The 123,174-nt window shown below is 57.3% G+C and overlaps 1 protein-coding gene across 2 annotated transcripts; it reads left to right on the forward strand.

Moving 5' to 3' along the window:
- Positions 1-20,223: 20,223 nt before the first annotated feature.
- CLMN (calmin) lies at positions 20,224-111,039 on the forward strand. 2 transcript variants are annotated; one of them, XM_059685876.1, is made up of 13 exons: positions 20,224-20,420; positions 76,690-76,751; positions 82,228-82,323; positions 84,527-84,610; positions 86,971-87,063; positions 88,989-89,179; positions 91,226-91,419; positions 92,269-92,351; positions 96,251-97,822; positions 100,742-100,938; positions 104,702-104,762; positions 105,345-105,415; positions 105,793-106,889. In XM_059685876.1, the coding sequence occupies exons 1-13, from the start codon at positions 20,339-20,341 to the stop codon at positions 105,911-105,913; spliced, it is 2,907 nt and encodes a 968-aa protein (XP_059541859.1). In that variant the 5' UTR covers positions 20,224-20,338; the 3' UTR covers positions 105,914-106,889. The 2 variants fall into 2 exon arrangements, with proteins under 2 accessions (XP_059541859.1, XP_059541858.1); XM_059685875.1 differs by lacking the exon at positions 105,793-106,889 and adding an exon at positions 107,454-111,039 and having other exon boundaries at positions 20,225-20,420.
- Positions 111,040-123,174: the final 12,135 nt, after the last annotated feature.

Below are 123,174 nucleotides of genomic sequence, written 5' to 3' on the forward strand. Positions count from 1 at the left end.
AGGTTGTGGGCTTGACCCCCAGTAGGGGACGTGCAGGAGGCAACCGATTAATGATTCTCTCTCATCATTGATGTTTCTCTCCCTCTCCCTTCCTCTCTGAAATCAATAAAAATACATATTAAAAACAAACAAACAAAAAAACTATTATTGGCAGGATTATTATTTTAGCCCCAACCTGGAAACTACCCAACGTCTCTCAACCCTAACATGGGTGAATAAATCCAGTATAGTCACATAATCGCTACTGGAAGGGAAAGAACTGAAGCCAAGAATCTGCACAATCCGGTCACTCCGGCCCTTAGGAGCAGTGTCCCGTCTTGATGGTGATTGGGTGTGAGTCAGTGTGTGCCCACAAAAGCAAATTTTCCTGCTCCTTCCCTCCCGGGCCTTCCGGGCTCACAGCAGAGAACATGCCCCAGGCAGCCACCCATCCGAGCTGGCTGGGGACCTGCCAAGCACCACCCACATGCCGGAACTTTCCAGAAGCTCACCACGGTCCCCTGTGGGCTTTCTGACACCAGCCCGCCCAGACCTTGCCAGGCAGACATCATCCTCATCATCACTATTTACTGAGGAGACTGTAGGCAGGTGGTTAAAGAGCCTGGAAACGTGCCAAGGCCAAGGGCAGAGCGGGATCTGCCCTCGTCAGTCCTGCTGATGCACAAGCCTGTTACACCAGCAAGTCCCTCCGCCCAGCGCATGGGCGAGCCGGTGAGCCCCGCCTGCTCGGAGCCCCGCGCCTCAGGGCCCGCACTTGGGGTCTCAGGATCGGCTCCAGGGCCGGAACTTGTGGGGGGAAGCGTCGCATTGAAGCGGACCTGCTCACTGGTCTTGGTGGAGAAACAGACAATTCTCACCTGCCGCTCGGACCCCAGCCTCCTCTTGACATGCTTAAACAGAGGCAGGGAGTGGCGCCCCGCATACAACTATAAACATAGGTGCAGACAGGCTGTAAAGATAGGGAGCTGTAGAAAGGGAAGGAGGAAGTGGCCAAGGAGCTATTTAGAGGGAATTGACCCAGGGCGAGAGACAATAAAAGTCACCTTGGCGTCCAGCACCGCATCTGCGGAGGGAGGTGTACAGATGCAGACGTTTAATTAAGTGACTCCCGACAGCGCAAAGGTCTCAGGGTGTGTGCCCAGCGCTCCTCAGCCCCGGGGGAGCACAGTGGATTGGGGGGTGGGGGGAGGGGGCAGGGCACACTCTGGGAACAGGCAACTCGAGTCAGAGCTCCTAGCCTGGAAGGTGGCAGGCGGTGGGTCCTGGATCAGCCCTGGGATTGAACACCCACGCGGGATCCCTGTGGCTCTGCAGGCTCCTAGGCTGGCAGCCCAGGGTAGAGGGAAGAGCAGGCACTAGGGAGACAGGCCTCCTGGCCCTGCGCACGCCCCCCCCCCCCGCACCCCAACACACACACACAAGGGCCGAGGCCTGAGCATGGCTCTGCGTCCCTGGACCTTCTCTTTGGAGTCATTAACTGTCTGTCTGCCCGGCTGGAGTGTGAGGTCAGAAGGCTGGTGCGGGAGGGTGCTGAGTCCTGGGCTCTATCCCGAGTCTGCTCGGAGCCGGCTCACGGGAGGAGCGCAGCAAAGGTTTGGTGGCGGTAACGTGCGCGCCCGGCAGCCGGTCAGCGGGGGCTCAGCCCTCTGTGGACACACTTGCCAGCTTGCAGGCCTGCGGTGCTGCCTTTTGCACGTCTCCAGCCCCTCACAGCACAGACAGATTCAGGGCTCACAGCTTAGCACCAATGACACCTCCTCCTGGAGGCCTCCCCCTACTCCGCCCCCCCGGCCCGTGCTTTCATGGCCCATGATGTGGCCTCTACCATCCCCCGATTGTGGCAGGGCGAGCTCAAGGCCCCCCATGGACCTCCCTGGGGAGTGAGGAGCCACAGGACGGCAGCAGCGGAAAAGCAATGCCGTCTGAGCTAAGCATCTCCAGGACCCACCCGCTTGCTGGGCTGAGCCTAGACGGCAGCGGGGACCGAGGACAGAGGCAAGGAGACGAGTGAGGAAGCAACTGCAATAACGTCGGCCGGAGAGGATGGTGGGCCCGCCGGCGTGGCCCAGTGGTTGAGCGTCAACCTCCGAACCAGGAGGCCACGGTTCAGTTTCTGGTCAGGGCACATGTCTGGGTTGTGGGGAGCGTGCAGGAGGCAGCCGATCAATGATTCTCTCTCACGTTGATGTTGCTATCTCTTTCTCCCTCTCCCTTCCTCTCTGAAATCAGTAAATGTATATTTTTTAATAAGAGAGGATGGTGGCAGTGAAGGTGGGAAGAATGGTTGGTTACGGCTTCTTCTTCTTCTTCTTCTTCTTCTTTTTTTTTTTAGGTAAAATGGACAGGATGTCCTAGGCAAAGGCAGGGTCCCCAAATACTAAGATCTGGAAGATGGGGAGCGGGTGGGGGAGTGAGTGAGATGGGGGGAGGAAGACCAAGGAGCTGGTCCCGGCTTGAGGACACGGGCTGAGCGCTTGCACCGCGCCCAGCTCTGGACCAGGAGCTGTGGGAGGGCACGGGTTTGGGTGAGACCCAGTTTGGACCTCACGCAGCTCAGAGCCCTGCAGGGAAGCTGGAGGTCCATCTCGCACAGAGCCTAGGACCTGGGCACGTGGAAGGACCCTGGCCTGGAGCCGGGCAAACCTGGCTGCACCCTCCCCCACCACGGGCCCTCCCACTGCCACCGCCACCACGCCTTTCCCTGCTGTAGGACTATCTGTGGGCCTCAGTTGCCTCCTCTGTGAACAGGGGACAGTTATGCACCCTGGCAGAGAAGAGGCTGAGGGCTTCAGAGAAAAGGTGTGCCCGGCACACCGGGGTGCTCAGCAGCCTGTACTTGTTTGCTGTCACGTGCCCCAGCCGTAGCCCCGGAGCCTGATTTCCCTGCACAGCATCAGTTAGGTTTCCAGGAAGGGCCCTTGCCCGCGGCCCGGCCTTCCACCATGACTGATGCTGCCTCGGGTGGGCTGGGGACGTCTGGTGGCAGGGTCAAGGCCACGCGCCCTCTGAAGTAATTGAAGATGACAAGGGTATTTTGTGTCTCAGGGAGACTGTTGGAGATCAAAGGCAGCACCAAGGAGCTGCTGCGACAGGCAGGAATTCCCTGGCAAATGCCACCAATTACCGAAAATTGGCTGCAGTTACGGCCATTACCATGAAGGGCGGCCTGGCTTCTTCCAAACGCTGCAGAGGGGCTGCTGACAGCGGTCCCCGCAGGACGCGGCGCGGAGCTCTGAGGGTCCCCCTGCCACAGTGTTTGGAATTTTAATCAGCGACCACAGAGCAGGAAATCCCAAGCATGGGACCCTTCAGAGCCACTGCAGTGGCAACCCGTCCGTGAAGCACCCCCCGCCCCGCCTCTCTCCCCACAGGCGGGTAGAAAGGAGGCTTCACCCACAGCCTCTCGCCCTTTTTCAGGGAAATAAATGTTTCCCTGAAGCTCTCACGAGCCAATGAGATGGAAGCAACATGTTCACTATCATCTCATTGGTCGAATGGGGTCATGTGGCTACTGATAGCTACAAAGGAGTCTGGGAACATGCGTACCTAGAATTTTGAGCTTCTGTCGGAAGAGGTGGGCGAAGAAGAAAGAAGCTGGCAATAGCTACCGTGAAGACCAGCGATTCACAACCGTTGTCTTCGCAGGGCACACATAAGCTACTTACTAAAATCCCGCAGCACACCAGACAATATTTTTTCAGCAGATGTGACTTATAAAAGGTATATTTTTGATTCATTCACACCAGACGGCTGTTGTCGTATTGGCTGTTGTCATTTTTTTATTTGACAATCTAAGGGAGAAGAGCTCAGTGCCCTGGCTCAGTAGTCAGGTGCTGCGTGTTTTAAAAAGTCTTGCGGCCCAGCGGTTGAGAATCGCCGGTGGAGACAATCACCAGTGGCTGCAGAGTAGGATGGGACCTGTTCCTCAAAGCCGGCTCCTGCGGCCCGGATCCCTGAGGCCGAGGAGTCAGCAGCAGCAAGGAGTTCAGATCCACTGGCCTGCAAAGGGAGGGCCAGCAAACACTAGGCGTCAGGTTCCTGGACACAATGCATTTCATTCTCGCCCCCATCTGCGGATGGGCGGCGTTCACCCACTCTTCAGATTAGGAAGCTGAGCCTCCCCGTTTTAGGCGATTGTCCTGAGCCACACAGGGAGTGGATTAATGAAGATGAACTGTCGAACTTGGAGACCATGGCCACAGCCCTCATCCAGTCCGGTGCACGCTGAGGACGAGACAGTTTACGTCACTTGGCTTTAGGGCAGTGGTTCTCAACCTGTGGGTCGCGACCCCTTTGGGGGTCGAATGACCCTTTCACAGGGGTCGCCTAAGACCATCGGAAAACACATATATAATTACATATTGTTTTTGTGATGAATCACTATGCTTTAATTATGTTCAATTTGTAACAATGAAAATACATCATGCATATCAGGTATTCACATGACGATTCATAACAGTAGCAAAATTACAGTTATGAAGTAGCAATGAAAATAGTTTTATGGTTGGGGGTCACCACAACATGAGGAACTGCATTAAAGGGTCATGGCATTAGGAAGGTTGAGAACCACTGCTTTAGGGGTCCTGGGGGGCAGGGGCAGGACTCCCAGCCGGGCTGGCATCCTTTTCACTCCATGTTGCTTCAGTTCTTTGCAGGAAGGGTCCGTATTGCACCATTAATAAGTAAAATGTGGAAACCTGTTTCAGGAAGGTCTCCACTTTGGCTTTTCGAAATATGTGATGAACTGAGGACTTGAATAGCACAACAGTTTGCTGCCAGGATCAACAAAAAGATATCCCTTAAATACAACAAAAGAGGGCCTGGCTGGTGTGGCTCAGTGGTTGAGCATCGACCTATGAACCAGGAGGTCACGGTTCGATCAGCACATGCCCGAGTTGCGGGCTTGATCTCCAGTAGGGTGAGTGCAGGAGGCAGCCGGTCAATGATTCTCTCAACATTAATGTTTCTATCTCTCTCTTCCTCTCCCTTCCTCTCTGAAATCAATAAATGTATGTAATTAAAAAAGTAAAACAAAAGAGGGTGTGTGGCCCCACTATGTGCGTGGCTAGGGAGGCTTTCAGGCTTCCACAGTCAGCCTCTATCAGATGCCTCCTCTACCGCACGTCTCCTCTGCCGCATGTCCTCAGAGCTCTGCATACAGGCAGCTCGGTGACAACGAGGCCACATGAGTTGCTCTCACCAGCCTTTGCTGATGCTGCTCTCCACCACCCAACTGCGAAGGCCCTCCAGGTGGCAGGACCACCCCAAGGACAGCCTGTGGCGAGGGGGGAGGAGCACTGGCCAGGCAGCCTGGTGATGTGGGTCCTCATCTCGACTCTGCCACTCATAATTGGGGTGACCTTGAGGAGTCACTTCCTGTGTCAGAGTTCGGGGTTGCAAGCCACAGACAGAACCCAATCTCATGTATGCAGGAAAGGGCAGGCCCAGCGGGTCTCAGAACTAGAAGAAAAGTGAAGGACCAGACAGATGGGATAGGGCTGCTGGGGGTGTGATGGGGCTGGGGTGGTCCACTCACAGGGAACCAACAAAAGGGTCGGTCTCCTTAGCACGTCACTCCTGCCCCTCCCACTTCCCTGCGGCCAGTCAGCTTGGGTCATTTTTATTGCTGCTGACCCTTTGCTTAAGGTAGAACCTCTGAGGGGCTGAGCTGGGTCCCAGACCCACTCCTCGGCCAGAGGATGTGGGCACCTTGATGGACAGCCCCACCAGCCACCCCAGCATGGGAAGAAGGCAGTTCCCCAGGGAAGCCAGGGCAGCACTACCAGGAGGAGTAGAGTCGATGTTGGGCAGGAAGCATGCGCAATGTCTACTGCCCCTCCCCCTCCGGAGGCTCAGTTTCCTCTTCTGTGGAATGCGGACAATGATGTCCACCCCGGCAGGTGGTGCAGTCGGTGCTCCTGGGCGGGCCCGGCACAGGGCACTGCGGCTGCGTGTCCTGCCCACGGGGTGGCACAAGATACGGGGACCACCCCTCCGTCGATGACAGGGTTGGAGCTCAGAAGGTGCTTCCTCCCGGGACAGCGGTTCCCAACCTGGGCTGCACGTTAGAATCCCCTGGGAATCTTTCTAAAACCCTGATTTCTGGGCCTCCTCCTCCGGAAATTCTGTTTCTGTGTGATGGGGTGGGGCCACAACATGAGCAACAAAAAACAGAATTTCTGGAAGACGAGGCCCAGAAATCAGGATTTCTAAAAGGTTCCCAGGGGATTCTAACGTGCAGCCCAGGTTGCGAACCGCTGTCCCGCTGTCCCGGGAGGAAGGGGCGGGTCCTGCCGGCGATCGTTCCCATGAGCGCTCACAGCGGCCGCTTCCCAGGTGGGAGCCGGGCCTCAGAGAAGCTAAACTGCTCTGTCGTCGTGGGCGTCGCTGGACCCAGCGCAGGTCTATGCGGCGCCCGGTCACCGTGGCCAGCACAGCGCGGGCCGTGCTGCGCGGCCAAGGGGAGCACCCTCCCTCCTGGGCACCCGCACCCGGGAGGGCCGGCGTGGAATTCCTCGGTGGGTCTCCGTGCCCGGGCCCACAGATGGTTCTCCTTTTCCTCCCAAAGCGCGTTGCTTGGATTCACGTGGAGTCATTTGGGGGGTGAACGAGTTACCAGATGCCGGGACGCGGCCTCCCCTCCTCTTCCTGAAAGGTAAGAGGCTTTAATTTGTGCTTCTCTTGCCTAATAATGGTTCTGGGGGCGGGAGGACACGTGAAATCAAAGGGAAATTGTAGGCAGCGTGCAGACAACACCCGGTTTCCAGATGCTCGGCGGGCGGCCCCGAGGGGCCTCCTCACAGTAGGGGCTGCGCAGCCTCCGGCAGGAGAATTAGCGGGAGCCAGGCCGCTCACCAGGACCGGCCCGTCACTGCTGGTTAAAAGGAACATCAATTTTAAAGGGAAGGTGTCACCGAAGTTGGGCCACACGGCCCGCTGGCAAAGGTCACCCTTTCTCGGCGTGTCTGCCTCCCTTCCTTCCCGACTTGGGCCCAGTGCCTGGGAGGGAGGCGCTTCCCTGGAGAGTGGCCGCCTCGGTCCCCTCCCGGGACGAGTGTCCTGCTGGCAAAGACGTCCAGGCTGTGGGCTGGGAGGGGTTACGGACGCGTCTGTTCCGAGGCCTCACCTGGGCACGCCGGGAAATGGGGTAACCCCTCCCCCAACCACACCTCCCCCTCTTGGAGGTTCCTTCCCGGGCTACTTGGTGACTGTGCATCTTCCACAGCCACACAAACCGGGGTGCATGCAAACGGCACCCTGCAAAGGCAAAGAGAAGCCGAGCCTTTGAGCTGGCCCCGGCCCCTTTACCAAGGACTCCCCGAGGCTGGAGAAGACGTGGAAGGCTTTCTACAGCGAGGGAGGGAGGGAGCCACTGGCCACAGCGCCAGTCAGTCCTGTCCAAGTCGCCAGGACGCTCGGAGCAGGTCCATCCAGGCTCGGGTTGTATTGTTGTGTTTTGTAAGCGCAGAGACCAAGCACTGACGAGGGGATTCATCTGGAGTCCGAGCTGAACACCGGCGCCGGTCACGGTGCTGAGAGCCGGGGGCGGGCCAGATTGGGAAATGAGGGGAATGCAGGAGCAAGGGATCGTTAGTTCAGTCATTCATTAGCCATTCATTCATTTCCCAAAGCAACTTTAATTGAGGGCCTACTAAGTGCCGGCCTGCACTGTAAGCACTGGCATCCAGCCATGAGCCAGACAGACACGATCCCTGACCCCAAGGAGCTGTACCTTAGGGGGCGCAGCACCAGGGGCAGGGAGGACGGAGGAAACGCAGAGAAGCAAATCAACAATGCCGTAAAGATGCACAGACTGAAGAAGCAAAAAATAAAAATAATATAATAATAATGCCCGCTTGTGAGAAGAAAGACCAAGGGTAGTGAGGCAGTAATGGGTTTCCTATTGCAGGTTAATGCACATGGATGGTCCATGTGCAGAGCTGCATGTGTGTGGAGTCCAGTTCCACTGGGCAGCTGAGCAAGGGCAGGACCCTGAGGAGGGCCGGGGTCGGGAGGCAGCGGGTGACAGGGGTCCAGGTGGAGCTGTGACCTGAATGAGCCTCTGAAGGCGTGAGCCCTGGGGTCACAGGATCCTTGAACTTGGGCCACGCAGACAGGAAGGACCTGCAAGGTCTCCGTGGCTGGACATGTTTCTTGCACAGACAGTGTCTGCAACTTCTGCTCTGCTCGCCACCCAGCCCTCTGCGGCCGCTTCAGCACGCCAGTGCGCTCGCCCCCCCATCCACCTCCAGCGGGCTCCCCTGCAGCGCAGTTCGCAGGCAGACGTGGGGCAGGTTCTTAAGGGGTGGATCTCATGCTGTGTCCCCTCCCTCCTGGGCTCGGGAACCCGCCCACCGTCTCAATAACTGGTCTGTCCCCTAAGCCTGTCAGGAGCCCAGGAAGCTGGGTGTGGAGGTGGGAAGGAAGGGCTGGGAGGAGGCAGGAAGGACAGGGTGTGACACAAAGGTCACTGCCTTCCCCTCGTGAGAATCAGGCTCATCTGTGCTCTGAGCAAGCGGGAGCCCAGCTGCTTTTCATTCCGTGGGAGACGCGGCCCCTCACTGCCCACTGGAGCGTCACCCAGGCCGCTGCAGGTCTGCCCCGGGCCAGTCCCTCCAGGGCAGCCCCTGGCTCCAGGGCAGGCAGGCTCCTCAGTCCCATCCGCTGGGGTGGGACGGACCCCAGGCCCCCAGCTTCAGGGCCTCTTCCGCTCCCCTCCCTACAGAGCAGCCAGGTCCACTGGACAGAGGAGGGAGCCCTCCCTTCCGGGGCGCATGGTTTTGCTGTGGCATCATAGTTTGGGGACTCTGAGCCGGCCTGACCCCGGCGCCACATCTGGCTGGTGGGTGATCTTGCTGGTGGGTGAGCATAGACACAAAGCTTCCCTCAGCCCCGCGCTCTCATCCATCCCATAGAAATATGGATACTTCTAACCCAAATCTCTCACGGGGCTGCTGGGGTGTTCGAGATTGGGAGGGGGCGTGTTCATGCGTAAAAAACCATTGAAACCTGTAAAGAATATTTGTGAGTTTATTTGAGCCAAACTGTCGACACATGCCGGGAAGCAGAACCTCAACGAATTGAGCTAATGCTCTGGGTGACATCTATATTTATACACTGCAATCAAAGGAAAGGGATGTAGGTGGGTTACATGAAATCCATTGGTGATAGGCTAGAGAGGCGGGAGAAAGCAAAGTGTGTGTGGGGGGGAAACCCCTGGGATTGGATAAAAGGTAAAGTGATAGACACATACTTAGGTGGGTGCAGGAGCAATTAACATAACAATGAAGGAATTTGTGGCATCTGTCCTGGCGCCCAGGCACAGTTGGTTGTGCCCCAAGGGGTTGGGGAAAAAGGGAAGTTACAAGTTACCCAGACATTTCAAGGGTGTGTTATCATAGATGCAAAAAAGACAGGTAGGCTCAGTGAAGGTAAAGGTTTGACCTTGTCAGGGAAGATACCGGCCTAGGACGTGACTACCCACCATCACTGCTTTTAAAGTTTAATTTCAGACCATACTTGTGGTGACTTTAGGTCTCTGAGTTTGCAAGTCTGCCATGCAGGCCTCCCCTGAGCTTGTCAGGTTAGCCTGTGGCCCCTTCTGTCCGCAGGCGGGCAGTGATGCCGGGACCCACATGGATATCAGGAGGAAGGGATGGAGGCAAAGGCCAAATGGGAACCTTGAGCCGCCACCCCCTGAAGGCACCCAAGAGCTGAGCAGGCAGAGGAGAGCGGGTGGGAGGGCAGCCAGGCGGGAGGAACAGGTGAGCCAAGCCTCGGAGGCCACAGTGAGAACAGCGAGTGTGGGGGAAGGAGGGCACCGCCTCCCAGAGATGGCCCCGTCTGCCCTCTGCCAACGAAATGCCTCCTTCTCCCCATTTTCTCCCTTCCCTCCCTTTCTTTTTTTCTTTCTCTTCTACTTCCTTCTCCAGATCCGTATTAGTAATACTACTCCCAGCCCGTGCTGGCCACGGTGTGTCCACACCAGCCGCGGCCGGTGCGGCGTTACAGGGAAGTGGGAGGGGGAGAGGAGAGACAGCTCACTGTACAAACAGCCCGTTGCTGCGGGGCGAGTGCCAGGAGGGAAGGTTCAGGGGTGGGAGCCAGTGTAACAGGGAAGCTCTTCTCTGGGGGGTGGGGCAGGGCAGGGAGGTAGATTGTTCAGAAGGCGCGGCCATAAGGATTCCTCCCACCCAGAGGCAGCCTTCATGTCTCACCGCTGGAATCTGACCTTGGCCGTGTGACTCGCTTTGGCCAATGGACTTGAGCAAAGGGGACCCCAGCAGGGGCTTAAGGAGCACATGAGCATTAAGGCTGCCCTCTGTGTGGCCCCTGGAATCCTGAGACCATGACGTGATGAGCTCACGTTAGTCTCCTGCAGGGGTCACATGGAATAGGACCCAGGTGTCCCACCAACAGTGCGCCCAGTGGCACTCACCAGAGGCCCTCCTCAAGTCTCCCGCCAGCCACGGTGCCAGCTAACTGCAGATACATGACTGTGCCCAGGCAAGACCAGCCCAAGACCCACCCAGATCAGCAGCCATAGAGTCACGGCTAACGGGCGGCTGGTGCTCTAAGTCACCACATTGGGCGGTTTGTTACACAGCCAAGACTGACTGATACAACAAAGGGTTCTCTACGGAAGGAAGTCTGCGCTAGATCCGAACAGCTGGCAGGAAGTAAGCAGGGAAGGACTGAGAAGCATGGAGAGTTTCAGGTGGCGCCAAGGATGTGAGCGAAAGCCGTGTGACAGGAGGCAGAGTGGTGCTTTTCCGTTTGGAACACTTTATTTGAGGCTCAACTTGGTGAAGGATAACGTCGCGAATCAACACTTGTGTAACCAGACCCACAGAAGAAAGAGATCACGACCAGCACCAGGGAGGGCCCCTCAGGTCTCTCACACCCGCCCCTCCCTCCAGGCTGACCACGGCCCTGAACCCCTCCCCACAGAGAAGTGCCTTTGACCTTCTTAGTCTGGGACTCCGTGCATTTCAGCTTTTGACCAGCAGAATCCTGTGGCTGGCTCTCTCCTGGGTCTGGTTTCTTTTCTCCACATTGTGGCTGTGAGATGCATCTGTGTTGCTCTTTCATTCTCGTTGATAAATCCCATCGTTTACCGGCTCTTCACCTGATGGATGTGGGTTGTTTTGGCCATTAAGGATAATACTGCTGCCCAGCCGGCATGGCTCCATGGTTGAGCGTCGACTTACAAACAGAAGGTCTTGGTTCAATTCCTGGTCAGGGCACAGGCCCGGGTTGCGCCCTTGATCCCCAGTGTGGGGCGTGCAGGAGGGAGCCGATCAATGATTCTCTCTCATCATTGATGTTTCTAGCTCTCTCTTCCTCTCCCTTCCTCTCTGAAATCAATAAAAAAAAAAAATTTTTTTAAAAAGAATAACGCTACTATGAATACTCGAACACATTACTTGAGGAATTATACAGGGTGTCCCCCCCCAAATTGTATACACATTTTAATAGCTGATAGCTCAATTTTGAAAATGAAATATATTCTAAGAAACTGCCTTTATGATTATTCAAAGTGGGTGTGTACATTTTTGGGGGGACATCCTAAAAATGTCACAGAGTAGCAGTGAAATGGCTGGGCTGTGGGGTTTGCATCTGAAGAACTGAAGGGCACAGGGTCTTGAATGGGGGCGAGTGATGAGGGGAAGTGAGCTCTGTAGGGGCGTGGCGAGGAGGCTGGCCCTTGGAGAGGGCTGTGGGAAGCCAGGGAGTGGCGGGCTCCCTCCCCCTGTGGGCTGCAGGGGGCACAGGCTGGACTGGGAGGCTGGGCACTGTCAGGGGCAGCCAGGAGGCGGGCGGGTGGAGCTGGCGGTGGCCTGGACCCCAGGCCAGCGGAGAGGGAGACAGGGATGTCCTCTGGTCATCCTGCACTGCAAACACAACTTTGTGCCTTCAAACAGCAGCGCATTTTCTGCCATGGTTTTGGGATGGATTGGGCTCTGCCAGGCGGTTCTCACTTGGGGTCTCCTACAGCTACAGTCAGAGGGTCGCTGGGGCCAGAGTCATTCAAGTTCAACTGGATGGAAGATGAGCTCTTGTTCAAGGCGGCTTGCCTGGTGCCTGGGCTGGGCTGGCTGGAGAGGCTGGGCTCTCTCTCTCTCTCTCTCTCTCTCTCTCTCTCTCCCTCCCCCTCTCTTTCTCTCTCTCTCTCTCTCTCTCTCTCTCTCTCTCTCCCCTCTTCCACCTCCCCCCCTGACCAGTTTGGGTTCCTTCACAGCCTGGCCGCTCAGATGACGCAGCCCCTGGCTCTCCCCAGAGCAGGCATTGGAAGAGGCAGCAAGACTTCTCGTGACCCAACCTCAGAGCTCTCAGAACATTGCTTCCACCCCATTCTCTGGGTCAAGCAAGTCATGCAGTCCCGCCTCGGGTCATGGGAAGGGGGTTAGACGCGACTCTTCACGTGAGGAGCAGCGCCCACGCACGGGAGGGAGGGTTGGTGATGGCCATCGCTGGGCACTGGCTCCCCAGGATGGATTTGGAGCCCAGATAAAAGCGACAGGACCTGCTGCTGGCCTGGAACCTACGTGTTTAGAATCCATTTGAACAGCACAAACATACATACATGCACACACATATGCACACGCACATATGCACACGCACACATACATACACACATACATGCCTACACACAAATATACATACACACATACATACATACACACATACATGCCTACATACAAACATACATACATGCACACATACCTACATACGTTTCCAGCAGAGCCACGCCCAGGGTTCTTCACGAAGACCTGTGATCCATCTGAGATAGTCAGGGTCAGAAGTGGAAACCCGCCCAGCGCTGCACACAGACCTCAGAACCGCCCACGGAGGGAAAGGAGAGAGGCTTTCATTCCGGACCCAGAGGGAACCCGGGCCCCTGGTGGTCAACTGGCTGCACTTACTCCCCAGCGAGTCTCCAGCGTGACCTGCTCCACTCAGCAACCTGGGCCCGGGCCAAAAGGCCGAAGGCTGACATGCAGGAAAGCCCAGCCTTGGCTTCTGCACCGTGTCTGGGGTCAGTCCCTCCTCTGCTCACCTGTGACCCCGTGGCCTTAGGGCTGTTACTGAACTCTTTGTCCTTAGTTTCCTCCTGAGATCGGGATGATAACAGCACCGCCTTCAAAGGGCTGTTGATGAGATTAAATGAGATAATGCTCAGCACTTAGTGAGCTCTCAGGGAATGTGGCCTGCACGGCAGACCTGCATCCACCATAAATCTGCTGAACTTGACTTGCCTGTGCAGGGAATGTCAGCCCAGGGGGCTGGCCACGGGGTTTTATTTGATCTTTTTTTTTTGCACCAAGCTGTGGCTTTCAAAGGACCCTTCCTGGAGTTATTTGCAGCAAAGCCTACTTTTGATTCCAAAATGTTTTAAAAAATTAGCCTAATAAAGAGGGAATATGCTAATTGACCATCACACCCTCACAAGATGATGGTGCCCACAGCCAATAGAGGGAATATGCTAATTGACTGTCATGCCCTCATAAGATGGTGGCACCCAGTCCCCTCAGCCCTACCTCAACCAGCCAGAGTCCCCCAGTCCCCTCAGCCCTGCAGGGGAAGGCAGTTGGGAGCGATCATGCCGACAGGAGAGCAGTTAGGTGTCAATCAGGCCAGCAGGGGAGTGGTCAGGGGGTGATCAGGCTGGCAGGCAGAGTGGTTAGGGGCAATCAGGCAAGCAGGCAGGCAAGTGGTTAGGAGCCAGCAGTCCCAGATTGTGAGAGGGCTGTCCGACTGCCGGCTTAGGTCAGGCCTGAACCGGCAGTCAGACAACCCCTGAGGGGTCCCAGATTAGAGAGAGTGCAGGCTGGGCTGAGGGACACCCCCCCTCCCGTGCACGAATTTCGTGCACTGGGCCTCTAGTATATATATATTTTCACAGTGTTGTTGCAAACACATCAGGCCGGTGTTTCCTCTCCCTCGGCTGCACCCGGTCTCCCCCCACATCCTCACGTGGCCAGTCCCTCTCACTTTGTGGGGAAAAAAATCTCTTACCACTTGTTTTACTGCAAAGTGTACCCTTCTTAACTAGTGTTCTGATACCAACAGAAAAATAAGCAAATTAGCAGGGCTGTCTCCAGGGGAGCTGCCTTTGGCTAGCAGAACCTGGAAGGAACGAAGGGCTTTATTTATGGAAATGGGGACACCGGAGCGGTCTACTTCAGAGAGCAGGAGCTTTTAAAACCACCCACCGACACCTCCAACACCAGAAAAGCACTGAAACCCCAGAGGACACGTTAATATGTTACGTGACAGGTCATCTCCCCAATTCAGGGCGTAGTTTTCCTTCTGTGTGGGGGTCATTTATGCCATCGCAATGACCCGCATCTTCCTGGAGAACCTTCCGGAAGTGTTTCTTCTCTACATGCATCTCCCTGATCTCACAGCAACCCTGACAGGCAGGGATTCTGGGCCTCGTTGTACAGATGACGGCGCAGAGGGGTTAAGAACTTGCGTAAGGCCACACAGCTCTGACCCACACTGTCCAGCACTGTCCAGCACACCACGTGTCCTCCACCCTTTCGCTTGAGCCTGGACTCCTTCCACTTTAGCCTCTCCCTCTGACACCAGCCTTTGCGTCATGCCCTGCAGTATTCCTGGAGACAGGTAGCAATCAAAGAGGGGAATATACCAGGAAAAAACCATCAGCGGATGGGCAGAACCTGGCCTTCCTAAGGCACGGGAGCGACCCAGGCTGTCTAGAGGAGCCTGGGGGCTCAGAGAGTTTCTAGAATCACTGCGTGTGACGCATATGTACAATTTATTCATACATGTCACTGACATGTACTGAGCACTTACTATGTGTCCAGCATGGCACTGGGCTCTGGGGATACGAAGCTGACTTAGGTAGCCCTGCTTGCAAGGCCTTCTGGAGGCATTTGTGGTGAAGCGGCTGTAGAGACGTGCGCAAAACTGGAAGCAGAAGCAGAGGGACCAGGGCTGACCACGCCGCGGCCGGCCACCAGTGCTGTCAGTTCCACGGTCTGCACGACCGGAGAACTGTGCCCATGACTACAGCTCTGAGGTAGGCCACCACCAGCTCTCACCTGTGTCCTGAGCCCAGCAAGGCCTCCCGAGCTCTGCCTACACTGCTGACCCCTCTCTGCGCTACAACCAAATGGACGATCGGACCCAGTCCATCTTCCCAGGCTCCTCTCTGTCCTTACAACGAAGTCCAAACGCCTGAACCGAGTCCCCTCCTCACAGGCCAAGTCAGGGTCTTGGCCATCGTTGGGTCCTCACAAGGGCCAGGCCATGGGCGGCCATTCAACCAATGTTTGTTAAGTGACTATGCGAGGCCAGGGTGGGTGTGGGTCTCTACCCTACAGTGGGGCCTTGTGACATCATAATACAGACCCCGCCCAGGAGAGGATATTGGTCTATTACAGGATAACTTGGTAACTGGGTTTAATTGGAAATTCCTATCAGTGTTTCGATGCAGATGAGAGCTATGATTTTAATGGAGCTGAGACTTTGAAAAAATGCTATAGAGACATGACCATAGGCAGAAATGGCTGGTACCAAGTTGGTGCGCTAGTCTAGTCTATAGCATAAGTCCAGCCATATTGGGGATTGCAATGGGAGGACCACAGTAAGGGGCCACAGCCCCGAGTCTGGTTGGGCCTACTCTGTGATCTTAGGCGTTTACTCAGCAGCTTTAAGCTCCATCTAAAAATGACCCCTCCTGCCTGGCCGGCGTGGCTCAGGGGTTGAGCATCGACCTATGAACCAGGAGGTCACAGTTTGATTCTGGGTCAGGGCACATGCCTGGGTTGCGGGCTTGATCCCCAGGGTGGGGCATGCAGGAGGCAGCCGATCAATGATTCTCTCTCATTGATGTTTCTATCTCTCTGTCCCTCTCCCTTCCTCTCTGAAATCAGTAATATATTTTAAAAAACAAACTTAAAAATGATCCCTGCCCAGTGGGCCTAACGCGGCTGCTGTGAAGCCCAGCGGAGCCCTGGCTGAGAAAGGGCTGTCCAAACGCGAAAGGGCTGGGCACACAGAAGGCCACGGCGGAGTCCAGCGGGCAGCTCCCTCTGTGGGAAGCCCGGTACACCCCTCTCCTGGCAGTGGCCGGAGTGTGCACTGGGGTTGTCTTTGTTGCTCTGATTCTGGCCTGGGATGTGAGAGGCAGACCTTCCGTCGGGCGTCTGGGCCTCAGCCCCCCGTCCCCACGGACAGAGGCAGGAAGGACACTGACCGGCCGCTCAGGAACCCCTTCCATGAGGAGGGCAGTTGGGTTCGATGACCCTGAGGTTCAGACCCAGAATTCTCTGGGAGCCTCTTCCTCTCCCTTGGCAGGACTCCGTTTTAAACAAAGACAAGGATTCTAGCAGAATTGGGCAACTTCAAGAAACCCGCTTCTGGAAACTCCCGGAAGCCAAGCCTCAGACAGAGAACATTTTCTTCCCCAAAATAAAAGTGCAAAGAAAACGAGTACTGCCCGTTCATGCAAGAGGGCGAATACCTACCCTGGGAAGCCACACGCCCCTGCCCCCGCTGGATCGCAGACCCAGGAGGCTGCACCCGCCCCGGGCAGAGGCACACAGCCTGGCCCCTGCCTGGCGCCCAGCAGCAGCATGTGCTGTGCCCGGTGCCAGTATGTGAGCGTGTTTTTGATCGCCTCCCCAGAAGTTCACTCGGGCCCAGGACATGGGGCCACCTGCTTGTGGTTTGGTCCCTGCTTTCTGAGTTCAGGCCTGTCATGAGGCACCACCCATCCATTCCCTCAACAGGAGAACCCATGAGCCCCACTGGCACCCATGTGCCGAGTGTGCGGATAGAGAAGTGAACTTGTTCTCAGTCTATGGGGGACCATCAAGTAAGCATGAGTCCCACGCAACCCAGACACAGGAGGTGGGTTCATGGCTGTTATGAGGTTGTACTCAATACTATGGGTTGGAGAAGGTTCTCGAGGTGGACTCGATGGAGCAGGAGGCCCTGTTCCCATTGACCCCTGACCCCGGCTGTCTCAGTGGCCAGCCCCAAGGCCAGGCCTCGGAGACCTCTTCCTGCCCCCTCCCCATCCCAGTGACGAACCCCCAGTTGGTTTTCTCCTTTCTGGAACTATTTGCCACTGTGATGATCTTGCGTCCTTGTTTACTGGCTGACCATCTCCCCGCCCCCGCCCCCCCCAAGGTGAAGAGCGGGGTGTAGGGGAGGGAAGGGCATTTAAAGGGAACAGAATGAGCAGAGGCCTGGAAGTGCTGGGCGTGGCCAGGACTTACAGCATTTCATCATCCCTGGATCCAAAAGTGTAAGCCAGGATTGGTGGGCAAGGAGGTGGCTCGGAGACCAGTGAGGGAGGCCCGAGCTTAGAGCCACTGAAGGGAAGAGGGGTGATGTGGACACGTTAGAGCAATGAACATGCCAGTGCCTTTCGGGGCCAGCCTATGTTCAGTGCTGGCGCAGGCTCCTATTCCACTTTAAACACCACCTAAAGCCCTGACCGGTGTGGCTCAGTGGATAGAGCGTCGGCCTCGGACTGAAGGGTCCCAGGTTCGATTCTGGTCAAGGGCGTGTACCTTGGTTGCAGGCACATCCCCAGTAAAGGGTGTGCAGGAGGCAGCTGATTGATGTTTCTCTCTCATCAATGTTTCTAACTCTCTATCCCTCTCCCTTCCTCTCTGTAAAAAATCAATAAAATATAAAAAAAAAAACACCTAAAATTCTCTCTGGAGTTTTTTTTTTTTTTTTTTTTTTGCTAGGTTCATGCTGCTGATCTAACGTCTGGTACACAGTTGGTGCTCAGTCTATGATGGTCAGGCTCCTCCTTGCCAGGAAGTTGTTACCACCTAAGCCAGTGGCTCTCAACCTTCTGGCCCTTTAAATACAGTTCCTCACGTTGTGACCCAACCATAAAATTATTTTCGTTGCTACTTCATAACTGTCATGTTGCTACTGTTATGAATCATCATGCAAATATCTGATATGCAGGATGGTCTTAGGCGACCCCTGTGAAAGGGTCATTCGACTGCCAAAGGGGTCGCGACCCACAGGTTGAGAACCCCTGGCCTAAGCCATGTTCCCCAGAGATGCAGCGGTGAATCCGTTCATAGGAACATCCTTGTGTGGTGAACAATGGCCCGGCCCTGCGGCTACCGCCCACACCGCACCCGTTGTTCAAAGCCTTCTGTCCCGAGACCGGCCTCTGGGTGGAAGGGAAGGCTGATGCTCTTAAGCTCTTTGCTTTGGAAGGAAACTTATTTTCAGCCCGACTTTACCCCATGGCAATTACAGAAAACAAAGTGTAAAAAACAAGACATGACTAGCAGATGGGGCAAAATCAGGTGCCACCAGATACATGCGCCCTGCCCTGCAGGACCGACCAGCAGATCCTGGAGTGTGAAGTGACCGTGTGCTTTCCAACCAAGTGGGGGAGAAGGCAGCTCCTGCCTCAAGCCGGGAGCATGTGCCTGGGCACCCATGAGCCCCATTGGCACCCATGAGCCCAGACACCCATGAGTCTCCCTGGCACCCATGAGCCCCACTGGCACCGTGGGGCCTCCATCGGGCCTCCAGACCTGCACATGAAGATCGCGGGGCGGGCTGGTGACTCCTGGAAAGGCCTCGAGAGGTTAAAAAAGAACGTATTGGTTTTCTGTCTGATTGTAAAGATTGTGCTCACGGTGGGCCATGTGGGCCATGGAGAGCAAAGGGAGAGAAAAAGCCACCCAAGTTCTGCCTCGCTTCTACGCCTCCATCCTGTGAACGGACTCCCCACCAGTGTCAGCTGGCCCAGTGCTGGCCGGTCCCGGCTGTGCCCCTGGTACCCAGACAAGCCAAACGCACAGGGAGCCAAGGCCCTGTTTCCACTGACCCTGACCCCGGCTGCCTCAGTGGTCAGCCCCAAGGCTGGTCCTCAGAGGCCTCTCCTGCCCCCTGCCCCCATCCCAGTGACCACCCCCAGTTGATTTCCTCCTTCCTGGAATACTTGCCAGTGTAACGGCCTTGTGTCCTTGTTTGCTGGCTGTCCATCCCCTGGCTCCCCAGCACTCTCCCTGCGGGTAGACTCCCTCGCCTTAAGAGCCGGGCCTCAAGGGCCCAGGTGGGCTCACCAGTGCAGCGCCCTGTGGCTGTTAGGGAGGGAGGAGGCCATCCGCCCCATGGCCAGTATTTCAGTAGAATCAACAGCGATGATGAACACGGCCCAGGTTTAGATGCTCAGTGAGGCCTGGCCATCCTCCCCGCCCCGCTGGAGCGGCCCATATAGAAGCCACTGTGTGCGCGCGCCGGCGCATGCGCAGGCTGGGGACGGGGTCACAGCCCTCCTGCCCCCAACTCGTTCCGGCCCGGGGCGCATTCCAGGGCTCCAGACAGTCGCTGTCCCGCCTGTGCAACCACCGAAGAGCTCGCCGGAGTCTGTGTGAGCCCCAAACAAGATAAGATCCGGGGGCTCCCAAGCGTGAAAAGAAACACAGCACAGTAGGGAAGGCCCAGCACTCATCCCCATAAAGCCCCAGAGAGGGTCACGTGGCGGGTGGGGGTGGGCAGCGGCCCAGGACGGCACGGGGCACCCCCGCAGCCCAGAGTCCACTGCTTCTCCCTCCTCCCCAGACCCGAGGCCGGGCCTGGACTGGGTGCCCCAAGAACGGTTCCCCAAATCCAAGCCCAGGAAAGAGGTCCTTTTTGCCATGCTCCCCCCACCGCCCCGAATTGGAGATAGAGGAGAGCCTCCCCCAACTCCATTTCCACCCTTCACCCCTCCCCAGCCCTGGCCCCTCCCCGGTGCCCTCAGCCCCCCACCTCCCCGCAGGAGGCTGCCCCTCCGAACTGCCCGGGGCAGGACCTGCCTGGAGGGTGTGCAGGAGGGGTCAGCCGCGGGACAGGGCGCCAGGGATGGCGCCGGGGTAGCACTAGGCCCTGGGACCGCGGGCTCCGGGCGCACCTCGCGGTGGCGTCACGCGGCCCACCGCCCCCTGAGATCACAATCTAGGGGCCGGGACCCCGCGCCTCATCACCGCCGTCTGCGCACAAACAATCCCCCCAACAAACACCGGGGCGAGGACACCGGCCCGCGCCCGGCCGCCACCTCCGCTCCTCCCAGCGCCCCCGGGGCCCCCGCCCCCACATGGGGGAGTGAGTGCGAGCCAGGGCGCCCGCACCGCCGCCCCGCGCCCGCCAGCTGCCCGCCCGCGGCGGGGGCGGCCCGAACGCGCCCGCCCCGCCCGCGCCCCGCCCGCGCCCGCCGCTCCTCGGCTCCTCGGCTCCGCGGCGCCCTCGCCGGGTGCGTGCCGCTCGCGCGCCCGCCGCCAGGCTCCCCGCGCCCGCCGCCCGCGCCCGCCGGCGCCCGGCCCGCCGCCCGCGCTCCATGGCGGCTCCGGAGTGGGACTGGTTCCAGCGCGAGGAGCTCATCGGGCAGATCAGCGACATCCGCGTCCAGAACCTGCAGGGTAAGCGCCGCCCCCGCCGAGGGGCGCCGGGCGGGGGTCGCTGGAGCCGCTCCCGCCCCGCCGCCAAGCCCCGCCGCCCCGGCGGGTCCTGACCCCGCATCCGTCACCGGCTGGGAGGAGGGGGTGAAGCGCCCGCCCCCAAGCCCCCGCCGCGCCGGCTCCGGGGGTGGGGCGGCACACGTGCGTGGTTTGGGGGGTCCCCCTTTTTCTGCGGGGCGTCGCGAGTCCCCTCCGGCCCCCGCGGCGAGTTTGGAGAAGTTTGTCCTGGGCGCTGGGGGCGGCGGCCCAGGTCCGGGAGGGGAGGAGAAGGCGCGGCTCCGTGCGCCCCGGGTGAGTGCCCTCCCTCCTCCGTACCCCTGGGGCCGGGGTGACCGGGACGGCGCCCCCGCCGGCGGGCTGGGAGCAGGGGGCCGGGCTGATCTGGGGGTTCAGGAGGGCACCGCCCCCGCCGGTCAGGTCGTGCTCCGCCGGGAGCTGCCCCTCCCCTGGCCCGCGCTCCCCTGGGGGGGGGGGGGCGAGAGGCCCCGCCCACTGGGCCGGATGGAGTCCACCCCGAAAGGAGGCGAAGGAGAAGCCCAGGTGCCCGCCTCTGCCCAGGGCTGGGTGGCTCCGCCGGGGACGAGGCTCATCTGTCTTGCAAAGGAGTTTGTTCACGCTGGAAACTGAGCACAAAAAATATTTCAAGGGGAGAGTCACCCACATTCACCTCCTAACCCACCCGCTCAAACAAAGCTGCTCTGCCTGGAGGTGTATTTCCAATCTCTCTCTCTCTCTCTCTCTCTCTCTCTCTCTCTCTCTCTCTCTCTCTCTCTCTCTCTCTCTCTCTCGTACATGAACTTCGCAGAACTGGACAGAGTTCCACTTCCGGCCCCTCTCCGTGCACATGGACCTGGGCAGGGGGAGGTGCTTTAGCAGTTTCCCCCTCGGACTTGGGTTTCCGGAGGTTCCAAGGCTGGGGTGGCTCCCAGGGAGTAGGGAGGCCGGTACTGAGAGGTTTTGGGGGGTTGTTGCCCCTGCCCCCAGCAGGTGGCATGACTTTATGGCTTGGGGGCGGGGCAGGGAGCCCCAGCTGGGGGTGGCTGGGCAGTCAAGTTTAAACATTACACCCGGTGGAATGTTTCTGGGCCCACGTGGACCAGCTCCACCCCCAGGTTGGGCAAGGACAGCGCAGGCAGAGGTGACCTAAAGCGGAGAGGGGGGCGGGCCAGTGGAAAGGAGTTTGCTCTGAGCTCCCCCGATCCCTCTGGCTGTGATTTGTGTAAAAGGAGGAGGATCTGGCTGGAGATGTTGAAAATGATTCTTTTTGATAATGTGGCCGCAGAGCTGACACCCTATTCAGGGGGCTGGCAGTTAATACCTTTTGCTGAGATGGCATCTGTTTTGGGCTGTCAGGGTGTGTGTGTGTGTGTGTCTCTTAGGCAACTAGTGGGTGTTTAATAAACACCTTCTAATCAATTCTTGGTGCAGCTTCCTGCATTCCTCTAGGATCAGCTCCCAGTGTGAAGGGATGTTCAGCAATGTGAGCAGTTAGTTATACCTACTAGGTGTACTGATTAATAATGGCGGACTTTGTAATCAAAGAAAACAATCATTTCAAGAGAAACATCAAAAGTGCTTTATTCAAAGTAATGTCCATCGCTAGCTACACATTTCCCCATTTCAGGTAATTTGTGGATACTGTCCCAATAGAACTTTTCTTGTTTTGAGGAAAAGCCATTCAGAGACACAATTTTCCACTTCTTCGTATGATTTGAAGTGCTGCTCAGAAAGTGCGTGTGCCATCGATCGGAACAAGTGCTCCTCTGAAGGAGTGAGGTCTGGTGAATACGGTGGGTGGGTTAATACTTCCCAGGCAAGATCTTTTAATGTCTTTAACTGGTTTTGAAGTGTATGCTGGTGTGTCATCACGAAGCAAAATTACTTTGCTGTGTCTTCTGGCCCATTCTGGTCGTTTCACGATCAAAGTGTGGTTCAAATTGATTATTTGTTGTTGGTAGCAATCAGTATTAACGGTTTCACTTGGTTTTAGAAGCTCATAATGCACCACACCTTCCTGATCCCACCAAACGCAGAGCATTGTCTTCTTTCCGAAGCGATTTTGCCTTGCAGTCGATGTTGATGGTTGACCTGGATCAACCCATGATTTTGTGTGTTTGGGATTCTCAAAATAAATCCACTTTTCATCGCCAGTCACAATTCCATGCAAAAAAGACTCTCTTTTATGCCATTGAAGCAACATTTTACTGAAGACTTTTCGGTTTTCCATTTGTCTTTCGTTCAGTTGATGTGGCACCCATTTTCCTTCCTTTAAAATCTTTCCCATTGCGTGTAAACGTCGGAAATTGTTTGCTGAGCAACATTTAATCTTCCTGCAAGTTGTCTTTGAGTTTGACACGCATCTTCATCCAATAATGCTTGTCATTGTTGGTCTTCAAACTTTTTCGGTTGACCTGGGCGTTCTTTGTGTTTCACATAGAAATCATCACTTTTAACGCATTTGAACCAGCGTTCACAAGTATCTTGAGATGGAGCATGTTCACCATAAGCTTCCCGAAGTATACGGCAACTTTTTCTTCAAAATGAAGTAATCGATTAAAACTTCCCGCAAATGCTCTTTTTTTTTGGCATGAAATTCGACATTTTTAAGCGTAAAAATATCTATGATGTTAACACCTTCAGCAAATTTGATATATGAAGTTTTGAAGCTTGCTGTCAATACAACAAAATAGCATAGATATCAAATTGCGTATATATCAACATATGTGTAACTCCATCTATTGAAAAAAATCTGCATTATTAACTGGTACTCCTAGTAGAACTGTGAGAGAAGGCTTCGCCAAATGGGGATAATTTGATATGGGTCCTGAAGGTTGGATAGGAGTTCACTGGTGGGCTCCTATCTCTCAGTTACCAGTGAACTGTCCTCACTTTTAAGCAATGCCAGTTACAATTTGAGCATCAAAACCTTTGCCATTAAAAAAATAATAAGCTTTTAAACTTATGTATGTACTTCATATGCATCTTATATATGACTAGTGTCCCCATGCATGGATTTGTGCACATTGAAAGGAAATTAATTAGAAGAAATATTTTAATATCGCTATTCCACCTTTCTCTATAATAGAAGTGTCAACCAAATTCGTGATTGACAATGACAGATGGAAACACATGCGTGTGATTGGTGCCAGCAAGTTTTATAAGTATCGCATATGCGTGAGTCAACTTATTAGTAGCCTTTTATATATATAGATAAAATTGCTTAATTAGACCTGCTTTCTGATTTAGCTAAACTTTTTCCAGCCCAGTGAAGCACCCCAACTTCTCTTTCAGGTAATTGTCAGCAACACAGCAGTAAATATCAACATGAAGCAGATTATCATTGTAGATCACACAGGGAGAAAAAAGAGCAAAATATTTAACTGTAGCAGTGTTTGATTATATTCTGCGCAGTGAGAAAACCTGAAGTCATTTTCAAGTTCCTCCATTTCTTCTTTTCAGTTGGGCCAAGTTTCTAAATTTTCTAAATCTCCATTTTCTGGCTAATGAAAAGAAAATAGGATTCTACTGAGTCTCCTTTCTACCTACTCCAGGAATCAAATGAGATGAGGCGTGGGAAAACACTGCACGAACATTTGGTTAAACTGTAAAATGTTTGCACCTGGTTGTAAAACAAGTCGTGTTCCTGGGCGGAACAAGTTGTGTTCGGTGGGTGCGGCCTTGTTCATCAATTAGCCAAGGAGGCTAGTTGCTAGGGAGAGGAAGCGGGTGTTGCTATGTGACATCATTACCTGGCGCCCACAGCGACCGTTTCCAGGCTGGACTGGGATGTGGGCTGCATTTTGCACCATGGGGTCTCGGCAGCGTTGGCTGTGATTGGGTGGGGTGTCACCCCGGATGGTGGCGAGGCCTGTGTCCCACTTGGGGGAAGCCAAGTATTGGTTTGTCTGCACCATCTGTGGTGCTGTTTATTTTTAAATGGCCAGTGGGTGTCATGGCAGCTCCTGCGTTGAGCATCTGCCCCCTGGTGGTCAGTGCACATCATAGCTACTGGTCGGTGGGAAGGACAGACAGCCTTTTATATGAATAGGTTACATAGATTTATATAAAGCGCATTAATCTTAAGGATGAGCCCAACAAATTTTTACATGTGGATACACCATCACCCCAATCAAGATGCAGGAGAGTTCCACCATCCTGGGTGGGTGCCGCCTCGCCCTCCCCAGTCAGTAACAACCCCACACGCACACTAGGCAGCCACTGCTCTGATCTCTATTGCTGCTGTCTTGCCTCTGGAACTCTCCAGTACATTGACCTGGGCAGTGCGTGCTCTTTGACACTGGCCTTTTTTCTTCCCCGTTATGTCGGAGCAGTGGATCCACTGCTTGCTTGTTTCAGTACTCTTTGGGAGGGGGGAAACTGTAGAACTACTTTACCGAGGTGTGATGTACATATAATAAAATTCGCCTGTTTTAAGTGTATGTTTCAGTCATTTTTAGTGCGGCTACAGCATTGTGCAGACATCACAGCCGTCCAGCGTGGGAACATTTTCCTAACCTGCTGGTGCCCAGCCTGTGCCAGTCCCCGCTCCCAGCCCTGGGCCAGGCAGTGCACAGGTCCATCGTGTGCGCAGCCATCGGGGAGGGACATTCAGGGTGCTCGCAGTTCGGGCTACTGTGAGTGGAAGAAGCTGTCGGTCCCGGGCACCCAGCTTTGCTGCTCTGCCCGGCACCCCTGAGAAGGGGCTGGGAGAGGGAGTGGCGGCAGTAATCTGTCTTCTCTTTGTCTCCATTATTCCCTGGGCTTCCCTGTCTCTTGATTGGATGTTAGCAGACATGTTCTCTCCTTATCTCTGTGGTGCTCAGGAAGTCCCAACCGCAGGGCCACACCCGGAAGGCGCCCACGCCATGCCTAGAGCATCTGCCCAAACCAGCTGATGGGTGTCAGCAGGCCCTGATGGTCCGGGCGGTCAGCTCTGTGGGCGGTGGGCGCGGCCTTGTTCATCTGCGCGCCGTGGGCGGGAGCCGTCCGGGGAGCAGGAGTCCAGGCAGAAGGGGTGTCTTGTAAGCTGTGTGTTACTTGGAGCACCGGTGGTCGTGGTGATGGGAGGGCGGGCACAGAGGGAGTTCACGAACCTGTAATCATAGGGCCTCCATGCGCAGGCGGTAACTGCTGTCCGGGTCAGTCCGTTCCGATTCTTTTCACAAAGTTAGACTCACCCGTCCTGGGACCAGGTGCTGCCAGGGGCAGGCACGGGGACCCTGCATTTCAGGAAAAATGGTTCAGGAGCATACGGATATCTTTACCTCTTTCTCTCTCTTCTTAAAAAATATATTTTTTTGTTGATTTCAGAGAGGAAGAGAGAGGGAGAGAGAAACATCAATGATGAGAGAGAATCATGGATCGGCCGACTCTTGCTCGCCCCCTACTGGTGACCACAACCCAGACATGTGCCCTGACGGGGACTCGAACCGTGACCTCCTGGTTCATAGGTTTACGCTCACCCACTGAGCCACGCCGGCTGGGCTGCCCCTTTCTCTGTAGCTGTATGTGTACATTAACGTGGAGGCATCTGACCTCTGCCCAGCTGCTCATCTGAATTGTTTTCTATGGCCCTGAACTGTGCCCTTCCGCAGTCCACGTGGGTAGGATTGTGGCATCGCCAGATCACCCCCCGGGAGTGGGGTGGGGAGGAGGGCCTTCTGGCTGCCTTGGAGGTCAGGTGAGCCGGGAAGAGAGCGTGGCCTCCCCCGGGGCGGGTCACGCCGCTGGCCGTATGACCCCTGGGCAGAGGCAGGCCCTCCCTGTTGCTGTGTCCACTTGGTGGTGCATACAGAGGGCGTGAAGGAAGGGCTCCCTGGCAGAGCCCGCTGTGTCCCTCTGGGCAGAGGCCACCTCTGCCGCCTCGCAGTGTCCCTTGCAAGGAAGCGGGGTTGGCCCACGGCTGACCTTCCCTTCGGGGAAAACGGAATTGCAGGATGTGGGTGGCCTCCACCTGGTGGCCCGCCTCCCTGCAGCCACGTGGGGCGGGATGGTGGCCACGGGCAGCCGGTGACCGGGCTGCGCTGTAGGCGGCGAGGTGCTCCAGCTCCCCCCCTCTCTCCGGGACCTGGCTTGGGGGTCCCGCTGAAAGCGCCACTAGTCCTGGGTCAAAGGGCGGTGTCCTGGCGGGATTTGGCAGGTGCTCCTGTTCCTGTGACAGCCCCCTCCACCCCCGACCCTCGCAGCCCCTCTCTGTGCACTTAGCCAACATGCGCCAGGCCTGGCGCCCTGCGGACAGCGGTGCCAGGCGGGACTTTCCCTGCCTGTAAGGAGCTGGAGCCGGCGGGCGCCCAGCCAGGCCTGAGCTGGGATTTTCTGCCGCTGGCAGCTCAGCTTGGGGCTGTCTCCTGTTGCCCTGGTGCCGGCTGCTTTGGATGCTGTGAACTTTGACCTCGTTGTTCCCCGGCATCCAGAGCTGGAGGTGGATGGAGTGAGGGGGGGCTAGGCTCTGGGGGAGCCAGGGCGGGTGCCCACCTCTGCTGGCTGAGCCTCCCAGCCCTGCCTCAGTGTCTCCTTTAGAACTTTTAGGAAGCAGTACCTCTGGGTTAGCAGACAGGAGCCGTGTGTGTGTGTGTGTGTGTGTGTGTGTGTGTGTGTGTGTGTGTGGCGGGAGGGGGGCAAGCCCCTGTCTGAGCCGGCGCCCGGTGCTCACGCTCCTTTCCATGCGACCCCCAGCCTTCGAGGCTGGTGTGTGTTGCGGGAGTGGAGAGGTGACAGGACTTGCCCAAGGTCATGGACTTGGAAGTGGAGCCGGGATGTGAAACCAGGTCAGATCGAGCCCACGCATCCGGCGCACACGCTCCGCGAAGCCGGAGGAGAGCTGCTCGCCCGCGGCTGGGGGCTGGGAGGCCTCTGGGGGAGGCTGTTAGGTCGGACCCCCAGGGCTGAGCAGCAGCTCGGCTGCATGCACCCGGCGTCTGTGGAGAAGGAGGGGAGTGGTGGGGGAGCCCCGAGGCGGCTCAGCAGGGCAGTGCCTGTGTGGTCGAAAGGTCAGCCCTCGCCATGTTGCCGCTTCTTCCTTGCGTTCCACTGGCTCAGAGCCACTGCAGGCCTCTCTGGGTGCTTCCGACTCCCTAGGGACCTCTGATGGCTCCGGGCCTTGAGTCCCCTCCAGTCTACCCGCCACCAGCCCCCCAACACACGGCCCTGCTCCCCTTCACTGGGCCCTCCCCAGGACTAACAGCATCGTCCATGAATCCCGATGGACCAAAAGGTTGGGCTGCACTGGCTTTCAGGGTCAAGTCCAAGGCCCTCAGCCTGGCACGCCAGGCCCTCTGTGCTCTGGTTGGGGTGCCACCCCAGCCTCCTCTCCCACAGACACCCCCCCACCCCCCCACCCAGCACCCTGCCCTCCGGTTCCACCTTCATCCCTCCTGGCGGCCTGTGCACACAGCAGGGGCATCAGGGCGGACACTGAGGCCTCAGTGATCCCGCACCCCGAGCAGAGGCGCCCAGGAGGCTGCTGGCCGCTTCCGCCTCCCCTGGCTCCTGGGGGCACCGCGAGGGCGCTTGGAGGGCACAGTGGGTGCTGGAGGCTTTGGGATAAAAACCACAGAAAACCAAATGCAGAGGTTCCATGCCCTCCAGGAACTTGCTGCCTGGCAGGGCCCTGCCCCAGGCTGTGTGCTTGGCTCCCAAGGATGAGTCACCTTGGAGAACACTTTCCGCCTGGCCGGAGGCGAGTCAGGGAGCTGAGCTAGCTCTGGATTCTGCCCTCCAAAGCCATGTTCCAGGCGGCTCATCCCCAACCACGGGGCAGGTCGTGTGTGTGTGTTGGGGGGGGGGGGGGCGGGGGGGGGGGGCCCACAGCCAGGGCGCAGCTTCAGGCCTGGGTCTGCCCTGGCTTTGCTGCTAACTTGCTGTGGATCTTGGGAAGCCTTTCCCATGTGCTGCGCCTCAGTTTCCTCCTCTACAGAATGAGAGGGTTGGGCTGTCAGGCTCCAACAGGCCCCCTGGAAGGTGGCACAAGGACAGAGCTTGCCCACGGAAAGCCATCGCGTTCCGGTCCCTGGCACACATGGGCGGGCGGCGGTGTGGGCCGCTGGGCACTGCTGAGCGCAGCTGGCAGTGTTCCTGGATTCTTTCACTGTCAAGTGCTGGAGCCTCACTCCCCCTGAGGTCCTGTTCCTACGCCCTGCCTAAAACTAGAACCGGGAAACGAGGAGCATTCTTGGTTTGTTCTGGATCAATGATAGCTTCTGTGAAAAGCCCCTGCTCTGACCTAGCTGGGCACAGTCGAAGGTGCCCAGGGACATGGGGTTCCTGCCTTCACCATGGAGGTGCCTGGCGGGGTCCCTACCTTCACCCGCGCACATGGGCATGGAGGTGCCTGGGGGGGGGTCCCTGCCTTCCCCACGCACATTGGATGGAGGTGCCTGGGGGGGGGTCCCTGCCTTCCCCCGCGCACATGGGATGGAGGTGCCTGGGGGGTCCCTGCCTTCCCCCGCGCACATGGGATGGAGGTGCCTGGGGGGCCCCTGCCTTCCCCCGCGCACATGGGATGGAGGTGCCTGGGCACAGGTGAAGCAGGAGCCGGGCACCTAGACGGCCTGTCAGTACTGAGTGGCGTCCGCATTCCCGCGGTGGCCTGGGAAGAGGTTCCCACAGGATCAGTTGTTAGCACCGGAGCTTCTGCTGGCCTTGCCTCCAGCAGCCTCCCGGGAGGCGGGACTTCTGACCAGCCCCGGCCCGGGGAGGGGGGCGGGAAGGGGAGGGGGGCGGGAAGAAGAGGCCCTGATGATGGGCACGGCCCTCCCCGACCCTGGGACTCTCTGGCATTTAATTTTTGACTGAACAGCTGAGGCCCTGGGCAGAGCCCTCCTGCTCTGTCTGCAAGGGAAAGCGAGAAAAATAAAGTCATTGTCTCTTTAGTGGTTGAGCCATTAAAAGTAAACTCCCTGTTCCCATAGCAACCTTTTCTGATTGCTCCCCGATCTCGGCACCTCTGCTTTAAAACTGTGTCCGTCACAGAAGGACTTAGAGGCAGCGTCCAAGGTCACGCGTCCGGCTTTAAAAAATGTTTGCCGGGCCCTGGCTGGTTTGGCTCAGTGGATAGAGCGTTGGCCTGTGGACTCAAGGGTCCTGGGTTCGATTCCGGTCAAGGGCACATGACCGGGTTGTGGGCTCGATCCCCAGTAGGGGGTGTGCAGGAGGCAGCCAATCAATGATTCTCATCATTGATGTTTCTATTTCTCTCTTCCTCTCCCTTCCTCTCTGAAATCAATAAGAATATATTTTAAAAAATAGAATGTTTGCCATTTTCCCCCCTCACTGCTTCATCTCCTTTTCTTTTTCTCTTTTAAATCAGAGCAGGGATTGGCAAACTATGAATTGCGGGCCAAATCCGGCCCACTGACAGTTTTTCTGAATAAAGTTTTATTGAGGCACAGCTGTGTCCGTCCGTTTGCAGTTGTCCAGGCTGCATTTGTACTGCAGTGGCGGTTCCGTGGTGACAGAGAAGTACCCACAAGGCCAAAGTGCTTCCTCTCTCCCCTTTGTGAGCGTGAGAACCAGGCGCTCCCGGCAGGGCGGCAGGGGCCTGATTGGCTGAACCCGACTCAGGACACGCGACAAGGAGGAACGCGTGCCGCCTGTGCCACGGCCAGCCTTGTTTTCAGAGGGCTGACGCCTGCGTGGGTGGGCTCTGTCCTCGATTTAGAAATGGACTCTCCCACTGGAAGCCTGGCCATTCCATCAATAGCCCTTACGGAGTCTCCCCAAAATGCTGGGCGCCGGGATGGAGGGCTGAACGGGACACTCCGGGGGTCCCCAGGACACAGGGGCCGCCGCACCGTGCGCTGTGGGGAGGGTGTTAGGACTGAGGGGTGCACAGGTGGGTGCTGCGGGGGAGGGAGGGAGGCCCAATCCAGCTTTAAGGGCGGGGGGAGGGGCAGGGAAACATCTGGAATCACATGGGCAGGCCGTGTGAAAGCAGGGAGCGGGCAGTGTGTGGTGGCTGGTGCCAGGGCTGGGGCAGTGCCTGGAGGTGGTCCCACAGGTGGCCGTGCCCTTGGCATTCCCCCTCCTTCTTGCCCTCCCTGAGCCCAGTCATGCCTGCTGCACGGAGGTGATAGTTCACAGCCCCCGGAGGGTGAGGAAGAGCCGGGCAGGACCTGGGGGATTTGCAGAAGCCCTGGGGTCACTGGGGGTCTGATCGGGGGCCCTTTAGGGCTCTGAGGACAGGATGCCCACTCCTGCTGGCCTCTCCGGGGGCTCTCCACGCGGGCAGGGTCCTTTGCGATATTTATATCCCTCTGCTGTTTTGAACTATTTTTAATCCTCTTCGGGGTGACATACTTCAATAGCGGCGCTCTGGGGCCTTCTAGTGGAGAACTGGGGCGAGGGGTGGAGAGGGGGCACGGAGATGACCTGCCAGTTTGGTGGTGAAATGACGTAACCTCAGAGGGCGTCCTCCACTCACCTCTGCCCTCCGGGCCACCAGGCCTGGCCCTGAGTCCCATGACGCCTGTCCGCTCTTGCCCGCTCTTGTGAGCATCCTACCGTCATGGCTGGGACCAGGTTTCCCGCCTCCGTGCCCCCACCCTTGCGTCAGCCCTGCCGCCTAGAGATCTTCCTCTCTTCATGTCTCAGGAAGAAGCCTACTGTGTGCTCTGGCCCCTCACTTCTCCAGGCTTCCTGGAGTGAACCGGACGCAGCTGCACCCAGAGGTCTCCTGTTCCCCCCACAGGCCATGCCCTTTCTCCGCCCACCCGGCACCTTTGTCTGCAAGGCTCCTCCCGCAGGGAACGACCTTGACTGCCCCAAGGGTGGTCTCCCAGGACCCCGCCTGCGCCCGGCCGGGTGGATTTCACAGCGGCCTCCCCTGGACTCTCTGGGGCCCACCCCCGAGTAGGTCCCCAAGAGAAGTAGGTCTTCTCAACTGTTGGCCAAAATGGTGCCCCCCACCGATGACCACAGCCTAATGCCCAGAACCTAGGCATATGGTAGCTGACTTGGTAACAGGGACTTTGCAGATGCAGTTAAGTGAGTGATGCTGACATGGGGAACGACCTTGGGTTACCCAGGTGTTTGGTTAACACCAGCACCCCTATAAGAACGAGGAGGAGGGGCCGCGGGGGCGGGAGGTGTGCGAGGGAAACTGGACGGAGTGAAGCCGCCACGGGAGGAGGCCGTGAGCCAAGGCGTGCCGGCTGCTTCCTGCGGGAAGAGAGGAGGGAACAGATGCCCTCCTGGAGTCCCCAGAGGAACGCGGCTCTGCCCGCAAGGTGACGTGAGCCCGTGAAACCCATCTGGGACGGCTGGGCCATGAGAATCAGTTCTTGTTGTTTTAAGCCACTGAGGATGTGGTCACCTGTCACAGCAGCAACAGGAATCTAACGTGCCGTGAATTACAAGGGGCTCTTGTCTGCTCCTACGGGAGGGAGACACGTCTGGGAGGCATTTGCACAGCTGGATGCCCTTCAGGTTCCAGGGGCGTCTGATGGGCGCCCAGGGTGGGGGCACTGAGCCTGGGCTGGGAGTGCAGAGACCCGGGGCGGCTGCCTGACCAGGGGCAGGAGAGCAGGACTGGGGGACAGGTGAGGGGGCCGGCCAGGTCAACAGAGACTCTTTGCCCAGGAGTCCAAATGCAGTGGAGTGTGATCTGAGATACACACAGGACGTGGAATACCAGGAGCCGATGTCACAGGACCCTGCCTAGGCTCTGTGGTCCTCATCCTGCGTCACCCTGTGGCGACGACCACACCGCACGCCGTCTCCGTTATGTCATTTGATTCTCCCGTGACCCTCTGCGGTTGCTGTCATGTCCCCACTTTGCAGACAGAGACACTGAGGCCGGCAGAGCTCAGCCACGCTGCCTTGTCCCGCAGCTAGTGAGCGGACGTCTGAGGTTTCATGCTCACGCTGGCGTCTGAGACCCCGGGCCCCCACGCCCCATGGCACCTGCTGGAGGCTGGTCAGGACAGGGGGCTCACTTTCCTACCGGCGCCGGGACTGTGTGGGCTCTCCTCGGCACAGCCGGCTGGCCTGTGAGCTCGACTCTGATCCGAAACAAAACAAAACAAAACATGATACCTTCCACATCAAAGCTGAGGGCCTGGGCCTGGGAGGCGGGGCGTTGGCAGGCCTGGTGATGGCCTGTTGGGGGCCTGCGGGCAAGTGCCAGGAAAGGGCATGTGATGGCCTCGCTGGGCATTGGATGAAGGGGACAAGGCCCCACAAAGCCTGTGGGGTGATGGGCTGGCAGAGGAGTCGGACTGCGGTGACCCTCGATGCACTGTCACTGACAGGCGGGCACTGCTATCTGCGCTGGCCTGTTTCCCTGTGGGTTTGCCTGAGGGGACCAGAAGCCCCCCTGGGTTGGGTGCTGGGCCTGTCCTGCCCACCACGGGTCCTTGGTGCAACCTGTTTCGTCGCTGGAAGTGAAGAAGGGCCCAGCCCACCCTCCTGCCTTGGGCCCCGCGAGTGTTTAGTTTCCCTGTGAATATGAGTGCGCAGTCACAGGGCAAGGCAGAGCCTGCACCGCTACTGGGACCATCTGGCCGCACCGGTCGGAGCCGGGGGCACCTTCTCTGTGAGAAGGAACAATCCCAGCCCCGCTTGGTGGGTAGAACTCTCGGGGATGTCCAGGTCTTCAGCAGTGTCTGTGTCTGTTGCCACGTCACACATACCCATAGCTCCCCGGGTTTGCAGGACAAACTCTGGGTCCCCACGTGGCCATTTGCTGCGGGCATCGATCGCTGGCAGGTTTTCTGAGCCGATGATGTCGGTGCTTTCCTCTGTGTCTGAGGAACATGCCCTGGCACTCAGTCTTGCCTTTTTGGTTCTGGGCTCCGGTTTCTTGCTGTGGAAGGTGAGGCTGTCAGGGGCACCAGGTAAATTCCGTTTCCTCTTCTTGAGCCCGTCGGGCCTGGGCCTGCTGCCCGCCACACCTGGGCCTGGCGGCCACCGGGCCCGTCCCCGGCACCTGGGATTCCCCTCACTGTCTCCTGGCTCAGATCTCCAGTTCCTGTTTCCCTGGACGGCTCAGCCCCTCGGATGCAGGAGCAGCTGCGTCTGAAGAAAGGACGCCGAGGGAAGTGCCCTGAGACCGTGCACGCGGGAAAATGACTCCGTTCTCCGCTTCTCCATTGCTGGACCAGCCGGCACCCAGTTCAGGCGGGAGTCGTTGTCGCGGGCCCGAATGGTGGCGGGGTTGTGGTGGGGGAGAGTGGCCCTGCCTGGTCCTTCGTGTGCCCGGCTTTGTTCTCTCTGGAAGGAATAAGGTCCCGTTTTTGTCTTCAGCGCCCGAGACCTCAGGGTGACCGCCTTGTGCTGGTCTCTTCTCACCCATTAGCTGAGCAGCATCTGGAACCGTGCCCTGTGGCTCTGGGAAATGTTCTTGGGCTATTCCAGCATGATTTCTGCTCCCGGGCTGTCCCTAATCTGCCAGAACCCCTTTATCTGGGTCCTGGTCCTGGCGGACCGGTTCTCTAACATTCCTACCTTTTCCATTTCACAGCCCTTTGGCGTTTTTCTCCACTTTCTGGGAGATTTCCTCAGTTTCCCACTCCCTTTTTTATCTACCACGTTGTTCATTCACACAGGCTCCCTGGGGCTGAACTGGCTGGCGCGAACTTTTCAAGTCGAGCTGTGCTTGTGGCCAGATTCAAGTTTATCCTGCCCGAGCCGCCTCAGACCAGCCAGGCCGACTTTTCTCGATCTTCCAGATGTCTGCGTGGGTTGGCTCACCCGGGGGGAGAGTGCCGTGGACACGCCCTTTAGATATTCCAGCCACGACCAATCAATCCGGCACCATCCAGGTCCCCTGAACGGATGCCCTTTCATCCCGAAGCCCTTGTCGAGCAAACACGCCGGTCAGTAAGAACAGAACAGACCCCGGAGCACCCGCCTGGCCGCAGTGGAGAGAGGAGGCGTGTGCCGCCGGGGGCGGGCTTGACGTTTCGCGCCGTCACGTGTGGCTTTGGAGCGTGAGCCCATGGACACGTCCCTGTGCAGTCCGGCTCTCGTCGCTCTGTAACGGGACTTGCATAATAGCGACGCCCGCCCGGGGTTGTCTGGAAGAGTCAATGAAATCGTGAATGCTGAGTGTCCAAAGCTCATCAGGGCATTGGGATAAATGTTTCTATAAAGTAGAAGGGGAGCCCTAGCCGGCCCAGCTCAGGGGATAGAACGTCAGCCCTTGGACCGAAGGGTCCTGGGTTTGATTCCGGTCAAGGGCACCTACCTCGGCTGCAGGCTCCTCCCCGGTCCCAGTAGCGGTGCAGGCAGGAGGCAACCAATCCACGTGTCTCTCTCACATCAGTGTTTCTCTCTCTCAGTCTCTCCTCCACTCTCTCTAAAAGTCAATGGAAAGATATCCTTGGGTGAGGATTAACAAAATAAATAGATACATGAAGGAGGAGGGGAGTTTCTTGGGCACGGTGGTCAAGAACTTGGTAGAGATTCGGCTGACTGATGTGCATGCGGCCATCTGTTAGTTCCTGTATGAGGTCCGGTGTAGTGTCTGCACTCGGATAACATTGTGGAGCCCACGGCAGTAGCTGATAAGCCCTCCGTGAGTTGTCCGGTGGAGGCTGGGGGTCCATTGGAGATAGGAAGGGTGATGGGTTGAGCCACCCAGCAAGGTCCTGCAGCAGGACTGGAGTTGGGTGGGGATTGGAGGAGGCGGGGAGGGGCAGGGTGTGCAGGCGGGTGAGTGAGGCCGTGTCTCTGAGCCACAGTGCAGAGAGGGGATGGGCTGCGGTCCTCCCAGGCGGGAAGAGGCCTGGAGGGGCGGTGGGAGCGGGTCCTTGTCAGTAACGGGTGGCCTGTGGGCTCATTTCCCTGGCTGCCCCTCACCCTGGGCCAATCAGCAGGGTGACGTGTATGCAGACGAAAGGGGGAAACCGCTTCTCCAAAGAGCCGCCTCCGCTCTCGGCCACACTGAGCTGTGATGACGATGGCGTGTGTCCCTCTCGCAAGAGGCGCTCTGATGCGAAGCTCCGGCTTTGAGGCTCTTGGAAATCAACAGTGGATGTGATGGTTGTTCTGTGAATCGCGTCCATTGTAACCGAATTCTCTCCGGTTGTTGGAAAAACCCGGCGGAGCAGCCTGACCCTGGGTGACCCTTTTGGATTATCCTCCAGAAAGTGACTCATGTGTCAGGTGCAGATGCTGCAACTTTTAAAGAAATATGTATCTTTATTGATTTCAGAGAGGAAGGGAGAGGGAGAGAGAGAGAGAGAGAGACAAACAGCAATGATGAGAGAGAATCATGGATCGGCTGCCTCCTGCACGCCCCACACTGGGGACGGAGCCCACAAACCTGGGCATGTGCCCCAATCAGGAATCCGACAGAGAACCCCTGGTTCGTAGGTGGACGCTCAATCCCTGAGCCACGTCGGCCGGGCAATGCTGCCACTTTATTTCTGTTTTCTCTCTGAGTCAGACGGATCGGAGCCCGCTGATTTCGGAGTTAACGTCACCAGCAGCCTCTTGCATGTGTGCTTGGTGTCAGACAGGCGCCCAGGCCCCGGTCAGAGGTGGTCCCAGCCTCCCCCACGGCGGGGCCTCGGTGCCCACAGTCCCACTGGGATGGGGGGACAGCCGGATGGCGGACTATCGTGTCTGGTAACGGGACCCCACCGGGTGCCGGGGAGGACCTTCAGACGAGGTGGCAGTTCAGGTTGAATTGCGAAGACTGCCTGGAGGGGGAGGGCGACGTTCCCTGCAGAGGCAGCTGTGGGCCCAGGCGCCGAGGTGGGCGGAGCGTGGTCAGGGACGCGGCTGCCCCGACTGGAGCCCATAGAGGTCGCGTCAGGGGCTGTGCCAGGCCTGAGCCCAGGGCGCAGAGCCCTGAGCCGCCGCGTGAGGACGAGTGTGTCTTTGGAGTTGCCAGTAGGGCTGCTGGTTTTTTCCCACCCGGCCAAGCCATAGACGGGCTGTTATCACAGGGGCCGAAGGGTTTTCGATTCGCTTCCTTTAACATAGGCTCAGCTGCATCGACCTACGACCCAGGAGGTCACGGTTCGATTCCCGGTCAGGGCACATTCCTGGGTTGTGGGCTCCTGTGTAGATGTGTATGTTCCCTCATGTCCCGCGTGGTTCAGGGTTCAGGATCTGGAAGAGGGGCCGCCCACAAATGAAAGAGACGAGACAAGAGATACATTGGAAATTGGGGACCAGGTGAGAGCCCATCCCAAGAGGATGGACTCCGCTTGTGCTCAGGCCTCGCCATCTTTTTATTGAGTTTGGGGTCCACCTATAGCCCTTAGGCAGGCAATTCCAGGATCGGGCAGACTACCTTATCAGTAAGGATTGACATGACCATCTGGTGGGGAAGTTGCTTCAGCTACCATTGTCTGGACTAAACAGTCTGTGCCTAGCCCTGACCTTTGCCAGGGCTCAAGGGCCACCAGCCTTCCGGCTCCTTGTCCACACCTCTCTGCCAGTGAAGGCAATGGGCGGCTTCCCACAGGCTCCATCCCTAGTAGGGGGCGTGCAGGAGGCAGCCGATCCATGATTCTCTCATCATTGATGTTTCTCTCTCTCTCTCTCTCTCCCTCTCCCTTTCTCTCTGAAATCAATAAAAATATAGTAAAAAAAAAAAAAAAGAATAAAATAGGCTTAGCTGTGTGGAGGTGCTCCCCCCCCCCCCCATAGCTGTTAATGTAAAAAAACCATTGAAACCTGTAAAGAATTTTTGTGAGTTTATTTGAGCCAAACTGTCGACATATGCCGGGAAGCAGAACCTCAACGAATTGAGATAGTGCTCCGGAGAATGGCGGGGTTACATCTGTATTTATACATTTCAATCAAAGGAGGGACGTAGGTGGGTTACATGAAATTCATTGGTGACAGACTAAGGAGGAGGGATAAAGCAGAGCAGGGAAACCCCTGGGATTGGATAAAAAGTAAAATGATGGACACATGCTTAGGTGGGTGCAGGAACAATTAACACGATGATGAAGGAATCTGTGGTGTCTGTCCCGGGACCCAGAACATTAGGTTGTGCCCCAGGGGCTCCAGATAAAGGGAAGTCACAAGTTACCCAGACATTTCAAGGGTGTGTTATCATAGATGCAAAAAGACAGACAGGCTCCGTTAAGGTGAAGGTTGACCTTGTCAGTGAAGGTACTGGCCTAGGACGTAACTGCCCACCATCACTGCTTTTAGTTAAAGTTTAATTTCAGACCATCCTTTGTGGTGACTTTAGGTCTCTGAGTCTGCAAGACGGCTATGCAGGCCTCCCTGAGCCTGTCAGGTCAGCATGTGGCCCCTTTCGTCCACGTAGCCGTGGGTTGGCTCAGACGCTGGCCCATGGCGTTGGGGGCTCCTGTTTCGTGCTCCGTGTGTTTGGGGTACAGCAGGTCTCGTGCCCTGTGCCTGTGTCCTCCCTTCCCCCATGCCCATCTCTCCTTGCTTTTTCCTGCCCCTTTCCCAGTCCAGGCAGATCTTGTTGTAATGTACCCCGCGAATCGCAGAAGGACGCCTCAAGAAGTCGAATTAAAGAGTCACATTTATTGCAATCCGGGACTACGAGGGGCCATTCCCAAATCTCATAGTGATAAGATGGTGGCAAAACCAGACTTATATAGGCAAAGATCACAAAGGTATTGGTACATCTCAAGGTTTGGAATGAGGAACCTGGTTTGCAAAAAAGCAGTTTACAGAAGCAGAATTAAGCATGTTAATTATACGTTTGGGTCTGGGGGGGGGGGTGTCACTGAATTGACAGAAACACATTATCTAGAGCCCTCGGGTCTGGAAAGAGGAACCTAGTTTGCAAAAAGCAGTTTAAACAGCATGTTATAAACACATTATCTAGACCCCTTGGGTAACCTGGGTTACACTTAGGCATGTTATCTAAATTACAGTTTTGGGTCTAGAGCCCTTGGGTAACCTGGGACCACTGAGTTGCCAGGAATTCATTATCTAGAGCCATCGAGACAATTTAGAGTAATTTCGCTGTCCTGGTCTTGGGACCACTGAGTCAACTGGAACGCATTCTCTGTGGCCACTAAAACAATTTAGGATAATTGTGCTGTCCTGTTTCCCAGGTACAGAGAATGTGCTTTCTAAAACCAGTGAGATCACAATCAATGGGATAGTCATTCAACCTAATGGGATGATGTATACAATTCAGAAAATCAAAATAACCTGTCCATACTTCAATCTGCCCCTCCCGCGCCCCCTACCCCACCCCCCCGCCCCCCAGCAGAGGGACCGCTCCCTCCCAGCATGACTCTTCCGGGTGGGGGCTGATTAAAGTGTGGACGATGGCGTGGATGACGATGGCAGTAGGTTCCCCACCATATCACCAGCATGTCCCATACTGAATACCTACTATGTGCCAGGAACGCTGTTTGGGGTGATAAGATATCCTCTATCTTCAATGTGGTGGTTCCGTGACTTTGTTCATCAAAACTCACAGAACTATACACAGGGAAAGGGTGACGGTCTGTGTGAGTTGCGCCTCAGGAAACCTAAGGCGGCAGGAGAGCGGGGACCGCCGGTGGCTGAGAAGCTCCCCGGCCCACCTGTTTGGTGACACCGCGTGTCCATTGAAACTGGCCCGCACAAAAGGGGCTTTTTTCTGGCTCTGTGACCACCGATGCAAGTCCGCACCGTCTCACTGATCTTTGAAATCTCTTCCCCATAAAAGCCACAGGAATCCCACTGAGCCCCGGGCATAGATTTCCCTTGTAAATGAGACTTTACAGACGCCTTTCAAGCCCAGTAAAGTGAGACCTGCCGGGGGAGCCGCAGGGAGGAGTCCGACTGCCACCCTTTCAATCTGGCCCCGCGGGCACCGAGCCCAGGGTGCGTCCCCCCTTACCCCCCCCCCCCCCACAGCGCACCAGCTGGCCTGCCTCTACTTTCTCCCCCTCTGAGAGGCAGACCTGGGGGAACTCGGACTCAGTCTTGATTAGAGTCAGCTGTGAGTTACAGAAAGTCCCGAATAACTGTGCCCTAAACATCTGCATTCTGTACAGACAGTTCAAAGCTGGTATGGCAACTGTGAGGGCCCCGGCTCCCTAGCTCAGAGTACTGCCATCCCCCCGTGTGGCTGTGACCTCGTGGCCAGGAGGGCTGCGAACGCTCCAGCCATTACGTTAAGTTTCAGGCAGCAGGAATGAGGAAGGGACAGTCAAGAAGGGTCCAGGGTGAATGCTAGCTCTGCTAATGCCTGTGGCATTTCCGCTTGCACCTGTTGGCTGGCACTTGGTCCTGTGCTTGCGAAGAACTGTGAGGGAGGCTGAGAAGTCGTCTGTAGTGCCCACCTTAGCACGGGTGGTTCTCCTTCAGGGAAGGAAAGAGAGAACAGGCCTTGGGGGTGGGGAAGACAGCCAGTAGTCTCTGCTAGAACACCCAGTGCTGCCATGTTTTTGCTCTGGAGCCTTGGACCAGTCTCCAACCTCTTTCGGTCTCAGTTTTCCTTTCTGTGAAACGGGCACAGTGACGCCTTTCTCTCTAGCTTGTTACGGAGACTAAAGAGAGAATGTGGATATGACCCTTGGGGCGCTCCGTTTCCCATGATGACCGTTTCTAGGACTCCCACTGTGTTAGCTACGCGTGGCGTCTGCCCTCGGTGTCTCGGCTGAGCGGCACTGTGGAGAACGCCGTAAAGAGACGACACACTTTGGAGTCACCCAAGTCCCAGTCATCCAACCGTACATACTCCACCCTCAACTCCGACAGGCCCGCGGCCCGGCTACCGGCACCACCACTGTCTGCTCCGCAGAGGCACTGAGCCTGGTGCCTTTCCGAGCGCGGCACCGTGAGGTGTCCGTCCCCTTTGGCACCGGGGAGCCTGAGCGCTGAGCGGATTAGGCGCCTGTCCGAGGTCCCATGGCCAGTGGGAGGCGGCTCTGAGACCAGGCAGAGTGGGGCCGGGGCTGCAGACGCCCACAGCTTCGTGCAGGGACAGACTGTGCACGCCAGGGCAGAACGGCGGGGCAGTGGGCAGATGCATTCCCTGGGGCCGCAGGATCCCCAAGATGGATGTCCCTTTGACAGGAGAGCATCCCAGTAGCGAGCCGGGCTGAAGGGAGGGGGAGGGCCCCAGGCATCGGGAAAAGGTGGCGATAATGGAGAGAGGTGCGCCCACGGGGATGGTCAGGGAGGTCAGGGCGACTTACTCCGTGTTCCACTGAACTGTTGGAGCGGGAATAAGTGTGCATTGGGGGGGATGCCATTGGCCGTGATGCGGGCTGATGGGGGTCCCGGCCCTGCCGCCGGCCAGCTGCACGGCCTCTGAGCTTCTGCTTTGTTTTTCCCGTATCACGGGCCTGACGCCAGGCTTGGACCCACAGACACACTCGGGAGGGAGGCGCCTGGCACCCAGTGGCAGCAGCCTGTCCTCCGTTCCACCCATCCTGGCCGTGCCCCCCCCCGCCCCGCCCCCCCAGGCTCTGTGGCCTCCTCTGCACCCAGGCCAGGGACCCACAGTGTCCGTTCCCTGGAGCCCAGAGCAAGACCTCGTCCTGCCTCCGAACAGGGCAACCAAACAGGGCTGCAGTGCCAGGTGGTCAGTGCCCGGGGCCAGCCAGGTCCCCAGGGTGGGAGGAGGGGCCGAGCCGCCTGTGCCTCTTCCCTGAGTCCCCGCCCTCGCGGGGGACAGTTCCTTTGCGGTTCTTCAGCAGGCAGGCCGACCATGCTCTCCTGGCTGCTCGGGGAGGGGGTGCCTGGAGAGCTGGGCAGCCCTTGCTACCAAGCCGTTACCAAGGGCCAGACTTCTCGCCTCCCTCCCTCCTTATCCTCTCCCTCCTCCATCTGGGAAATGGCCTGAAGGTGGACTTCTTCACAGGCTTGCAGTGAAACTAAAAGACGTCATGTGGTTACACCTCGGGCCCCGGCACAGTGCCAGGCACCCAGTAAGCGCTCAATAAATGCTTGCCACCGCCATTGGCTATTTCAGCGGGCCGTGTGTTACGTAATTAGGGACCCCTCCGTTTTCCCTTTTGTATTCTGGTCTCAGAATTTTCCCACGCCTCAAACATGGGATGGACAACACGCCCTTGCTGTGGCTGCACGAGAAGCACCTTATGGTTTCCGTGGCCGCCGTGCGCCCTCAGTCTCGTGTTTCGCGGCTTGTGCTGTGTCTGCTGCGATGACCCCCCTGCACATCCATTCTCGTCCCCGTTTCTGATGATCTTTTAGGACCAGTCCCGGGATGTAGACATACTGGGTCACAGGCGATGGGAATTTATTTCTGGGGCGCTGGGTCACGTGAGACCAGGTTGCTTTTCCGGAGGGAGGGAGGGAGGGAGGGAGGGAGGGAGGGAGGGAGGGGGGGAGGGGGGGAGGGGCCAGCACCATCTCACCCCGCCCGCCCCATCACCAACCTGGTGGGTTGACGCTTCTTTGCAATGCAAGGGGCCCGACCTGGCCATGCCTGTACCTGGGAGCCTGTGGGGGTGAGAGGCGCCCACTCCCGGCGTTTCCGGGGAGGGTGCCTGTGCCTGGGTGTTCGTTCCTGGCGTGGGCAGCTTGCGGTCCCAGTCTTAGCTCGGAGAGGGGCGGCGCTGCAGGGCTGTGGGCTGCAGACTCCCATGGGCAGGAGGCGGAGTCTGTTTACTGAGCCATCGCCAGGCTGCTGGGCCCCTGGAGGGCCAGCCAAGCCCAGGCAGACAGGAAGTGCCCGCCTCCTACCCAGCCCGTGGGTGTTGTCATCTGTAACCAAGGACACTTCGCAGCCCCGGGCCCTTCCAGGCGCTGAAGCCGTTACCAAGGAGGTGCCTTCCCTTTCCTTTTCTTCTTTTTCCTCCCTCCCTCCCTCCCTTTTGTTAATATGCACCCAAGGATATTTTTTCCACAGAGAGTGCAAGGGAAGGGGAGAGACAGAGGGAGAGAAACATCCATGTGAGGGAGACACGTGGATTGGTTGCCTCCGCATGCGCCCCAACCAGTGCCAGGATCAAGCCTGCAGCCGAGGTACCTGCCCTTGACCAGAATCAAACCCAGGACCCTTCAGTCGTGGGTGACACTTTATCCACTGAGCCAAGCCGGCTAGGAATCGCTTTTATTTTTCAATTGTTCTTGTTCTTTTGGAAATTAAGACTCCGCCACAAGGGCTTGGGCAGGTGGCTAGGAGGATAGTAATAGTAATAACAATAATGATCAGTAGGCATCACCGGCAGCCAGCAGTCCAGGGGCCCAGTGCGTTCCCAGCGTGCTTTCCTGTGACCTCCACTGCGAGCCCCGGCGCCACGCCCTCCGGGCCCCGTTTCTCTGCATCATGATTCCTGGGCTGCTGAGACGTTCGGGCCCTTTGCCGAATGCCCCCTCCGTGAGCTCTTAGAACCGGAGCAAAATGAAGCCGAACCGATGCAGGTAAAACAACGCCTGCTTCACCGACAGGACACAGCGGCCCAGAGAGGTGAGCTGAGAAGAGGCAGAGCCAGCATCGTACCCAGGTCTGCCTGTCTGTGCCCTGACCTGTGCTCCCTTCACACCCCCCGTGCTGAGGGCGTGCCGCCGTGCGCCCCACACCGGGGGCGGGGGTCTGGGGGGGTCCGTTCTGTGAGCCGCAAGGATGTCTGCATTCGGTGCCTCACAGCCATGAGGCCGGTGTTTGTTCGCTGTGGCCGCTGGAACAAATGAGCTCCTGCATTTCAAACCACCCACCTGCGTCCCCCACACGCCCTGAGGTCCGCAGCTGCTGCGGCCTCGCGGCCAGGGACCAGCCGGGCTGCGTGCCTCCTGGAAGTTCCAGGAGAAAAATCGCTGAGCACGATCGACCGAAGACACCAGTACACGGCGCTGACCCCCGTCACGGTCAGGGAGAAGCCCTAGTCACACTTAGGGCACGCGGAGGCGCAGGGAAGCTCACAGGAACGCGGTTTCTTTGCCAACAGAATATGTGACGGGCCAGGATGCGAGAGGGGGCGGGGAGAGGTCCCTGCGGACCGGGGATGTCTTGGGGACGCCCTCTGGGGGGCAGCCTGTTGGCCGGAGCCTGGGCCATGGAGCAGCCCCTGCTCAGCGGAGGGTTTACAATGACCAGCGCCGAGGAGAACAGCCTTGGCGTTGAGGCGCCGTCTCTTTAAGGAGAGGCTTCACCAGCCTTTCTTCTCTGACGCGGCATCGCCGTGAGGCTCTCATCCCTGAAAGACATTCGCCGAAGATGGGAGCTCCGCCCGGAGGGTTTCGTGCCTGGGCTGCTGGGTGTCCTGTCCTCTGCGCGTGCCAGCATTTACTCGGTGAGGATGCAGGGGCAGCCCTCCCGCTTTAGCTCTGTGCTCCCCGCTGTGAGGTTTCCCCCCCGTTTGGCAAGTAAACCAGGTGGATGGACTCAGAGAGGGACTTGCTGAATGAAATGCCGCCTTTTCAGCAAGGCCTTCCCGCCACTGTGCTTAGGCCGGGGCCCTGGCCGCATCCTGCGGGCTCGCTGGGCCAGATGCCCTGTGTCGCTGGGCCAGATGCCCTGTGTCGCGGGGCTGCCCTGTGTCAAGGGGTGTTTAGCAGCTGTCCCGGGCCCCGCCCACTAGAGGCCAGTAGCACCCTCCCCAGTTGTGATGCTCCAAACCCGGTCTAGGAATTGCCAGTTGTCCCCTCGGGGGCAAAATTGGCCCAGGTTAAGGACAAATTTAAGTTTAAATTGGGGAAAGTAAAAATCACCACTTTCTACCCTCCCTCCCTCCCTCCCCCACAATCTCCCTTCCTCTGTTATTCGTTGTGGCTTTAGCCCTCGTCCCCCCTAACAGACTAGAGCAGCGGTTCTCAACCTTCCTAATGCCGCGACCCTTTAGTACAGTTCCTCATGTTGTGGTGACCCCCAGCCATTAAATTATTTCCGTTGCTACTTCATAATTATAATTTTGCACCTGTTATGAATCGTCATGTAAATATCTGATATGCAGGTTGTGTTTTCATTGTGACAAATGGAACATAATTAAAACATAGTGATTCATCACAAAAACAATATGTAATTATATATGTGTTTTCCGATGGTCTTAGGCGACCCCTGTGAAAGGGTCATTCGACCCCCAAAGGGATCAAGAGCCACAGGTTGAGAACCGCTGGACTAGACGGTTTCCATGGTTATCCACCTGATGCCGGCCTCTCCGGACCTGACTCAGAGCCTGTGGGCCACAGCAAGCGTCCACGCGGCTATCCACGGGGCCTGGGTGGCAGGCCTTGGCGGAGGGAAAGGCGGAATATGAACACAGAGCTCCAGGATGTGTGTCCGCTCTGGCCTGGCTCGGGCCGTCGACCCCTTTCAGGTCCACCCACGGGAGGGGAGGCGGGTTTCCACACAAACGCCTACACGCTTCCGGGTGAAGGGCCGTGACGCTTCTTGCTCTTCCCCACTTGCGTCTCGTCTGGATGTGGCGGCCCCAGCAGGGCTCCGGTGCCTCGTGTGTCGGTGGCAGCCCCTCCCGTGGCCGGCGTGTGGGATGGGTTTCACCAGGAGATAGATGCCTGCTTGCTGCTGGCAGCCACCAAGAAGGCTGGGGGGCGGGGGGGGGGGCTGTTGCTATAGAGAAAACCTGATTGTCTGCAGACTCAGATTCATTAAATCAGAACGTCCTCTTCCCCGACGGCCGGAGAAGGCCCGCCTCCCTCCTCCTGCCTGCGTCAGGCTGCTGGGAGGTGACTGCTCGCAGTGCCGAGCTGAGCATGAAGAGCAAGCCTCGCTCCTCCCGATCCCCATCCCGGCAGCTGCTCGACGCCGGGCTCACTGGGCGGGAAACGAGGCGCCGAGGTGGCCGGAGCAGCTACGAGTCCTTGCCGACCGGAGGCCCCACTCCCGGGTGGAGCCTTTCTCCTCCCCTGCCCGCACGCGCGCCTGCCACAGTGCGTCCCTGTGTGCGTTAGTCAGGCTTCTCCGGAGACGAGCCAGCAGGATAGGTAGAGAGAGAGATGTAGTTTAAGGAATTGGCTCACTCGATCATGGAGGCTGGCCTCACCAAGAGTAGGGTACCTGGAGGCTCAGGGAAGGGTTTCAGTTCAAGTTCAGAGGCCACCTGCGGGCAGAACCCCTTCTTGCTGGAGGGAGCTCAATCTTGTTTTATTCAGACCTTCAACTGATTGGATGAGGCCCACCCACATTTTGTAGGGCAGTTTGCTTTACTCAAAGTCCACTGATTTCCACGTTCAGCTCCTCTAGAACAACCTCCTTAGAAACACCCAGAATTACGTGTGGCTAAAGATCTGGGTGCACGGCCGTCAGGTCAACACATAACATCAACGAGCAGACTGCGCGTATCCCAGATGTGCTCCCAGCAGCAGCGGACCTGCCCGGTGCGTGGACGCAGGGAAGCTGGTGTGAGCCTTCCTCCTGGCTGCTCTGGGAAGGGCATGCCGACCTCTGGGCCTCTGGGCCCAGGTAAAATCCTGGCCTTTCTGCAGCCCCTCCTCCGACTGAGCATGGTATCCCGGTTCTCTCCAAGTTCAAGGCAGGGTGTTGGAAGGGACGACCCCAGGGTTGCACAGCTGCTGAGTGGGAGACCGGGGCCCGGGGTCCAGTTCTGGCCCGGAGGTCACAGGCTTCCCGCCACTGCACACCGGGCGGGGGCGAGGACCTATCAGAATGAGGTGCAGGCCGGGCCCCCTGGGAATGGTGGTGTTTCACCTGGACTTGCAGAACCTTCGGCCGTGATGATGGAGATGACAATGACAGCGGCAGCCGGCACTTCCTGGGCCTTGGTGTGCTGGCCATTTGTCTAACCTCTTCCTGGGCGCTAACCCATCCAGCCTCATGCCACCCCATGTGGTGGGCACGGCGATTACCCTCACTTCCCAGGAGAGCGAGGCTCCGCGTCTGTGACTTGTCCCCAACGTCTCACTTCTTCTCCGGCACCTCCCCCGTCACTCGTGGCTCCTCCCGGCTCTGCAGGCCTCTGTCTGGGCAGGGCAGGTGCTGTAAGAAGGTGCCACGGCCGGGTGTTTACCAACAACAGAAATGTAATTCTCGCAGCTCTGGGGGCTGGAAGCCCACGTCAGGACTCCGGCAGGCTTGGTGTCTGTGAGGACCCACGCCTGGTTCACGATGGCATCTTGTCCCTGTGTCCTCCCCAGGAAGCCCTCTGGGCCCCTAATGATAAGGGCACGAGGGCTCCACCCTCATGGCCTGGTCCCCTCCCCAGGCCCCACCTCCTAGCACATCACATTAGGAGTTGGGTTTCAGCATTTGAATTGAGGGAGACACAGACATGCAGTCTGCAGCACTCTCCCCTCCTTTCCAGCTCAAATACCTGATATTCTACTTGTGTGTTCACACGCCGAGTAAATGTCCCGGCTTCGTGGCTGACATTCTGGGTTTGGGGTGAAGAGAGCTGGCTCTTCGGTCTCCTCCTGGGCCATGGAGCCCCCTCTCTGGATGGCGGTGGCCGCCCCGTTCTCTCATCGGTGCCCGGGCCACTCCGGCCTGCTGGGTTCCTGTCCCGGATGAGCCACATGCCCGCCAGGCAATTGGTTCGGCCGCCACAGGCCACACCCGGAGTGCCGCTCGCTGCGAGGTGGCTCAGAGCTGGACTCTGAGGCCCAGCCTGTCTTCACAGCCCGCCTCCGGGACAAGCAGGTGACCCGGAGCACTGCCCCCAGTCCTCACACCTGCCCGCCTCAGCAGGAAAATGGGGAAAGCATGGCCCGTACCCGAGGCCAGGGCGGCTCAGTGGCTGAGCATCTACCCATGAACCAGGAGATGACAGTTCAATTCCTGGTCAGGGCTCCATCCCCAGTAGGGGGCGTGCAGGAGGCAGCCGATTAATGTTTCTCTCTTGTCATTGAGGTTTTTGTCTCTCCCCCTTGCCCTTCCTCTCTGAAATCAATAAAAATATATATATTTTAAAAAGCCCATACCTCAAACTCGGCACGATTCGATAATATCTGTAAGTCGCGAGCACGTAGCGCAGTGCCTGCCTGGCACACAGCAAGCGCTCAGCACACGCTCTCCATTGTTAGTCGCTTACCCGATGCCAAGCGGACACTCTCGGCTGACGCTGCTGGCTCTAGGTTAGTGTTCAGGCCGAGCCTGCTGGGCAGTGCCCTGGTCACTGGGATGTGTGTCTCTTGTGGAGGGGGCTGGGGTTGGTGTTCTGGTGAGCAGACCAGCTGGGCAGAGCTGGTGCTCAGTCGCCAGGCCGAGACCCGGTTCACCCAGGGGCTCCGAGGGAATGTCAGCTTCGGGAGCGACCCGGAGCCGCGCTGAGAACGGCTTTAATGCTGTTCAACAGGTGATGACGCTGATGCTGACGCCCACACGCTGGGGAGACACGTGGGGAGTTCAGATGGAAGTCCGGGGCGTTTGGGAGTGGAGACGCGGATGCTGGCCCAGCCCCAGTGCCTGTCAGCCAGGCTTTATGCTGGCTCTCCTGAGCCCTGAGCCCTGAGCTGCTCTGCGGACAGATTCCCGGGGAGGTTGGGGGGGGGGGGCAGGGGGGGAGCTGCCTGCAGGTCGTCAGGTGTCCCTCCTGCTCGGAGCAGCGTTGATGGATGCTCTCAGACGCGGGGCGGTGAGAGGACGGTGATGGTTTCCAGGTTCTGGCTGCGGCTGGAAGACGGGCCGTGGGGATCCCGTGTGTCTGGGGCACGCAGGGGCGGGAGGAGCCAGCACACCTGCAGGCTTAGGATTAAGGCTGGGGTCGGAAGAGCCGCCCTGAGAGCAGTTATGTGCTCTGCTGGGTCCCACTGCAAAGGCTCGGGTCCCCTGGTGACTCTCAAACTTGTGGAAGTGAACTAGAGCCCGGCCGCCGTGGCTCAGTGGTTGAGCATCGACCTATGAACCAGGAGGCCACGGTTTGATTCCGGGTCAAGGGCACATGCCCTGGTTTCGGGCTCAATCTCCAGGAGGGGGCGTGCAGGAGGCAGCCGATCAATGATGCTCTCTCATCTTTGATGTCACCCTCTCCCTCTCCCTTCCTCTCTGGAATCAATAAAAATGTATTAAAAAACAAAGAAAGTGAACCAGAGGCTGCTGTCCATTGCAGTCAGTGCTTGTTATTCACGGATTCCGTGTCTGCCGCTCCCCTACTCGCTAAAACTAGCGGAACCCCGCCGCCCATGCCTGAGGGGCTGTCACGGTCACCCGCAGACATGCACAGAGTGGCAGCCATCCGAGCCATCGGCCGCACGTGTCCCAGCCGCGAGGGGACAGGGCGACAGTCCGGCGTCTCGGGGCAGCTCTCGCTCTGTCAACAAGTCCTCTCTAAGGCCGGGGTTTGGCGCCGGCTGTAGCGTGTGTGTGCTTTTTGTGGGTGAGCATGCCGGTGCCCGCGCAGGGCCGAAAGCGCGAGCCGCGATGTGCCTTTCCGAGAACCGGCGTTAGCTGAGCTTCGTGAGGCGTGAGTGACAGCGCTGCCGGCCGTGAGTTCAGTGTCAATGAGCCAACAGTGTATAGCGAATAAGGGGTCTTTAGACAGGCACACACATAAAGCGACGTGTGCATTGACCGGCTGACAGACGTGTGGTGTCCGGAGGCTCAGGAGCCTCGTCTGTTTCCCCCGGGAGCACTCATTTCGTGTTCGTGGTGACCTTCTGGAACAGTGGTTCTCAACCTTCCTAATGCCGCGACCCTTTAATGCAGTTCCTCATGTGGGGACCCCCAACCATGAAATTATTTTCATTGCTACTTCATCACTATAATTTTGCTACTGTTATGAATTGTCATGTAAATATCTGATATGCAGGATGTATTTTCATGGTTACAAATTGACCATAATGAAAGCATAGTGATTCATCACAAAAACAATATGTAATTATATGTGTTTTCCGATGGTCTTAGGCGACCCCCGTGAAAGGGTCGTTCGACCCTCAAAGGGGTCGCGACCCACAGGTTGAGAACCGCTGGTCTAGAACATAACCGCTGTGAATAACGAGAACCAACTCTGTTACCTTGGGTCAATAGGGGTACATGGGGTCATGTAGTCACTCAAGACTTGACTCAATGCCACCTCCTCCAGGAAGCCCCCCAGGGTCTTCCCAGCCCCTAATAACCTTTCCCCTACCCACCATGCCTCACAATATGTTTTATGTTTACCATTGATTTGACACATAACATAGACTGCAAGATATTAGTCTTTTTTTCCTATACGCTTATCTCATGAGCGACAATATGATGAACCCCTGAAGCTGGGAATGTGTCTAAGTCTTTGAGCCCTGCTTACAGTAGGCAATACAGTAACCGTACGACTCGTTCATTTGATTGGCGTGCTGGATTTGTTCCTGTGACGCACACACGGACAGAAGGCTGGATGGGTGAAGGGTGATGTGCTCCTGAAGCCAGGCACCCGTGGGAGGCAGCGCAGCCGGAGGATGAGGAAGTCATCATGCGCAGACTCTGGGGTGCTGCAAAGCGGGGAGCAGGGAGGAGCCCCCACACCCTAGGATGGACAGGACGGCCTCCTGGGGAATTCGACAGTAAATGGAGATGTGCAGGGCCTGTGTCCCAGGCAGTGGGGACAGCAAGTGCCAAGGCCTGGAGGCAGGGCGAGTGGGCCCGCTGGGGGCCACAGAGATGGGCAGCACAAAGCCATGGCGGCCTGGGGAGTGGGCGAGGGAGGGAGGAGAGCTGGACAGTGGGGGTGCAGGCCCAGGGCCCCTGCTTGTCTCTTGAGGATCCTGGGTTCTGCAGGGGGGTTGGACACTCACGGTTTGTGGTTGGACGATGCTTTTGTCCCTAATTAGCCAACAGTTGGCACGCGCTGGGGGGAGCTCTCCACCGTGTGCGGCCGGCGGGCGGCTCACGGGGCTGCGCAGCCTGTGGTCCTCGGGAGGCCCCGCCCAGGAGGGGAGCCGGGGCGAGACCCACAGAAGTAACTCCGTCCGCCCCAGAGGCCAGGCCCGGACACAGGCTCCACACAGACCAGGATCCCCTCCTGGCCGCTCCCGCCGCGCTGTGGGAGAGGCGCTCCTCCCCTCCCGTGGTTGGCGCCCCCGGTCCCGTGAAGGCTTGTCCACCAGGCGTGTCCTCCTGCCCTGGCACTGAGGTCGAGCCCGCATGGAGCTCTCAGGTTTGCCCTGTGTCACAGCCAACGCACCGTCACCTCGCTCCCTCCGGCCCGGCTCCCTCTGCTCTCCCAGCCCTGAGAGCAGGCCTGCCATTGCTTCCGCTCCAGGCCCAGCAGCAACCCTGAGCACGCACACACACAGACACACACACCACACACCAATACACACACGCACACATACACCCCCCATACACCACACACACTATACACCACACACACACATACACATACACACCACACACCAATACACACGCATACACACACCCCCATACACCACACACACTATACACCACACACCAATACACTATACACACACACACTACACACACACACCACACACCAATACACCACACACACACACCACACACCAATACACTACTCACACACACTACACACACCCCCCCCATACACCACACACACTATACACCACACACACACATACACATACACACCACACACCAATACACACGCATACACACACCCCCATACACCACACACACTATACACCACACACCAATACACTATACACACACACACTACACACACACACCACACACCAATACACTATACACACACACACTACACACACACACCACACACCAATACACCACACACACACACACACACACACCACACACCAATACACTACTCACACACACTACACACACCCCCCCCATACACCACACACACTATACACCACACACACACATACACATACACACCACACACCAATACACACGCATACACACCCCCCCATACACCACACACACTATACACCACACACCAATACACTATACACACACACACTACACACACACACCACACACCAATACACCACACACACACACACACACACACACCACACACCAATACACTACTCACACACACTACACACACACGCACACATACACCCCCCATACACAACACACACTATACACCACACACCAATACACACGCATATACACACCCCCATACACCACACACAGCACACACACACACCTATACACCACACACATACACACACACACCACACACCACACACCCATACACCACACACATACACATAGCCCCATACACCACACACCACACACCCATACACCACACACATACACACACCCCCATACACCACACACACACACACCCCTCACAGGAGATGCGCTCTGTTATCGGCTGCGGCCCAGCCCCCACACGCTGTTTCCTCGGAGATACTTGCCGCCGTGCCTTCTCCCTCGCGCCCCTTTGCTGAGGCCCTGGGGCCTGCGGCTCCTGGCCTGCTCTCATTCATGTCACCCGGGCCTCTCTGAGCTCCAGGCCACTGCTTCCTCCACACGCCCTCTGGGGGCACCTGCTGACCCATCCTCACTCCCCTCCCCCTTCCCTTGGGCCAGTCCCTTCTGTGGGGCCGGGAGAGCCCCCTTCCCTCCTCCGCTTCCTTTTGGCCAAGAAATCAAGTCAGCAGGAGGCAGCCTGACGAGAACGCCGCATTCATAGCGTGCACGGAACCTCGCGTGCATGAGGGGCCAGAGGGAAGGGGGTGCGGTGTATGCGGTACCCAGAGCTAGGGGTGAGGTGCGGTGCCTGGGCTGCGGACGGTCATTGCAGATGAGGAAGCAGGCCGTGAGAACACAGACGCTTCCTGCCCCCTAGAGAGAGGGAAGAAGCCAGCTCTGACCATCACGCATGGACAAGGCCTGATTAAAATCTCTTAGGTAGAGTCCTAGCTGGTGTGGCTCAGTGGATAGAGCATCGACCTGCGGACTGAAGGGTCCCAGGTTCGATTCCTGGTCAGGGCACATGCCCGGGTTGCGGGCTCGATCCCCAATGTGGGGCGCGCAGGAAGCAGCCTATCCGTGATTCTCTCTCATTATCCATGTTTCCACCTTTCCCTCTCCCTTCCTCTCTGAAATCAATAAAAATGTATTTTTAAAAATCTTTAGACTAGTGACTGGGGAAGGGCAGAACTTCCTCTTGAACCTGAAGCTTAAAGTAATCTGCACACCACCCAGGCACATCCTGGGCAGCTCAGGCTAGGCCCCCCCCCCCCCCCCCCCCCCGAGCCTCCCAGCCCCGCACGCAGGGACCCAGGTGGCTCCCCACCGGCCCGCTCTGGGCAGTCAGGAAGGAAAGGTGCAAATGTGCCACCTCCTTTAGAACAGCGTTGCCAGAGAAACCAGGGCTTCCTTGAAGAACCAGCAAAGGGCGGAGAAACTTCTGCAGCTCGTGGGGCAGCGTAATTATTGGAACACAAGAGGCCCGGTGCATGAATTTGTGCACCAGTGGGGTCCCTCGGCCTGGCCTGTGGGATCGGCTGAAACCGGCTCTTCGACATCCCCTGAGAGTTCCCGGATTGCAAGAGGGCACAGGCCAGGCTGAGGGGCCCCACTGGTGCATAATCGGGGCCAGGGAAGGACTCGAGAGGTTGGCCAGCCTGGGAGGGACCGCAGGAGGGTTCCAGGGAGTGTCTGGCCCTTCTCGCTTAGTCCTGATCAGCCGGACCCCAGCAACAAGCTAACCTACCAGTCGGAGCGTCTGCCCCCTGGTGGTCAGTGCACGTCGTAGCATGTCATTAGCATATTACGCTTTGATTGGTTGAACGGCCGACTGGACGACCAGACACTTAGCATATTAGGCTTTTATGACATAGGATGAAGAGCAGCTATGCTGAAGGCCTGCCGATGGCACTGGCCTTGTGTGTGTGATCTCTCAATCTTATCACGCCCTCCGGGGGTCCCAGGTGCGCGCCAGTCATTCCACAGCGGGGAGGAGTGAATGCAGAGAGCCTACTCGTTTGCTGGGGCTGCCATGACAAAGAACCACGACTGGTCTTCAACAACAGGAGTCTGTTTCCTCACAGCTCTGGAGCCCAGAGGTCCAAGGTCAAGTTCATCTGGGCTGGTCTCTTATGAGGGTGCTGAGGGAGCAGCTGTCTGTGCCAGGCCTCCCGCCATGGCTTGTAGATGCCGTCTTTCCCTGTGTCTTCACACGGTCTCCATGTGTGGATTTCTTGTTTGTTTGTTTTTTAAATATATTTTTATTGATTTCAGAGAGGAAGGGAGAGGGCAAGAGAGAAACATCAATGATGAGAGAGAATCACGGATCGGCTGCCTCCTGCACGCCCCACACTGGGGATTGAGCCCGCAACCTGGGCGTGTGCCCTGACCAGGAATTGAACTGTGACCTCCGGGTTCATAGGTTGACGCTCAACTTCTGAGCCACACCAGTTGGGATCTGTGGGTGTTTAAGGACACTAGTCACACTGGGTTAGCGTCCCCACCCCCAATGGCCTCATTTTAACTTGTTACCAAAGAGGGTCAGTTCTGAGCACTGGGAGTTGGGATACCAACATGTGAATTTTGAGGGAACACAGTGCAGCCCCTGAGAGAACCCCCACCCCCCCCGCCCTGACCATGCAGCCGGTGACGGTCTCAGAGAGGAACCCCGTTCTGCTGGACTCCAGAGGGGGCAGGCAGCAGCCTGAGCAGCCACCTCAGAGGCGCCTCCTGGCCCTCTGCTCTGTGGGCTGGGGTGGGGTGGGGCCGCCCTGGGAGGGCTGGAGGAGAGCGGAAATCCATCCTCCCACATACCCCCATGTCCTTAACTCCGGGGGTACAGCGTCAATCCCAGAGGCTTTTCCTAGTGCGCATGCCCAAAGGTACATTGGAAAAGAGATTTGGGTCAAACTCTAATTCTGAAACTTTCTAGCAGCGTGGCCTTGGGCACGCGCCCCCAGGCTCCCTTCGTCCTGGCTGAGGAGGCGCTAATGTTACCTGCCTGCTAGGGCTCCTGGAGGCACCTGACAGAAATCTGAGGAGCCAATCCAGGCACAAAAGGGGACCCCTCCGCCCTGGGGCTCACAGGTGAGATACTGAGCGCCTGGCCGGGCAGGACGCAGCGGAAAAGGGAACCAGGTTCGGCATCACCAACTGCGTCCCTCCTCTGCCTTTTGTCTAAGTCTCTCTCATCCTCTAGACCAGCGGTTCTCAACCTGTGGGTAGCGAGCCCTTTGGGGGTCGAACGACCCTTTCACAGGGGTCGCCTAAGACCATTGGAAAACACATATATGATTACAGATTGTTTTTGTGATGAATCACTATGCTTTCATTATGTTCCATTTGTAACAATGAAATTGGGGGTCACCACAACATGAGGAGCTGTATTAAAGGGTCGCGGCGTTAGGAAGGTTGAGAACCGCTGCTCTAGACTGACTTTCTCCACGGAGCGGGCGATGTGGCCGCATCAGCCCTCAAGCTCACATCACAGCTCAGTCCCGGGAGAGGCGTCCCCACTGGTCTCTGTGGTTCCCAGTCCACGGCTCCCAGGGAAGAGGCTCCCTGGCTCAGTGGCTCTCATCCTCTCAGCCAGCCGAGCTGTGACGATGGCGGGTTCTGAGCCGAGGCAGGGTCATGGCCTAGACCTGGGGAGTCACATTGAGGCAGGATCGCTCCATACCCCTCACCGCCCCAGGGCAGGGGCACTCGGAGGCAGGAGGCAGCCTCTGAAAGGGGGAGCTCGCACCGTCCTTGCGAGAATTAATCAAGATGGTGTTCCTGGAGCTCTTAGCCGACAGCCGGCCTCCAGACATGCTAGCGCCCCTCTCCCTTCCCACCCCCTGTGCAAGTTAATTAAGAGAGATTAATATGAATTAATGAGGTGCCGGCAAAGTATTTTTAACACTAAGCACATAGAGGTTCCATGGACAATATTTTGCATGGCTGCGGCGGGTGCTTGGCAACGAAGAGCACTTTCCTTTGCAGCTGGCTCCCTTCGCATCCAAGAGAGCGGCTGCAAACCATCATTTGTGGAGGAGAGAGAGGGGACACGACTAAACAGTCACAGGCAGGTCCTCATTCACACGCAGCTGGCCGCAGGGCCTCGCGGGGTGGAAGGAGTATCGCGGGGTGGAGGGAGTACCATGGGGTGGAGGGAGTACCGCGGGGTGGAGGGAGCACCGCGGGGTGGAGGGAGTACCATGGGGTGGAGGGAGTACCGCGGGGTGGAGGGAGCACCGCGGGGTGGAGGGAGCACCGCGGGGTGGAGGGAGTACCTCAGGGTGGAGGGAGCACCGCGGGGTGGAGGAAGCACCGCGGGGTGGAGGGAGTACCGCGGGGTGGAGGGAGTACCATGGGGTGGAGGGAGTACCGCGGGGTGGAGGGAGTACCGCGGGGTGGAGGGAGTACCGCGGGGTGGAGGGAGCATCATGGGGAGTACCTCGGGGTGGAGGGAGTACCTCAGGGTGGAGGGAGCACTGCAGGGTAGAGGGAGTACCTCAGGGTGGAGGGAGTACCTCAGGGTGGAGGGAGTACCTCAGGGTGGAGGGAGCACCGTGGGGTGGAGGGAGTATCATGTGGTTTACTCTCGCCCTGGCCTTTGGTTACCCCTCCAACTCCACGGGTCCTGATGTGTGGGATCGGTGAGTAGTGGCCTCACTGTGTATTTGGTCCCGAGGAGCCCTGGGGCCGCTTCCAGGCTGCCACCCAGCTCTGCTCCGCGCCCCTCCCTGCCGGAGCAGGGGCTTCCCAAGTCTCAGGACCTGCAGTTATTGGTCCCACTCCAGCCTCTGGGGCCCCGCCCCTCCGTGTGGGTGCCCTGCCCGCTTCCCGAGTCCCACCATCTGCAAGTGCCTGCCCTGTGCACCCACCCGGGACGCCCCGGGGCGGTGGCCGGATCCACAACAGCGCCCTTCCCTGCCGCCCGGGGTCCTGGGCCAGTGGGCGGCAGGTGCGGCCTGGGACCCGGTGTTTGGTGGCTGCTCCCCCCACCAGCCCAGACCCGCCTTGGTGTCCAGCGCGGGGCTCGGTTCCATGTGTGAGTGAATGAAAGGGCCGGGGGGCCGGGAGCCTCCCGTCTGCGCTGCTCAGTTAAGGGCTCGAGTGACATGTAGGACGTGGAGAGAGGCGCCGGCCTCCGGAGCACTCCGCCTGGGCCCGCAGGTGGCACGTGCCCGGCGCCTCCTGGGGAGGAACCCGTGTCCCAGGGGAGCATGTGCGGGGCCTGGGCCCTGGAAGAACCTGCTGGATCGCAAGCCACTGGTCGCCGGTTCCTCAAGACTCGCTGTCGCCGAGGAGAGCAGAGTCCCTTCCCGTGGACCGTTCCGAGCCTGCGACTTGCGCGTAGACGCGGGTTTGAGGTGAGAGCCCCGAGTCCGTCCTCGCCCCCTGCGGGGCGGAGCGCTGAGTGCGGGACTCCGCAGGGGCCGCCGCGGGGAGAGAGCGTGGGCTGTTCCCCAGGGCCCCCCGTGACCACAGCGCATCCCGTGGGCTGTGTGACTGCAGGCAAGTTCCCTAACCTCTCTGTGCCGCACCGCCAGCAGCGTCCTTGTGTTTACAGTGGGTGGTAGCACCTGCCCCCCCGGGCTGAGTGAAGGGGGAAAGCCTCCATGCTGACCTGCGGAGGAGAGCGCAGTAGTGCGATGGCGGCCGCGCTCCCGGAAGGCCCACACGGAGGGCCCTGCGAGCAGGAAAGCGGGCTGGGCCCGGCTGTCAGTCCAGTCGCAGGAACAGGGCACGCATTTGGGCGGAGGGGGACCTGCGAGAAGGAAAGCGGGCTGGGTGCGGCTATCAGTCCAGGCGCGGGAACAGGGCACGCGTTTCTCAGGGTCCGAGGCTGGAAGTCCCGGTGGGAGTGCTGGCGGGGCTGGGTCCCCCTCGCCTCTGTCCTCGCTCCCAGATGCGGCCTTCCCGCTGCGCCCTCCCGGGGCTCCTGTGCGCGCATGGCTCTGGGGTCCCTCCGTGCCCACACTTCCTCCTCCAGGGACACGGTAGGCTGCCCGGGGCCCGTAGCAGCCGAGCGAACTCCTCTCCTAAACACCCCGCTCCCAGGCAGCGCACTCGGAGGTGGCAGGGGACCCCGTCAGCCCCTAGCGAGCTGGGTGGCGTGGCTTTTAGCAACATGGGAGCTGGCAGGTGTTGGAGGTGCACACACACACGCGTGTGTTTGCGTGTCCCACGTGGCTCTGTCTGTGGTGCCGGGCCTGTCCCCTCCCCGCACTTGGCAGAGGGGACAGTGAGGGGAGCACTTCGCCATCACAGAGCTGGACCCCTCGCGGTCGGCCGTGGTCGTTTTGACTTTTTAATTAATAAGTGGCTGCTCTCCGTCACGCGCCTGCTGGACACCCCGGGGCTCCCTGTGATTTCCGCCCTGGGAGACGACCACCCCCGTCCCCCGGTTTGGGGGCCAGACTCGGCGAGAGCTGGAAGGAAGCGGCGCAGCGCCATAAAGCAGCCCGGAGGGAAGTTATTTTTCAATTAAGTCGGGCTTTGCTGGCTAATCCTCCTCCTCGGGGGGCGCCGAGGGCAGGAAAGCTCTCTGCGTGAGGACGCCCAGGCCTGGCTCCGGGGGGCGCCGAGGGCAGGAAAGCTCTGCGTGAGGACGCCCAGGCCTGGCTCCGGGGGGCGCCGAGGGCAGGAAAGCTCTCTGCGTGAGGACGCCCAGGCCTGGCTCCGGGGGGCGCCGAGGGCAGGAAAGCTCTCTGCGTGAGGACGCCCAGGCCTGGCTCCGGGGGGCGCCGAGGGCAGGAAAGCTCTCTGCGTGAGGACGCCCAGGCCTGGCTCCGGGGGGCGCCGAGGGCAGGAAAGCTCTCTGCGTGAGGACGCCCAGGCCTGGCTCCGGGGGGCGCCGAGGGCAGGAAAGCTCTCTGCGTGAGGACGCCCAGGCCTGGCTCCGGGGGGCGCCGAGGGCAGGAAAGCTCTCTGCGTGAGGACGCCCAGGCCTGGCTCCGGGGGGCGCCGAGGGCAGGAAAGCTCTCTGCGTGAGGACGCCCAGGCCTGGCTCCGGGGGGCGCCGAGGGCAGGAAAGCTCTCTGCGTGAGGACGCCCAGGCCTGGCTCCGGGGGGCGCCGAGGGCAGGAAAGCTCTCTGCGTGAGGACGCCCAGGCCTGGCTCCGGGGGGCGCCGAGGGCAGGAAAGCTCTCTGCGTGAGGACGCCCAGGCCTGGCTCCGGGGGGCGCCGAGGGCAGGAAAGCTCTCTGCGTGAGGACGCCCAGGCCTGGCTCCGGGGGGCGCCGAGGGCAGGAAAGCTCTCTGCGTGAGGACGCCCAGGCCTGGCTCCGGGGGGCGCCGAGGGCAGGAAAGCTCTCTGCGTGAGGACGCCCAGGCCTGGCTCCGGGGGGCGCCGAGGGCAGGAAAGCTCTCTGCGTGAGGACGCCCAGGCCTGGCTCCGGGGGGCGCCGAGGGCAGGAAAGCTCTCTGCGTGAGGACGCCCAGGCCTGGCTCCGGGGGGCGCCGAGGGCAGGAAAGCTCTCTGCGTGAGGACGCCCAGGCCTGGCTCCGGGGGGCGCCGAGGGCAGGAAAGCTCTCTGCGTGAGGACGCCCAGGCCTGGCTCCGGGGGGCGCCGAGGGCAGGAAAGCTCTCTGCGTGAGGACGCCCAGGCCTGGCTCCGGGGGGCGCCGAGGGCAGGAAAGCTCTCTGCGTGAGGACGCCCAGGCCTGGCTCCGGGGGGCGCCGAGGGCAGGAAAGCTCTCTGCGTGAGGACGCCCAGGCCTGGCTCCGGGGGGCGCCGAGGGCAGGAAAGCTCTCTGCGTGAGGACGCCCAGGCCTGGCTCCGGGGGGCGCCGAGGGCAGGAAAGCTCTCTGCGTGAGGACGCCCAGGCCTGGCTCCGGGGGGCGCCGAGGGCAGGAAAGCTCTCTGCGTGAGGACGCCCAGGCCTGGCTCCGGGGGGCGCCGAGGGCAGGAAAGCTCTCTGCGTGAGGACGCCCAGGCCTGGCTCCGGGGGGCGCCGAGGGCAGGAAAGCTCTCTGCGTGAGGACGCCCAGGCCTGGCTCCGGGGGGCGCCGAGGGCAGGAAAGCTCTCTGCGTGAGGACGCCCAGGCCTGGCTCCGGGGGGCGCCGAGGGCAGGAAAGCTCTCTGCGTGAGGACGCCCAGGCCTGGCTCCGGGGGGCGCCGAGGGCAGGAAAGCTCTCTGCGTGAGGACGCCCAGGCCTGGCTCCGGGGGGCGCCGAGGGCAGGAAAGCTCTCTGCGTGAGGACGCCCAGGCCTGGCTCCGGGGGGCGCCGAGGGCAGGAAAGCTCTCTGCGTGAGGACGCCCAGGCCTGGCTCCGGGGGGCGCCGAGGGCAGGAAAGCTCTCTGCGTGAGGACGCCCAGGCCTGGCTCCGGGGGGCGCCGAGGGCAGGAAAGCTCTCTGCGTGAGGACGCCCAGGCCTGGCTCCGGGGGGCGCCGAGGGCAGGAAAGCTCTCTGCGTGAGGACGCCCAGGCCTGGCTCCGGGGGGCGCCGAGGGCAGGAAAGCTCTCTGCGTGAGGACGCCCAGGCCTGGCTCCGGGGGGCGCCGAGGGCAGGAAAGCTCTCTGCGTGAGGACGCCCAGGCCTGGCTCCGGGGGGCGCCGAGGGCAGGAAAGCTCTCTGCGTGAGGACGCCCAGGCCTGGCTCCGGGGGGCGCCGAGGGCAGGAAAGCTCTCTGCGTGAGGACGCCCAGGCCTGGCTCCGGGGGGCGCCGAGGGCAGGAAAGCTCTCTGCGTGAGGACGCCCAGGCCTGGCTCCGGGGGGCGCCGAGGGCAGGAAAGCTCTCTGCGTGAGGACGCCCAGGCCTGGCTCCGACCCTCGGCGCCGAGTTAGAACCTGGCCTGCAGCTTTGAGGGCAGCAGAAGCGGAGGGATGTGTCCCAGCAACACACGGGCCCGGAGCGCTTCAGCCGCCGCTCAGGAGCACAGCACTGGGCGGCGGGAGGAGGGTGCTCACCACAGAGGCCCCCCAGCTCTCTCCGAGACACCCTCGCTCCGGGAACCTGAGCAAACCTACCTGAGACGTTTGGAATTCTTTTTATTGTTTTAGTATATTTTTATTGATTTTAGAGATGAAGGAAGAGAGAGAAACATTAATGATGAGAGAGAATCATGGATCGGCTGCCTCCTGCACACCCGACACTGGGGATCGAGCCCACAACCTGGGCCTGTGCCCTGACCGGGAATCAAACTGTGATCGCAAGGCTCATAGGCCGACGCTAACCACTGGACCACGCCAGCCGAGCGGAATTCTTCTTCTTCTGTGTGATCCGGAGCACTGCATTCCCTCGCCTGTCTGAGCCTCGGTTTCCTCGCGTGTAAAATGGGGATACTAACACCGCCTCACAGGCGCCCAGCACTCAATACATACAGGCAGCCTTGGGGATTCTGACAGTGGGTGCTCCCTGCTCTCTAACAAGTGAGTTCCGTTTATGGGCTGGGAGACGCTCGCAGTCGGACGTGCGAGGAGCAGATGTGCTTAAGCCAGTCCGGAGGCCACTCTCTGTTTTTCTAGGGTCGGTCAGCGAGAATACAGGGTTCACTTTATAGCCAGAATGACTGGGCCCCATCGCAGAGCTGACACCAGGTGCAGGGGTCCCCGCTTTTTCAGAATGCAGGGTGGTGCGTGGCGGCTGGACCAACATTGTCTACGAGCTGAGAAGGTGGGCGTCATCTGTGGCCCCGCAGTTCCCCCCCGGCACCCCCCCCCCCAGGGCCACTGTGTGCAGACGCCGAGCGAGGACGCCTGGGAAATAAGAAGTGCGTCAGGAAGCCCAGAGGGCCCGGGGGTGCTGGTCCCAGGTGGTCCCCGAGCAGCCTTCCTGCGTTGTCGCCAAGCACAGCCTCTCCTAATGCCTTTTCAAGATCCCACGGTCTAGCCCCCGTTTCTTTCTTTTTTTCTTTGTAAAAACGATTGATTTCAGAGAGGAAGGGAGAGGGAGAGAGAGAGAAACATCAATGATGAGAGAGAATCATGGGTGGGCTGCCTCCTGCACGCCCCACTCTGGGGATCGAGCCCCCAACCTGGCATGTGCCCCGACCGGGAATCGAACTGTGACCTTAGAGTTCATAGGTGGATGCTCAACCACTGAGCCACGCCGGCCAGGCAAGCCCCCTTTTCTGATGCAGGTCCTTCCCCACCCCACCCCCGCCCCCACTCCAGGAGGCCACCCCCTGACACATACACAGACTTGTCTCGTTATCTCCGAGGATTGGTCCAGAGCCCCGAGCACTCTGCAGCATTTCCGAGCCCCTGCGCGCGCCGTGACCTCTTGCGCCCGTGCGTCCTTTGCGCCCTGCGGTTGGAGACAGGCTTCCTGGCCGCCAGGGTGACCTCCCTAAGGCTGATCTGCAGGGCTGGGGAGCCTGGATGACACGAGCCAAGCTCTTCACGCTGTCACTGTTTCTCACTTCTCGCTGCGACCGGGCACAACTATTTACTGAGGTTGGCTGGTTTGGGGGCAGAACCTCAATGCTGGGGGAGCATGAAGGAGACAGGCCATCGTGGAAAATGCGTTGCCATGACTTGGCTGCTGAGCCATCTTATCTTGACCTTCTCTGGTTTCGTGAGGGAACGGAGACGAAGGAGTTGTGCAGCTCCTAAAGTGCCATACAGGCCCCACAGGTTTAGGCATGAGAGTGCTTATTTCTGGAGTATTTACAGACGGCAAAGCGATGGGCTGGCCTGTGTGGCTCAGTGCACCTTCTGTTCACAAACACAGAGGATGGGCTGTAACAGCAAGCAGATGGGGTTGTATGAGCTCGGACTGTGTTCAGCTGCAAGTAACAAACCCGGCGTACAGGGACTTCATCCAAGAGGATTTCTTTCTCTCAGACGATGGAACTCGGGACCTGCAACCTGGGGCCCTGCAGCGCCATCGAGGTACTGGCTACCTCTGTCCGCCGCGCAGTCATTCCTAGCATTGGCTGTTGGGTTTTCCAGCTTCACAGCCCATTGCAGGAAGCCACGGGGCTAAAAGAAAAGGGCGCACATCAGCACTCTCAACTCCCTCTTACAGAGCACCCCTGAGAGCCCGCCCCCTAGCTTCCCTCCCCCTTCATTGGCTGAGCTTTGTCACATGACTACGCCTACTTGCAGGGGAGGCTGGGGAATAATCATTTTTTTAAAGTATTTTTTATTTATTTTTTTAATCCTCACTTGAGGATATTTTTCCATTGATTTTTAGAGAGAGTGGAAGAGAGAGAGAGAGAGGGAAAGACAGAGAGAAATACCCATGTCAGAGAAATACATCGATTGGTTCCCTCCTGCATGTGCCCCGACCAGGGGAGGAGCCTGCAACCGGAGGTATGTGCCCTTGGCCAGAATCGAAGCTGGGACCCTTTGGTCTGCAGGCCAACACTCTATCCACTGAGCCAAACCCGCTAGGGCTGGAATGATAATTTTTAAGATTTTGTATTGGTTGTTAGGAAGGGAGAGGGAGAGAGAAACATCTATGTGAGAGAGAAACATGGATGGGTTGCCTCCTGCATGCCCCCCACTAGGGATTGAACCCAAAACCCTGGGCATGTGCCCTGAGCAGGAATAGAACCAGCAACCTCATGCATGAGTCAGCACCCAACCAACTGAGCCACACTGGCTGGGGCAGAATGATCATTTTTAAACTAGGCAGACTGCTGACTCAGCATCTGCATTCTGTTAGTTGAGAAAAGGGAAGGGTGTCCATCGGGGAGACAACTAGCAGGGTCTGCCATAGCCCACCCCATTAGCCGCCCAGCCTCCCTCCTCCCTTCTTTTCATATCAGAACTCATCCGCCTTCTTCCCCAGGGGAGAGTCGCAGTGTCACTGTGTCATCACAGCTGGGGCTCAGAGTCCAGGACCGCGAGGGGCCATGCTGGTGCCCCATCAAGTTTGAGTGTGTCAGGTTCCTTGCGCCTGTAAACTGCAAGACAAGCTCTTTGCCCTCCTCCCCCAGCGCAGTGATGGAGAAGGAGCAAGATCCATAAGATCTCTATATAAAAGGCTAATATGCTAAGCGTCCGACCGGTCGCTATGATGCACACTGACCACCAGGGGGCAGACGCTCCACGCTGGAGCTGCCGTGACGCACACTGGCCATTTACAGAGAAACGGCACCGTGGACCTGGCGCCCACAAAGCAACACTCAGCTTCCCCCAAGTGGGACACAGGCCCGCCACCACCCGGGAGCAACACCCCACCAAATCGCAGCCAACTCTGCCGAGACCCCATAGCGCAAAATGCGGCCCACAGCCCACTCCAGCCCGGAAACGGTGGCTGTGGGCACTGGGTAACGATGTCATGTAGCAACTCCTGGCTTCCTCTCCCTAGCGACTAGCCTCCCGGAGTTTCTTCAGCCCAGGAACACGGCTTGCTTTATAGCCAGGTGCAAGCATTGTACACTTTAACCAAATATCTGTGAAGCGTTTTCCCACGCCTCATCTCATCTGATCCTCACAGAAGTCCTAGAGTAGGTAGCTAGGAGACTCGGTGGAATCCTATTTTCTTTTCATTAGCCAGAAAATGAAGATTTAGAAAGCTTGGAAACTTGACCCGACTGAAAAGAAGTAAGAAATGGTGGGCCTTGAACATGACTTCAGGTTTTCTCACTGCGCAGAATACAGTCAAACACGGCTGCAGTTAAATATTTCACCCTTTGTTCTCCCTGTGTGACCTACAATAATAATCTACTTCGTGTTGATACTTACTGCTGTGTTGCTGACAATTACCTGAAAGAGAGGTTGGGGTGCTTCACTGGGCTGGAAAAAGTTTAGCTAAATCAGAAAGCAGGTCTAATTAAGCAAGTTTATCTATATATGTAAAGCTCTCGCTGGTGCCAATTGCACACGTGTGTTTCGATCTCCCATTGTCTATCGTGAATTTGGTTGATACTTCTATTATAGAGAAAGGGCGAATAGCGACATTAAAGTATTTCTTCTAATTAATTTCCTTTCAATGTGCACAAAGTCATGCACCGGGCCACAAGTATAATAATAACAACAAGCTACTGCCATTCAGGAAAGGTGAGAAAAGATAGGGGCAGGTGACCAGTAGAGCCCACCCCACAGAACACCACATTGCATATACACTATGGCCAGAATCATGTGAAAGCAAGCAAACAAAAGTTTTAAAAAAGTGTAAAAGGAAAAAAGCTGCCTTGGGATCATTTAATCCATGGGATTCTTTCTTTCCACTGTATGTTTAATTTTTTTCTGTTAGTGGTAAGCTATTAATTACATAAACAAAATTCATTACATTTTATAAATATTTCCCCCAGTGTTGTTGAGGATAATAGCTCAGAAATATTGCACCATGCACAGGGTTGAGTACATAGTCATTTTTTAAAGTGAAACTTAAAATTTTTATGAACTATATGCACATAGTTTTAAAAAAATAAAATAGCCTGGCCACTGTGGCTCAGTGGTTGAGCATCGACCTATGAACCAGGAGATCACGGATTGATTCCCAGTCAGGACACATGCCTGGGTTGTAGGCTCGATCCCAGTAGGGGGCGTGCAGGAGGCAGCTGATCCATGATTCTCTCTCATCATTGATGTTTCTATCTCTCCCTCTCCCTTCCTTTCCAAAATCAATAAAAATATGATTTAAAATGTTTTAAATAACTTGAAGATGGGGTCCTTCCCTTGCAGAAGTTGTCGCTTGGAGAGGGAGAACCGGCTGCAGTCGGTGCAGAGGCGGCCGCCCAGCGGCAGACGGTGTCACACAGGCAGTGACCTGAATGGAAGGAGTGAGAATAGTTCTGCTAACGATTTCTGACCTGGTTCCCTGGAAGTCCGCGCGTCGCTGTGGTGGGTGGTGTCCCGGTCACGGGCGAGGTCAGGAAGCAGCACTGCGTCTCGGGGAGGATGCGGGCATTGGGGCCCGGCCTGCGTGTGAAACTGGCTCTGCTGCCGACCAGATGGGTGACCTAACTTGTTCCTGCCTTGGTTAGTGCGTCTGTAGAATGGGAAACAGGACCCTGACCATTAAGCACTCCCTGTTGTTTTTCAACATGTATTGATGCATTTAAATTTCGTTTTTCTTCTTGCCCCAATTGTGACATTTTATATTTGCCTAAGAATTTATTTAGTTATGTTTTCAAACGTTCAAAATATAATTCCTTTTTTAAAAAACTGTTTGTTTGAATCAGGACTAAATAAGGACCAGACATTGCAATTGGTAGGTGTCCCTAAGCCTTTCCTAAAATACAGGTTTCTCTTCATTTCTTTTTTTTCTTTGCAGTTTGCTTGTTGAAGAAAATGGTGAGGGCTTTTCATTGTAATGAACAGAAACAGTTAAGCTACAAAATTGCACTTACATTAGGAGAAGCACAGGGGTCCCACTGAACCCACAGAACAGGGTGTGGTGGGACCGAAACCTGCCGTCCCTACCGCCCAACTGCTGGTCCGAGTTTGTACCCTAGCACTTTCCCCTTTTCTGCAAGACAAGCTGTGAGGTGGTGGAAGCCTGATGGTGGATGGGTACTGAGCTCCTCGTCCTGGGAGGCATTCAAGCAGACGCTGGACGACTGCCTCGATGGCTGTGTTGGATGGGAGCTACCCTCGGTGCGCAATGACCTCGCCAATCAGAAAAGTGATAGCCAGGTGCCCTGCTGGGCAGAATAATTCTGGGTTCCTCTCGGGGCTAAGAAATTGGGGGCGATGACTGTCCTTGAACAAAATTTGATCTACTGGGAACTTTTACCTCCCAAGTAGCCTTGTTTGATTTTTTTAAAACCTGTTTCAACTTAAAAACTTTACAAAAGAAGAAAAAATATCAAGTGTGATTGTTTGGAGTCATTTTTCCTGTCCATGTCCCCCTTGGATTCTACAAAGGGGGTGTTTAGTTAGGGATGCAGAGGGAGAGGGGTGGGTGATGGGACCTAACTTGATGGGGAAAGTTTCCGTTGCTGAAGCAGGAAAGCAAAGGCAAGAATTACTGAAAAGTCTGGTTGCCAAATTTGACTTTTCTGGCTGGTTTTGGTGGTGGAAGGAGAAAACCCAGTGGATTTCTCGGGCTTGCAGGACGAAACCCTGGTTTTTCTGCTGCGTCTGTTTCCCACACACCCCTGCTGCCCCTGCGTCCGCCACTGCTCTTCGATTTCCTCAGGACAGTGAACGTCATGCAAACAAGCCCAGTGCTGGAGCTGAGCCCGAATGCTCACAGGTGGGCTGAGCCGGGCACAGCCACAGTAAGCTCTAGAAAGCTGCTTAGATCCGGCTGCGGCCACCGCCTGCTCTTATAAAGTTTTGTTGGAACACGGTCACACCCATTTATGCATTGTCTGCCTGCTTCCGACCACACTGCAGGGTTGACCAGTGCTCGGGGACCGTGTGGCCCACAGAGTCTAAAGCATCTGCTGTCTGACCCTTGGCAGGAAAACGTGGCCAACCTGGCACGTGGTTCCCGGTGCCAGCCGAGTGTCAGAATCCCCACGGAGCCTTCGCGTAATGCAGAGGCCTGGGCCGCCCCGGGTCCGGGCGCCCGTGGTCTAGAGCGGACCCAGGCCTGTGTGTCAACGTTTCCCCAAGTGACGGTCGTGTGCAGCCAGGCTGAGGATCCCAGGTCTCGTCTCGGTGGGTTTTTTAAGATTACAGAACTGGAATTGGCCATGCTAAGAGTTCCCCCCAGGGACAATGCTCTGACCTTGACCTCAAGGTCAGAGTGCAGCCCTTGAGGCTGAACCACTGTGCTCTGGCCTAAGGGACACCTTGTCATGGTGACTCTCTCCGGGGGCCCTAAGGGCTCATTCCCTGAAGAGGGTTGAAGGTGAGCCCATTACGGCGAGGGGAATGTGTGTGTGTGTGTGTGTGTGTGTGTGTGTGTGTGTGTGTACACGCATGAGCATGCATGAGTGCGTACGTTTGGATGATTTACGTAAGTAATAACTTGCGTCTGTTTTCAAACAAATGTGTCTCACCAAGGCCCCAGTGGCGTGTGCAGCGCTCGTCTGTGCTGTCTTGGCACAGCTCGGTCCCTGGGCTCCGGCTCCGCGACCTCTGTTCTCCTGTTAATTAACATGAAATGTTGGTGACACGTCAAGCTCCGGGAGAACGTGACACCTCTTGCCTTTCCCCAGCACAGTTTCCAGCCGTGCCTCTCCCGCTCAGGGGAGGAATTCAAGCGCCGGTGTCACTTTTTGTTGGCAGGTAGACGTTGTAAATGGGAATTTCACAGTTTGCTTTATCCCTTGCACATATTAACCACCTTGCAAATATTAACCACGTTGCAAATATTAACCGCGTGGCCTTCATGTCTTCTCTCCCAGGAGCTTCCTGGGGCCTCCCGCCCTCCCTGCCGCGTCCCTTGCGGGCCTGCTCTCCGGGTCTGTTAGCGGGAGTGACCGGCGCCTCTGGGTTTGGGGTTTGCCTGGGGCCGTCCCAGGTTATCACTGAACGTCCTGGGCCAGTTGGGCCCGTTGGTTCACAGGGCTGGAGTGGCCTTTGCATGTAATAAAAATGGTGGTATTCAAAGGGTGAGGTGGGTGTTTTTAAGACAGATGTCCTTGAAAATGCAAATCAAGGTCATTCGTATGCAAATCAAGGTCGTTTGTATGAAGTGAGTGTTTTTAATGCCCTTTAAAAAAAATAGCTGAACCCAAGCAGTTGGGCTAATGCTTCTGTTTTGGGTTTTTTAAAATATATGTTTATTGACTTCAGAGAGGAAGGGAGAGGGAAAGAGAGAGAGAGAAACATCAATGATGAGAGAGAATCATGGATCAGCTGCCTCCTGCACGCCCCACACTGGGGACCGAGCCCGCAACCCAGGCCTGTGCCCTGACTGGGAATCGAACCGTGACCTGGTTCGAAGGTCGGTGCTCAACCACTGAGCCCCGAGGGCCGGGCCAGGCAGGAGCCAATGCTTCTTATCAGGCGTGTGAAGCTCTGTGCCTCAGGGCAGCACCAGGGCAGCCTCGCTCTGCAGGTGAGCCATCCTGCGTGTGCCACTCTCTTCAGGAAGGTTCTTCGGGAAGATACGCTTTGCCGGGCTCAGCCTTCCCTTCGTGGTGCCGGGGAGAGGGGCTCGGCTCACAGTGACTGCGCTGCGTTCTTCTCCGAGTTTTCCCACCGAACGCCGGGGCCCGTGCCCTCCGCTCTGAGACAGTCCCCGTCATTCTCGCCTGTCGAGGTTGCACAGCGGACGTCACGGGAGCCTCCCTGCCTGGAAGGGGCTTGAGAAACATTGCCTTCCTCCCTTCCTCCCTTCCTCCCTTCCTCCCTTCCTTCCTCGCAGGGGCGCTGGTTCTCACCCCCGGCAGTGTTATTTGCCAGGGTGGGCAACTGCTACAGCAACAACCCAACATGACGGCGAAGAGGATTTCTCACTCACCCAGCGGCCCCACGATGGCATTCCTCGTGGGGCATCTCTACTGGGCGGTCCTGTCCAAGGGCGTCCCGGGAGCCTGGCCTCCTTCCTCCGGTGGCTGTCTTCTCCGTCCTGTGCGTTGCCTCTGTGCAGTGGCGCAGGGCACGGAGGATCGCTGGCCCTGTCTGAAGGTGGCATGGCTGCACCCCCTGTCCACACTGCATCGGCCCAGACACCTCAGGGAGGCTGGGAAGTGTCGTTTGGCCGAGGGCCCAGGAGGAAGAGGAAACCAGGTTTGGCGAGCGTGTGGTGGTCTATGTCACAGGAAGTGTGGCTGCCTAACTCGGTGGCTGTGCATTCCCCAGGGAACATCTCCACCCCCCCCCCCCCCCCCGCTAATGAGCACCCTCGACATCTCCAAAGCAGGGTGCTTGCAAGGAAGTGGTGATTAGTTGGACCCAGGAAAGGGGCCTGGCTGCACGTGAGCATAGTTTGGACAAATGAAACCAATGTCTTCGTCACCGGACTTGTCGGAGCCTTGGCCCTCCCGCCATAAGTACCCGCGGCCGGGGAATGGGCAGTATTTCCAGACGCAGCGGCTCCCCTTAGAGGGCTGAGCGCTAGTACTCGCAGAGCGTGGTTGGGAAAACACTGCTTTAGAAGTTGCTCAAGTTTATATCGTGAAACCAGAACATTTCCAAGAAAACACTGGAATTAAAAAAATTACCAAAATGTGCGGTCCCCGCCAGGAAGTTGGGTGCCCTAGGGATCGGGATGTGGGGGGGGGGGGGCACCTGAGGCGAGACTTCCTGATGTGCGAAGAGAGTGTTTTTCTCTCTCCCCTCCTTCCCTTCCCTCTCTCCCTTTCCCTCTCCTGGAGCCTGGGGCTAAGTGTTCTCTGGGGTTGAGCATCCTCACGGTCTGCAGCCTGGGTGGGTGCAGGCGCCCGGACAACACCACTGCAGCCCCGTCTCGACCGGCTGCTCACCTCAGGGCCGTCTGCGGGGCTGGCGGTGCCCGGGCTCCCCATCTGGGTGGATGTAAAGGCCCTTTCCCTCAGCTGGGGTTTTATGGCTGGCTGGCGTCATCTGTCATGAATCAAGGTGGGCTGAGGTTTAGCACGGAGGGTAGAGTCGCGCTCAGGAAAAAACTAGAGCAGGCTTTTTATTTTAGTTGCAGGCACCAGCCCTGCATATGTCTATGGAGCTTAAAACTTAATTTGGTGTGTAATTGGGACTCGCCCTTTGGAGCCCTGCGTTATGTGTTTTGGAGCAGCTGAGAGGCAGGGCAGAGCCGCGGAACGGGGCCCGTTAATTGGTGGCCTCTGGGACCCGTGAGAGAATTGGGTTGAAGTCCCCCGTTAGAATGCGTTTGGCAGTTTTATTTGTCTCCGTGGGGGCGAGGAGTGGGAGACCACCGGTCTGTGCGGGCTCGGGCCGGCTGCTCTGCCTTTGTCCCGAGCCCCAGGGTCCCGCATCCCGGGCCTGTAGGAGGGACAAAGGCGCGGAGGAGCCGCAGAGGGGGGCGCCGCCTGCTCGGCCGCCAGGACTGCACGCTGGTGTGCAGGAGCCGCCTGCTGCTCCGTCTGCGGTCCCAAGGAGGGTTTTACATTTTATGGCCAAAGTCTCGATAAAAGCGACTTGGGTCAGAGCAAACATTCGAGGAGGAAAAACAAAGGAAATTAAATGCAAAAATCACGGCTGGTGCAGACCACATGGAGCCCCGGCTTTAATGCCGCCAGAGCCGACCGGGGAGTGGTCCCCAGGAGTCGGAACCAAAGGGCGCCGGCCCGGGATTCCTGCAGCCTGGCCCCTCTCCTGTTTGAAAAGCAATTGCCATTTAATTTGTTTCTGAGTTTTATTTCTCAAGTGAACCAGCATGGGGCCATGTAATGAGGCTGTGTTTCTGGGAGGTGTTGAAAGACGGGAAAGAGCGAAACCACCGGGCAGGACCTGGCCGCGTCCAGACGGGGTGGCCTCTTCTCCGAGCCGCCCTGGATCCCGGGAGTCCAGGGGCACCGCGGCTGGAGGGGACAGGCCGGGGCCGCCCGGGTGGCTGCCCTGGGCACTGTCCGTGGGCCGTGGGCGCCCATGTATGGGCTGGGGGCAGTCCAGCTGGTGGACTCTCTGCCACCCACCCGCGCGTGGTGGGTAAGGCAGCTGGGATGCATTTGATCCTCAAAGCCACTGAGTCCTATAGTGATTCCCGCCGTCCTGGGCCTCTACCCGCTAGATGCCAGGGGAATGTCCCTCAGTGGTGATCATCAGAGTGTCTCCAGCCCCTGCCAGTGTGCCCTGGGGGCAGAGGCCCCCCTGGTTGAACTCCCCTGGCCGACCTGCACAGTGTTGGGGCACCGAGGCCAGCAGCCTGGCTGAGGGCACCCGGAGGACCCTGCAAACGTGGGAGGCACATGGGGCAGCGTCACCCTGGAGCCCGGGTTCAAGTCCCGATCTTCCAGGGAGAGCTGGGAGCTCTGTGCCTCAGCCTCCTCCTCTGTGGAATGGGGACAGCTCTAGGCCAGCTTCGGGGATGTCAGCAGTGGACAGCAGCGTGACGCAGCCCCCACTGCTGCTTTCCGGCCTTCCCAGCGGCTGCACGGGGCGGGCTCCCTAACTCCCAGGTCCCCTCCTGCTCCTCAGCTTCCCTGGGGAGGGGCGTGGCTTCCTGCAGTTTGCCCAGAGCCTTCGTCCCGGTGTCGGTCGGGGTCCGTGGGCACCGAGGGGCTGCCAGCCGATACCCTCCTCCTCCTGGTCTCTGGCTTGGAGGAGTGAGCACAGAGTGGAGGGGCCACAACCCTCCCTCCTCCTGCCCTGGCCGCGCCCTGGAGCTGGACGCAGATGTCCCCACGGACCCACTGGACGATGGCACAGGGACGCTCCCTTTGGGAACTCAGTCCTCGCAGGGGAATCCCGACCCATCTCCCAGGATCGGAGACTCCCGACTGCGTTCAGTGACGGCAGCCGCTGCCTGCAAGTGCTTGGGCCGCAGAAGGAACGGAAGCGACGCTCCTGCCTGAGCGATGCGCACGGAACCGGAGCCGGCGGGGTTGGCAGTCCGCCCCGCCCCGTGTCCGCGGTGGGCCCCGCGCTGCCTGCCGCCTCTCCTGGGCCAGGTGACGTGCCACGGCCTTCCCTACTCTGCCCGAGGGGGACCACGGGGCCGTGGCACTTGTCTCCCCAGCTAACACCCGGCCTCCTAAACGATGCGCCGTCGTCACCCCCAGCTGGAGTGAGTCGGTAGGTCATGGGGGGTGGGGGCGCCGGGGGTCCAGGAATTAGCCTATCAGCCGTTGATGCTGTGATCTGTGGGTCCTGCTTCGAGAAACACTGTGTCGTTCACTGATCACATTGAAATGGTGCGCAGTAATATCTCTCTCCAGCCTTAGCTCCGTGTGTATGTGTGTGTGTGTGTGCGCGCACGCCCTTCCGGGAGGATAGGCAATAAAACGTCTATAGTGGTGATCTCTGTGTATGCTGAGAGTTCAAGATATTTCAGATATATCTCTACATGCTCTCCTAATGGTTTTAATTGTTTGTAATCAGTGTACAGTGTTTATAAACAGATACAGCCACCACGCCTTCCTCGTGGGCGGGAAGAGCAGGCATTTTACAGGGGAAACATGACATAGGATGTGGGTGCGAGGGGACCGTGGGCAGAGGGCAAGAAGGCCACGCCTGCTGTGTCAGTGGAAGTGTTTGCGCTCAGAGCTGCGTCCCTCCCTCCGTGGCTCCCGCCTCCTGAGAAAGCTTGCACGGGGGAGGGAGGCCCGCCTTCTCATTTCCACACTGTCTGCGTTTGGCAAAGCAGGGACCCCACTCACGCCTGGGGATAGCGATGGTGGGTGAGCCGGAAGGCTGGGCCTCCCTTTCCATCTCTGTCCCCGGAGTCCTGGGCCTGGTGACCTCCTCGCCCACCCTGGCCGGCACTGGGCACCCTGGCCAGCCAGGCAGAGCCGGGGAGGGCCATTTTACAGCACGGTTACTGCTCTCGTTGCCCAGGAAACCACACAGGGCCCCACAAACGCCGTGTGAGAAGGCCAGACCCTTCCCGGGCCATGGTTTCCTACACCTTTACAACGTGATAGGTGCGGTGGAAAAAAGGGGCCGTTGGCTTTATGGAAACTATATAAAGTTTATGGAGCCTTGGCAGGCCAGAGGTAGCAAAGGCCTGCAGCGTGGGGGTGGGGGCTTCGAGGTGGAGAGAGCCCTGAAGAGCGGAGACCTTTGTGTGGGACACCAGGCACCGCGGCCTGAGGCTGGGCGTGCCGATGGGGCGGGGGGGGGGGGTGCGGGGGGTGTCAGGGAGAGTGGAGGTGATCCGATCGAAGTCTGGGTGAGCGGCACGGTCACCTTCCTTCTGCAGAGGGAAGACTGAGGCAAAGGTGTTTGAAAGCTATGAACTTGCCTAGGTCGCCCAGCTGATGGCGTGTGGCTCTCATGTGATGTTCCACATTCACACGCTCTCTCTGCTGTGTATTGAGTGATGTGTCCCAGTTTCAGGTCCAGAGAATATGGTCTCTGCACCCAGTTTCAGTTTGGGACTCGTCTGTTATTTGTGGTTTAGTCTTTTTTTTTTTAATGTTTTTATTGATTTTTTAGAGAGAGAGGGAGAGGAATAGAGAGATAGAAACATCGATGAGAAAGAAACATCACTGATAGGCTACCTACTGCACCCCCCCCCCACACACACACACACAGGGGATAGAGCCCGTGACCCAGGCATGTGCCCTGACAGGGAATCAAACTGGTGGCCTTTCGGTTCTTGGGTCAATGCTCAACCGCTGAGCTACATCGGCCAGGCTGTGGTTTAGTCTTATGGTTCCCTCATGACTTCAGTCACCACCTTGTGCTCCTCTGGGTCAGCTTTGCTGTCCACGCTGAACTGTATGTGCTCAGATTTGCCCACTGGCCATGGCTGGAATGGAAGGAGAGCCTCCCAGAGCTTGGCCCTGGTCAGGGCAGAGTGAGAAACATGCCCTTGTCTTCAGGAGCCCCTCCGTGTCCCACTTGCACTGTTGGATTCTCTTAGAGTTCCTGGCGGAGCACCCCTGGGGGTCTGAAACCATGTCCTCACCCTGGAAACTTCTAATTCATTTCTCCTTACATGTGTGCTCCGTGGTGTCTGTGTTTTCTCTCCTACTTGGCTGTGAATTCTTGGAGTGCTGATTCTATGAATGCTTAATTCTTTATCTGATTTTGCCTGTAGGGTCTGGCATAGTTCCTGGCATGTAATAATCATTGAATAAGTATCAGCTGGGAGGAAGCGTGGATGGGAGGATGGATACATGGTGGGGTGGAAGGATGGATGGATGGATGGATGGAAAGATAGATGGATGGAAGGATGGATACATGGTTGGGTGGAAAGATGGATGGATGGATGATGGATGGATGGATGGATGGATGGATGGAAAGATGGATGGGTAGGTGGATGATACAAGGTTGGAAGGAAAGATGGGTGGGTGGATGGAAAGATGGAAGGATGGATACATGGTTCGGTGGAAAGATGGATGGATGGATACATGGTTGGGTGGGTGGATGGATGGATAGATGGATGGAAAGATGGAAGGACGGATACATGGTTGGGTGGAAAGATGGATGGATGGATGGATGGATGGATGGATGGATGAATGGATGGATGATACAAGGTTGGAAGGAAAGATGGGTGGGTGGATGGAAAGATGGAAGGATGGATACATGGTTCGGTGGAAAGATGGATGGTTGGATACATGGTTCGGTGGAAAGATGGATGGATGGATGAGGCATATATAGACTAACAGACACCCGCTTCCTCATTTACACCTTTCTGCACAGTTAAACCGGCAGCCTAACCCAGGTCCTCTCGGGCTTCCGCCGAATGTACTTCTGTTTCATACTTTTGCTCTCTCTGACGCCATATGGAGGAACCAGCCTGAGTGCTAGAACGTGTGTATAAATACTTTACAATCCCCATAAACTTGTTTAAAGACAGTTGGGGGCGAAAGTATAAACTGGGGCAGCCTTTTGGGAGGGCAATTTGGAAGTAGCTATTAAAATTTTAAATGTGCCTACCACTAAGACCCAGCAGTTTCACTTCTAGTTGTCAAGCAGGAGACATGTATGCATGGGCTTGTGCACAAAGAGCCACATGCCGGGCGCTTATACAAGGTGCTCGTAACGGCGAAAACGGGAAGTAGCTAAGTGCCCATCAGCAGAGAGATGGACACCCAGCTGTGGGAAAAGCTGCAGAGGCACCAAGGTCTCCAGTGGGGTTTGGGGAGCTGTCTCCGACCTTCTGGAAAGCTCCGAGGCTCTGAAGCTCATGCCCCCAGCAGAGGCCCCCCTCCCTACCTCAGTTCTCTCAACTCCCTTTCTCCCTCCTCTTCCTCGCACCAGTTACAAGAATTCGACACTTAACCCTTAGGCCTACTTGCCAGCGACCTTCCCTTATAGAAAAGGAGGAAAAAGAGAGAAAAACCCGTCTCATAAAGCATAATTACTGTCTGCTGGCCCTTCAATTAAAAAGATTGAAGGGCACAATATTAAAATTTGATTTATGGGCGCCACTATCTACCCAGTAATGAGGCCGAGAGGAAAAAAAAGAACCACAGTCATCAGAGAAAACTGCGGCCCTCTTTCTCCCGCCGGAGACAAATGGCCTCTCATTTGCTCATGAAATGTTTTCTAAAGAAACGTGAAATGGTCTGAAGGATGTGTGATGTGTCCCCGGCTGTTGAAACCCAGAACTCGGTGACTAGAGAGTCAGCTTCCTGAGAGGCATAGCGTCTTGAGCCGGCGGGGCTGCCGGCGGGCCCAGCCCTGGGACCCCGCTGCCACATCTCCAAACAACCTTCAGGTCCAGGGGGCCAGGCCAGGACCACCGCAGGGCTGGGGAGGAGGGGGAGGAGCGCAGCACCAGCTCCGAGTCCCAGCGTCGCTGATTCGTTACCTGACCCTCCGTTTCTTCATCTGCAAACGAGGAGCGGTGACCTCAGTGACCGTGTGACCTTGGGCCGGTGCCAGGTTTCCCATCCGCCTCCCGGGTGGGTGGTAGGAGGGTTAGAACAGTGAACAAGGGTGAGGGCCCCGATGGGCACCAGCCGCAGAGCGAGCGCTTGGTAAATGTGTTCCCATCTCTGTTACTGTTATTGCCGATGTTTTTGCTGTAATGGAAAGACCTGGGATTTGAACCCAGACCTCTCCTTTCCGAGTGCCCATGGGGGGCAGACTGACCTGAGGGTGATGCCCAGTCCTGCCTCTCCAGCAGGTGCCCTGGGCAGTCCTGGTGCCTGGCTGGGCCCCAGTTCGTTCATCTGTAAGATAACTCTGCTCGCAGGCAGTGCTGCCAGGTTGTAAAGATGAACGGACACAGAGTCGATGGCAGGGACCCCGGGAAAGGGAAGCTCTTTCCCTAGGAGCCTGTGTGGGGTGCTGTCGGCGGAGGAGGCACCGTCTGGTTTCTGGCCCCTCCGGCCTCTGTGGCTCCTGGGGGACCCTCCTCCCGGGAGGAGGTCACATGTTTCTTGGCTCTAGAAAGAATAGTAACAAAATGTGAAATAAAGTAAATGAACAGCCTTGTGCCAGGTGCTGTGCTGAGTTGACTTGCGGATTGCAGGTCCCTGGGGGGGGGGGGGGGCCCTGGGAGTGAGCAGGTCCCACGTGGGGACGGGCGGCTGGCCAAGGGCACCCCGCTGGGAGATGACAGGGCCCAGTGAGTCCAAACCCAGGCCTGTCCGTTCTCTCCACCCCACGCTGGCACACCCCAGAGCCCACACCCCAACCCCTAATCGCTGGCCTCCCCCTGCCCCGTCTCTCCTGGGTCCCCGCTCCTCAGCCCCGTGGCTCTGGCCAGGCGGGTGGCAGCGCCGTCACCTGTGGCTAATTTGTATCTTCCCACCGGCCCTTCCTTTTGAAGAAATATATTTTTATTGAAGGGAAAGAGAGATAGAAACATCAATGAGGAGAGAGAATCATGGATCAGCTGCCTCCTGCACGCTCCCTACTGGAGATGGAGCCCGCAGCCCTGACTGGAATCGAACCGTGGCCTCCTGGTTCATAGGTTGACACTCAGCCGCCGAGCCACCACCAGCACTTACTAAGCTGCAGGGTCGAGGGCCCAAATGCTCGCGTGAGGGCGTGTAGAACGTTTTGCTCTGTGCGTCTCAGCTTGTGGCGCTTCATCTGCGGGACACGCTGGGGATGGTGGATGCCAGGTGCCACCCAACCCCTTGCCAAGCCCCTTGAGCTCGTCCATGGGACTCCCCGGGGCTGCCTGCCATCCGCCCACGACCCCCTGGGGAGGAGCGGGGGGGCTTCGTCCGTGTTTCCCTGTGCCCGGCTGACGCGTTTCTCTGTTCTCAGAGGAGAGGGAAAATGTGCAGAAAAGGACCTTCACTCGGTGGATAAACCTCCATCTGGAGAAGGTAAGCGGGCACCTGGATCTGGGTGACGAAGGGCTCATCCGTAACCGAGTCCAGTTCGGGAGCCCGGTGAGGGCACGCGGGGCAGTGGGTCTCTGTGGTTGTCGTCGTCGTCATTCATTTAAACGTCCACAGTGCGTGTTCTCACGGCCTGGCATCGCGCTCTGGGCCGGGAACACGGAGGTGAGTAAGGGGCGGTTCTATCCTCCGGGGCTGTCAGTCCAGTTGGGGAAGGAGAGGTCTACCTTTTTATTTATTGATTGATTTCAGAGAGGAAGTGAGAGGGAGAGATAGAAACATCAACGATGAGAGAGAATCATCGATCGGCTGCCTCCTGCACACGCCCCACTGGGGATCCAGCCCGCAATCCGGGCCTGTGCCCTGACGGAGAATCGAACCAGGACTCGCCTCTTGGTTCATAGGTCGATGCTCAACCCTGAGCCACGCCCGCCGAGCTGTTTTGCTCTTTATCAGAAAGCTGACTCCCCAGGACTCGTCCCAGCCGCGTCACTTCTTTCTTCGGACATCCCACGGCCTGCGTCTCCGGACAGGCAGCCGGTCCTTCCCTCCCAGCCTGGCAGGTCCTGCTTCCTTCTCTCCTGCCCCTCACCGGGACAGGAGTGACTGCGGACTGTCCTAGACTTAACCCGAATGAGGGCCTGAGAGGGAACCGTGGGAGCAGCTAGGCAGCAGAGAAAATGAATGCGGTTTGTGGGGAGTGGGGCTCTTGGCCGAGATTCTCATTCACGGAGTTGATTTTCGGGGCCTGGGATGTTTCCCTGGCAGCACTTGGCCACCCACACCTCTGTCCCCCGCCTGTGGGATGGGGTACCCTTGACCCAGGAGGCTCCTGAACTCTTCAGGGGAGGGCCTCCCTATCGTGGGTGAAGCGGTAAAAATCACTCGCCAGTTACTTGACTGTGGGTGCATTTCCCAGGGCTCGTAAAGAGAAGTGTTACTTCTGGAAAAAAGGGAGCCCGCGTCCCAGTCCTGAGTTCATTGAACTCCCGATTCGCCCGATGCGTGTGAGGGTGGCCAGTTCCTCCTGCAGGACGGAGTGTGGCCCTGCCGGCTTTCTTCTGTTTTGGTTTTTTTTTTGCTTTTAATTAAAAAGTAAATAGAGGGAGGTACAGAGGGGAACAGAGCAAATCCCTCCGTTAGCATTTATCCTACGGGGGCTTCTCCCCCTGGCCTGGCCCGGCTCGGCTCCATCCGGGCAGGTGGGCCGCGCCCACTCCGAGGATAAATCAGGCGGCACCTGGAACTGATGCCTAATAAACGGGGCAAAATTAACAGCCCTGTTTCCAACCCCGAGACTTTCAAGAGCAGCCTTTCATGGGAAGGAAACCCAGGCCTCCTGGGGGAATTGGGCTTACCTGCAATTTGAAGGCTGTCAGAAATATTTACCGAGGCTCTGGCTTCTGGAAAAATTCCTTCATTTACCGAAGGGTTAGATCATGAAGAAAGCCCTGGGGGTGCTGTTTGCTCGGCCAGACCGATCTCATGAAGCCCACGGAACGTTCGGGCCCGGAGTGTTTGTCCTGGAGCCGGTTCAATTCCTCCGCCTGCCCTCGCGCAGGATGGACTGCGGCCAAGGCCCGAGCGCTGCCGCCGCCCAGGCTCCCAGATCCTCCCAGTTCTACTCGCACATGAGGCTCGGCCACAGTCGGGGCTGCTCACGGGAAACGTTGTGTGTCTGTCCATCAGGGGGTGTTGGTTTGGGTCTCTCGATCGCTGCCTCCCATTAGCTGGGAAAGTGTTTCCGGGAGAGGCTCCGTACCCGATGCCCGGGTGCTCGGCCTGGAGCGCTCCCAAGGGGCTGCGGCAGTTTGCAGAGAAAATCACCTGCCTGTGGCTCAGAGGCAGTCCTGTTGCCCTGGGAGCGAAGCCCTTTGCTGTGCACCTGTGGGTGGGATCGCCCTGTGTTTGGGCACCACAGGCCTCCAAGGCTGGCCGGGCAGGAGCCTTTCTGGAGGAAAGGGTGCCTGGGCCCCAGCTCCACCGTGAGTCTCCGGGGTCACAGCTGCCCACCCCACTTACACCGTGTCCTCATCACCTCTGTGGACACCCCCTTTCATTGTCCCCGGGAGCAGAGAGCACCAGCCTGACTGTTTAATGCTGCAGAGGCCCCAGCACTGAAACGTAAAGGGAATCTGTGCTGCGTGGGGGCTCATTAGCATTGGGCGGGGCTCATTAGCATTGGATGGGGGCTCATTAGCATTGGGTGGGGGCTCATTAGCATTGGGTGGGACTCATTAGCATTGGATGGGGGCTCATTAGCATTGGGTGGGGCTCATTAGCATTGGGCGGGGCTCATTAGCATTGGGTGGGGCTCATTAGCATTGGGCGGGGCTCATTAGCATTGGGTGGGGCTCATTAGCACTGGGTGGGGCTCATTAGCATTGGATGGGGGCTCATTAGCACTGGGTGGGAATCATTAGCATTGGATGGGGCTCATTAGCATTGGATGGGGGCTCATTAGCATTGGGTGGGGCTCATTAGCATTGGATGGGGCTCATTAGCATTGGGTGGGGCTCATTAGCATTGGATGGGGGCTCGTTAGCATTGGGTGGGGCTCATTAGCACTGGGTGGGGCTAATTAGCATTGGATGGGGGCTCATTAGCACTGGGTGGGAATCATTAGCATTGGATGGGGGCTCATTAGCATTGGGTGGGGCTCGTTAGCATTGGATGGGGGCTCATTAGCATTGGGTGGGACTCATTAGCACTGGATGGGGGCTCATTAGCACTGGGTGGGAATCATTAGCATTGGATGGGGGCTCATTAGCATTGGATGGGGGCTCATTAGCATTGGGTGGGGCTAATTAGCATTGGATGGGGCTCATTAGCATTGGGTGGGGCTCATTAGCATTGGGTGGGACTCATTAGCATTGGGTGGGACTCATTAGCATTGGGTGGGACTCATTAGCATTGGATGGGGGCTCATTAGCACTGGGTGGGAATCATTAGCATTGGATGGGGGCTCGTTAGCATTGGGTGGGGCTCATTAGCATTGGGTGGGACTCATTAGCATTGGATGGGGGCTCATTAGCACTGGGTGGGAATCATTAGCATTGGATGGGGGCTCGTTAGCATTGGGTGGGGCTCATTAGCATTGGGTGGGACTCATTAGCATTGGATGGGGGCTCATTAGCACTGGGTGGGAATCATTAGCATTGGATGGGGGCTCATTAGCATTGGGTGGGGGCTCATTAGCATTGGGTGGGGGCTCATTAGCATTGGGTGGGGGCTCATTAGCATTGGGTGGGGCTCATTAGCACTGGGTGGGAATCATTAGCATTGGATGGGGGCTCATTAGCATTGGATGGGGGCTCATTAGCATTGGGTGGGGGCTCATTAGCATTGGGTGGGGGCTCATTAGCATTGGGTGGGAATCATTAGCATTGGATGGGGGCTCATTAGCATTGGATGGGGGCTCATTAGCATTGGGTGGGGCTAATTAGCATTGGATGGGGCTCATTAGCATTGGGTGGGGCTCGTTAGCATTGGGTGGGGGCTCATTAGCATTGGGTGGGGCTCATTAGCACTGGGTGGGGCTCATTAGCACTGGGTGGGGCTCATTAGCATTGGGTGGGGCTCATTAGCATGCAGGTTTATGGACCCTGTTGCCGGAGGTTCGGTTGCAGTAGCTCTTCACCAGGCAGCATTAAAGCTTTAGTTCACAGAAGCCTTTCTTGCATGAGACCCTGAGCAAAGGCCCCTAGGAGCTGGAGGGGGTGCGATGGATCAGCCTCCTTCTTGGCCCGCAGCGCCCAGAGGGCACCCTGTTCTGCTGAAGCCTAGCGGCCTGGGATGCCCAGTTTGTAGATCCCTGCACTGGCGCATCCGACTGACCAGTTCCAGCGGCCCTGTGGGCTCCCGGCCACATCGAGCCAAACCCTTGGTGGGCACAGCCACCTAGACAGCAGGCCCTCCAGGTCTAGGCTCAGAGAAGAATGCCGGGCTGGGAGTGGGGCGTCTGCCTCCTCCCGGCCAGGCCCCTCCACCCCCAGACCCCCTGTGGAGAGGAGCCTTTTCCTCAGGCAGCGGGAGAACCTGGTGAGCTAGGGTCCAGGGTGCCATTTACCGAGCCCAGGAACCCGGAGAGAGAAGCCAGTGGGGCATAGAGACGATGCTCAAAGGGTGGCTCCCTGCGGAGGGGCACCGGCTAAGGACACTTCCCTGCAGGACTCCCAGCCCTGAGGCATCCACGCCTGGGCACCCCGAGACCTGCAGGGAGGCAGCCCCTCCATAGGAAACTGGTTTGACGGGTGGTGTTGGTCTGGGGCACAGGTGCTGTGGGGGAGGACAGGCCTTTACCTGCACGACCTCACCCCATTGCAGCTCCCGTCCCTGTGGTGGGTCGGATTCCAGGCCCGACCTTGCAGCCCAGGGTACTCAGGCCCAGGGAGGTGAAGGAAAATGCCAAGGCCAAGTTCAGTCAGGGGTAGACCTGGCTTTGAACTCAGGTGTGTCTAACCCCCTTGCCTCGTAGTGGGACAGGCGCAAGGTGCATCTGAGAGAACAGTTTATCTCGGGAGCCTGGTGTGGTGGAGGCAAGAGGCAGTCACATCCCACCGATCAACTTCTTAAAGCAATTTTAGTTTAATTTGCTATAATGAGCATGTGTTGCGTTGTATACCTAAACATATAACTGCACATCTAATTCAGCCTCTCAAACACTGAGATCCTGGCAGACCTGCAGACTTGGGGGTGGAAGGGAAGATTCTCTCCCTTCATCCAACTCCCAGCATCCAGCGGGCCAGCTGTGTGGCCAGCTGTGTGGCCATCAACACCAGCCTCCTTCCGGCTTCCGCGGCCGGGGGGGCCCCACCTCCAGACGTGGACCACGGGCCGCTCAGGAAGGCGTGATGCTTGGACCGAGCAGCACTGGGGACGGGGGAGCCCTGCCGACATCTGAACCGAGGCCCAAAGGGTCACTGACCCAGGGTCATGCCCTTGCGGGGTGGGTCGGGCGGCACTGTGGTCAGCCAGTGTGTCCTGATGGAACAGGACTGCGCCAAAGAGCTGACTCATCCAAACACTGGGCACGTCACCCAGCCTCTTGGAGCCTCGGAGTCCCCAGACCTGAGGCGAAGGGCTCGCCCCAGGGCGTTTGATGTGAGCCCTGCTTCTAGAATTAGTTCATCCGATGGGAGGCTGTAACTCTCGGGCATGCCTGCTCTTTCTACCCTGAAGAGCAGCGTGGGTGCAATATGACTGGGGTCTGAGGTATCATATTAGAAGGGTCCCCAAGGGTCGCTCGCTCGATGGGGCCCCTGACACAGCTCCCGCAGTTCCCCAGGCCCCCCGCGGCTCGGGCGTCCCCTGGGGAGGAGGGGCCTCTGTGGATGGGCCTGACTGCCTGTGCCCGGATGTGGGTGCTGGGAAGTTCTCTCTTGAGTGACAGCCGCACACGGGGACTAGTTCCGGGAGTTACAGGTCTCTAATCGCCCGACCTCTTCCCCTCCTTGCGCAGTGCGACCCTCCTCTGGAAGTTAAAGATTTATTCATTGACATACAAGACGGCAGAATCCTAATGGCGCTGTTAGAAGTCCTGTCTGGGCGAAACCTGGTACGTACGGCACGGAAGGGTCAGAAGGAAAGAAAAGGCCGAGGGAGGCGGTGCTGAAGGCTTCCGTTAGCACAGGCCCTGTGCACGTGCGTCCTGGCCCTACGCACGCCCTGTGGCACCAGACTGTGGGTGACGTTCCTTCCTCGGTGAAAAGACCGACACAATCCCGCGTAGCTAAGCAGCATCTCCCTCTCTTTTTTTGTTTGAGCAAATATACTTTAGTAAGTAGATGAATAAATGCCCAGTGTTTTCTGTGAATATGATAAGGCAAAGAGTAAGAACTGGCCAGCCATTGTATTAACCAGAACGATAGCTAAGAATCAGGGTGATGGCTGGAGAAAAAGAAGGACCTCTTACCCTTGCAGCAGCATGGAGGCCCTGGTGAGCATCCTGCTAAGCGAAATAAGCCATCAGAGAAAGACAAGTGTCACCCGATCCCACTCATATGTGGAACCTAATGGACAAAATAAACTGATGAGCAAAATAGATCCACAGACATGGACGCAGGGAACAGAGGCGGAATCTCAGAGGGAAGCGGGGGAGGGTGGGTGGGTGTGAAGTGATCAACCAAAGACCTTGTGTGCACATATGCATGGCCCATGGACACAGACAGTAGCGGGGTGGAGGCCTGGGGTGGGCGCGGGGGCGAGCTAGCCGCAGTCAGTGGGGGAGAGGGGGACATATGTAATACTTTCAACAATAAAGATTTTAAAAAAATAAACAATAATCGGGATGATGGGAAGGTATATTACACTCACATTCCATCATCCATCCCAAGGCTGAAACGAACTGCCAGCTTCTAGAACCTCCTTATACGTATGACCAGAATGGAATTGGACCCGCTGGTCTCGAGGCTGTTCACTTTGATCTGAGCCCACCCCCTTCACGTGGGGCGTCTGCCGTGCGCAGGCCGGCCCTGTCCCCCTGCGGCCGCGGCTCCGCCTGGTGCTCTGAGGACTCGGTGCAGGCTGTTCAACATCCTTGGGCTCCACCCACTCGATTGGGTGCCAGTGGTACCCCCAGGGGTGACAACCGAGCACGTCCCCTCAACATGCCAGATGTCCCCGGGGGGGGGGCAGTGACCTGGCCAGAACGACCCCATCAGGGTTGGATATGCCCTGCGTGGCTCCTGGCGGCGGACACAGAGGTGCGGCCACAACCCACGAGTGCGGGCCGGGGTGACCGACACCGCCTGGCTTGCCTTGCCCTGTCAACACCCCCTGGAGGGGTGGGGGCGCCAGCTCTTCCCGCACAGGCCCTGGAGGGGCAGGAGGGGGTGCGGTGTGGGATGTTCACCCTGACGCTGCTCCAGTGTGTAGCGGGCATCGCTGGGGCTGGGGTTTCTGCAGGCACCTCCCCCGTCTCGCTCTCTGTGTCTCTCCCCTCCTCTCTGTCTGCCTGTCTCTCTCCCTCCCTCTCTCTCTGTCTCTCTCTCTCTATCTCTGTCTCTCTTCCCCCTTCTCTGTCTGTCTCTTTCTCTCCCTCTGTCTTGCTCTCTCTGTCTCTCTCTGCCTCTGTCTCTGTTTCTCTCTTTCTCTCTCTCTCTCTCTCTCTCTCTCTCTCTCTCCCTCCCTCCCTCCCTCCCTCCTTCCCTCTCTCCCCTCCTCTCTGCCTGTCTCTGCCCCCCCCACCCCTCCTCCTCTCTGTCTCTCTCTCTCTCTGTCTCTCTGTTTTTCTCTTTCTCTTTCTGTCTCTCTTCCTCCTTCTGTCTGTCTCTTTCGCTCTCTGTGTCTCCCCCGTCCCTCTCTCTCTCCCCTCTCCTCTCTGCCTGTATTTGCTCCCCCGCCCCCCTCTGTCTCTCTCTGACCTGAGATCACTGTTCACAAAGCTCTTGGCCAGCAAACCGGAACATCTGCCCCCGGGGGGGCTGGCGGATGATTTAGCAGCTGCTGCAGAGGCTCCTGCTCTGACAGAAACCCTCAGTGGGAGCGAGCGCGTCGCTGGGGGCTCTGGAGGGGGAGGCCGATCAAAGGCCAGGAGCTGGGTCAGAGAGAAGAGCCTGACACATCTGTCCCCTGCTTAACCCCTGGGTCCCCCACTCACCGGCTCGGCCTTGTGAAGTCCCGGGAACCATAAATAAAGGGTGGGTTCAGCTGGGCCCCCCGACTTCCCCAAGATTAATGTGAGCCGGGGAAGGCGAGCGGCGGCCGGGGCTCCCGGGCCGGGATGCGCTGTCTGACGCGGGCTGTCTGGTTTGTTTCAGCTCCACGAGTACAAATCCTCGTCCCACCGCATCTTTCGGTTGAACAACATAGCGAAAGCACTTAAGTTTTTGGAAGACAGCAACGTAAGTATGCGACCCATCTGGCGAGCAGCCCCTTTCCGGCAGCTGCAAGGACCGCGTGGCTGAGTGCTGGTCACGGGGAAGCGTGGAGAGGGAGCGCGGGAAAGGCCTACAGACCAAGTTCAAAGCGAACGGAACTCGGCTAACCCGTTTGTTGGCGAGGCGGCCCCTGCCCCTCTCCCCACCGCCCCCCCCCCCCCGGGCCTCCATCGGGACAAAGCTCCCGTGGCACCCCACGTGGGAAGGGCGGGACGCTGACAGGGTCTCAGCTCTTTAGGGTCAGGTGACATTTTCCCTCCTTTGACTAAGAGTGCGGTGAGCCTCGCAGTGTAACCCCGTCTCCTAGAACCCCGCATCAGGGTGAAGTGCAGGGCAAAATGAGCCAGGAAAACTTACAAAATCCTCCCCTCTTGGATAGAACTTTCTAGACTTTCATTCGCTTTTTCTATGTTTTGATGCTGCCTGGTGTCCTCCATGGGGCGGGTGGCCGAGAGGGATGAGGTTATGGAGCGCCCCAGGGAGCCTCCGCGGGCAGCCCGGGTGAAACACGCAGCTTGCCCGCCGTGCGGCTTGGCCAGGAAGCCATGCACTTGGCGTCCCTGGCAGCCGGCAAAGGAAGATCGGATTGGCTGAGTTTCGCAGGAAAGGGATGTATCGAAAGCATGCTGGGGAGCGCACAGAGCGACTGCAAAGCTGGGGGGACCAGAGACGGAACCCAGGGACGCCTGGCGCCCACTGCAAAGCTCCCCACGCCTCCCATCCAAGTGGGCATGGCCGCCCCGCACTGTCCCCACCGCTGCTGAGGACATCACCGCCCCTGGAATGAACTCAGTGTCACACATTCAGAGTCCAAGGCCGGCTCCCGAGCATCAGCCCCTGCCCACACCCCGGCTTCCGGGGTGGCCACGGGAGTTTTGTGAGGAAAGAACTTTGGGTTTTGAGTGGGGAGGTGCCCTGCCTCCCAGGCTGTGGGGAGAGCCCCGGCACAGGAGGCGTTTCAGATGGCGGCGGCCGAAAAGCTCACGCGGTTCACAGCAGCGTCACTCAGAAGAGCCAAGAGGTGGAGGCAGCCCAAGTGCCCACCCGTGGAATATTATTCGGCCACGAAAAAGGACCGAGTACCCATACTGGCTGCCACATGGATGGACATGGAAAACATTACAAAAGATGCCGTGTTCCATGATCCTGTTCCTATGACACGTCCAGGACAGGGAGGTCCCTGGAGTCGGGAAGTGATTAGTGGTCTGTTAGGGTTGAGGGGATGGGGGCTCAGGGAGAGGGAACCAGAGGACAGGGTTGTCAGTGGGATGACGATATTCAGAAATGGACTGTGGTGGTGCTGTGCTTACCTGTGGACGCGTTAAAAAACCAGCGAATCACGTGCTTTAAGGGGGTGGATGGGATGGAGTGTGACTTCCCTCCCCCTTCTGTCCCCTGAAGGGTGGCTTTCACGTGGATTAACCGTAAAAAGAACCAAGGGGAGGACCTGACAAACAGTGGCCTGCAGAGCCTTGCAGATTCCTCTCTGATCTGCGGGCTCGGGTTTTGTTTGCAGAACATGACTAAGGGCCGTGGTCCTCATTCTCACCTGGAGGGCCGGTTGAAACGCACATGGGGGCGCCCTCCCAGAGCCTCTGATTCAGTCGGTCTGGGGCAGGATTTGCGTTTCTAAGGGGTTCCCAGGAGATCGATCTGGGGCCCACACTTTGAGAACCATTGCCTTCAGAACCATTGCTAAGGGCGTCACCCTGGGGTCAGCAGTTCAATCAGTAAGTGATGGCCTAAGGGCTCCTCAGACGGGCAGTTTAGCCAATCAGTAGGCTATTTGGTAATGATGCCGAAACTCCGGGTAGCAGCCTTATCCGGCACACTGTGTCCGATCACCCATTCGGCTCATTCTCGTTCCCGTCGGGGCCCACGATGGCCAATGTCATTGCTCTGTGTTTGTCCACGGCCGTGTTCAGTCGCAGGCGTGAGGGTGATAGTGTAGCATGCACAGACGGCTGGGCTCTCACCACCTGTCCTGGAAAAGATGACCGACCCTGGGCACGTCACGTCTGCCCGCTCTGGAATTCCCTCACCTGAAATACAGGGCTCCTCGAAGTACCTGCGTGGAGGGGCTGGTGTGGGGCGAACTGAGGGGATACTTTGAGGAGCTTAGCCTGGTGTCTGCGGGGCAAGTCCTCTGTAGGTGATGATTAAAGACTCCTCCGCACACTTCTGCATGCTGGGCCCTGAGAAGCGGCCTTGGCAGTGCTGAGCAGGGCAGGTGACAGAGAAACAGGCCCACGAGGGCATCCGAAAACCACCTGTTTTCCTCGTACGTGGCCACCCCGCTAAGCTCATCCGTTGCTTCCCTGCAGGTAAAACTGGTTAGCATCGACGCGGCAGAAATAGCGGACGGCAACCCCTCTTTGGTTCTTGGGCTGATATGGAACATAATCCTCTTCTTCCAGGTACGATCATTGCCTTTCTGTAACGCGCGGAGCAATCTCCTCCAGTCTGCTCAGGGCCCGCAGCATGGAGTGGGGCCAGAGTGAGGCGACAGTGGGATTCAGTGTCCGGCAGGCTAAGGATTTGAGTCCCCTTGATTTTAAAAGTGGTGAGAGCTCTGTTCACAGAAGCATCTATCCATCCTCTTGGGAATGGAAGAATTAAATATTTATCTTGAAAAAATAACTTCATTCTAAAGCAGCGGTTCTCAACCTGTGGGTTGCGACCCCTTTGGGAGTCGAACAACCCTTTCACGGGGGTCGCCTAAGGTCATCGGAAAACACATATATAATTACATATTGTTTTTGTGATTAATCACTATGCTTTAATAATGTTCGATTTGTAACAATGAAATTGAGGGTCACCACAACATGAGGAGCTGTATTAAAGGGTCGCGGCGTTAGGAAGGTTGAGAACCACTGCTCTAAAGTGTCACAAGAACTGGGGAAATACTTCCAACGATTGACCGTGGTAGAGTTACGCTCCCAGAGTGAGCCGTGCTCATCAGAGATGAGTAAAGGCCCATCCGAGAGACAGCGGGAGGAAGGGGCGCGTGTGGTGGGAGACCTTCCACCGGTAGCAGCGGCAGCGCCTCCGTGGAAATGCAGGCTTAATGGAGGGAGGGCGGGACGTGGCCGGGCTGCGAAGGCGGCATTGAAAGTCACGCTCGCGTCCTCTCCCGGGGCAGGGGCTGCCGCCTCGCCGTCTCACGCCCCTCGTTTGAAATAGAACGTGTGGCGCATCACTTGACCGCCCTCCCGAGTGAAAGTGACCCAGATGGTGGCGATGGGCTGGGGGTTGGGCTCAATGCTTCTGTTTCAGGGAGGGACGAGCCCAGACAAAGTCTGGATGTAACAGATCAAGTTCTAGGTGAGCCTTGAACGTCCAAAACCAAAGCCTCTCTCTCTGAGCCTCAGTTTCCACATCTGGGAAAGGGGGGCCGTGGTCATAGGCGTGGTGAGCGTGCAGAGCTGCTGTGAGGGAAGCGTGCGGGCAGCTGGCGTGCTATCTGCAGGCTCAGTTACTCCCCGAGAGCTGCCGGGAACATCCTGAAAATGTGTCGTACCTGTCTATTGAGTTTCTGCTACGTGCCAGGCTCTGGGCATGCCCAGTCCTCAGCCATGACCTCTGGGATCACAGATGAGTCCACCGCATCTCACAGAGCTCCTCAGGGCAGGCCGCCCTCCGGGTGTGAGCAGAGAGCTGGGAGAGCAGAGAGCTGGGAGAGCAGAGAGCTGGGAGAGCACCGCGCAGGGGCAGTTACCTCGGAGGGGAGAGGGCTGTGAGGCAGACTCCCAGCCGCAGCGTCAGCCTACGGGACGTGACATCAGAGCCAGACCAGTGCTCCTCAGACTTGCCGTGCACACGAATCGCAGGGATGTGTGTGTGTGTGTGTGTGTGTGTGTGTGTGTGTGTGTGTACTGCGGATTCTGACTCTGCAGGTCTGGAGCAGGGCCTGGGCATCTGCCTTTCTCCCACGTGCCCCGTGATGGGAGCCACCTTTTGAGTGGCCAGGAGTTCAGTGATGGAGGAAAGGGACCTTCCAGCAGCAGGACCCGGAAGAGCACAGGCAGCGGGCTGGGAGCCAGAGGCAGGATGGGAGAGGACGGGGGGGGGGAGGCGGTCAGGATGACCTGTTTGTGGAGTCAGGCCACAGCTAGAGAGACTCGGGGAGAGGTGACTCCCCGGTCTGTGTCACCACGTGTGCTACCAGGCACGTGCAATGGCAGGCCATCTCGCGTGCGGCGTGGCCCCGACAGGGCGTCGGGAAGGGGCCTCCCGTCTGCGTGAGCTGCTCCCTCCACTCAGGGCCCCCGGGTTCCCCGGGGTCAGACGAGGGTTGGCTCTGGGTCTGTCTCCGGGTCTGCAACGGTTCTTTTCCTTCCAGATTAAGGAGCTCACGGGCAACCTCAGCAGAAGCTCGCCACCGTCCAGCCTGTCGCCAGGCTCCGGGGGCACAGACTCCGACTCCTCGTTCCCACCCACGCCCACGGCCGAGAGGAGCGCGGCGCTGTCCGTGAAAGACCAGAGGAAGGCCATCAGGGCCCTGCTGGCGTGGGTGCAGCGGAAAACGCGCAAGTGAGCCCTGCGCCCGCCCGCCCGCCCGGGCTGCCGGGCAGGGGAGCAGGACCTCGGGGGGGGGGGGGGGGGGCGCGGCGGAGGGGGCCTGGCGGCCATGACGTTAGGCGCCAGTTCCCTGCCGGCTGCTGCGGTGAGCCTGGCAGAGCGGCCGCGTGGGGCGTCTGCAGGTTTTGTGCGCAGAGAACTGTATTTGCAGAATGTGGTTCGCAGAGAGCTCATGAGAGGATCTGACTACAAAGCAGAGGGAGGGGCTTCCCCCCCGTTCAGCCCCACAGTGGGCTGTCTCTTGGATCCTAATTGCGCGTACACATTTCTTACCAAGCGCCCAGGTGTCGCTCAGTCTGCACCCACTTATCTGGTAACAGTAAAGGCTGTAGCTGATCAGAGTTAGGTTTGGCCTTTCCAGAATGCACACCATGAGTTGGAGCCACGTCCCCGGCCTCCTGTTTGACCCTGCGCGGTAGCAGGCCAGGCCTTTTAGCAGTTGGGTGTCGGGCCTTTCACTGGCGGCGGCCGACAGCCCCTGGGCCTCTGGGCTGTGGGCCAGGCTGGGGAGAAAACCAGGCCACGCGGGGCAAAAGCCACCCCAGCTCAGGGCCACCTCCGCTCTGCCGTGCACACGCCGGTGGGACCCTGGAGAATCGCTTTCCCCGCCGGCCACAGCTGCGAGATGGCCACTTACCATCCGCGGTCTGGCAGGGAGGTTAGGCTGAGATGATAGGGGCCCTAGGAAAGTGCCTGCGTGGCACCAGCACGTTAAAGCGCTGCACAGAGACCCTGTCCCTTCTCCCCGTGCACAGGGGCGAACGGTGAAGGAAAAAAGATGGGAGTGAGGCTGGGTCTTTGGAGCTTTGGTTGAGGGGCAGAGCCCAGTGGAGTTGATGTATGCAAATAGTCATTACCTGTTGTTTAAAAAGAAATCAACCCCATGAACCAGGAGATCATGGTTCGATTCCTAGTCAGGTCACGTGTCCATGTTGCAGGCTCGACCCCAGTAGGGGGTGTGCAGGAGGCAGCCGATCAACATTTCTCTCTCTCATCCATGTTTCTCTCTCTCCCTCTCTCTTTCTCTGTAATAAAAATAAAACGACCGAAAAGAGTGGGGGTGATGAGGAAGGGAGGTGTCCTTGGGGTGATGCCGCAGTCGGAGTCTCCACGGCTCCCAGCCGTGGCTCCAGGCCTCTGAGCCTGTGGTGAAATGTCACGGCGCGTACACCGCCCGTGACAAGGAAGCTGGGGAGACCCACAAGGCCTGGAGCGCCTTTGGTCGCCTGCCCCGGTGTCAGTGCCCTGGCAGAGATACTCCGGGCGGACGGTGCTCGCTGCTTTCCAGCTTCTGGTGAATCTTAGTGGTTCCTAAGTGGAAAAGGTCGGGCTGTTTGTTTCCCAGAGAACTCGGTGGCCACGGTGGGGAAACTGACAGGTCTCGGGGTGGTTTCTAAAGGAAGCGGTGAGGCTCACATGCGACGTTAGCTGCCACTTAGTGGCTGGCGCCCAGGTGCTGCCTACGTGGCCCATTGGGTGTCCGCCTGCCATGCCCACTCTTGGGGTTCAAGCTAGTATTCTCTGCGACCGCCACCAGGAGGTCACCGTGCGGTGATCCCCGTTTATCCCTGAGGAGCCTGAGGCCTGGCAGGGGCAGGACTTGCCCAAGGCCACGGCCAGGAAGCCCAGAGGGGGCAGCCGGGCGTGCAGGGGGACTTTCTGGCTCCCCCGTATTACACAGCGCATGCTGTCTGCTGGTCTGAATGTCACGGATAAGATGAGCATGATAACGTTGCTCCTTATCTATCTGGACGTCGGGGAACACGAGGTCCTTCCTGCGCGGCCTCCTTGTAGGACGCGTACCCTCCTCTTCCATTTGTCCAGAAGGGACATGTGATGGCTCCCTGCAGCTCTCTGGGGCTCGGGGCTCGGGGCGCCCGGCCTCGTGCGGTCCGCAGCTCCCAGCTGCACTTGGAGGCCAGAGAGGCTGCTGCGTGCTGACCCCCGTCAGTGGTTCTCCTTGCTGAGCTTCTGGGGCCGCCCGCTGCCTTCCCGCAGGTACGGCGTGGCGGTGCAGGACTTCGCGGGCAGCTGGAGGAGTGGGCTGGCGTTCCTGGCTGTGATCAAGGCCATCGACCCCAGCCTGGTGGACATGAAGGCGGCCCTGGAGGACTCCATGCCGGAGAATCTGGAGAAGGCTTTCCGCATCGCGCACGACGCCCTCCACATCCCCAGGCTCCTGGAGCCGGAAGGTAGCGGCGGCTCTCACGCTCTGCGTCACACATGCTGTCCGGGTAGAAAATACAGAAAAATCCGATGACGACGTTTTTATAACGCCTGCGTTCCTGCCGCTGAGCTCATGTCTCCAGTGCTTTTCTATGCATTTAACTACATTTTTAAAAGACAGAATGGGATCATTTCGTGTATGCATGGTTCTGTCTCTCCTTTTTTTTACTTAACATTTTACTTTTGGCGTAAGTGTTTTGCATGGGGCTAGCGTGTCTTCATTCCCTATTTCTATCGGGCATCGCGATGTTTCCGAGGCCCTCCTGCCACGGGTGCACCCTGGGCTGTTGCAGAAACAGTCCTGTCTGCATCTCACTGAGCATCTCGCTGCAGGAAGCCCGGGGCCTCTCAATTACCCTCAGGACCAGTCCCATCCGCGTAGCGACAGGTTGGGAAGGACACGCCCCTCCAAGGCACTTGGCTCTCACTGTCCGATGGGCTCCCCAGTGGGCCAGGCTAGTGTGGGGCTTCCCCCAGCAGCAAGGAAGGTCCTGGGTGACCGGACCCGCTGACAGAGCTGCCGGGAGCTGGCGGCTCACAGGGGCGGGACGGAGAGGAGTAATGGATGACCTGGGGAATAAGGAGTCCTGGGTTCTACACTCGGGCCCCCCATTCACCAGCCTTCAGTCCAGTAAGTGTGAGGCTCGGGGCTCAGGGCGCCCGAGTAAGATTCCCCCTCTCGGCCTGATTTCCCGCCAGTGTGAGACGGGAAAAACCGCGCGGCCAGTGGATCCCTCACACCGGGCGTCCTGCGCGGGCCTCTTTGAAGACCGCGTGTTCACGTGTCCTTCTAACGCCCGTGTCTCTCTTAACAGACATCATGGTTGACACGCCGGACGAGCAGTCTATCGTGACTTACGTGGCACAGTTTCTAGAACATTTCCCGGAGCTGGAAGCCGTATGTTGGTTTTCCTTGCCTTTAATTCTGAAGCTACGTTTCCACCCACTGAAGCTGGGGCTTGGGCTGTGCTGTTTGAGGAGGGGGAATCATCAAAACTTGACCTCAAGCCCCTTGAGCGTTGCCCTACCCCACGTTAATTTCAAAATCACGTATGACGTGTATTATGTGAAAAGCAGGACGGGAAGTTAGGCAGCTATGCCTCTCGCAAACCTCTTCACATGCCAAACTGTATTAAGGTTATAAATGATGCTCGCATTAATATGGGTAACTTGCTTGATTTTTTAGATGTCAGATAGAACATTTTAGCAGTCTACCAGATTTTATCAGAGTGTGAAAATTTATAAAAGACAATGTTCAAAACACACCTGTAACAATTTTTTTCAAATGTATTTTTATTTTTTCAGAGAGGAAAGGAGAGGGAAAGAGAGATAGAAATATCAATTATGAAAGAGAATCATTGATTGGCTGCCTCCTGCATGCCCCCTACTAGGGATCAAGCCTACAACCCCAGCATGTGCCCTTGACTGGAATCGAACCTGGGACCCTTCACTCCACAGGCCAACACTCTATCCACTCTATCCAAACAGGCTAGGACTGTTATTATTTTTATAATAATACAATATATAGTCTAATATATTAAATTGTGAAGCTGTATACATTATACAATCCTATCTAATAATAGACAAACATGGTAATTGACCGTGCCTTCGCTACGCCTCCCATGGGCTAATCAGCGAGATATGCAAATTAACTGCCAACAAAGATGGCGGTTAATTTGCATATGTAGACACGAAGCGGCGGAGCAAAGACTGAAGGCGGCTCTGGCCGGAGCCGCGAAGGCTTGAAGGCGGCTCCGGCCGGAGCAAAGGCCTGGGTCCCGGGTGCTGGAGGAAAACTGGTGCCGGCAGCCAAGGGAAGGGAAGGCCTATTGCACGAATCTTTTCGTGCAACAGGCCTCTAGTATCTATATAATATAAAAGCCGAAGCGACCATTCAACCGATATCTATGCTGCACACTGACCACCATAGGCAAATGCTCAATGCACAGGCATGGAAACATGGAACAGACTGATGAACCTCAGAAGGAAGGGCAGGAAGAGATTAACCAAAGATCTTATATGTATACTAGAGGCCTGGTGCACACATTTGTGCACCCGCGGGGTCCCTCAGCCTGGCCTGTGGGGATTGGGCCAAAACTGGCAGTCGGACATCCCCCGAGGGGTTCCGGATTGTGAGAGGGCGCAGGCCAAGAGACCCCACCGGTGCTCAAATCTGTGCACCAGGCCTCTAGTATGATATAATAATATTTTGTAAATTTCCTAGTCCATGACTAAACTCGGGGATACTTAGCCCTGAGCCCTTAAGATGTAGGCAAAGTTTGAAATCAACTCAACCTTACGGTGTTTGTAGGGGTCACAGCCAGGATTCAGCAGTTCTGACACTTGGCTCTCCCCAGTGCTGCAGACAGGGGGGCGGGGGAAGGAGAGGTGGAGCAGGATGGGACCCGACAAAGTCCCCCTGAGTCCCAGAACATAGTGCGTCACCACAGAACAGTCCATACACATCCCCAGGGGACGACAGACAACAAGCCCCTGCTCATCTAGGCACCATCGGACTGTTCCTTGGCAGTTCAGCTGAGTGTAGTTCATTTCAACAGACATTCTCTAAGCCCTAGCCGTCCGTGTACCGGACACTGTGCCCAGCTTGCGGTCCCCATATATGGTTTATTTTGGTTACGTGGGCCATATGCACTTGAAAAGAATGTGTCCTATGCGTGGAAAGAATTAACATTCTTTAAGTGTCAGTTAGGTCGGGTTGGTTAACGTGCTGTTCTCACACTCTATAGGCATACTGCTAATTTTTTCTTCTTTCCCTATCAGTGAGTGTGAGAGAGAAATGTTTGAAATCTCCAGCTTGTGATTGTGGGCTTGTTTTCCTTCGCTCTGTCAGCCTTCGCTGTGTGGATGCTGAAGCCATGCTATAGACGCGTACACATTTAGGACGGGTGTAGCGTCCTGGTGACTCGGTGGTTGTAGTTGTGCCCAGGTTCTTTCTTTCTCTGGCAGGGTACTTTGTCTGATAGAAATATGTAGCCATAGCGGCTTTCTCATGCTGTTTGCACGGTATGTCTTTTTCCTTCTCTTTCTTTGCAGTGTGTGTGTGTGTGTGCTAATATTTTAACACGTCTCTTATAAACAGTTTATCGTCAGGTCTTGCTTTCTGTCCATTCTGACAAGAATTAGCACATCGTGTAACTAGTGTGTTTTTCGGCCATTTACAGAGATTTCATCTACCATCTTGACTCTTGTTTCCCACTGGTCCTGCCTGTGCTCTGCTCCTTTGTTCTTCCTGCCTAACCTTTTTTGGATGATTCAATTATTCTTTTGTTTCCGTTTTAGCTCCACTGTGGGCTTTTTAGCTACCTCTCCTTGTTTTATCTTCTTCGTAGTTGTTCTAGGGGTTATAATACTCATCTTGAACATACCTCAGTCTACGTTGAATTCCTATTATAACACTTGTAGTAAAATGGATTTTTTATATATTTTATATATGTAACCATTTAATTCCACTCACTTCCTCTCCATTCCTTTGTGCTACTACTGTCATTTACCTCACTTCTCTATATTCTAATCCCAATACTTTGTCACATTTTTGCTTTAAGAAAACTGTTTCGTTTTTTTTATATTGACCCTATATTTACTATTTCAGGCACTTTTCATTCCCTCCTTCAGATCCTGGCTTCCCTCTCTGATCATTTCTCTTCAGCCCAAAGAACTGCCTGTGTATTTCTTGTAGCATAGGTTAAGTAGTTAATTTCAGCATCTTTATCTGCTAGTTCTAACCTTGGCTCATATATGGGTCTACTTCTAATGACGGTTGTTTCTCTCCTTTATGGGCCCCATTCCCCTGCTTCTTGGTATCTTAACATTGTTTCTTTTATGTCAGACCTGGTGTATAAATGGACATTCCCTCCCTCTCCCCCACCCCCAAGAATGTAGTCCTTTCCTAAACAAGGATTTACAATGAGGAACTCATCGTTCTGGCCTTCCCAGGACCCAGTAAGGGATATGGTGCGGTTTTATTTAATTTTGGCTTTCTGGTTTCACATCATTTTAAGATGAGGTCAACACACCGATTCCACCAGTGCACCGGGTGCCAACCACGGCAGTACCCCAGGCCGCTCTCTGCTTTGCAGCCCTGCCCACAGCTGTTTCTTACTCAGCAAATGTCCCCGTGTGGGAGACTTATCATACGGTCAGGAGATTTGGTTTTGCGTTTGGGGTCCTTTTAGATTCATACCTGCCCACACAATCAGTGAAGGGTGGGCTGATCTTTCCTTATCTCAGGTGGGTCAGCGCTCCTCCTATCCATCCCCAGACTGGGCAGTGGCCCACCAAAGCTGACAGTCACCTGTCCTGTGTGGCTCAGAGGTTGTACGTCAACCTTGGAACAGGAGGTCACGGTTCGATTCCCGGTCAGGGCAATGCCGGGGTTGTGGGTTCCATCCCCAGTGGGGGTGTGCAGGAGGCAGCTGATGAGTGATTCTCTCATATCAATGATGAGAGAGAATCATTGATCTATCTCTCCCTCTCCCCCTCCCTGAAATCAATAAAAATATATTGGAAAAACAAAGCTGAAAATCTTTGCTCACTTAGAAGGGCTCATCCTACTTACTTTAGTGCATTGAGATTTCTTTGTCTCCAGAGCTGGGAAATGCAGTCTTTGTGAAATACTTTGGCAGAAACAGTAGTCCTTGGCAACCATCTACACGTTCGTTACAACACTGAGCATTCGCTCCGAAGCCACCTTCCTGCTCTGGGCTGCACCCTTGGAGAGGGGGATACGTTGTACTTCAAGGTGCTGCTGACACCCTGTTGCCCTGTGTTTGTCCGCAGGAGGATTTTGTGGATCCAGATAAAGGCGCCCCGATCGAGTCCACCTTCGTCCGCATTAAAGAAACGCCCTCGGAGCAGGAGAGCACCGTCTTCTATGTGACTGACGACGGGGAGCGGGCCTACACCGTCAACCACGACACCAGCCACCCGCCCCCCTCCAAGGTCTTCGTCTGCGACAAGCCCGCGCGCGGGAAGGACTCCCGCCCGGGTGGCGCTTCTGGCCCCACTCCGGCAAACAGCCCCGCCGAGGTCACCCAGCAGGGCACGGACTGGGACACTCTCGGGGCCGCCGGCAGGACCTGCAGCCTCAGCGAGCCGCCTCCAGAATCTTCCATCTTATCCAGAAAGGACAACCAGAGGTCCAGCTCCCTGCCGGTCAAGAAAACGGTGCACTTTGAGGCGGACGTCTACAAGGACGCCTCCTGCAGCAAGGACCCCGTCCACGGCCAAGACTTCGGCTTCGAAGGCGGCCCGCGGGGGGCCAAGGACGTGTGGAAGCAGGATGGGCACGGCCCGGAGGCCGCCCAGGAAAGGCCGGAGGCAGCCCCGGACCAGGCCCCGGGCGATGATTGCCCGGCGGACAGTCAGACCGGCCCTTCTCAGACTCCCCAGGGCTCTGCCCCCCGGAACAGGGCCTCGGAGCGGCCGGCCAGCCCGGGCGAGGAGGGCTGCCCCCGGGCGCGCCTCGGAGAGGAGACCCTGTTGGCCGACTCCTCGGAGATCAAGGTGACGCTGCAGACCGGAGAGGCCACGGACGAGGTAGACGATTTCGAAGGCATACCCCTGAAAGCCTCTAAATTTAACAGCGACCTCGTCGATTTTGCCTCCACCAGCCAGGCTTTCGGCGAGGACCCCCCGCCCGCGGAGGACGGGCCCGCGGAGGCGGAGGCTGCGGAGGACGGGAGAAGCACGTCCGCCCCCAGGATGGAAGGTGCGGACGAGCCCCCGGGGCAGCCCGGACACGAAGACCACAGCCGTGTGGTGGCCCCAGAGGAGGAGCCGGGGGGCAGGAAGCCAGAGGTGTACGAAAAGGCGAAGCGCAAGTCCCCGCGGCCCCCGCGCGGGGAGGAGGAGGCGGAGGCCGAGGACCCCCCCGCGTTTGAGGGGGACTTGCCCTCCAACCCGCCCAGCAGCCAAGTGAGCCTGGAGACCCTGGGCAGCCACAGCGAGGAAGGCCTGGACTTCAGGCCCTCCCCGCCCCTCTCCAAGGTCTCCGTCATCCCACACGACCTCTTCTACTACCCGCACTACGAGGTGCCCCTGGCCGCCGTCCTGGAGGCGTACGCGGAAGGCCAGGAGGATTTCAAAGCCGAAGACGCGGACTTTGTAGACCCGGAGGACTACCTGTCTGACCTGGAGCAAAGGGAGGACGAGGACGAGCCCGAGGCCTCCGAGAGCAGCGGCAGCTTCGGGGGCCTGGGCGAGGACCTCCCCCGGCCCCCCACCCAGGAGCCCGACGGGGACCAGGGGGCACAGGGGGCCAAGCCAGCCTCGGGCCCTCCCCCCGCCCTGGCCCCAGAGGACCACCAGCAGAGGGAGGCCACAGCCCGCGCCCCTGCGGCCAGCCAGCAGGTAGGGGCCGCCCCCTGGGGAGTTCCGCCTCCAGAGCTCAGCTCCTGCCCTGGCACAGCCTCCCTCCCAGGGCCCGCCCGTCTCGCGGGCTGGATGGTCTCTCCCAGGAGAGGCGCGCGTTTGCCATTCAGGTTTGGGCTCTGGAGACCCCCTGACGGCCTGCAGTCAGGAGACGAAGGTGTGTTTTGCGTGGTGGTTCGGGGTGAAAGGTGAAGGTAGGGTGCACTGAAGCCCAAGATAGACGAGGATGCTCTGGCTCACGCAGTGGAGGGGTGGCGGAATGAGCCGGCTTGCCGCTGGGAGGCCGAAGGAGGGGGGGGTCCGAGCAGCCTTATGAGGCACTCAGCGTTTAGGCCAGCGTGGTCACTTGTGCTTATCGATTTGCCAGCTCTGGACAGGGGTGCGCAGCTCCCAGGAGCGCGGTGGGAGCTCCTATTGCCCTGGGAGTGTGGGGCACTCACTCTGTCCATCTTGGGATGGAGAAGAGGGCTGGATGGGTCCCCAGGGGCCCGCTGCCTTCTCCCCGTTTGCCCCCATGTGAAGGGACCTGACCCCAGGCCTCCACCCACTCTACCTGCTGTCTGCGGGCTTGTGGGAGGCCAGCCCTGTCCCAGAAGGCTCTTCCTGCCAGAAACCCCAAGATCCAGGCGTTAGAAATGTCCCTCAGTGAGCTCAGGTCTTGGGGTCCTCAGACTGGGGGGCCGTGACAGCAAATGGGGCTATTCTCTGGGTGGTTATGGGCCAAAAATCTCTCTTAGGACAAAAGACAGGGGACCGAGTGTTGGTGGGAAGAAAGCCCGTGTTGCCCCTCTGCCCCTCTGTGATACTTGAAATGGCTAATTAGGGGCTCAGCCCCCCTCCCCCTGCCCCCGGCTGGCTGAACGTGGCCTATGGAATCCCAGATGAGGCGCTTCGATCTCTTCCGCTTTCCTTGCGGTCGTTGCCGAAAGTAGGTTGCACACCTGCTCGTGTGCCCGGCCAGTGGCCAGTGCTTTGGGGTGGGGACTGCGGAGCCCTGGGCCGGGAATGGAACCAGAATCTAGACTGGAACTCTGATACTGAGCCGGGTCTGCTCTCGGCCCTGATCTGCTCCCTCTGGCTCTCACCTGTCCCCCGAGCAGTGCCCACTGCTCTCCAGCCCACCTTGTTGTTGGCCCCGAGTGCAGCCCTGGCCTTGACCCCTGTGGGTCCGCCGAGGGAGGGAGTGCAGCTCGGAGTGGCAGGGGAGGCCTGTGAGCCTTGCCCCTGGGCAGCCAGGACAGCACAGGAGGGAGCATCTCTCTGATGCCTGGCCCTCCTTGAAAAAAGGAAAATATGCCTTCAAAAGAGACCAGAAAATGGCAGGTTCTTCTAGTCTTTAAAAAAAAAGGTGTCTCCTCATTTCACCTCTCAGAAAGGTACCACGGATGATGGAGGAGGGGCTGGAGTGTCAGCTGCTGAGGGCGGGTTACTCTCTGCACAGGCCATTGTTCTGTGGCTGCGCAGGCCGGCAGCTCAGTGCTTAGTCCACCTCCCGTGGAGCAGGTTCCTCCGGCCCCGAGGAATTCTCGAGACACTGCTCCAACGTTCCCACGCTTCTTGGTTTCACTCGCGAGCACTGCCAACGGGTTTCAGAGTGTTGGCTGTAGACACGGCTCAAAGAACATTCCTCATCCAGTAAGCATGAGAGGTGCCCTATAATCCACCTCCAGCAAGGGCACAGGGAAGGGTCCAGCTGTACGTGTGTCTGTGTGTGCACTTCTCCAAACTCGGGCGATCCTGCACCCTAGGGCCCCCCTGGCTTCCAGGAGTCGTTTCTCTGTTTAAGCAGCTGATGGTTCTGTGAAGGGTCCAACCATTGCCCGTTGTGAGGGACATCCTTTATAGGAAGCACAATCACATTGTGGGAAGAGGTTGGTCATCATTATACCCACTAGAGGCCCGGTGCACGAAATTTGTGTACGGGGAGCAGGGGTGGTCCCTTCAGCCCAGCCTGCATCCTCTCCAATCCAGGACCCCTCGGACATCCCTCTCACAATTCTGGACCGCTGGCTCCTAATCACTCACCTGCCTGCCTGCCTGGTTGACCCTAACTGCCCCGCCAACCATTGGCCTGATCGTCCCTCGCTGCCTGTATGTGCCGGCCTGATCGCCCCTAACTGCCCCCTCTGCTGGCCTGGTTGCCCCTTGCTGCCCCCCCTGCCAGCCTAATTGCCCCCAACTGCACTCCTGCACCCCACCCCACCCCACTGGCCTGGTTGCCCCCAACTATCCCTCCCCCTGCCAGCCTGATAGCCTCTTACTGCCCCCTTCTGCTGGCCTGGTCGCCCCCAATTGTACCCCCCTGCCAGCTTGGTCGCCACTAACTGCCCACCCCTGCCGGCCTGGTCACCCCCAACTGCCTCCCCTGTTGGCCTGGTCATCCCCAACTGCCCCCCCCCCCTGCTGGCCTGGTCACCCCTCACGGCCCCCTTGCCAGCCTGGTCGCCCCATGCAGCCTGTTTGTTCAGTCGTTTGGTCATCCCTCACTAACCCCCTGCCGGCCTGGTCGTAGGCAGCCATCTTGTGTGGGTGTGAGGGTCAATTTGCATATTGCCTCTTTATTATATAGGATTTGACAGACAAGGAAACTGAGGGTCAGAGAGATAAAGTCCGTCACTCAAGGTCAGAGAGCTGACCTGGTCAGGGTTTTAAACTAGAGTCTGCGGACTCCAGACCTCCTGGCATTTCACCGCACCTGTCGGGAGCATTTGAACTCTGCACTGGGGACAGGAGTTCGGATGGCCCCCCCTTCCCGGCAGGCTGTGCTGGAGGGAATTCGTGGGAGAGGCAGAGTGAGAGGGAGGCCCCCTCTGGGCCTTGGATCCAGGTGCAGGATGGTGTCACCCACTGGGTCTCAGCATGAAATGCTGACTTATACTTGGTTGTCTTGTCCTTAAGTCCCAGGAATCCCCAAACTCAGAAAACGTAAGAAACGCTTTAGAAGAAAAAGTGATGGAAGAATCGGTCAGCAGCAAAAAAAAGGAAAAAAAGAAGCATGTGGATGACGTAGAAAGTTCAATATTGCTCACCCCCGGGGCTGTGCGGTCCTCCGACGACCTGGACGAAGACCCTGGTTTCCACAGAGTCCCTTCCAGGTACTGTGTCGCTGTCTCCTCACCCGGGAGACCCAGCTAGAGAGAGGGGGTCTCTGAACCAGCACATTGTTAGTTTCTGATGTGACGGGGTTGGGGGTGGGACTGACAGCAAAGGAAACTTTGTAAGAAGGTTCTTCCGATTCATACCAAGTTCATCTGGCAAGGTGGCCGTCTGCCTAATCAGAAACCGACTCCTCAGCTCTCCACCTGGGTCCCCGCCGGCCCTCACCGTCGCCAGGCCTGCTGACGAGCAGCACAGCGGGAAGACGGGAGCCTGCCCCTGCCTCCTCCAGGTCCCTGTGGGGGAGGAGCAGTGAGCAGAGACGCGGCTGGGCCGCGGGGAGGTGTGGGGTGTGCCGAGCAATGGCCGGCCCGGCCCGCAGGTGACCGCAGGTTGTGCAGTTAGAAATGGGACGTAGCTGACTATCAGCGTCCTCCAGACTTGGGAGGGCTGAGCCGCATGGGGCCGGAGGGGACCTGGCACAGCCGTCACATGGGATTTGGACTTTAACACCATGGCTTCGCCCGGGAGTTTGGTTCTGAAGAGCTCAGGATGGTTCCTTTATGTCAGGGAGGATCATGAACTTGAACTGATGGGTACGAGGCGTGTAGCGTGCATCTACTCTGTCACTCCCCGGCCACCAGGTGGGCCGGATTCGTCCCAGGGAAAACATGGAACTGCTGACTTCCAGGGGACCCTGGCCTCTCCCCATTATCACTCCTGTCACGGGGTCTCTGTTTGCCCTTGTGGTCAGGCATCTCCCATGCGTTTCCTCTTTAACTCCCCCGGCACCCCCAGAGGCAGGGGCTAGGATTGTGCCTCATGATGGCGGACGAGGAGGCTCGCAGCAGCCCTCAGCCTAGGACGCCACAGAGCTGGGTCTCGGACTCAGACCTGTGGGACACACCACCACGTGCTTTCCTGGCCCCTCGTGGCCTTGCAGGGGGAGCCATCCTGGCTGCAAAGGGAAGCTGTTGAGGCTTGCATGTGGGGTGGTGAGCAGCCCAGACGGGGGAGCCGAGAAGTGGCTGGCAGATGCTCAGCCTCCCGCCTCCCCTCTGCCCTGCTTGGGGCGGGGGGGCGGGGGGGGCACAATGGGAGACTGCTACCACCTTTGGCCCTGACTCCAGAGTCCCTCTCCCCGCCCGTTTCGTGACTGTCCAGCAGACACCTGTGTCTTAGCGTGGAGCTGGCCTGCTGTTCGTGCTGCCGACTCTGGAGGCACACGGCCCGCTGTCACCTACTCGATCGCAGCCTGTGGAGGGGCCGAGGTCACTTGTCAGGCCGCTCAGCTCCTCCCTCGGCACGTTAGTTCTCAGCGATGTGTGGGCAGCCACCTGTGATGGTGTCCGCGAGGCTTGGGGACTTCCGAGGTCAGTCACAGCGGGGTACAGGCTCAGCTCTGTCCTCCAGGGCCTCCTCGCTGGGGAGAGAAGACGGCTCCTTCCGGTCTCCCAGGACTAGGCCTGGAGGGGACGCCTCAGGTGTCAAGCGGCAAGTGGGGATTTCACGGTTTAGGCCTCAGAGGCAGATGGAGGGTCAGGGTGGCGTGGGGGCTGGCCTGTCATTTGCGGTGAGCGCTGAGGATTCTGCGGGATTTGGACCTGGGAGAGGGAGAGAAGGGAAGGCATCGCAGGTGAAGGAAACAGCTGGGCAGGCGGCTGGCACGCGGGGCGCTCAGTGCACATGGTGTCATGTGAGGGGCAGGAGGAGAGGTGGGCGTGGGGAAAGGAGCGCGGGGCATGTGTGGGCTGTGCTCCTGGGTGTGACTGAGTGAGGACCGTGGGGCCCTCCTGGGGCCCGGCCCGCTCACCTGCTCCCTGCAGTGTGGATGGTGCTGAGTTTAAAGTCAGGGCCTGGCCCCAGGCGACTGAATGGGACTGAGCTCTGGGCATCTCTCTTCCCAGGATGCTTTTCCGACTGTCTCTTGGCTCAGTCACCACCTGTGGTTTCCTATTGGTTGAGGCAGGAAGGCCCGGGGTCCCCAGCCTGCTGGACCCTCGTGAGCTGCCTCCCAGCTTCGTCTCCATCCACCTCAGGCACCCTGTCCCCTTCTCCCCGCGCTCCAGGCACCTGGTGTTAGTTGAGGTCCTTGAATGCCCACCCCCTCATCCAAGTTCCTTCACCTTTGAGGACCCGCTGTCCCCTGCCTGTCTCCTGCCGTGCTGCTCCCTGGGGTCCATCCCAGCTTCACTTCCACTTCCTCCAGGCAGCCTTCTTGGATTCCTCCAGGCTGTCTTTGACCCGCCTTTCTATGTTCTCACGGCCCCTGCTCTTGTCAGAGCAGGGCTTCTCTAATCACTTGTGGAAGAGCATGTTTACCAGGGCTCCCCGCTGGAGGTGGGCCAGTGCCCTGGGGGCGGGGCGGGCGCATCAGCATTGCCCGTGCCCTTAGCACAGCCTGGCTGCAGCTGGCATTCAGGAGGCGTTCTGTGGGTGGACAAATAAAGGAAGGAACGTATGCTTACAGGCAGTGGCTGGCTCCCTGGGGGGCGGGGCCTGGGCACCTGGCCCAGTGCCTGGCGCCCGTAGGCTCTGAGGGTGCTGTGTGTGCTCGGAGATCCACGTTCAGGGAGCAGACCTGAGTCTCCTGCGGATGGCACTGTGACACAGCCCACCTAGAAGAAAGCATCTGGGAGCGGGGTGGGCAGAGCGGGCGGCCCCGCCCTGGGGGGATGTGCTTTTTGCTAGAAAACATCACAGATCCGGGGGAGAGTGCCTGCACCCGGGCCCTAGCGCTGCGCCCGCTCTCAAGGACACGGCAGGGGGGCTCTTTTCTTTGTGGGCGCGTGTTGTTGTTTCGTTCTGGTGCCGTGACACCAGCACAGACCAGCACAGGCTCTGGGTGAAGGACAAGGGCTGAGGTTTCCCCGAGGCCTGGCCCGGCGCCCCTCCCGAGCAGTCCCTGAAACTTGCCCTGTGCGCAGGCAGTGCGCAGGCAGGGCTGGCTGACGTTGGCAGAGCTGCAGGGGCGGGCGAACCGGGGCTTCACTGGGGAATGCCTTCAGGGTCAGCTCTGCATCCGATGCCTTGTTTCCGGACCCCAGGGTGCCACACAGTCGGTCTCCCAGGAGGAAACTGAGATAACTGTCTGCCGGCACGTCAACACCCAGCATCTAGTTTTCCTGCTGAGCAGCCAGAGGGGCCACTCTGACCTGTTACCCACTCCCAGCTGTGTGAAGGGCGGGGGTGGGGGGAGGGGAGGAGGGAGGGGAGTGATCCATTTCAGAGACGAGGAAAACTGACCGTAGACGGTCAGATCTATTCCACATCAGCCTCAAAGCCACGGCCAGGAAATCAGCCTCCTCGCGCATGAGAAGCGGGCGTCCAGCCAAGGGTTAGCCGAGCTGAGGGCAGGCGGTGCCTGGGACGCAGCCCTGGGAGGGTACGGGTTCCAGGTCGTGGCCCAGGTCTGACCTCCGCTCTTCCAACCCTTGGGTGGACCTGCAGAGAGTGTCAGGCAGCCCCCAGACGTCGGGCCGCTGGGAAAAGAGAGCCCTTTCTGCTGCGAAATCCTGTGACTTTCGAGAACACGTGCTTTGCTTTCCGTGTGCAGTGCTTGCTCACTGTGTCTCACATCCATCCTGGTGTCTGTAGCCCTCTCCCGCCCGCGTGGACGTCCTGGGTGGAAGGTCTTCCTCGCTGGGTCTGAAGTCGCGGTTTGCCTAATGCGAATGCAGAAGCTTCGGCAGGTGGGGGAGCCCTGCTGAGCCACGCGGAGCTGTTGGCGGCGCCAACTCAAAACGTGTGTTTGTTTTTCAGGACTAGCCACAGCGACTCCAGCATTTACATTCGACGACATACTAACAGGTCTTTGGAATCGGTTAGTATGCGAATTTCTTCTTCTTCTGAGCGCCACTGCTAATCACTTCCTTTCCATCCTTCCTCCTCCCCAGCATGCAACAACTATACTTTTGGATAGAAGGCAAGCACATTGAAATCTTGTTGTTAAGCACAGCCCAGTCGGATGTCCAGTTTGGGCCATAGGGGATGTGAATAAAGTGATGATTTTAAAGCCCAAAAGTCTCTTTGTTATATAAGAAAATGCCCCCAATGCCCCCACCCCCACCATACCCAGAAAGAGAAATTCATCGGCAGGTGCAGCGGGAGAGGAGCGTCCTTGACGCTTGCAACAACGTGGCTCTGCTTGTGTTGGCACCCAAAGCACCATGGTCCACGGCCCTGACTCAGGGGATGGGGCCCCCAGTCCGGGGCGGGCCGGCGGAGAGGGTGGAATAATGTGGAACGTGGCTGAGCACTTGGCCTCAGGAACTAGATGTTTACGATATTGAGAGAAGCGGGGCGTGCTCGGCTTTGTATGTTTAAAATCATTTTATTTTCTGTTTCAGAGATTTCATCTTTACTAATTGGGTTGCGGGGGTTTTGTTTATGAATTTCACTGTAGGATCACTCTAGCTATGTTCAGTTGAGGAATGCAGCCGATCTGGATGACAGAAGAAACCGAATGTTAACCAGGTTGGTGGCTTCCCTCCAAGGGTGGTGGGGTTTCAGAAAACCTCTTTCTGTTTTAATTGTGCAGCCAACCGTCTGCAAAAGGTGGGGGCGGGGTGGCTATTCCCCAGCGAGGCTTTGTCGGTAACAAAACGGAGTCTGAGATCATGCCAAAGAGCCTCACGGTCCGAGGGGATGAATGGGAACTGACGAAGAGTGGGAGGGAAGAGTGATATTAACGAGCAGAAAGCGCCGCTCCGTGTGGAGACAGGCGTGGGTCGGGCACCTGCCTGTGAGCAGCGTGTGCTGGGGGCCCAGGGAGAGCCAGGCGGGAGAGGAAGGGATGCCATGCTGGGAATGCCACGCGCCTGACAGCCCTGTTCCTTCTGTCGCCACTGCAGGTACAATACTCAGAGGCTCACTGAGCTGATTTTACAGTTTTATGGCATCAGAGCAGACGTGAAGAGGGAGTGCAAACATGCCAGGATATCCATGAAAGTATCTCTTACCGTGGAGAACTAGGCTAAGCTGCCGCATCGCTGCCCACTTAGGGCCTAGGGAGCCAGGAAACCTCTAACGTCAAGCCAGGCCTGCTCCCGGTGCCCGTGCGAGTCGCTGACTCGCTTCATTTTGCTGATCTTTTTTTAATATCTGCCACGGATTTGAATGGGCTTGGAAGGACTTACATGGTTGGAATGGAAAACCTCTGCCTGAATGTTCCCCGCCCCCAGGAGTGTGATGCCTGGAGTCCCGCCTCTGCGGCGCCTCACTGGAGGCCAGACCTGTTCCCTCTCCTGCCGTCACGTGGAGAGATGAACTCACGTTTTCCGTCAGGCTCGACACACTCCTGGGGAAACGGCGCTTAGCTTTTATGAGGGGGTCACTCGGGAAATGGAACCGGCAAGGTGGAGGCGTGCAGTCAGTTTTCCACATTGTTTTTTTAAAAATACATTTTTACTGATTTCAGAGAGGAAGGGAGAGGGAGAGAAACATCAGTGATGAGAGAGAATCGTTGATCAGCGGCCTCCTGCACGCCCCCTCCTGGGGATGGAGCCCGCAACCCGGGCACACGCCCTGAGCGGGAATCCAGCTGTGACTTCCGGTTCACAGGTCGCTGCTCAACCACTGAGCCGCACCGGCCGGGCAGTTTTCCGTGATTTTGAATATTTATTACCTTTGCAATAAAGAATATAGTTTAAATTTTCTCTAAAAACAGTTTTGAGAAAGAGAAAGCAACTCTGTCCATTTGTCGGGTTTCCGCATGTGAATGGCTGGGTTCCTAGGCCCAGGCCCGGCCTGGCCTGTCACTGTGCGGGAGACAGTCGGGGTGAAGTAGGGTTCCCTCTCAGAGCTTCCATCACAAGCCCCAAAACGTCCCAGTGAGCTCCAAGCAGAGGCTCCCAGCACCCCTTCCAACCAGATGTGAAAATTTGGAACTTCTGGGCTTTATCCACCAGGCAAAAGCTACAGGTCGCTTTAATGCTGCCTTCTGCGGGGGGGGGGGGGGGGGGGGGAGAAGAAGAAAGACTTATCTGACCAAAACCAAATCTAGTCATTAATTATTTAAAAGCCCAAAACCAGACTTGGTGGTAGATTTGGGTTTTGGCATTTGTTTCTGACCGCTGTTTTCAGATGATCTGACATCAGGGAATGCTCTCTTCCTTTGTCTGACCCAGGAAGTCCCCTCTGTCCCTAATAACAGAACTGCCCGTGTCTAACGGTGTTCAGGCCACTGAGGTGGCAAGGAAGGTGTCCTGGCCTGGGAGTGAGACCCGGGCCAGAGCCCGGCTCTATCACAGTCATCGTGTGGCCTGGGCAAGCCCCGTCACCCCGTGAGTCTCAGTCTGCCCAGCTGTGCAATGGGCTCACAGCCCCTCCCTCTTCGTGCTGTGGACACCTGGCCCCTAGCGCCCTCCTTGGGTCTCCATGGCCCTGTGGGGGCTCGTGGGCGCCTCCCTGGGCTGCCCGCAGCTCTCCGGTTGGGCAGCCCGGTGGGAGCATGGGAGCGGTGGGGTCCGCTCCCCCGGGTCCCGCTTGTAACAGCCGTGTCTCCCTCCTGCAGGAATGCCAACCACTCGGGCGAAGCCTCGCGGCGGGAGAGCCGGGGCCCGCACAGCGACTCCCTGACGCAGTTCGTCCAGCAGCCGGACATGATGTACTTCATCCTCTTCCTCTGGCTGCTGGTGTACTGCCTGCTGCTCTTCCCCCAGCTCGACGTCAACAGGCTCTGAGCGCGTCCGCGCAATAAAGAGACCGGACCGGCCGCGGGAGTGCCTTCTCTCTCACTGTCTCCGGGCCCTGGACAGGGCACCTCTGCACACAGCTGAGGGTCTCCCAGCAAATGTGGACGCCTCGCTGTTTTTTCTTCACGATTCCTTTTCCTCCTGGGCGTCCTGAGCGTGCGTTCTCTCAGGCCGCGTCCTCGGCCTCCGGGGGTGCGGGCCCCCGTGGGCTCTGTGCTGCGTGCCTTGCTTTGTCAGCATCTAGCCAGCGCCCGGGCTCAGCCCGTCCCACGCGCGGTCCTCAAGGTCCTGGGTGGCCTCGGGTTCCTCTCCCCTCCCGGTGAGAAAGGGGGTGGAGGCCCCAGGCAGAGCCGCCTCTGGGCCAAGCGGGCGTGGGAGCAAAGGGGCCTGGTGTCCGGGCACCTGTGTGGTCTGGCGGTTGGGGGGACATCCGAGGGAGACACGCAGCTGCCACCCCCAGGAAGGCATCTGCGAAAAGCGGAATCCAAACAGGGAAGCGGCCGCTGTACGTGAGCTGCGGGGCGCTGGCGCTGTTTCGCCCGCGGTGTCTGTTTTGAGCGGGAGGGGTGCGTTTTAATTCACTTCTGCCTTGATTGATTTGGGGTAGAGCTGGATCTTCAGATCTTTTCCACCAACGGAACCCTCCTTTCAAATGAACTCTTGGGACGGAGGGTGGGCAGTCTAGGTGATCTATAAAAGCAGAGTTCTGGCTGACGCGGGGCGGGCCTGGGACCCCTCCCACTTTGCCCAGGCAGCCCCCTGGCTTCCGTGGGGGGCTCCTGAGGGGTCTGTGCTAACCCCCAAGGCTCCACCTGGCACTGCAGCTGCCCTAGCAAAAGCCGAAGGACGACTACAGAAGAGGCTGGGCCAGGAACCAGCTCCGGCTGATGGTGCAGCTGGACATGGTCCAGCAGGTTCCTGGCGCTCCTGCCTGGGCGTGCGGTCTCGGCTCGGGCATCCTTTGTGGTCCTTCGCAACGGTTTCCTGAAAAGGCAGGCGGTTTGGGAGAGGAGAGGGCACCCAGCCGCCCTCCCCCCCTCCGGCTGGGCTCCCTCTGCGCCTGCTTCCTGCAGAGATGCAGGTCCCGGGGCCGTGTGGCTTCCTCCCCGGAGAGCATAAGTCAGGTGACACTTGTCAGCCACAAGCGGTCAGGCCAGGAGGGACCCTCAGACAGCACCTGGTCCAGCTGAACCCCGAGAGGCAGAGGGGATTGGCCAAAGTCGCCCACCTCCCCAGGAGCAGACTTGCCAGCACCCCAGGCCACCCAGCGCCCAGCCCAGAGTCACCCCTTTTAGGGAATTCCCATTGTGCCCGTGAATGTCCTGAAGAAAAAAAAGAGAAAATGGTTAGATAAGAATGACCTTCTTGGAAGCAAAACCAGGATTTTTAGGCCAACTCTCAGCCTCTGTTTCGTTCTCGGATGTTCCCACGAAGAGTTTCTATTCACTCTCAAGCCCGTCCCCGCTGCCTGCTGGGGATCCTTGGCTGCTGACAGACCAGCCTTGCTCTCACTCCAGGAACCACGTGTAGCCCTCGCAAAGCCAAGGACTCGTGTACGTCAGGCAGTGAGGTTCAAGTTGACAGAACCCCAGCGTGGCCAAAAGGACTCGCATGGCCCATCTGCGTGGGCAGCGGAGTCCGGCCCCTACCCCGCTCTGATTCGAGCCTGCCTTCTCCCCGAGAACCGCCCGAGCCTTCTCCGCTGAAAGCTGCGGGAGCCTGGAGCGATTCCATCCTGCAGGCCGCGTGTCCGTGGAAAGTGAGCTAATTAGCGCCCGGCATCCGCGCAGGCTCAGCGGCACAGACACTAAAGATGACGCCGGGGGTGTTTTCCAACCCCGAGCGCCACGCGTGCTCGCCTCGCTTAGGCGCTCGGACGCCGGGGAAGGGCCGACCCAACGTCCAACCATTTCATTTCATTCTAGACCTCATTCAGAAAACCCCCCGCAGGCTGCACCTCTCACCCGTTACAACTTGTAATATTGTTTAAAGCCGTCCACTGGCCAGATGCCGAAGAGTCATTTGGTTCAGGTTGGCAGCAAACTGCATTCTTTTTTTAAGGAAAGAACATTTCTCATTTGAGTAAAGGCTCGCAGGGAAGAAGCGGATACAAAAGGTGGACAGAGAAGCCTGCAGGACAAACCACCCCGGGGGTTTCAATTTTAAAAAACAATTTATTTTAGACTCTTATCCAAGGAATACATGTTCGTAGTTTAAAAAGAAAAGGCTATGAGGCTCTTAATGAAAACCAGGACCTCCCCCCCCCCCCCCCCGTCTTGCTCTCTAGAAGTAACGCTTTCCACGCTGATGCTAGCTTTTGCGTCTCTACGGAGCATGCTCATGCTTCTGTTGTTTAATTAATTTAGAAGCATCACTTTATGGCATCACGAGGCTCGCTCTGCTTCGCCAGGGCAGTTGGATCGCACTGTTTGGTGCATCGCTGTTCGGCGTGGCTGTATAAGGACTGTTTTTGCCCCTGAATCACTTGGTGTGCACTATGCTTACGTATTCTCTCCTGTCACATTTAGTGTTGATTTGATTTTTTTTTTCTTTTTTTGATGTGGAGCATTCATATATATATATGATGAGAGAGAATCATGGATCGGCTGCCTCCTGCACGCCCCCCACTGGGCATCGAGCCCACAACCCAGGCCTGTGCCCTGACCTGGAATCGAACTGTGACCTCCTGGTTCATAGGTCGATGCTCTACCACCGAGCCACGCCGGCCGGGCTGACACATTCTTTAATAACTTCTCAAGAAAAGGAACATGGGAAGTAACTATTGTAAAATTTTGGGATTTTGGCATAACTTAAAATATCTTCGTTCTGCCTTTTCCCAGGTGTGGCTGGGTACAGAATTTCAGGTGGAAAATAACGCCCCCACCCCACCCCCACCCCCACCCCCACCACCCTGCCCCGTGGTCTGCCTGTGGCTCTGCGGCTGGAATGCGGTCATAGGAAGTCTCGGTCAAGCTCAGGTTTTCTCGAACATCCAGGACGACTCCAGAAACCCTGCCAGAGTTCAGAGACGGGGCCCTCTCCTCTCTGCTGGGAGGCCTCCCTCGGGCCTCTGCCCAGTGACCCGCCTGTGGTCAGCTTCACCACCCAAGTCTGAAGAGGACAGAAGGAGGTGGGAGCCTCCATCACCCCCTCCCAATGGTGGTCCCACCCACACCTTAATCCTCCTGTGCTCACAGGAAAATGACTGCGGAGGCGCCCCTTTCAGGTTTCAGCCGATGGCTGCAAATTCGCAACCAGATGCCTCAAAGGGGCCCTAAGTAGTAAAACCTCAGTGTTTGACATCGAAGACTTCAGTGACTTCAGTTAACTGCAACTCGTCCCCGCCCCTGCTCATCGCTTCTCCACCACTAGCAGGTGCTTCTCAGAGTAGGAAGGTGGGCTCTCTCAGAAAACGCTCATCTCAGCGGCCTGGGCGGAGCACAGTCCCCGTGGGATGGGGAGCAGTCCCCGTGGGATGGGGAGCACAGTCCCCGTGGGATGGGGAGCAGTCCCCGTGGGATGGGAGCACAGTCCCCGTGGGATGGGGAGCACAGTCCCCGTGGGATGGGGAGCAGTCCCCGTGGGATGGGGAGCACAGTCCCCGTGGGATGGGGAGCAGTCCCCGTGGGATGGGGAGCACAGTCCCCGTGGGATGGGGAGCACAGTCCCCGTGGGATGGGGAGCAGTCCCCGTGGGATGGGGAGCACAGTCCCCGTGGGATGGGGAGCAGTCCCCGTGGGATGGGAGCACAGTCCCCGTGGGATGGGGAGCACAGTCCCCGTGGGATGGGGAGCAGTCCCCGTGGGATGGGGAGCACAGTCCCCGTGGGATGGGGAGCAGTCCCCGTGGGATGGGAGCACAGTCCCCGTGGGATGGGGAGCACAGTCCCCGTGGGATGGGGAGCAGTCCCCGTGGGATGGGAGCAGTCCCCGTGGGATGGGAGCACAGTCCCCGTGGGATGGGGAGCACAGTCCCCGTGGGATGGGGAGCAGTCCCCGTGGGATGGGGAGCACAGTCCCCGTGGGATGGGGAGCACAGTCCCCGTGGGATGGGGAGCACAGTCCCCGTGGGATGGGGAGCACAGTCCCCGTGGGATGGGAGCAGTCCCCGTGGGATGGGAGCACAGTCCCCGTGGGATGGGGAGCACAGTCCCCGTCGGATGGGAGCACAGTCCCCGTGGGATGGGGAGCACGGACTATCTGGATGACGTCATGATTGGTTGGTCTGAGATGGGCATCGTAATTTTTATTCAAGTTTAAAAGTCATAATTTTTGCAACAACTACCACTTCTACCAATCCCACCACAAGTCAGTATGAGCACATTCTCCTGCCAAGTGTGCTGTGGGTTGGGCAGCCACAAAGCGTTTGTATCCCTAAATGCCATGCAAGGCTGGGAGCGCTTTTTTTAAAGGAAACACTGGAGTGTCTAACCTAGAGAGCTGGCTTTGTTCCAAACTAGGCAAGCTGCCCGGGCACCAGGAGCCGGCATCCTGGCTGTGGCCCCCCGGCTCTGACACCTTGAACCATCCATTCACCTCTCTGGGTTGGGCGTTGGAAGACTTCTTTTGAAAAGTCCTAGATTTTAAAATCTAAATCTTAGCAAGTTTAGATTATTTTTATAAAAGCTCAGTACGTGGCCTATTTGCTTAAAATAAATGTGCCTCTGTATTGGCAAGCGAATGCCAAAGCTTAGAGCATTCTTCCTGCTTTGTATCTAAGAAAGTGCCTGGGAAGGTTTAGTAAATAAAAGGTAGTTTATGATAAAGGTGTGGGGATGAGAGTTTGCGAGAGAACGTGGGAGATCTCCTTCCTCAGGCTCCTAGAACGAACGGGGTTTCCTTAAGTCAGCATCAGGGGCAGTTTCCCTGGGGAATGTCTTTCGATTTGAGAAGTTCAGCCGCAGGAATAAACAGCTTTTACCCACTAGCCCTGCCTGCTCCTCCCATCTTGTTCCCTTTCCCCCAGCAGACTCGGGGCCTGGGCACAGAAAGTCCTGGAGCCAGAGGCCCTTTGCATGCTGGCATCGGATCCCTTAAGCCAAAGGCTGGCACGTTGGTGTGGCATGTTCCTGCAGCGGGCACGGTACTGGTGGGGGAGGGGTGCCTAAGAGCCCTTTGCCCTTGAACCTGCACCTGAGATAGCTGCCTGCATCCCTCGCGTGGTGCTGGTGACATCAGTCAAAGATGGAAGGTGGCAAGATCCTCGTCCGCGTGCCACGAGGACGAAGGCCTAACCCTGGACACGGGAGTTCACTCAGAGGATGTTGTATTGGACGGTGACGGGCGTTTATCTTTTCAAGGTCCGTCATGTGTTTAGCAGGTTTCGTGCTAGAGTTTCTTTTAATGCCCTGGCAGGACCTAATGGACCGTGTGAGGGTTTTCGCCGAGGCCTCCAAGAGAACTATTGAAAAAAGCGGGATGTTATTTTGTAGTACGAGGGTTATTTTGTCGATTTAGTATATACATCGCCGTAGCTTTGTAAAAAGGGATCTTTGTAAAAACAGTTGTATGAATGTGCACTCTTATTTATTGATGATTGTAAATGAAGATGTTAATGACTATTTGCATAATTTATACCTGTGGGAAATTCACTGGAGTATTTGTTGACTGTTTTCTATTAAGGAAGTTTAGGCTTGGTGCTATGATGAGTGGTCTTGGAAAATCACATGTATTCTTAAGAAAATTTTTGAGTATAAATTTCAGGAACCGACACTCTCGTTGATGATCTTTATTTCCATGTGCATTGGTGTCTCTGCCAACCGGAAATGGCACTCTTTCCTTTGTCCCAACAAAGAGTGCTATTGCCAGGGTGAAGGTGAAGCCGCTGGTTGTAGAGATGGTAGGGAATATACCCTCCTTAACTTGCAGCTCGCCTTGGGCCTTTGCATGGGAGGCTGCAAGAAGAAGCAATAGTTGTATTACTAGTAGTGGTGGTGGTAATAGTATAGTAGCAGCACTAGTAGTGGTGGGGGTAATAGTATAGTAGCAATAATAATAGTAGGAGTGGTGGTAATAGTATAGTAGCAGCACTAGTAGTGGTGGTGGTGGTGGTAGTAATAGTATAGTAGCAATAATAATAGTAGGAGTGGTGGTAATAGTATAGTAGTAGCACTAGTAATGATGGGGGTAGTGGTAGTAATAGTATAGTAGCAGTAGCAGCACCAGTAGTGGCAGGACTAGTGGTGGTGGTGAGAGTGGCAGTAGCAGGAGGACAGTAGTGGCAGTAGTGATAGTAGCAGCAGCAGCACCAGTAGTGGCAGGACTAGTGGTGGTGGTGAGAGTGGCAGTAGCAGGAGGACAGTAGTGGCAGGACTAGTGGTGGTGGTGAGAGTGGCAGTAGCAGGAGGACAGTAGTGGCAGGACTAGTGGTGGTGGTGAGAGTGGCAGTAGCAGGAGGACAGTAGTGGCAGTAGTGATAGTAGCAGCAGCAGCCGCGTGGCCCTGGAGTTAGACTTCCTGCTTGGGTGCCTGGGCTTGAGTCCTGGATCTGTCTCTTACCAGCTGGGTGAGTGAGGGCAGCGGGAGTGAGGCGAGGAAGGACGGAAAGCAAATGAAAGGCGAGGCGCCAAATCTTGATTCCCCATCCGCGGGGTCTCGGCACTGTTCTGGGTGCTGAGAACAATCAGTGAGACCACAGCCCTGGCCCCTTAGAGCTCATATTGCAGTGGGAGGAGCTGGACATAAACAAAAAAGTGAAATATATGGCACATCCGCTATGCATCCGTAAGCGCCTGAGAAAGGGCCGGAAGAGGGAGCAGAGTGGGGCGGGTGGGGAGGTGGCACGATGTTGACAGAGTGGTCTGGACGGGTCTCTGAGGAAGAGACACTTGACTAAAGCCTTGAAAGATGCGGGACAAGGCACTTGTCCATCTGGGGAAGGAGCTTTCCGGGCAAAGGGAGCCGCACACGCAAAGGCACTGAGGCCGCGGCTGGCGTTTTCAAGGACAGCAAGGAGCCCGCTGTGGCCAGCGCAGCGCGGGAGGAGGGAGGGTCCAGAGGAGCTGGAAGAGATGCAGGTCGGGTCGGCCTTGGAGGGCCTTGGCCTCTGCCCTGCACGAGCGGGAGCCACTGGAGAGTCTGAGCGCGTGTTGACTGGCGTGTTAGCAGGCTCACCTGGTTGCCATGGCTTCCGTCTTATTTTTGTTCAGGGTGGTTATGCCATAAAGAGCTCACATGGGAAGGTGGGGTGTCAGTCTTCTTCCCAGGAATTGCCATAACATCTAGGACTAAGGTCAGCCGCCTCCCACAGGGTAACTCCCCGGAGCAATGGCTTCATCACAATCAAGGTTTGACTTTTGTCTCTTACGAGAGAGGCCGTCCAGGCCGGTTGGCTCCGCAGCTTGGCGTCTGTCCGTCTGAACCACACATCCACGTGCTGTGCTGAGATGGGAGAGGCGGCAGGATGGGCCGCCCCTGCCTTTCGACTTCCAGAACCGCCACACAGCGCATCAGCCTTCAGCTCGCTGCCCGAGCGCTGTCACTGACCACAGCTGCTAGGCAATCAGGAGGGCCCGGCGCCCTCTGGCTGACCGCTGGGCTGAGTGACCTACCCGTCGGGAGGGACACAGGCAGCTGGCCCCCTGGGTAACACCTGCCCCAGTCTTAGCTGGCGGGTTGGGCCAGAGGCGGGCAGCTTGTGCATTACACACTCTTACAGAGGCGGGCAGCTTGTGCATTGCACGCTCTGACAGAGGCGGGCAGCTTGTGCATTACACGCTCTTACAGAGGCGGGCAGCTTGTGCATTGCACGCTCTTACAGAGGCGGGCAGCTTGTGCATTGCACGCTCTGACAGAGGCGGGCAGCTTGTGCATTGCACGCTCTTACAGAGGCGGGCAGCTTGTGCATTGCACGCTCTGACAGAGGCGGGCAGCTTGTGCATTGCACGCTCTGACAGAGGCGGGCAGCTTGTGCATTGCACGCTCTGACAGAGGCGGGCAGCTTGTGCATTGCACGCTCTGACAGAGGCGGGCAGCTTGTGCATTGCACGCTCTGACAGAGGCGGGCAGCTTGTGCATTGCACGCTCTGACAGAGGCGGGCAGCTTGTGCATTGCACGCTCTGACAGAGGCGGGCAGCTTGTGCATTGCACGCTCTGACAGAGGCGGGCAGCTTGTGCATTACACGCTCTGACAGAGGCGGGCAGCTTGTGCATTGCACGCTCTTACAGAGGACCGACTGGGTGTGCGGGCTCAGTGTCGGGGCAGACAGAGGAATAAGATGAAGTCCGTTCTCGGAAGGCGCTCGTGGGAACAGGAGGGGAGCGCTGTGCATGGAGCAGAGCCGCCATTTCCCCAGGGCTCTCAGGCCCCTGACTGGAGGCCCATTGCAGGGTCATAAACTCGCCCCCACCCAGGAGGCAGCGGCCCCATCCCGCCCACGGGAAGGTGAAGATTGGGGAAAATGCATTCGTTCATGTGCTGCCCCGCAGAGCAGAGGAAGGGCCTGGGGCTGCCAGGCTTGTACCAACCCATCAGCCCGCCTCTGAGCGCCCAGAAGTGGCGAGAGAACGGACGGGCCTGGGGTCCACTGCGGCTCCCAGATGGGGCTGCGGACAACCGGGCCTGAGCGCCCCCTGCCACCAGCATCGACGGGCAGATCCAGGGCCTCGGTGAGTCTCCGCTTGCCCAGGCCTCGATTCCTCCCAATGTGAAAAAGCGCTGACAGCTGCGCATGCTGAGGTTTGAAATGAGCTACTGTCTTCGAAAATACCCTGGAAATAATCCAACGACAAATGTTCATGGTATGATTAGAATTGCATTCTTCTCTCTTTGCCTCTTAAACAACAGAATCTTAAAGCTCCAATTATTATTTTATAGGACTCGACCCCCTCCTACCCAAAAGTCCTCGTCTGCAGACATTTTTTTGTCACTGCCATAATCCTTGAAATGCCCCGACAGCCTTGAACGTTTCCAGGGTTGGGGAACGTCTGGCCTGCGGGCCATGTAAGGCCAGCAAAGTCATTGTTCTGGCCCTGCCAAGGCATTAGGGGTGAGTTAATTAAATGTTAGACCAAATATAGCAAGCTCCTTTTATATATATTGATTTCAGAGAGGAGGGGGAGGGAGACGAGATAAAAACATCAGCGATGAGAGAGAATCATTGGTTGGCTGCCTCCTGCACGCCCCACACCGGGGATGGAGCCCACAACCCGGGCATGTGCCCTGACCAGGAATCAAACTGTGACCTCCTGGTTCATTGGTTGATGCTCAACCACAGCCTCACCGGCCGGGCATGCAGGCTAGTTTTTAAGTGCATAACTGTGTGGCCTGTGACTGATGCCATAAACATCCAATGGCCATTGGCAGGGAAAAGATCCCACCCTGTTAGATGGACAGTGTTTTGGCACGATAGTTCTCTCTGGCCCTGCGCAGTGATAGCCTAACTGAGATTTGACACGAAAGGACAGAATGAATTCTTGTAATGGAGTCTTCAAGATGTCATTGTATCTCTGACTCTTTTTTTTTTTTAAGTCTTTGTTTTTTAGAGCAATTTTAGGTTCATGGCAAATTGAAGAAAGTATTCAGATTTCCCACATACCCATCCCCTCTGCCCAAGACACACACAGCCTCCCCCACTATCAGCATCTCCCACTAGAGTGGGATGTTTGTTGCAACTGATGAACTTACACTGATACATCGCTTTCACCCAAAGTCAGGAGTTAAGTAGTTTATTTAGGGGTGATCTCTGGCTTTCAAAAATGTGTATTATTTGTACCAATTGATTTTAACCACAGTACAGTTTTCACAGAACAATTTTCAAGAACACTTTTAGTAACATTTTCTAACAATTTCGAGCTAACAAGGATAAGTAGGTCAAGTTAGCCCCATAACTTTTCATATATGTAAGTATCATGAAAAACTGCCAAAATGTTAGTAATTTCACACGGTCAATGACATTCCGCGTGGAGCACAGTGAAATATATAGCTCCATCTACTGTAAATACTTTGGATTGGCTACCTCTGGGTTTTATACGTTATGGCTCTTAGTTTACTTTCATAATGAATTTCATTTAGGAATTCTGTAAGTCATGCTGCGCCTGGAGCACTTTGCTAGATGCTGAGGGGTGTAAACATAATTAACAGGGAGTGGGAGGGAATCAATGACAAGGGGGAGAGGACTTTTGGAAAGTGTGGGGGAGGTGGGTAGAGAAATGGAAATCCAGAGGCAAGCTAAGGAGAGGCCATGGGGGTCTCATTGATCCGGGCTGACCAGCATTTCAGGGCAGGGATAGGTCATGGCCAAAGGTGGTGGTTCACCTGCAGCAGCTATGTGCCTAGCACAGGCCAGATGGCATGCTGACCCCGAGAACCCTCCAACAGCTGCTGCCTAGTGATGGAAAGGATGCGTAAGTGAAAGCCGTGCCCTGTGAGAAATGCTAGAATAAAGCTATTTGCCATGTGCCTTGAGAGTAGAGGGAAGACAGACATTCAAAGGGGCTGGACCAGTGGGGAACCAGGTCTCAGGGTGGATGACCTCATGGAAGAGGAGATAAACACTGAAGAGGGGGAGGATTTCTAAGGGCCCAGAAAGAGAGGAAGGGCATTTCAGGCAAGGGGAACAGCATGAACGACTGCGCAGAGGTGTGGAATTTCATCCTGGGTCAGGAAACAGGACGGCCTGGTTGCAGCTGAAGCTCAGGGAGATGGCAGGGCAAGAAGTTACATAAGCAGCGGCCAGCATCTGCGGGACCTCAAACTCCGGGGTGAAAAGTCTGCAGGCACCGGGGTGCCGTGCGAGCTGGGAGGCTGGGCGGAAACGAGAGAACAATCGGGGCGTGAAGCAGAGGGCGGACTGCAGCAGCTGAGGCGAGGTCAGGGAGACGGGAGGAAGCTCTTGTAATGAGGTCAGAGAGAAACAGAGGCCCAGGACCAGGGCAGGGACGGTATAAAGAGGAGGAAACAGAATCACCGGAGGGAGGTCACATTCTCCTTTGGAATGGCCAGCACTGGGCCGCTGGCTGGGCTGGAGTGACAGCCAGAGGAGGAGTAATCAGGCATTTGATTATGACCCACCTGTTGGCACAGGAAATGACACATTAAAAGTGTTCTAGCCCAGCCGGTGAGGCTCAGTGGTTGAGCATCCACCCAGGAGCCAAGAGGCCACTGGTTTGATTACCGGGCAGGGCACATTTCCATGTTGCGGACTCAATCTGGTCGTGGGTGGTTGTGGGAGTGGTGGCTGAAGGCAGCCGATGACGATGTTTCTCTCTCACCGATGTTTCTATGGCTGGATCTCTCTTCCATCCTCTTTCTCTAAAAAATCAATAAAGACATTTTTTTTTTTAAAAAAGTGTTCTATCCATGGCATTTATTATTGTTACTGCTCTTATACATCTCAAAGTCATCTTTGTGATTTTTTTCAGGTACCCATCTTCATAGATAATTTTTAGGACAGTCCTGTCATTGGATTTCTTTATAGCAAGCAAAATACCGGAGGCCACTTGAAAACCCATTTTATTGCATTTATGATCATGAAGCCTCAAGCCAGAGCCTCCGTCACTTAGTGTATGTAATGCTGCCCCGTGAAGCAGGTGCAAAGCGTGAGGCTGTCACGACACCTCACTGGCCTGTTTCCAAAGCCAGACGCGAGGACTCATTCGCCATTGCGGCCCCGTCTCCAGGGGGACCTCAGACCGTGGCCAGGGCTGCAAGCCCTTCGATCAAGAATGAATGAATGGATGGATGAGTGGGTGGGTGGATGGAACAATAAAAATCATTTAATCTCTTCTTTAAAAAAATGACCTCCTTTTGGATGAAACACACTGTGTGTCCTCCTTGGAAACTGCCCCGTGGGCCGGCTCCCTCGGAAGCCCGAGGCCGCGTCCCTGTGGCTGCCACTGACTGCACATGCGCTGTGCTTTGGCGAAGGTGGCAGAGCTGGGCTCTAACCACCGTGTGGAGTCACTTCGGGTTTTGGTTTCTCCCCGGTGTCTGTGCTGCACGTGTGCGTGAAGCATTTGTTTTCCTCTCGTGAATCTGTCTTTGATTACAGGGGTCTCAGCCAAGAACGGGGAAGGCAAAAAGGACATGAAGTTTCCTCCCTTACAAGGCTGTCCACTGGGGAGCCATGGCGCTGGGGGGTGGGGGGTGGGGCGCGGGGCCGGGCCTGAGCGGCTCCAACTGGCGCTGCTCTAAGCCTGAGGGCTGGCCGAATAGCCCTTGTCCGGCCCCCGGCTCGCAGTCCCCCCACACTCCAGCCTTGTTTGCCCAACTCTGGTTCCGGCCTTCCACCCAGGTTCTTGGTTGCCTCTTAGTTCTCCAGGCAGAGATTCAAGAGCAGCCCTGAGTCCTGCCGATGTGGCGGAAACTCGGATACATGGCTCGGCCTTTCCTAGCTCACTCCTTGGAGCCCGAAACTGTTGTCCAAATATCTCAGTTAGTTGGAATCCTATCACAAACGGGAAAATGAGGTGAAGTCATGACTCTCTGAGAACCCCATCTGCTACTGGTCCTACCCAGCAGACAGGATGCTTGGACCAAGCCCCGACCCATCAACCTCTTTTGGATCCTGGGAACCTGGTGGATTCCAGTCTACGGGTACACTAGTCTCCCGGACCCTGACCCCCAGCCTGTCCCGACTCTCTCATTCCCCCCAAACACACACGGCCACTTCCCTCTGGTTCTCCGCTGACATCCACGCTGGCTTACATTTAAGGCCGCCCGTCAACGAACAGCAAAGCTGGGAAGACCTAAGACGAGTCTTCGGGCCCTGCAGAGGAGGTTTCTACGGATGTGGAGTTTTTATGGGGTGGGGGGTGGGATCTAGAACAGCGGTCGCCAACCGTTCGGACCTCAGGGACCACACGTGGTTCGTGGACCACCGGTTGGCGACCGCTGATCTAGAGAGCCCTCCGCCTAAAGTATTTCTCGTTCCTTCTTCTAGTCCCTGCTCTCTCATTCCCCCCAAACACACACCTGGCCCATCCTCTCTCCAGGCTGGAAATAACACCACTGGTGGTTTTTCCTTTCGGGGTTACACTGCTGTGACTGCAGAACTCGCTTTCAGAAAGACACCCCCCCCCGGCAGGGGGGACCCCGCTATTTTCCTCTATGAACCCCTTACAGAGGCCTATGTCCTCCTTGCTTTCCACAGCACCTGCAAATGGAGCCCGAGGAGCTCAGGGGCAGAACAGAGGTGTGGGCTGACTATGCACCCACTTGCCCGGGCAGTGCCGGTCCCTGTGTGTGTCTTGGTGTTGTTTTTATTAGTGTCCCATGTCACTCCTGTGTCTAAGTCCTAGGGAATCATACGAAGAATTGGGTTCTGGGTTCTGTCTTCTCCCCCTCCCTCCTTCTTCCCTCTCTTTCTTTCTTACTCTTTGCTATGTGTGGACCCTGGAGATGCAGAGAAGGGTAAGACACCCCCCACCACCACTATGTGTGCCCGTGAGGAGCTCTGCTCAGGGGGAGTAGCTGGGGATGAGGGTGGGGAGGCAGAGAGAAGAGTAAGTGGAATGTGCTCAGTGTGGCAGGTGGTGAAGTTGCCGTGGATAAACCGAGGAGGGAGCATCACCTCTTTTGGGGATAGGAGGCAGGGAAGGTGGCATGACGAAGCAGAACCCAAGGGAAGGTTTGAAGGACAAGGAGCTCTGTGGCCAGAGACCAGGGGAGGAGGGCTTTCCAGCAGACACCCTAGAGCTGTGGCTGGCAAACTGCGGCTCGCGAGCCTCATGCGGCTCTTTGGCCCCTTGAGTGTGGCTCTTCCACAAAATACCACGTGCGGGCATGCACATACAGTGCGACTGAAACTTCGTGGCCCATGCGCAGAAGTCGGTATTCTGTGGAAGAGCCACACTCAAGGGGCCAAAGAGCCGCATGTGGCTCTCTCGAGCCACGGTTTGCAGACCATTGCCCTAGAGTAACGGAGTTTTCACGAGGTCAGTGTTGCAGAGGAAGGAGATCAGGGAGGCGGGACATGCGGCCAGAAACCGACGTGGAAGCTGGGTCATGGGGGACCTTGAATGCCACACCAAAAAGTGTGCACGGGGTGCAAGGGGATGTTTTGAGTAGAGGAATGACCCAACTAGAGAGAGCTGTTGGAAAAACTGGTCTAGAAGCAATGCGGTGCACGAGAGGAGAGAGGTGAGCCTTGAGTTTAAGGAGATTGCAGGGGATTCCCAGCCAGCAGCCTCTCTTTTTCCTCAGAGTGGCTAGGTGAGAGGGAAGGTCCTAATGGGACAGTGAACAAGTGAAAAAGGTGTCTCCCATCAGTGTTCCGAGTGGGATGGCATTCCAGGGGCAGCCACACGCATCCCGACACCATGATGGCAGAAGCATTGTACAGTGTGATGGGCTGGATTGTGTCCCTACAAAATTCCTATTTTGAAGCCCGACACCCCAGTAGTTAGGAAGGTGACTGTATTTTCAGGTAGGGTCTTTAAGGATTAAGGTAAAATGGGTCCATGTGGGTGGGCCCTAATCCAATATCATTGGTGTCATTATAAGAAGAGGAACTCTAGACACACAAAAGGAGACAGGAGGGGTGTGGTCGTACAGAGGAGAGGCCATGTGGAAACACAGCAGGAAGATGACCATCTGCAAGCCAAGGAGAGAAGCACCACCAGAAACCAAACCTCCGGACACTTTGACCTTCACCTTCCAGAGCCATGAGGAAATACATTTCTGTGTTTAAGCCACCCAGGCTGCAGCATTTTATTATGGCAGCCTAAGCAAGCTAATCCATAGAGTCTTGTCGTAGACATAGGTAGTGTCTTAGTCTGTTCAGCTGCTATAACAACATACCACGGACTGATAATAGAAATTTACGGCCAGTTAGCCTGGAGGTCAAATCACCCCAGGTATTGCCGACAACAATCAAGGCTTAACTACAACAAGACTGCGCACAAAGACCACTAGGGGGTGCACCAAGAAAGCATAAAAAATGCGGAGACAAAGAAACAGGACAAAACTGTCAATGGAGGATATTGAGTTCAGAACCACACTTTTAAGGTCTCTTAAGAACTGTCTAGAAGCCGCTGATAAATGTAGTGAGATCCTCAAGAAATCTAATGAGACCCTTGATGTTGTGATAAAGAACCAACTAGAAATTAAGCATACACGGACTGAAATAACGAATACTATACAGACTCCCAACAGCAGACCAGAGGAGCGCAAGAATCAAGGCAAAGATTTAAAATGCGAAGAAGCAAAAAACACCCAACCAGAAAAGCAAAATGAAAAAAGAATCCGAAAATACGAAGATAGTGTAAGGAGCCTCTGGGACAGCTTCAAGCGTACTAACATCAGAATTATAGGGGTGCCAGAAGATGAGAGAGAGCAAGATATTGAAAACCTATTTGAAGAAATAATGACAGAAAACTTCCCCCACCTGGTGAAAGAAATAGACTTACAGGTCCAGGAAGCGCAGAGAACCCCCAACAAAAGGAATCCAAAGAGGACCACACCAAGACACATCATAATTAAAATGCCAAGAGCAAAAGACAAAGAGAGAATCTTAAAAGCAGCAAGAGATGCCGTAGCCAGTTTGGCTCAGTGGATAGAGCATCGGCCTGCGGACTGAAGGGTCCCAGGTTCGATTCCGG

Source organism: Myotis daubentonii, chromosome 1, assembly GCF_963259705.1.
Source record: "Myotis daubentonii chromosome 1, mMyoDau2.1, whole genome shotgun sequence".
Lineage (NCBI taxonomy): Eukaryota > Metazoa > Chordata > Mammalia > Chiroptera > Vespertilionidae > Myotis > Myotis daubentonii.

Excerpts from the sequence above, each read along its gene's own strand:
- CLMN (XM_059685875.1), top strand. The coding sequence starts at position 20,339 with ATGGCGGCTCCGGAGTGGGACTGGTTCCAGCGCGAGGAGCTCATCGGG. Across the intron at positions 76,752-82,227 it reads TAAACCTCCATCTGGAGAAG|TGCGACCCTCCTCTGGAAGT; the intron begins GTAAGCGGGCAC and ends CTCCTTGCGCAG. Across the intron at positions 97,823-100,741 it reads CCCCTGCGGCCAGCCAGCAG|TCCCAGGAATCCCCAAACTC; the intron begins GTAGGGGCCGCC and ends CTTGTCCTTAAG.